The 108,847-nt window shown below is 46.7% G+C and overlaps 2 protein-coding genes across 4 annotated transcripts; one reads left to right on the plus strand and one right to left on the minus strand.

Annotated features, from left to right (window-relative positions):
- Positions 1–10,656: 10,656 nt before the first annotated feature.
- LOC144141535 (hydroxyacyl-coenzyme A dehydrogenase, mitochondrial-like) lies at positions 10,657–60,921 on the minus strand. The gene is made up of 8 exons (XM_077673081.1): positions 60,626–60,921; positions 60,297–60,425; positions 43,254–43,411; positions 42,061–42,187; positions 35,261–35,350; positions 26,482–26,554; positions 20,598–20,714; positions 10,657–10,851 (listed from the first exon to the last, which is right to left on the minus strand). Exons 1-8 carry the CDS (start codon positions 60,737–60,739, stop codon positions 10,727–10,729), a joined length of 933 nt encoding a protein of 310 aa, XP_077529207.1. The 5' UTR covers positions 60,740–60,921; the 3' UTR covers positions 10,657–10,726.
- Positions 60,922–61,150: 229 nt separating this feature from the next.
- On the plus strand, positions 61,151–99,520 carry LOC144141510 (uncharacterized). Of its 3 annotated transcripts, none has more exons than XM_077673067.1 (9): positions 61,151–61,351; positions 62,095–62,158; positions 70,604–70,696; positions 77,844–78,104; positions 82,599–82,631; positions 82,727–82,835; positions 89,153–89,386; positions 97,784–97,884; positions 99,180–99,520. In XM_077673067.1, the coding sequence occupies exons 1-9, from the start codon at positions 61,295–61,297 to the stop codon at positions 99,266–99,268; spliced, it is 1,041 nt and encodes a 346-aa protein (XP_077529193.1). In that variant the 5' UTR covers positions 61,151–61,294; the 3' UTR covers positions 99,269–99,520. The 3 variants fall into 3 exon arrangements, with proteins under 3 accessions (XP_077529193.1, XP_077529187.1, XP_077529199.1); XM_077673061.1 differs by having other exon boundaries at positions 61,153–61,351; positions 82,724–82,835; XM_077673073.1 differs by lacking the exon at positions 61,151–61,351 and adding an exon at positions 61,864–62,011 and having other exon boundaries at positions 82,724–82,835.
- The last annotated feature ends 9,327 nt before the right edge of the window (positions 99,521–108,847 follow it).

Genomic DNA, 108,847 nt, shown 5'->3' on the forward strand with positions numbered 1-108,847 from the left:
CTAACTTCAAACGACGCCCAGCCCATATCTCCCTGAACTGCTTCGTTAGTTGTTTTTCCATGCGCGCCTAAGGCCAAACGTCCTACCGTTCTCTGGTTCACTTCAAGGCCTGATAGAACTACTGGTTTTAAGCAGAGTACAGCATTCGCAAACGTGAGACCCGCAACCATTACTCCTTTCCACATTCCTCTTACTACTGCATATTTGTTATACCCCCACAGCGCTCTATGCTTCATTATAGCTGCATTTCGCTTTCCTTTAACCTTAAGTTGCTCCCCGTGAGTTCTTAAGTAGTTATCCCCTTCGTTTATCCACACTCCCAAATATTTATATTCCTTCACTCTGGGTAATTCGCCTTGCTGGATAGGCACTACGTCAGTGGTAGCATCATTGAAAACCATTATTCCTGATTTTTCTGCACTAAAATTTAATCCGAGGTCGGTGGCTTCCTGACCGCTAATATTTATTAGCCGTTGCATATCGGTTTGGTTATCAGCTAAAAGAACAATGTCGTCTGCATATAACATTCCTGGAATATGCTGTTGTACCACTTCACCTTGTAGCATATGGGTTAGGCTAAACCCTACTTGACTTTCCAGTTTCTTTTCTAACCCTGCCATGTAAAGCATAAACAGTATTGGGCTCAAAGGGCATTCCTGTTTCAGTCCCCGATGGATGTTGACCTGCTGGGCGCATTTCTGTCCTTCCCATGTAAGGTGCACTCTATTGTCTTTATAGATTGCCCTAAGGAACTGTATTAACTCGTCATCTAATCCCTGAAGTTTCAGCATCCTCCACAGCAGTTCTTTGTTTACGTTGTCATATGCCCCTTTAATGTCCAAGAACGTAATCCATAATGGTCTATTCTGTGCTTTTGCAATTTCAATGCATTTCATTATTACGAACAAATTGTCATCCAGTCGTCTGTCTTGTCTAAATCCATTCTGCAGTTCCCCAAGTACTTCATTTTCTTCCATCCATGCTTGAATTTCTGATTTTATTGCCTGCATTACGAATCTATACACCACTGACGTTACTGTGAGTGGTCTGTATGAATCAATACTGGCTTTGTCTCCTCTGCCTTTATATATTACATTCATCCTACTTTCTAGCCAGTCCTCTGGTATTTGTTTGGTTTCTATCACCTTATCGATTGCCCTCATAAACGATTTTTTACTTTTCGGTCCAAGCAGGTTTATCAGCTGCATTGGTATTCCGTCCGGGCCCACTGCTGTCTGGGGGGAAACCTTTTGCTCTGCTTTTTTCCAATCAAGGTTGCTCAAACTTATTTCCCTTTCCGAAGTTTTCTGCGGCGCTGATGTTATCGGTGCAGGCTTCCCTATCACTATTGCCCTAAACTTCTCACTAACCACTCGATGAATGTGCGCCAACGCGTGCTCTCCTTCTAAATGTTTCCCTTTCTCATCAATCAGGGATTTTTGATGGATATCGTTTTTTGAGCTTAGTAATTTTACATGGTTCCAAAACTTCTTGGATGCGCTTTTGTCCTTCTTCCGTATTTCTGCTATCCATTGTTCGCTTTTCTGCTTGATCTTTGCTTGCACTATTTTCTGCACTTCTAGTTTTTTCCCACGGTACATATCCCACTTCTCCTTCACTACCTCCGGTTCCATTCCGGTTCTTTTTGCAATTGCTTCATTCATCTTGCCCTTTATGAACGCAATCATTTCGTCATAATCCCAATTTTTGCCTGGGTATTTATTGATTTCCTCTTCCAATCTATCAGCGATGATCCTTAACTGCTCATTGTTCAAATTAGTTCCTCCTATTGTACCTACTCCTACATTTGTCCGGGTTGCGCCTCCAAAGTGCAAGCTAAACCGCCTGTGGTCCCTTCCTAAGCTGTCTGTTCCATTTTCATCTATCCTCATTTCCCGCAACCTTTCGTATACTGTCTTGGATACTAAACTGTAGTCCATGCTGGACTGTCTGTTACCGCTTTCCCACGTTATTTGTCCGTCACACTTGCTTTCCGTGTTTACTATAACAAGCCGGTTTTCCTGACATAGATCTATCACTAGAGAACCGTTGTGGTCTGTGTATCCATCCAAACCTTCTATATATGGGCATTCATATCTCCAACTAAGATTATTTCTCCCGAATCTTTGAACTCGTTTATATCTCCTCTCAAACAGTTTACCAATTCCTCATTTTCCTCCCTATCACTACTTCCGTTCCACAGATACACTACTCGTAACCATGTATTTTTCCCCTCTATGGTGCCTCTAACCCATAGGTGCTCTTTACAGCTTTCATGCACTCTCTGCCAGTCGCTCCCTTGTTTAATGAGCATGCCAACGCCTCCCCTTTTCTTCATTCCTGTGGTCCTGTTGTAACCTCCCCAAACATAATTGCCTATGACCGGTGGGGCTTCTAGGTCTCGGAGGTGAGTCTCGGCTAAAGCGTACACGTCTATTCCTTCCCATTCAAGCTGATTTTGAATTTCCACCCACTTATCAGGCTTTCTGCCTCCCTGCATATTTATGTAGCTGATTAATTATTTATTGGATTTGGTTTTCCTTTTCCGTTTACGGGGTCTATTTTTGTCTTTTACAAAATTGTTCGTTCCATTGTTTCCACTTAAATCGCTTCTGTCAACGTTCTGAGTTACGTCTGTAGGTTCTCCATTTAGGTTTAGGCCTGGCTGCCTCCCAGCATTGAGTGTGCATGTGTCCCCTGCTTCCCCTATGTCTCCTAGTTTGCCTTCCTTAGCTGCGCGGGTCCCCCTAAAAAAGCTACCGCTCTCCCACCTAAGCGCCACCCCACCTTGTTTCCTAGCCTGGGGCTGAAGTGAATCCCGTCCCACTGGAAAGCTTGCCTATGCCCGATGCTGCCCACTACCCTGTTCACGTCTATCACTTCAAGCCCAAGTTCCCTGCCGCGCCTCACGATCTCACTGTTAGCAGCGAGTACTGCCTGTTCGGTGTGCACGCCCTGCTTCATCACCTCCGGCATGGTGCAGACTGCAATGAGCACATTTGGGGCCGTCGCCCGCATGTCCTTTACCCCCTTCGCTATCTCCTGGCCAAGTTTTTCCTCCTCTCCCTTTAGAACATCGTTAAGCCCCGCGGCAATCACCACAAGGTTTCTAGCTTTATTAGACAAGGCCAGCTGCCCCTTCGCTGCCGTCATCACCATCTGCATCGTTTGACCGGGGAAACACCCCACCTTCACACGCTTATCCCCCTTTGCCCTTTCCACTATGGCAGCGCTGCTCCTCTTCATGTTAGAGTCTCCCGCAATGATTACCACGCTATCATCTGCCACGTGCCGCTCTTTACTGGTACCCGGCTTATCGACTGGTTTTGCTGCCCTATCTTGCAGCACGTGGGAGTAGCTGTTGCCTTTCGTTGATTCCACCTCGTGTGTCACCTCGGCGCATGCCTCCGCTTCGCTGCTTGGGCCGAGGTGTTCGTCATTTGTTGCCGAAATGACGCTCCTTTCTAGCTTCCTCTCAGCTGCTTCTAACTTACCCTCCACGGCCCTCCGCTCGTCGCGTTCGTTACTTAGCGCTGCCTCCAATTCTGCAACTCGCTTAGCTAACCCCGAGTTATCCGCTTCTACGTGTTCTAGCTGCGACACCACTAAGCATAACCGACACGCACCTGCCCCTTCGTCTGCCTCGCCGCCATCCCGCTGAAACTCCTCTGGGTCTACCTGCCACAGACAGCTACCACACTGTACCAGCTTTCTACGCGTCATGACGGCAAAAAAAGCCGACCCAACAAGACAGAACCGTGCAGGTAAATACTCAGCTTCGGCTGTCCTCTGCTGCCTCTGTGTACCGCTGTCGTTCACTGTAGAAACACACTGTTGTCGAAGCACCAGAAAAGCACGTCCACACTGGTCGACTGCGCACTGCGCACTGCGCAAGGTACTCGGCGTAAAGCTGGTTTTTCCACATCGTATGTTTCAGTGAAGCCTACAGAAAAAAAAAGGGCGACGATTACTATACTTCCCAATGTGAAATTTGTGCACAGCGCGAACTCCAGTCTTCTCAGTCATGGTGCATAGTTGCTGCGTCTCAGGTAGCGATTGCGTGATCAGCGAACGCACGGCGGCTTGGCTACTCTGCCGTTATCTCACAGCGAGCCGCCACTGCCAAGCATGTTGTTGCAAACAATGTTTGAACCACCCATGCAACTGTCACATGGTTCGGATGAGTCACACAACAAGGAGGACGCCAAAGGACCGATGAACACGCATCACGCCGCGCGTGCTGGGCTTCTGTGGTGCGGCCTTGGCATACTGCCCTCCCTCTCGCACTTGCACCGTACTTTAATCCTCCATTTCCCTGTGTACTATTCAGTAACGTTTTCATTCGCCTGGTTACCTCGTAGCGCGTCACCGCCGGGGAGCATCTCGCGCCACCTCGGCATACCGCCCTACCCCTCACACTTTCGCTACACTTTCCTCCTCCATTTTCCTTCTTCCTTCAGTGTTCTCTTTGTTCGCTTGGTTACAAGGCAGGTGACGCCACCGAACCACAGTAGCGGACGCTTAACTGCTGCGCACTAAAAAAACAAAAACATTGGGCCTATATGGCACGCAAATCATTAATGCCAAACTCGTTTATTGTAAGGCTGCTAGTGCAAATTGACAATGTTAGGGCCCAAAGTATACCCGTGCTACAAGGAAAGGGGACATTTAGTGGATACATACTTTGGTAGTCGCTTACTTGCCACTAGTAAAGATGGTTGTGGTTCGTTTCCCCGAAGTCCGGTGTCGATCAGGAACCCAATCGCCCGGGCTCCGGTTGATTTGGCAGGAGGCTGGCAGGGCGATGGTGTAGAAGTTCTTGGAGGCGGCGGTCAAATTGACGAACTCGAGGCGTTGGGGTTGTTTAAGTGAAACGAAGAGTTTATATACAGCTATTTACAGTAGGAAAACTGGGTGCATGAGTAATGAAAAGAAAAACTTCGAACTTCAACTAGACGCTAGCTCCAAGTGCGCACAAATCACTCGAGCTCCTCAACTTCGTCTAACTCTCCTATTCTCGGAGCGTACACAAACCACTCGAGAAACGACTGCCGAGACTCTGCCTCGCCGCAAGATCCGTCTAGTTGCCCGGTACGGCGCTGCACCCTAAACCTCCGACGCGATCTTAACCTCAACTAGGGGGCTCACAAATCCCAACCTAGCTTTAACGGTCGAGACTCCTTGTCCCGCCGGGAACTGCCCAGCTCAGCGCTCAGACAAGAACGATTTCCAACGGCCAAGTTCGGCCTTATAAAACCTCGAGATCACCCTCTCTCGGGAACGCCCCTGTAGCGTTCGCACACGCGTAAGGGAGTTCCCAAATTCACGTAGACAGCTGTCACTCAGCACGCCACAGAATATTCAATGAGGCGCCGCCATCTTTGGGTCAACGGCACGCTCGCAGACGAGCAGGTGCGAGCGACCCCGCGGGGTGACAGCAAAAGGCGGCGACAGTGCACTGTGCCGGCCGAGGCGCGTTAACAATGGTGTCTTGCGCGGCGCGCGCTTCGACGCCGGTAATCCCACCACCTCTGCGCGTTACGCAGACGGTTTCCGGAATACGGCGGCGCCGCCTGCTTTCTCAATGGGGGATTATCCCTGTGGTATGCGGTGGGCCAGACAATCCGTCTCCCGTGCGTGGAAGGAGCGTGGAAGGAGCTAGGTATAACCACAACACGTGGAAGGAGCTAGGTATAACCACAAATGAGCCCCCTTGTATTTCTGCAGCTGATCCGAACTCTCTCTCACCTAAACTACAAACACAACCTATTCACTAGCCGTCAACAGGGACGGAATACTCTAGCAAACCGGAAACACAGCAAAAAAATGCTAACACTAAGTGCGAGTAAAAAGAAATTGGGTCGTGTCTCCGGAGCACGTAAACGCCATGAACAACGAGACAACTCAACCTGTAACACTGATGCGCGCTATAACTGCAAACACGCACAAACATTCCGGCACTCGATGACAAGAACAAAAGGAATAAGGACTGGCAAACAACACGGGCAATTTAGCAGTCAACGGAAATAAAACGTTAAGAAAGTTTGCATTGCCACTATGCACACGAGCGCAAATGTCCTCCATGACGGCGTAGCCTAATAACGTTCCTTCAAGAATGTTCGGCTGTGCTATCGGTCACTTGCGGTGCACAGAAAGTTCAGTTCAGTGCACGGATCGGTCAATTCGGTGCACGGATTGAGCACTCAAGGCATCTCGTCACGCACAACCATGGCACACACACACACACCGCTGGCGAAAAAGGATGGGTGAACGGAAACGTTCACGTCCGTCGTGGCGGTATTAAGGCTGGGAGGTAATTCAATAATGGCCTCCCCAAGCAACGTTCCGAAAACGGAGTAGTGCATTCGAGTATTTCCAACCCCTCTGCAGATGATCCGGACTGTGTAGCGTTGCCATGTCAACGCAAGTCTCGACAATTTAGCCCCATGAGGCTAACACAACTTCGGGGAAGACGGAGTGTTATCGCAAAATGCGACTCGCTTCCTGTCCCATTGGCCAAGTGGCCATGCCTCTCCAATGCCCCAACGTAAGGCAATGCTGCGCGCTGGCAGCATGAGCGCAGGGTTGATGCTGGAGCGGAAAGGCGGCCCGCGAACGCGACGACCTTCTCAGGATCATTCTTTCCCTTACGCACCGACTGCCCCACAACAACCTCACAAGCACCTGCCATTACCAAAAACGCTCGTGCACGCTAGGTGCATTCTGAGAAGCGGCCTGACAAAGGCAGTTTTTCGGTTGTCCCAGCACGCACTCATCCTGGCACAACTCAGTACTAGGGCCTGTGACACACTGCAAGGTCGCAGAACTTAGTGCGTCAACCCATCCAGCGCGGCTCCCGACTAAATCTCAGTAATGGCCACAACCAACACTAAAGTTACGGAGCTCTATCTCAGACACCGGTTTCGCGAGATCGCCGATTGCGTCTCGTTCCTCTGTTTCAACTGTAGCTGCCTCCTCACATGGTTTTTCCCTCTCCTTCGCAACCTCCTCGGGAGCTCTCATTCTTGGTTTCGCAGTCTCCACGCATGCGTTTTCGTGTTCTCCATCGGCCTCTTCGGTTACACTCTCATCATCAAGACTACCAAACCCACGCAACATCTCCGTATCGTTCCTACCCTCTTCAAACGTTCTGAGCTCCTCATCCTCCGTCTTCTCGCGTTCTCTCTTACTTCCTCTTCCATGTTCTACATGTTCAACCCAGTCTACCTCCTCAGCTCCCTTATCCGCCTTTAACTCTTGCTTTTCCTCAGCCTGATCGTCAACTCTGTCTCTTTTTCGCTCCGTCTCGTCACATGCTTTCTCGTCTTCTATCTCCATTCTCCTTTCTCTTCTGGGCGAGCTCCTGAACGCCTGACACGGAGTTCGCTTTCTCGTGCAACTTTCGAGTGTAATTGGGAGCGCGGCGGGCCCCAAGACTTTCCTGCGCGACTCCAGTCTCCTCCGGTCCACCGATTAGAATTTGGGTACTGCCCGTGCCAGCAAGTTCAGCATGCATTAGCGCAGTGTCCGGTGAAAAAGCAGCTGGCGGCCCTGCACCCGCGACAACGGGGCTACCCCTTGACTCTGCTCCCATACCGGACACGCCCGCTGGAATGCTCCGTGTGCTCGCTTCCCTTTCCATGCAGGTGTTCCCGGCTGAGCCGCTCGCTTCCCGTGCACAGCCACGGCTGCTTATCTCGTTCTCGCGCGGCTTCAAATTGAAAAACGGGCTGCCCCCATTCAACTCTGCTGTCCCCATATGACTGGCTGGATCTGTGTCCCATTGTTTCTGCTCGCGGATGTCCGAGCGCAAGGGCGTCTGCCTTCTCCGCTGCAGCTCCAACTCATACCTTCGCAACCACTCCTCAGATTCGAGCTTCAGTTTTTGCATGTGCTCTTATGATTCTCGCGCCTCTCTTCTCTCTCGCTCCGCCGCCTCTCGCGCTCCACTTCGCGCGCTTCTTTTTTCTCTTGTTCCTCCACTTCGCGCGCTGCTTTTCTCTCTCACTCCTCCGCTTCGCACGCTGCTTTTCTCTCCCGTTCTTGAAACAACTCCATTCGTTTAAGGATTATCGCCTCGGATTCCACTTGGGGAGATCCTCCTGCTGCCGAGCCTCCTTGAGGTGGCGCCTCGTCTGTCTGACCAATTCCGTCTCCTTCCGCCATGTTTGTCTGCATCCTCCGCGTGCCTACCATGCAACCCCAGACTCAGCCTACACCGCCACAACGAAGCGCAAGAAATCCCACTCACCCGCACCTCCGGTGGTCGGCTGCCGCGTCATTGGCCCCGTGCGCTGGTTGGCTCTGCCGCTCCACTCCGCACGGAGCTCGGCCGCCGCCGATGAAGGCGGGCTTGCGTCTGCCTGCTGCCCCTGGTTGTGGCCTGGCGATTTCTTCTGCCAAATCCCGTCGACTGCGCCAGTAAAGATGGTTGTGGTTCGTTTCCCCGAAGTCCGGTGTCGATCAGGAACCCAATCGCCCGGGCTCCGGTTGATATGGAAGGAGGCTGGCAGGGCGATGGTGTTGAAGTTCTTGGAGGCGGCGGTCGAATTGACGAACTCGAGGCGTTGGGGTTGATTAAGTGAAACGAAGAGTTTATATACAGCTATTTACAGTAGGAAAACTGGGTACATGAGTAATGAAAAGAAAAACTTCGAACTTCAGCTAGACGCTAGCTCCGAGTGCACACAAATCACTTGAGCTCCTCAACTTCGTCTAACTCTCCTATTCTCCGAGCGTACACAAACCGCTCGAGAAACGACGTCCGAGACTCTGCCTCGCCGCAAGATCTGTCTAGTTGACCGGTACGGCGCTGCACCCTAAACCTCCAACGCGATCTTAACCTCAACTAGGGGGCTCACAAATCCCAACCTAGCTTTAACGGTCGAGACTCCTTGTCCCGCCGGGAACTGCCCAGCTCAGCGCTCAGACAAGAACGATTTCCAACGGCCAAGTTCGGCCTTATAAAACCTCGAGATCACCCTCTCTCGGGAACGCCCCTGTAGCGTTCGTACACGCGTAAGGGAGTTCCCAAATTCACGTAGACAGCTGTCACTCAGCACGGCACAGAATATTCAATGAGGCGCCGCCATCTTTGGGTCAACGGCACGCTCGCAGACGAGCAGGTGCGCGCGACCCCGCGGGGCAACAGCGAAAGGCGGCAACAGTGCACTGTGCCGGCCGAGGCGCGTTAACAATGGTGTCTTGTGCGGCGCGCGCTTCGACGCCGGTAATCCCACCACCTCCGCGCGTCACGCAGACGGTTCTCGGAATCCGGCGGTGCCGTCTGCTTTCTTGATGGGGATTATGCGGTGGGCCAGACAATCCGTCTCCCGTGCGCACCGTGACGAATTGGTGACGGCTGCAACGTAGAGTCTACAGTGCTGGGCCACCAGACAGAGTGGCGGGTTCTCACGCGCAGCTCGGGCGCCTGGCCGCTAATCTCATAAGTGGACCTTACACCACTTCTTTAGCTCATATTACTCATGTAGGCCTCAGTACAGGCCTCTACCACATGCTAGTAAGTCAAAGGCCACAACCCACCTACTAGGTCGGCTTAAGTTTAGTCAGCTGGAGTAATGGTGTTGGCTGGAATCAGGCATAGTGGTGTTGGGGATGCATGCTCATCTCCCGTTCCGGAGACCCTCGATTCGATTACCATCTGGACCTAATTAAATTCACCCAATTTTCTTTTCAACTTTGCACCGCCTGCAATTTTGTCTGCTATCTCGCGATGAAGAAGCCAGATTTTGGATCTGCCGATTTGACGAACACTTTTGCATTATGATTATTTACAAAGTAAGGAGTAGACTTGACAAAGAACATTGGCTATCAATTGCAGCAAATGCACTTAATTACATTCCATTTTCCACAGAAAATCTCTGACAGCACTAACTCGAGGCCCATCACCCACTGATCAGACCAGATCTCGAGTATGCCTACATTCTATGGGGCCCTTTCTGTGCTGAAGTTATTGCTCGGGGGGAGTGAACACGGCAATTGGCTGCAAGATATACACTGTGCAACTACCTTCCTTATCTGTACGTCAGAGCAGCTAGAATTGAATTGCTCCACCTGTGCCATCGGCTGCGATGCTGTTTTTTTTACCAAAACTCGTTTGTGTGGAGATGTGTATATGCATGCCGCACCGCATAAACCAGACAGATTAAATCATCCTAAAACTGTTCGCCCTTGCATCAGTCATGCTAAACTTTCATGTAATATTGTCAACATACAACTGTAGAATGAAACACGTTACCTGAATTCCTTTTCCACAGTATAATGTTCAATGTTATGAATGATTGCACTAACTACAACAACCCCTCGCCTACTAGAGCAGCACTGCTGCCTGCAGTATTTGGAAATACATTTTACTTTTACCAGCCCTAACAAAGAAAGTGAATTAATCCAGCAGTCTCTAGGGAATGGTGCTTGAATGCTGCATATGTACATCCAAGTTTGTTCATGACAAACCAAAGCGGAGCTTCACCAGTTTCAAGCATCGCCAGGAACAGGCTGAAGTGATGCACAGGTGAGGACGAGGAGCTCTCTTCCACCTCCCTGAAGCTCCTGTTTTGTCTCTGAAATTCAATGTTGTCCCCATTTGGTGGGTGAAAGTGTAAATAAAACCACCCAACACAGCATTTTTTTGCTAAAATACTGTCTCACATACATTTATTTTGTTGTTGCAGTACTTGTGAAAGCCAAAATTTTGTCTTGCATTGATTTATTTTTTGTTGTACTTGTAGAAGCCTTCACCACTCTTGGTTCCCAACTTTCCTTCTTTCACAAGCTTGTCCAGCAATGGAGATGGTTTGAAGAGTGGGTTGTCTGGAAACCGCTGGTGCCAGCCTAGGACAACAAGGTGAAAATACTAAATTTGTAGATTTAGCGCAGCAGTTCAGAACATGAAGCACATTTCCTGTGGGCCACACTACAGCAATGCTTAAAACGCTACAACCCCCAAAAATGTAGGCGCACCTACCTAAGTGTACATGGTCAGTTGCATGGTTTATATTCTATAGTTTCCACCTCGCACAGTTATAATGTGGTCTCTGTCATGCCGCCCTACTCTGCAGACATGTCTAGAATGATTAAACCATTGAATTGAACCATTGAAAGAACGCACCATCACTTTCCAAAACCTCTCCCCTCGCTCACATCTGGCCACGAACTGCCATGGCTGTGGTTGTATGACCATCTTTAACGGGACAGTGCAACTGTTTAGGCAGAGAGGTCATTCATAAGGGAAGGTTTCCACGTCAAAACAAAAAGCACTGTATGCGCTATCAGCTTTCCGTTTCCCTCAATGAGGATAAAAAAAATACATATTTGCAGATACTGTCACCTAACACATTTTGCTCCACACTTTTAAAGATGCATGTGTGCTCAATTTCCTCACTTCCATTTGATCTGATCTTAAAGCCACATTTTTCTATAAACTTTCAGCAGAGAGCATGCCCATTGTATGTGGCTCTATTTTTGGCTGCCATCGAGTGGCTGCCATACCTGATGGGCCTAACAGCACCACCACTGGTGCCAAACCAAGCCATTTAATGAAAATACGTGGAGATGGAACATTTTCTTGTGGCGCCAACAAGCAACACCACTGTTCCACGAAGTGTCCAAAAGGGCTGCCATGGAAGTTGCTCCCGTGGGCAAAAACACTTTTTTTTTATTCAACTGCACAATAACCTAGCAAGTGTGATCACCGATCTTGGTGCTAAAAAAACAGACCACAACATGCTACCTTCATGCAAAGTATATAGTGATTTGCCAAAAAACAAAATCGTTTTCAAGACTCTACAGTAATGTCGTATTCTATTGTATTGTATGTTTGTGCTTAATGGCGCAAGGGTAACTAAGACCAAAGAGCGCCAGAACTACGTTATGTGGACCTTCAATAGTCTAGTTTGATCATAAAATATCTATGACACGTAAATACTGTATATATGGGTGTAGAGGGCCCGTAGACTAAAACATGAGGATATAATGGCAGATGACGGGAAGTATGGATGGAACGTCGCTGCAGCTCAAGCCGAAGAGCATGCTACGCGAGCGGGCCCCCCCATGTTAAAGGGACCCAGAAAAGCCTTTTGTAAAAGTTACAAAAGGCCTTTATTGTCGCGTAGTACCAATATAGCGATGCAATGCCATTGGAATTATTGATCAACATTCAGTATTAGCTGCGCGAGAAGCAATTAAGTGCACCTCTCCCCCCTTGCCGATCGATTCCTCCTCCCTCTCTGCTTCTTTCAAAGCAACTGGAAACACTGGGAATAGCCATACGCTCGACTTCCGTTCTCTGCTAGCTACATTCCTGCGCCCAGGCACGCGTCAATCGCTGCAGACCCGCCTTTGCCTCGGGATCGCGCAGGAAGGAGGAAGAGCAGCCGGAAGCCAAAGGCAGTGACGTTGCCGGCGACCAACGATCGGCCGAATCAGGGGGGCGCCTCGCCGTTGCGTCAGCCGCGATCGGCGTTGCGTCAGCCGTGGTTGGCTCGCTGCGGCGGCGCGCTCATCGGCTGAGAAAGGTGATCTTCAAAAATTGTTCACAAATTATCCGTACAACGTATGGGGCTCATACTCGGCTCAAAAATCCCCCATTATGTGTTCTACCACCTGAATGCATTTGATTGCCACCTTCACAAAGCTTTTCTGGGTCCCTTTAACAAAGGAAACATCAGGGCCTTGCTCGATGCCCGTAGGCTCCGAGGTCATGCACTGTACAAAATGAGCTTTAAAAACTTGATGTCTGCAAGATAGCTTAAAAGACATTTGTTTGTGAACATAGGTTCATCTCCTAAAAGCAGTGAAGGGTGTAGCGGAATGTTACAGTTATAGATTTTAGGAAAGTGTCGTTGTCTAGCCTCATTGTAGGATGCGCACTCAATTAGCACATGGAGGACTGAGAGCCGGTCCCCACACTTGTCACAAACTGGTGGGAGTGTACCATTCAAAAGGTATGCATGTGTAGCGTAAGTGTGACCTATGCGCAGTCTGCAAATCGATACTTCAGTTAATCTGTTTTGTTTTTCTGTTGTCTATCTTCCCAGGTGTGGTTTTATTAAGTGGAGCTTGTTGTCTGTGTGTGTGTCCCACGTGTGCTGCCAGCATTTAAGGATTCCCCTTCGGATCACTGGCTCCAAATCGAGGTAAGGGACCTGCTGTATGTCAACTCCCCTATGGAGAGACGCCAAAGTGGCATTCCAGTCGGTAATTTCATTGCCCAGAATGCCACTGTGTCCAGGGATCCAGCAAACGAGTATTTTTAGTTTTAATTTATAAGCAGTCAAAAGAGCTTTAAAAAGGTGACTAAGGACAACATTTTTGGAAGGTTTAAAGTAATCTAGTGCTGTAACCACACTTAAGGAGTCTGTGTAGATAATCGATTCTTGTATTTTGTTCTGTGTAATGTGCTCCACTGCGATTAAAATACCATAAGCTTCGGCCATAAAGATACCACTATTTTTGTTCAAAATCCTTGTGCTGGAAAAATCCGGGCCATGTGCAGCACACGACACAGCAGAAGCCTTGGAGACATCCGTGTAAAATGAGGTATATGGATATGTGTATTGTAAATGTAAGAAATGCTGAAATGATCAATTCATGAGGTGCACGACGCTTATCAACGAGTTTAAAGGATGTGTCGCAACAAATCTGACATTTCCCAAGGCGGGACTACGTCAGCGATGGAGGTCTTCATGCCCTCATCGAAAGACACCCCTACTTCTTCTGCAAGGCCTTTGACACGCAAGTATACAGGGGCAAGGATCTAGGGGCGTGCTGAATACAAATGGGCAGACGAGGTATCATTCAGAATAGAGCTGCACGGATGAGTCTTCATAGACAATGTCCTAATAGCATAGAGCAGTGCTGTATAAGCGCGCTGGTGCCCTAGGCACCAGTGGTCACATTCTACATAGAGACTTTGAGTTGGACTTGTGCTGAAGGCTCCCGAAGCAAGGCGAAGGCCCAGATGTAGCACTGGGTCTAACATTTTTAGGACAGTTTTACACGCGGACCTATACATTACGCTTCCGTAATCTATATGTGACCTAACTAAACTGACAAAAAGGCATAGAAGGCAGTCTTTATCAGCACCGTAAGACTGATGCGACAACACTTTTAAAATGTTCATGGTGTTTAAGCATTTTTGTTTGAGTGTCTTTATGTGCGGTATGAATGTTAGCTTTTCGTCAAGTATAACACCTAAAAACTTGTGTTCTTTCTTGACAGGAATTCGTTCTCCATTCAGTGTGATGTTGGGTTCTTGATGAATTCCACGCTGTCGTGTGAATAAAACATGTATTTTTTGGAGGATTCAGTTTAAAACCATTTTCTTCCATCCATTTCGGAAGCCTGTTTACGCCTAACTGTATTTGCCTTTCACATACGGACAGGTTGCATGATATAAGGCTAATATGGACGCCGTCAACATACATTGAGTAGGAGATTGTGGGTGGCAACGATTTCCCAAGCGAATTCATTTTAACTACAAACAGAGTACAGCTTAACACTCCACCTTGAGGAACACTATTTTTTTGTGGGTACGTTCTAGATATTGCTGTCCCTACTCTTACTCTCAATGTTCACTGTGACAAATAACTTTCAATAGTGTTTAACAAGTGCCCAGACACACCGAATGCCTTGAGATCAAGCAGTATGCCATGGCGCCAAGTTGTGTCGTATGCTTTTTCTAAGTCAAATAAAACAGAGAGACAGTGCTGTTTGTGGATAAAAGTGTCTTTGACATATGACTCAAAGGCAACAAGTTGGTCAATCGTGCTTTGGCCTGATTGAAAACCCGCCTGACACCTGTCCAAGATGCTGTTATATTCAAGAAAATGCATTAGCCTTTTATTTACCATTTTTTTTTCAAAAATCTTTCCCAGGCAACTTGTCAGAGCTATTGGTCGGTACCTGGCAGGTAATGAAGTATCTTTCCCATCTTTTAACACAGCAACTAATACTGCTTCTCTCCAGGCCCTCGGAAAGTATCCTGCCGCCCATATTTTAAATAAGTGCAAGAGTGTTTGGAGAGTTTCCGTGTGCAGATGTTGAATCATTGCGTATGATATGCTATCTGGCCCTGGCGCTGAAACTTTACATGCTCTGTTGAGAATGACCTTCCCAGCGCTGCTCCCAGGTTGTGACTCGCATCCAGCTCGTCACCGATGTTGGGAATCAGCCATCCCGACGCTGTCACCGCTGTTGGGACTGGGCCCTCTCACCGCAGCCTCCACTGTTGCGACTGGCCATCCGAGCGCAGTCACCGGTGTAGCGATGTTGCCTTGCTCCGTCCGCTATCGACGCGGCGCAGAGCCGAGCGATGAAGTTCTCGAGCCGACAAAAAGTTGAAGTAACATTTATATACAGTATGTAGAGGGTAAGCAAACGTTACATGACTTGCACAAAGGCGACAGCACCCTTTCACTCAGTGCCGCCGGAGAGAAGCCGCCGAGGAATGCCGACAATGAGAGCCTCCGGGCTTGTTTTACACCCTGGGAAGTTCGTTGTGGCCCCGAGAAGTTCGAATAGCTCCAATCAGGGCTCTCGCTCCTGAAGTTTGAATTCCGACGAATGGTAGCTAAGCGGTGAGTCAGCTGCGCCGCCAATGGGGAAAGGGAGGGCGACGCCCACGCCGTCTCCGTGACCTCGCCTCCAGGCGTAGCGACATGCCCTTATTTGGTCGTTCTCAGATGCGGGATTCGGCCCGCGCCGCCGTGGCGAAAGGGAGAGGCGCCTTGGCGGTTTGGAAAGGCGTGACTCAGCCTCACTGTCGGAGCGTCGCCTCGTGCAAAGCATTTGGGCCAGGTGCTCTAGCACAACAGTTCTCAGGGCCACCAAAAGCTCTGCTACGCGAAATTCGGAGTTGTATGGTTCGTCAGACTTTTTGTTATCGCGAATCGGTTTTTTCTCCATAGATGTTTTGTGTTGCAAGAAAGTATTTGTGTAGTGAGCAGAACTCTATACATAAGAGAAGTGTTTTGCCGATGTGTTTGCCTGGTCCTCCAGGGTGTTGCCTGTACTGCTGACCAAGGGTAGGTTGTGTGTTTTCCGTCCATTAAGCTTTTTAATTCTGTTCCATACTTTGCCTGTATCTGTGTATGAATTAATAGAGGTGTAAGGAAGACCATCGCCAACACCATACTCGTTTAAATAATGTAGGAGCGTGGGCAGCACTGGTCATTCGCAATACGTGGGTATGTGACACAGAAGCCACACATGGAAGAGGCACCAACTCGTGGATGTCCCATCGCCATCGCTGGGACGAAGAAGAAGTCTCGTCTCGTTGGCTCTCCGTCTCGACTTGCTGGTCAGCGCGACTTGGTGCTTCGGTGCTACCGCTGCTGCTGGTGCGGCTGAAGAATAAAGCCTGAAAACCCTCTTATAGAGGTTACAAAAGAGCGCCAGCTCTCCCTTTTCGCGTGCTGGGGAATCCGCCTTCCTTGTGCTTTTGCACGTTTGAAGGAAATCAAGTTTTGTGTAGTGGGGTACCTGCGAAGGACACCCCACGCCTTATTTTGAGCCTGTCGTGTGTGCCTACACTCTTCATTCAACCACGGCCTCTTAGTTTTAGGTGTGGCGCCGGATGTTTGCGGAATTGAGCACTCAGCAGCATGAAGAATGTGGGCCGTCACCAGTTCACAGGCTTCGTCAATTCCCAAATGGCTTAAAGATCTGTACGGTAGTTGTGGTAATTCTGTAAATCTTAACTCTTTCGTTGCGGCGGAAAAACGGCCGATTTTGAGTGCTTCCAGAAAACATTTTTTTTCTCTTGAGCTACTGGACACACTTAGCCTTGCTATGCATGAAATTGTAGCTCATAGATTGCTCTTTGAAACACAAAGCAGCAGTTTTGTTTAAGGTACAATTACTTACAGGTTATTCGACAAGTAATCAGAAAGAAAGCCCCCAAGAAAAGTATACAAAAAACACAAATCGGCAATTTTACCAAAACTAAAAATTATTTTAGGAATTTTAAGATATACAAATTGTTCCTGTGTTCCTTGGCCATGATTCAGTATATAAATCAACAGTGTACACCAAGTTTAGGATTTTTGAGGGCCCGTCAACCTAGCGGAACTGACGGTTGTGGCACGCCGCAAAGGCGCTGAAGGGTGAACGAGTCTCTGTAAAATGTGCATCCAAGCATACTCTTTTGTGTTCTCGCACAAAATGTTTATCAGTTCGGTGATAAAAAACAAGCAAAAAAATTCAGCGCTCTTGAGAAGCGTTCCGCATCGCCCTACAGCGCTAATCTGACACGAGTGCCAGGTTATCTTGAAGGTGATAGCACGATGCGGCGCGGTGCATTTGGCAAAATATCCTGGCCGTACGTTGTCGAAACCCTAAACACAAAAGTAAAACCGCAGTCGCCAGATAAGAAGCAAGTTTTGTTTATAAATACAGCGCAGAGTCACAACGAAATTACCTGCCAGCGCTTGTTGAAGTGCGAGGCACCTGAACCGGAGCTTCGTCGTCCTAACTGAAATCTGAAGCTCCCACATCATTGCTTGACCCCTCACTGCTGCTGGAATCCGAAAAATCGACAGCAGGAGCTGCCGAAGTGCTTGCTACAGCAGTCCGACTGTGCGGAGCGCAGCGCGAACCTGACGCCATTTTCCTCGTAATCCCCTCTACCTTCGGTTCAAATTTCTTTTGCTACACTGCTACCACACGCGACACATAAACAAACGAAACCAAAACTCACACGCGACACATAAACGAAACCAAAACTGAAAGAGAAGTTGCCAATGAACACACCAGATGGCGATAGTTGTCTGTGGAGCCCGGGTTTTAGATTTTGTGGGAGATTTGAAATCATCGGAAGCCAGCTTCCGATTGCCTATGGCGCCGGAGTGAAAGAGTTAACCAATCACCAGATTCCTCAAACTTTTTATGACAGATGGAACAGCTAGGGCCTTTGTCAATGCCTTTCAAGACGACTGGGAAGTGGTCACTCTCGTAAGGGTTGTCAACCACTCCCCATTCAACAGACGGAAAGAGGACAGAAGAGCCGATTGCCAGGTCTATGTGTGAGTATGTGTTGTGTGTAATGTTGTAGTATGTCGGCTCTTTTTTGTTAAAGAGGCAAGCTCCGGATGAGAAGAGAAATTTTTCTATCAAGCGGCCCTGGGAATCTGTGCATTCAGATCCCCATAGTGGGCTGTGCGCATTCAGGTCACCTACAAGTAAAAACGGTTCTGGCAGCTCATCTATAAGGGATTCAAATTCAGAGCTGGACACTCGATATTCAGGAGGAATGTATAGTGAGCAAATGGTTGTTATCCTGTTGAAAATTATTGCATATATAGCAACTGCTTCTAGGGCGGTGCGCAACTGAAGAGATTGGCAAGGGAGATTGGCAAGGGACAGATTTTTGCATAACTATAACTCAACACCAGAGGAGTGCGTGCAGCTACCTCTATCTCTCCTAAATACTGTGTACTGGTTCAAGAAGTTGGTGTGTCTGGAGTTCAAGTGTGGCTCTCGTAAACACAGGATGGATGATTGCGTTTTGTGTAGGATTTCATATATATCATCTAGGTTTTTAATTAGAACCCTGCAGTTCCACTGTGTAATTATTTGAGCTACCATTAATGTTTAAAAAGAAGATTTTAGCTGGTGTAGATCAGGACTAGGGCTGGATGAATCAACTAACACACTCAGTTCGGACTTGGGCCTGTGACACAGGCAGCTGGTGGCTTTTTGCCCCGCCCTGCCATGGTGTGCTGTTCTCCTGCCACCTTTGGCACTAGCACTGGCCGAGACAGTGTTACCTTCATGTCATCGTCTTGAGTGCTGTGACAGTGACAAGGTGGAGTCCTTGCAGGCTCTACCTCAAGATATGTTTGAGGTGGAGGCAGGAGTCCCTGCTGTCATCGACTGTTGTTTGTCGGATGCAGAAGTGGTCGTGAGCCACACCAGATCTACGTCTATGGCCGCCTGAAGTCCGGCAGCCGGAAGAGGACCAATGGCAGAGCCGTCACTCCTGACGTTCGCAAGCGGCACAACACCTGCGGGCACCGCAGGTGTTGTGTCGGCTAACCAGCCGACACAACACAGCCGGGGGCTGCTTTGGGCAGCACACGGGGGGGCTGGGACAGCACCAAGTCTGCTTCATAATACTGGGTGGCTGCTGTGACAAGACGCTGCTCCGCCCCCCCCCCCCCCCCCCCCGTGAGCTGCGTCAGCATACCTTTGCGAAAACATTAAGTGTTTCTGTCGTGCTTTTTGATAGGTGATGTTCTGGGTGACCTTCATGTTTACGATTTCTTTCTCAGCTTTGAACTTACTACATGACCAGGAGTATGCAGCATGGGGTTGTTCACAGTTGGCACATTTCAATACATTAGAAGCACAGTTTTCTGAAGGGTCATGATGTCCTGCGCACTTGGTGCATGTCAGTTTTCCACGGCAGGTGGTAGTAATGTGCCCATACTGCTGGCACTTGAGGCAGCGGCTTGGGTTCGGTACGTAGGGTCAGGCGTTGCAATGAAGGAAGCCTGCAGTGACAGACTCCGGTAGGACACTTCGGTCAAAAGTTGGGATCACATGTTTTGTTTTTACTTCTTTGCCATCGTGCCGATCATTATTCTTCTTACCGCAGTAACGCCCTCGTCACGCATGCCCCTCGAGGAGGTCAGACTCACTTTCATTGAGCAGGTCCATCTTGGAAATGACATCCTGCGAGCTGTTAAGGCTCCGGTGTGGCGTTACAGCTATTTCAAGGCCAAGTAAGTCGGTCTGGTTCAAGAGACTATCAGATTGTTTTTTAGTAAGAGACTATAAGATTGTTTTTTAGTAGATACTACAAGCACGTCCCCCGATGTCAGCTTATTTGCCTTGTAGTTCGCGCCAACTACACTCTCAATGAACTTGGCAATTAGGAAGACCGACTTGCAGGTAACTGGAGATTCCTTGATCTTGGATTGTATCACCAAGAAACGAGGAAAGTTGTCCGGGGTGTTGAACTTCATGTTGGGCAGAGGTTTGAATATTACATCGGTGCGGGCCCTTTTTGGGGCCCGATCATTTGGAAGAGAGGGTTTCGAAAATACCATGCGACATAGTATAAAGCAGGGGATGGGGGTACTTTCTTCTTTGACGTTACCCTGATGGTCAAAGAGGTCCTGGAGCTCCCAGCCTGATAGACAGACAGGGAGCCCATCAGCCGGAGCTTGACCAGGGCTCCGACAGCCACCGTTCACGGCTTCTAACCCTTCACCTTTCAACTTCTCGCCACGGTAGGTAACAGCTTTTAAGTATGGGGGGCTCGGGGTACGCGGTGTCGCCACTTACCGTCACCAAGATTACTCAAGGTGCCCCGTGCGGGGATACAGTAATGTTGCAACACCCTTTATGTTTGTATACATGCATGTGCACACTTAGAGCTGCGCATGTGTGCCTTTTGGTAACATTCCAGCATTACTGAAGGCTAGCATGAATTCCCTCACAAACCTTTCTTGTATTGCTCCAGAATTTGATAGTAGCCACCTTTTTCAGAAAGATCTACGGACGTGCAAGCTTTTAAGCTTCACGAACAGTGACGCAAGAGCAACTGGTTGCCCCCTAGTTACCTAGACACTTACCGTCAATGATGAATTTGGTGACATCAAGGCCAACATAGTCGGTCAGTTCTAAGGGACCCATTGGGTGGCCAGCACCTAGCTTCATGGCAGTGTCAAGGTCCTGGGGACTGACCTCACCTATGAAATGCACAGGGTAAGAGTAGTACAAACATGTTAGAGCCACTGCAATAAAATACTTTGCAAAAGCCGCTATTTACATAACAGTTCCACTCACACGAGCACATACCTAAACACGAAAACACAGACAACTGAAAAGGTTATCGCTTGTGATAAAATGCAACTTGGCAAGCCCCAAGCAAGCAGCACCAGAGTGTGATTGTCCCCATAGCGCTGTTCCTTTTCCTGCACAAGGGCTGCAACCCTTTGCAGAACACATAATGAGAGAATCGACAAAAATTGCTATCTCACTTGCAGCCATTTTTTAACCCATGTGTACTCAAACAGTCGACAAACATATTACAGTCTAGTCCACTTATAACAATATCCAAGTGCCAAGGAAATCCCATCGTTATAACCGATAATTGTTATAAGCAGGTTGCGAAATAAAAAGACGGAACAGAGCTCAAAACATTTTATTCGCATGCCAGCAAGGTCGTACTACTACTAATTTGCGGATAAGAAACCACAGTCGGTCACCTTTGATTGCCGCGTGTGAAGCTAGCGCAAATCTTTTCCATTCCAAGAACACCTATAGGTGCTTCACCTAACTGAGGTAAATGTCCTTGGCGGAAACGAAGTCCCTGAGGGACTGTGTCACGCATTGGGCCTCCTAAGAAGACGCTACCTGAGTAGGCTGCGCAACTGCGTCATTAGAGCCATCACTGTTGCACTTTTGGTGCACAATATAACCGGATTCAATCGTTATATCCGATATCGTTGCACTGGAGCATTGTAATAGACGGTTTATTTTACCTTAGAAAGAATGCAAAAGTTGACGGTGCCATAGCTGTTCATCGTTATATCCGATATATTGTTATTAACGGTATCGTTATAAGTGGACTCGACTGTAAAAGGAATTGGGGGGAAAAAAAAAAACATGCTCAAGCATGACAAGGGGGTGCACGCTCTGCATTTGATCCCCATTAGATGGCACACTGAAGTGATTCTAGTTGAGCTATAATTTGAGGCTGTGGTGCACAGTTCACTACATTTTTTAAAGGGGCATAAAGTCAAGAGAAAGTTGGCCTATATCAATAGATTAAAGTGCCGTAATACAGTGAATGATACCACTCGCAGCAGCAGCAGTTAACAATGCACAAAATGCCAGAACAGGATGGAAGTGCATCGCCGCTCTATACACTTTTTTACCGTAAAAACCTATATGTATTCCTAGCGTTTTTTCCCTCTATATTTTAGTGTTTAAAATCTGCGCCTCAACTACAACAACATCCTGATGGTCTGCTATGTAGTTTCATGTTCTCTCGGGCTTCTGAATTTGAATGTTCACCTATCTCATGGTCACTATCAGCTTCATTTTTGGTCAGATGCAGTTCACACAGAAAAAAAACATGTGCAAAATTTATTATGTACTGCTCTGCTGACTTGCTGGTGCATCCTCACAGAGAATGTCACTGAATCATTGAGAAAAAAGTAAAAGGAAATTCGCACACTTTTCTCGAGGAAAAAAAAGAAAGAATGAAAGAAATGTCAGCAAACTTTTGCCTAAAGACCCAGAACATGGGCTAAACTTGAACCTAAGAAATTGATTAATACGATGCTTACGGCTCACTTCAGTGTTCTTTTAAAAACCAGAAATCGGGAAAAACATGTGCACTGGCCACTTGTTACTGCAGAGTTGTCTTGAGGATATTTTTCTTCTCCATGCATCACAGCACTAGCTTTCTGAATCACCCTTATTCAATATACAGCAGTAAGAAATGCCCACACAGGATTTCAAAACATTAGCCTATTAAAGGGACACTGAAGTGATATGTAAACATTGCGGGATTACTAGCACAAATTGTAGTCCGGAGTCCCCAGGCCATGTTTCGACCACTTTGGGCACGTTTACGCGATTTTATTTAGTAGAAAAATTAATTCGAAAATGCTGTCCTCCTCTCTTTACGCTCGCCCATTTTCTGTGGCGTTTTCGTGTGACGCCGGGAGGAGCCGAGCTCGCAATTGGCTGCGCTACTGCAAGGCTCCCCGGCCTTCAGACAGAGTCAGTCGGCCCAGCGTTTCGTCCACCGGCCGCGGATGGGTCGTCGCAATTCGTTCGCTCAGTTGAAATGAAGCCAGGACACGTTTGTGAATGAAAGAATGTGCCTTTCTTTACTTTGTTAGTTTGTACACTGTATCTAGCTCCAAGTCGAGTCAAGGTCGCCTTACACAAGCGCTGAAGAAGGGCACATGCGACGCTTCGCTGACTTTACGCTAGTAGGAAAATCTAAGGCCACTTGAAGGCGGCAGAAGAGTCAACGAAGTCAATATTGGTACTAAGAAAATAAAATCAACTGAAACTTTTACTGTACAGCGCAAAACTAGGGAGCAGTAAGCACTTTTTTGCGCTAGGTGAACAAGCACAGCGATCAGCAGCATGACCGCACATCTGTGAACGCTTTTCCGTCCAAGAAATGCAATTGCTAGACGTGAGATATTCTGGAAGTTTGGGGGACGCTTACTGCACGGGCGCTATACGACAAATAGTCACCTGAAGTACTTGAAATGATAAAGCTAAATAAAAGTGTAAACTTGTTATACATTGTATACCTTATATATCCAGCTTCGCAAGACATGGCCTGTGGCCGAGTGGTCTAAGGCGCTAGGTTACCGTTTTGGAAGTCGCAAGTTCGAATCCCCAAGGGTGCATCGTTTTTTTTTTTTTTTTTTTTTGACAGTTGATTTTTTTGTTTTCGGCCGATGTTTTCTAAACTGAGTTCACCATTTTTGGGCCGTAACGTTCACTGTTCCACGAGCGAGTTTGCAGAACGCGCGCAGACTGCCACTGACGCTCTAGCGAGTTCTCGTTAGCGTGCTCTGCTTGCGGGCAGTGGGCACAGGCCTGAATCAGCACACCCTTGGCCTGGTGCGAACACGCTTTTTATGATACAGGCATGAGTGAGGCAAGCTCCGAATATGAGGGATAAGCACATGGCATTTGAGCGTCAGCTGTGACGCGGAGGGCGTCATCCACTGCCTAGGCCTCGGCTAGTGATTTCTACGATTCCAAGCTGTCCTGGGAGGCTTATCTCAGGCATTTTACAGCCGACAATATGGCAGAAGGGCGGTACGGCGATTACTGAGATATCGAGAAGGCCCATCCAACGATTCCGTCGGATGTCAAACATGTTGTTTTACAGAACCGAAACCGAAACTTGTTTGAATGCTAACCTCGGACATCGTCCAATCACGGTGCCATCTCCTCGCGACGTCACAGCTTTAGTTGGTGCGGCCGCCACAGACCGCGCATGGTAGTTTTTCTTCTTTCCCGCTTTATAAAATAATTAACGACTTATCAACCGGATAAACGATGAAAAGTGTGCTAATTTGAGCCAGTCTACGCAGTGCAAGCAAAAACGGGAGCTTGACAAATTCACTTCAGTGTCCCTTTAAAACTTTGACAGGCAAACACAAAGAAAACTGAGACTAGAGCTTCACATTAACTGTAGTAGTAGAGACTCTATACAGCTTATTAGTTGCATTGATTGATTGATCGTGGGGTTTAACGCGCCGACGCAACGCAGGCGATGAGGCGCGCCGTAGTGGAGGGCTCCGGATTAATTTTGACCACCTGGGGATCTTTAACGTGCGCCGAAATCTCGTACACACGGGCGTTTTTGCTTTTCGCCTCCAAGCTTATTAGTTGCCATGATTAGGTCAACGTCTATAGCATCTGAAAGTGAGTGACAAAAGTGACTACCCTGTTAATTCAGATCTTATATTTTACCTTTTACACTTGTTCATTTGGCTTCCGCAAATACTGAAAATTTGTCAACTAATTTCTTTACCTTATACTTGAGGCTCTATTACAATTATTTTCGTATATTCACTGTGCGGCCTCACTACTAGGGTTGCCACCTGCCCGATTTTTGACCGGCCCAACCGGTTTTTTAAGACAGTGGGCCGGTTGCCGGTCCGTGCAACCAGCAGTCTTGTGCCGGATTTTTGGGCATCGTGGCGCATTTATCATTTCTTTTTGCGTTTTATATTCATCAATTCAGCAACTACGACGGTAAATACGTGTCGACAAACTGCGCAGAGACCCACGAGCAGAGACAAGAGCACTCCCCGAGATGAAAGGGGACGAAGGGGTGGAACAACACGACAAAATGCCGCCGCCACGGTCAGCGGTGCCACCACCGTTGTCGTTCTGCGTTGTTGGTGTATTGCATAGTATTGTGTGTGTATGTATGTATGAATATCAAATACATTATGCCATTAGCAGTGCATACTTTTTAACACTCGTTTGTTGGATTAAGATGCAAAGAAGAGCTTTTAATGGATGAGGTATGTGTGCGGTTACCTTTCAGTGCAGCAAATTCAAAGCAATAATCCAAATTTCAGTCACTTTCAGTACAAACGTTCCAGGAAAACACTACAATAAATGGCATTGCATGTAAAAGAAAACATGGCGTCTTTTTTTAAACACAAATTCAACTTTCTATATGCCCACCCCTCCCCCCCTTTCCCCCCACTTCTTGAAAGGCCTTTTTTTTTGGGGGGGGTTATTCACTGCCGCTAATACAGTCGAAACCAACCACAATGAACTATGATACAGTAAATGTACTTATATCTAATGCGGAAAATCCCTATTAAAAATACGTGCAAGATGTACACTTTACAAAAACCACACATTGAATACATAAAACCCTGGGTGCCTGTGGCCATGGCTGAAGCACACCAGCTTTCTTAAATTTAAGTGGTATGTCTTCTCAATAATGCCCCATTGGTGAAATTAAAGCAGGCAGTGCAGCCTTTACACAGCCTTTCTTGTGGTTGGGCAGGAAGATGCGTTAGCCTGCAATGTGTTCGCTTCCCTCTTTGCACGAAAATGAGCGTCCTTTTCTAGAGGAGAGTGGGTGAATTACTTGCCCAAACCTTACTCATTTTGAGCACCTGCTGCTTGTAGTTGAAAGTGCATAGATTATTAGAATACAGAAGCCACGAGGAGCCTGTAAATTCCATGTACCAGTCTGTGCTAATGGTAACTAAAGACAAGCAAGACATTAACTAGCATGTTTCCTGGGCATAAAAACATTACTTACAGTCTCGCAGAAGCAACCACAACCAAGTATAATGGTACAAGAAAGAAGTAAGCACTGTAAAATGCATTGTATGCTAACTCAACACTATTCTAGATCTACATTTTACTGAAGGGTCAAGCATACGACCAACATGGATTCAGCATTTGCGGACTGCAACAAAAGGGTCTCTCTGGGTCACTGTACATGCCCAACAAAGCTGATTCGGCCATACCATATAGGCTGCAATTCCCACCTTGGAGATCGATAATTCGGACAAAAAAACAAATGGAGTCAGGAGCCGTGATGCCTCCTTTTTTGAATCCTTGAAAAGATGGCAAGCAAACTAAATTCTGCACCGAAGCTCCCATGAGACAACACAAATTGGCCCCATTTTGGTCATGCTTTTAAATTCACACAGGTGGATCATGCTTATAAAGACGGAAAGAAAGAAAGAAAAAAAAAGAATACTGCAATGTTAAATTTCTCGTGATAATTTTAATAAAACAGGCAGTGCTTTTCTTTTTATGCAGCCATGTAGTATGGAAGCTATAACAAAAAGCACTTGATTAAAAAAAAACAACCCACAATGCAACACCAGCGAAATTTATTTTCTGCTCCAAGCCAAGCATTATAGGTTCTTGCACATGCATGAAAGAAGTGCAGTAGGGTTTATCTGCCCCACCTATTTTTTTTGTACCTACCTCGCTCCAACATCCTAACTGCTTCCATAAGGTACGGAACCAGCAGCCTGTTTACAATGAATCCTGGAGTGTCCTGCAAGCAAAAACAAAGAACATAAGAAAATGACAAACACATCTTTCTGGTAGTGGAAATACCATTATTGCCAATGTCAACTTATCACTATCCAGGCCCCGCAGTGTAGCTTACCACGTGGTGTGCAGTCATTGCACTAACAAGGCCGGCACAAAAAGGCTTTCTGAAGAGCAACACTTGGGGCATCAATTACCCAAAAATTGATACAGTGGATGTTTTAGCCTCAGACTTCACAGTTTTCCAGGATAAACACTGGTCAGGCCATGTTTGTACATTGTTGTGCTTCAAAATGAAACTGATTAATTAACGTGAAAGTTTGGGCAAGTTGATACTCCACTGCAACAAAATGTTAAGCATGGAAAACGTTTGCTGCACTGGTGTCTGCCACTCGCTAGATTATGGATTCCCTTTTGTGTTGGTTTTTATGTTTTGGCAACGTAAGGTGGCTTTCCATCAAGTGCAGTGCTTGCCTTTTCCACGCTTGTTTGCACAGATCTGCAGTTGTTTCACCACTTAAATGTGTATTCCCCCAATAATCCTCAGCTGAAAAGCAGCGCCTGTTTATGTCACCTTTCTCTGTCCATATTTCCTATTTCTGCACTGTAAATATAGTACCCAGCCGATTTTTCAGACCTTTAGAGGAACAAAAAATAGTCTGAATAAAAGAGCAGTTCGAAAAATCCACAAGTCGCAAAAATGAACTTTATTTAATTTAAACATGATTGAAGAAGGCACGAATGGTACCTTGCCTTAAATTCCTTTGCGGGCGGTCGGGGGTTTCATCGCCGAAGTCAGAGTCATAGTTGCTTTGCGGCAGCGCGGTCACTTTGTGCACGATCTCGTCATCTGTTAGCTCCAAGCAGAACACTATGTTGCTGTCCCCTGCAGCTAACTCTCAAAATGCCACGAAATATCAAAGTTGGTTACCCTGCCAGGAGTCAAGCCAATCCCCATACAATCTGAAGCTAGCCAGGTGTTAGGATTCAAAATGCCATTGTCCTGAGTCGCACCCTGGCTCCGTTGGAAAAATTTTTTTCCGAAAAATTGAACTTTTGGCCTTATTTTGTCATAAACATCCCTTGTTCAGATACATTACTCCTATGAGACAACTGGCGGCTCCTCAGGAAAGTCTGGAATATCCAGCAAGTACAAATTTTTGGAGTCTGAAAAAACGGTCGGATAATGTATTGTGTTTGAAATAGAGCCCAATCAAAAATCACTTTCAAAGAAAAAAAAAAAGGAAAAGAAAACTGAAGTGTGGGACAACAGGATTACCCAAACCAAAGGCAAAACAGTAAGTGGGCCACACAAAAGTGCCGAATCTAAACTAAGACCAAAATGCTTCTTTAATGTATACAAAATTTTTATTTTCGTGACGGCCTACAAACACTAGCTCGGAAGCAAGTTATGCCTGTGAGTGTGCTCAAAGAGAATTGCCAAAGTGCAGACATCGAAGTAAAGTAGTAGCTGCCCCAGCGCCAGCCTACAGCAATTGCCCTTGTACTGGTGTCTATAGCAACTGCTTGCTATAGGCTGGCACAAATAACAAATAGACGATTGATTTGATTCGATTGTGGGGTTTAACACACTGAAGCTACACCTGGGCTATAAGGGAAGCCATAGTGGAGGGCTCCGGGCTAATTCTGACCATCTGGGGATCTTTAACGTGTGCCAAAATCTTTACACACAAGCATTTTTGCTTTTAGCATACATCAGAAAAGAGGCCCCTGCGGCCAAGGTTGAACCTGCATCTTTGGGCGTAAATAGAAGAGGGTCTCAGTCATACCCCAACATAACAAAAAATTGGCACAGCTTGCACTACTGGTGCAAGGCTAAACAAACAGCAGAGCTGGCGCCCCTCTCCCTTCGTTCAAGACCTGGCTGTTGCACCTCACATTTATTTCCGAACTTGCCAGTGAAAGTTCTCGTCGACTGGCAGGCCCAGATCATTTCGTCCGCAGGCTTTCACATCTCTCCCAAAGTGGACCGCGTTAGCACACGCTAGAACCGGCGGCCAAGTCCAAATCCAATGCCCGCGCTACAAACCCAAAGGAAATGCTGTGTGCTCGGAATGCGATGATACCTCAATCAGATAGACACCGGTTTTATAACCCAAGGAACCCAGTTCGATTCCAACCCCAGGAAGCGTTTTTTTTTCTTTCCGACTGGTTGCACATGTTATTGTTTCCCACCGCTGCTAACCCCTAACCCCTTGGGCCTCTGGGGTGGCCCGGTGGTTAGGTTGCCAGTTTCACGGCATAAAGGTTCTGGGTTTGATTCCCGGGACCTCCCTAACCACATTTTTCTCTTGAGGCTTCGAGGTTTTTTTTTTGGTGCAACGGACGGACAAAGCTCGGCCTAACAGTTCTGCTGTTAAAATTCAGTGCCATCCCATTCCATAAAGGTGGAGCTGTACGTGGCTCCATTGACCAGGGCGCAGTCCAAGGAGTGCACAAAACAAAATACGTCTGCTCATAATTTGCGATTGAGGCAATTATGAGCAGGGGCTCTATTTTCGAATGCACAAATTCCCGGGGAATTGGGCAATTTGCCAAAAGTCTTTTCTGACTGGCTTTCAATTTTCGTCACGTGCTTCTGGTTGACAAAGCGGTTGTGTGTGCTGTCATCATCTTCACGTTTCATGACGTTTACAGGCACCAGTTCTAAATTTTGCCTTATTTCTCTTTACTGAGAGCGCATAATTCTTGGCCAGCAATGAAAAACTAGACTAAATGCAACGGACATGACAGCGTAAGCCTGTCTTTGCTATTCAACAACAATACTGCTTGTAATACACACCCCCTCTGTGATTGGCTGAGAAGGCGTGACGTAATTTAAACAGTTGGCGGGAACGATTACGTCACGCATTGGCAACTCCAGCCTGCGTAAAAGTGACGTAATGCTACGTAACAGCTTGAAATGGCAGCTGCTTTTGCCGCAAATTAGGGCAAAAAGTTTCCCGGCCCTTTGGCGCTACGAAATGTCCGGCAATTTGCAGCAGGCGCAGTTTCGCATGACGCGCGGTCTAAAGCATGTTTTCTATAAAGAAATAATAGTTTCGACTGTTTCCAAGTCAGCGATCATGGAGCATACAAATAACGCGCAGTATTTTGGTTTTATGTTTGGCAATAAAATAAAAACTAGTTGTTTGGCGTAACCGCAACATAAGAGGGCAAGTACAAGCCTCTCCATGACAAAGAGAACCCAATGCATGGCATTTGTCCATACTCGTCCTAGTGGGCTGTTGGGTCACATGATCGAACTCAAGAGAAAAATAACAAAGAAAAGTGACTATTTGGTTCATTACAGCGCTGATTGAAGTTGAGCTTGACTATAATGAGTGAATCGGCGACATCGGTACGCTCCGCGGTTATCAGGCATAGCGTTTCGCTGCTCTTATGTGTCATAGAAGCAATGGTCGCGGCCATCTTTTTCTGTGATCGCGCCATAAACTTGCAACATAACAGCAGACGATAGCATGGCGGCGGTGGCAGCCGGGAAGGTGATAACGCTGCAAAGCTTGCACTGAAGCAGAGAGCTCAACTATGTTACTAAAAGCGATTGAAAGAAATAAATAGATACGGTAAAAAAGATTGTGTGATGTTCTTTAGCTCAATATCCGCCTTTCGGTCGCTTTTGGATCAACGTTACTCGATCGCCTTGTGGTGTTGATGCCAATTTTGACCTGCAGAAATGTGTTTCCCTCGCCAACCTCAGCTACCGTCTAAATTTTTATAACACATTCCAAAAGTTTTTATATATTTTATGGGGAATATTTGATACCTTAGTTGTGATCCTTATGAGTGAAGTGTCAAATTACACTGCATGTCGTCATAGCTATACATGCAATATGTCACTGATTGCTTACAATGTGCTTACGCAAAAACACATGGTGAATTGCCTGGGAATTTGTGCAGTCGAGAATAGGGCCCCAGACCGTGAATTAGCTGAATGAAACTTTGAAGGACTAGAGTTATATTCTAGAGGGCAAACATGGGGCTGCCTATTTTCCTCCCATGCCAGCAGACGGGACTTTTCACAATATTTACATGTTCACTGCGAATTACGTAATTATGAAAAGTAGATGAGCCTTGGCATCATGTTAGTCATCTTAGCAGCTAATTCTCATATAATTTGTTTTGGGATAGTTTTGATAAACCAACAGTTACAGCCATTTTCTGTAATCATGCCCTCTCCGTTGACAGCAGTTTGGAATTCTTTAACTTTTACAACTTCACTGAACTAACTAATTATGCCAAGCAAATTAAACTCAGCACAATGATAAACCCATTCTGGCAGCCAATTTCAACATTAGTATATTAGATGGAGACCTACAGAGCATTCAATAGAAAGTTGGCTTTGCAGTCAAATTTGTCCACGTGACTTACTGTCAACACACGCAGTTTCGGTCAGAACCTAGCCTATAGCAGCTGCGCTGTAAAAACCCAATTTCCATGCTGTTACCAGTTCTTTGGTGAACATTATTCTATGCACAGCTTTCTGAAATCCAGAAGTTGTTGCAGCTGCTGACTATGTACCCCTTTTTCTACGAAAATAAAATCTGCATCCCTGAATGACACCCATGAAAGCCTACATTTTCTCCATTTTGCAACATTCAGATTGGTGCACGATTGTAGAACTTTTTTAGTACTTAAAAACAAAGGACCTTATTAAAAATTAGTTTGTGATGCTTATGTGTGTGTCAGCGCTTTCCGGTGCAAAGGAAACATAATCCAAAAAGCACCATTTTGGCTGTGTTAGGCCAATCTTACCTTAAAGCTTTGTGGCTAAAAATAGTGCCATGAAATTGATGAAATTAAGTGATCTATGGATGCATAGCACCCTAAACTAAAAATGGTGATGGTAGCTGATAATGACCATGGTAAACGGAGTGCAATGGATTTTATAGGGTCCCCCACAGGATAGTCCAACTAATCCCCACAGGAATTTCACTAATCCGAACATCATCAGTGAAGTTACTGCATATCAAAAGATCACAAACTTATGTGTTTTATCCTTCTCTGCCGAGCCATTTGTAACACGTTGGAAGGTAGTGTCACAGCCGGTCTAAAGCACTGACATCCTCTTTGTTTGACATCCTCTTGCACCTCTTTTTTTTTTTTTTTTTTTTTCCTGCTTGCCGCGATTTTTTAAAGCCATGCCGGTGTCATGTGACGGGCGCTCGAATGATACCGAGATGGTGTGGACATCGCACGCTACGGCGGTGCAAAAACGCCACATTTTTAGTGATTTGGACGATTCTACACGTGACTCTTTGGATTAAATTAGCAGCACTGACTACAAGGACAACTTTTTGTCATCGGATTTGGGCACAGAAAGTGGCAGTGTGCCAAACCGTCCCAGAACCTGATAGCCCTGTTCAACACAAGCTCAGAAAATGCAAAAGTATTGAAACTGTGAAACTTTGTGCTGTGAAACTGTGAAAAAGAGTGGAGCAGAAAACCAATGTTTTCTGCGATGCATGTGTGGCCAACCTATGTTGCGAGGAACTGCTTTGCACAGTGACACAAACCCACTAGTGCTTTTTTTTTTTGTAAGTCAAGAAATTTTACAGTTAGACGTTTGATTTTGCACTGATAGTATATTTACAAAATGCATGTCTTAAATTTTTTTTCTATATTTTTCTCTGTAGAGAAACACCAATGTTTTTGCTTATTTTTTGTGTTTGTCCCAAACCTTTTCTGTATGGCTTTCTTGCTATTTTTTTTCAAAAACAATCCCCACTACAATTACTCTTCTACAATCTGATCCCATACACTTATATGTTGCATATTTTTTGCGACCGAGAAAAAATTGTTTGCTATGGTATCCCAAATCACTGCTTTTCCTATGGTCAGGAAAGTGTTAAGCAGCTTTTCTGGCAAAGCTAGCCCATCACAAAAAAATTGCAGCCCTTCCCTCCTTGTGATGGGACCCAGAATATCAACATGACAGCTTGAACTTAAGCTCCCTCATTCCTATTTTGCTACAGTAGTGATAACAGCACTGCCATTTGGAATGCTCTGTGCGTTGCAGGTGTGCACGTATCTCCACCAAGCAGGATATAAATATTTCCCTGTGCAAGTGTGGCCATTATTAACTCTTTCGTTACTGCGCCTATTCAAAATCGTTGAATTTGATCGATATCTTGGGAGCCCCTTTTCACAGCGTTCGGGGCCTAAACAAGTAAAGCTATTGGAGTTAGCTCAGAAAATGCCCTTTCAAAATCAGTGTTGTTTTCGTTTTTGCAACAAAAACGTGATTTTTTACATGCGTTTGCATTACCTGGACATGGAAAAGGGGCGTGGTCACTGCGCATCACTGCTACCAACGAAGAATGCGTGCCACTTGTAATTACCCTGTATCAGCGTTTCGTTTGTTATCAGGGCACAAATGGTGAATCAGAAAAGGAGTTTCAGTCGTCAGGTTTACACTCTGACAGTAATAATCCCTGAAATCGGCTGAAAATGTCAAGCAGTGCCTGTCTGCAAAGCTACTTTATGATTTTAGGCAGTTTTTTTGCCTTTGCGCACGTTGTTCTAAGTTGTGTTGTAGCTCTACTTACCACAGTACCATTCCCGAACAGTTTACAACAGTTTTCGTTTTGTTTCTGCATCGCGAAATTCCTATTTGGCGCTACTATGCAGTTACCCAACTTCAAGCCTACCTGCCATGGCGCCTTGAGCGTCCACGACTGATCCTCGAAAAAAGCATGCCGCTTCTGATTTCATCCCACCCTAACCTGATTTCTGTGATAAGAACTTCTGATGCAAGTCAAAAGATAACACCCACTCGCCAGATATCTGTTCCGACGAGGATAGCGCTTCAAACCGGCTTTACACACTGCCAGCTGTTCGCCTGCCAGTTTCGTTTCCATACGAGGGTATCTCCGGGGGTCTAGTGTTGCTCCTTAGTTGAACTGTCTACTCGGACAGAGTCTCCAATAAGTTTTGTACTGTTTCATTTCAAAAATGTTAGGTGGCGCTGCAATGCAGGAGGCTTGTAGTGTTGATCTTTTTTATCGCGCAACAGCTACTCGGCCTAAGTTTGCAGGGCACGATTCTAGCACATCGCACCTCATTCCTGCAAGCAAGGCTACAATAGAGTCAGAAGATGACAATAAAGCGCAACTTTATGTTTTGAGAGATAACTGACAGTGAACATCAACAAGCATCAACTACGGAGTTCCGTTTTTAACTGCATGCATGTTTTTCCACATCACGTGCTTGTCCCAAATACTGTGCTGGCCTTATATGAAAAGTCAGTCATTGACAAGATGTTTTTACGTTATGTGTGGGCAAATCGAGGACTCTGATAATGTCAAATCGCCAGATTTCTTCCATGGAACCACCCGAAATTGCACATTTTGAATTAGAGGTTGGGCTTCACTGCATGACACGAGCACCACGCGTGCTAACATTTTTTTTAATATCTGACAAATGGTTCCACGCAAGCGGACATTTTTTCTAGGGTGTGTTTTTGAAATGTTTCTCTACAAAATGTATATTTTAATTTTTTTCTACTACCGGTGGTTTGTTATACAACACTCCTTTTCTATCATTTTCTTCAACAACTTGACAAAAATTTTGATTTCGATATTTTTTTTCACAAACATGATACATAAAAACATTTTAAAAACTGGTGTTATTGGAAAGGCCATTAAATAATCTGCATTTTGTGCTCCTGTAATTATTGCCTAACCAATTTTTTTTAAGCAGAAAAAAAATTTCTTGGACCCCTCAAAATCAGTTCATTTTCCTGTGGTCACGAAAGAGCTAAGAAATAGGGCTTGCACAGAGTTCTCTTCTAGAAAGAATGCAACAAGCTCCCTCCACCTCATGGTCTGGATAGAGTACAAGATGATTCGCATGCCTCAGCTATCATTCAGATACTGTAAAGCCACACTTGGGACGGTACACAGCTGACACACAGCAGACACACGGAAGTCGCCTTGGCTAGGCTACAGATAGGGCACACGCATGCAACACACTCGTATCTGCTCACAGGATCTTCTAGACCCCAGTGCAGCCGGTGCAGAGAGGCCCTATCCGTAGTTCACGCACTCATTCAATGCAAGGCACTCGACACCACACGACGCAAACATTTCCCTGAACTGTACGGACAACACATCCCGCTACACCCATCACACTTCTTGGCCGACAATCCAATGTTTTCTAACAGGCGTGTTTTTCAGTTTTTATCAGAGGACAAGTTTTTACAGCTACTTTCATACCATGCATAATCATCCTGGCCCTATACACCAGCCATCTTCATCCATTCGCTTCACTTTTGTTTTTACTGAGATAATTTAGTATTTAATTGCAAATCTGTCGTCATCAAATAACTTTGTCTTTGGTGCTCTTTGCCCTTGTTGGCCTTGCGCCATTAAATTCAAACAATCATCATCATCATCATTCAGATTCTGAAAACCGCTCTCATTATGCAGAATGAGTCACTTTGAAGGCCCCACACTGCACTACTGCAGTCAATGCAAGGTACAGTGCCAAGCATGGGAAATTTTGCAAATAAAATTCGTACAGGGGTTTTGGGACATGCTAGCGCCTCCCTGGAACTGACTGATTATGTGGTTTAACGTAGACAAGGCGCACCATAGTGGAGGGCTCCGGACACCTTCCTGGAACTAAGAACACCTACATGGTTGACCTGCACATCTGCTGGAATTAAAAAATAAAACACGCTGGTCACCTTGCAGGAAACCGTTGTCTTGCCAAGTGCCTGGCCCCAGGCCAGCAGTTTCTGGAATGTGTCATCGCTCGTCTCAGGGGATCGCACAACCTGCAAGTTTACAGCCTCTTCAACGCGCAGCACCCACTTTGGTCACACAAAACCGGGCAAAACAATAATACCAATTTGTTAGAATTGTGATGCTACCCAATAAATCTGCTGTGTTACTGTGTTACCAGTGAGAACAAGACGGGTGCACAAAGCCTATACATCCAGCGTTTTCGGGTTGTTCATCAATTGGACCCATGGCAGGAGTGCCATTTCAACAACTGCACATAGCCCTTCAATCGTAGGAAAATTCATTAGGGGAACTGAAGGAGCCAAGGGGTTTGTGGCCCTTCCTGACTTGTAGGGTGCACAAATGTTCGAAACTTTCATATATCCAAGCGAATAATGTGGCATTCAATTCAAATAGCACTATTCAAAAACCTTCACTACTTTTGAACTATGATGTTCAAAAACAGAGACAGTTGTTTCAATCAACTTGAACGTGATATTACACCTTGTTGAAAAGAATAAATGCCACACAAACACATTAAAAATATATTCTTTACAAGTGTGAACTAGTTGGGTAGCGGATGTGTTGCACTTTGAGCGTCCGCGAACAACTGCTGCAAAAATGCTCCAGCTTGATCCACTAGCGACACGCTCTCCTGCAACGTGTTGGTGACGTGCAGAAAAACAGCAAGAAGGCGTTTACGGGTGCCCCCTCATCCCCTTGGCATTGGGGACAACAACCATCTTTGTTCTTCACTTTTCGTATCCTATAATGTGGTCCCACTCTGTCCCCATCAATACTCTAGGTAAGAAAGCCTGGCATGAGTTTTCTGATCAAATAATGCACAAAGTTGGTCTTTTATTTTAAACCTGTATTACAGTCGAACCCCGCTACAACGCAATTTCCGCTTCAACGAAATATTTCCAATTCCCCGTCAGCTAGCCATAGAAGTCAATGCAACGAAGTCCTCGCCACAACGAACCATTTGTCAGGCTTGCTTTCGCTTCAACGAAATTTTCGATGATTTGGGCTGGGTTTGAACAATTATTTTACAACAAAATAAGCATAGCGCCAGCTATCTGTAACTTTTTATACATTCAGGACGCTTAGTTTCACCGAAAATGCGCGTTGCGACCACAACGCCACCCAAAACAAAACAAAAAATCATAGAGTTTCATACTAATATACACTAGAGGGGACACTGGCGCTAGTGTCTATGCGAGCCGTTGATCGTCTGCTTCAACCCCCATGAGAGCGGCCATGCCAGATAGACGTGGGATTTTCAAACTTGGCTTGACTATGCCAACATCTTGACTTGACTCGAAATATCTTTTTTTTAAATTGAAAAGCTACAACTAATGTTTATTACAGTATAAATTATTAGTCGCATAAACAACCTGTACTATACGTTAAGTTTTAATTAAGGTTTAGAAGTACTGTTTCATAAGAGGGGAAGTGATTTGTGAACGGCTTAACGCGACTGAGTTTAGCGGAGCCGGTGATTCGGCGGCAAAGCGTTTTTTTTTTTTTTTTCTTTTTTTTGCTTGCGAGTCGGCGGTGGCATGTGTCTGCTGAAGGGCCGCTGTACTGGCTGTACAGCGCTAAATTTCGTTCTGGAAGACTACGAGTAGCGGAGCGACGCGTCATATAACCCCAAGTAAGTATACACGGTTGTTGTTCATTTCCACTCATAAGTGTAACTGTTGTCGCCTTACCCGACGTGCGGTCGGCATGCTGACAAAATCGTGAAAGGACGCTGAGTAACAGCTGATCGTTTGCTTTGGTGCCTAAAACAAGCCATAACGGCCAACTCGACCACGGAACTCTACCATATCACCTATGTTCGTCGCTAACACGCAGACGATGTTTTATTGACCGGATGGTTAATCGGGTTCTTTCTTTGTTGTACTATTCGTGTATTCTTGATATCTTGACGCACTGTAGAGCTGTTTCTGTGAGCAAATGTTAATTTTATATGTTGAGAGCGACAAACGTAGGAAACACGGTATCTTATCAGGCCACACAGCGAAAAATTTCTCGTACTTCATTCGTATTAACCTTCCAGAAGACGGCCTCGTCTTGCTAAGAGCGGCAGGCATGCAGGGCGTTCTGGAGCAGTGGGCTGCATTTTACGGGAGTTCCTAATTTTGTGAAAATTCCCGTGTAGAATGTTTCTATTAGATGACCAATAACGCGCACTGATATATCTAAGCACCGTGTGTGTACATTACACGCCCACAAGTACCAATCATCACCTGTCTAACCGAGGTCTCACGCCCAGATATAACCAGGTACGCGTGTGAAATTGAAGGCTCTCTATTTTTTCCAGTGCATCTATACAAGCGTGCCGAAGCGCAGGAACAGTTTGAAATTACGTGCGAAGGTGTCAAACAGCGTAAATGTTGATCAGACGGTGCTTGCCTAAATATCAACTAAATAGTGCCTCTGGCGTACCATTTCCATAATACACAAGCTGCCTTCATGCATTCGTTGTTCCGTAGCTGTTCCACAATAAGTTCAAAACATTTACTCATTTTGTGTGGTTGTTCAGTCTTGAATAATCCAACTGCTAAAGTCATTTCTTGTTAAAGCACGACCTCTGAAAACATTGTTGGCGTCCTGTGAGTTCATTGTATGTGCCTTCTCTTTGGTTTAAGTAATGACTTCAGTGTCAACACGGCAGCGCGCAGCTGATCGTTACTGTGTGTTTTTATGAGAAAGCCAGAGTCATTGAATATGTTATGTTGCTGGAACCCTTTTTGTAAATAAGCATGCTAGTGTGCTGGATTTTAAGAGTACATACTTGTGCTCTAAATATCTGTACAAAAGCCTTGCAAAACCTTCAATGATGCCATCCATTTCGATACAGGTCCCAGCTGTGTCAGCAGTGCAAGGAGCAGACCAGCAGGCAACACAAGAAGCTGCACCAGGCATGCACCCAGTTTCCAAGTCAGGATCATTGGATGGATCATCAGCAGCGCAAGACAAGGCAGGCATGCCGCCAAGCTGCCAAAAACACAAAAATTCTAGCAAGGGCCACCGTTGAAAAAGCAAAAGGGCTTGGGGAGAGGTTGATTGCAGCCTACGATATGTAAATAGTAAAAACAGTCCTGTACATTCAGCTGCACAATAAAGAGAAAAACAAGTGGTGAGGAAAGTGCCTTGTAGTGCATGGAAGATGTTCTTTGAATCTTGCTTGTTAGGCACTCAAGATTCAAACTATTTTTCTCGGGTGCAAGAAAATTAGTTGTTCGAAACCATCCATTGTATGCATAAATGTGACTTATAGCAGTGGCTTCATTTGCCTTGGCACAGCATGAAACCAACTTCATTTAACTACTATGAGCAGCCATTTGAAGACTTGTGTACGTGCTTATTGAACTGAAAGAATGAAGTGGAAGTATTCTGCGTGGTATTTTAGCCCACTGTGTTCCAAAGTGGTATTCACTTGAGGGACCCTGCTGAGGAGGACTGTGTGTGGTGCCAATGACTGTGAAAGAGCTGGCACGTCCTCACTGCCCATGTAAATCTCCATTGAAGCCAGGTTCTTTTGTGCACCTTTCACAAACTTTTTGTGGCGCCGCCACCTCCTCCAGCAACATATTCATGAAGGTGTGACGTAGGGGATCAGCTTTCACCACGTGAATGTCAGTTAAAACTTGCATTATACGTTGTGGCTGCAGCGTTTTGTTTATGCACCATTGATGTCTGCCCAAACAATGGATTGAAAAATGTTAAGCTGCCCTTTCCCATCTTGCACTGTCAGTACAGCTCAAAAGGTTCTGATCAGTGGGGTAGAAGGCTGCCTCACCTACTTCTGGCTGTTATCAAGTTGCAGATTGTATCCACCCACTGCTGTTCACTGTGGCTGTATATTGTCATGCCGAGTGTACACTGTTTTAAGACCCTTGTTTTGTTCGTTGATCAGATATTGTTGCCCTGCTTCTACTGTGCTGGCAGATGCTGATCGAAACACTTCTGCTCTACAGCTATAAGCTTTTCTAGGGTTCCTTTCATGCAATCTTTTTACCATAACCTAACGTCGCATTTGCTCGCCACTTACAGTAACCATTTTGTTGATTCCTGCATAAAGCAGCCTGCGTACATCAGTATGCTGGTTGCGAAAATGGCAATGCTGGTAGGTAGCTACAAACTAAATCCTGGTACCATTATGTTCACAGTGGCTCTTGGATGGGACAATAAATACATTGATGCGACATGCTTATGCCTTCACTCATTTTCACTGCATAGTTTGCATGTTTGCTGTTCACCAGCCTTCAAAATTTTCAAGCAACTTCCTCAAGGTAAGCTTGCACTCTTGCTTTTGTTGTATTAAGCAATGCTGGCTCTTGGATGGGACAATAAATACATTGATGCGACATGCTTATGTCTTCACTCATTTTCACTGCATAGTTTGCATGTTTGCTGTTCACCAGCCTTCAAAAGTTCAAAACAACTTCCTCAAGGTAAGCTTGCACACTTGCTTTTGATGTATTAAGCAATGCTGTGCTTTTTTTATTAGTGTTACGGAGTATGACTGTGGTGAGGGCTTTTTTATAAATGAGTGAAACGGAATTCTGCACTTCGCTGTTGGCACAATAAATTCACACAGTACTCGCCTAGTGCAGTCGCCAACTTTTTCTCTGTGCTCAATATGCCTGTCTCCAGGCGCTGAGCCAGGGTTCCACTAACGCAAACAGTTGCTACAGCAACACCTGCCACTGGATGGGGAACACTGTGACCAATGTAGACTCACAGCGACTTCATTGAATAGCAAGCATGCATGCCGGTGATCGCCTCATATGGCTTCACCAGTACATAGCTATGTAAGCCATAGTTTATGGGCCAAAAGTACTGGTAGGCCCCAGGCAATCATTTTGGCCACGTTCTGTTGCAATAGGTAAAGCAATTCTACCGTTGCAGAGGTACATTTTCTTCCCCTGTCTGATACTGCACTGCATATACAGAGTATTCATTTCATTACATTTTACATTGTTTTTACCTTCAGCTTCAAACACCCCATATGCGTCCACGGTTGCGGGCGGTCACAGCGATTGCGCGTGAGCCTTGGTTACACCGGTGAATACACGCAGCTGATTAGCAACGGAAAGGGACTGTGTCGGCTGTGTTGTGCTTGCGGGAACAGCCTAGCAGACGACGGTTGCACTGGCGGAATCGTCCTATGCAAGCGGCCTACCATCACTTGTTTCGCCGCTTTCTCCCACGATAAGGTGCCGACCCACCCGCTGGTAGATGCTCCCGCAACATAAAAAAAAAAAAAAATCACCGGCTGTGCACACATACTTACTGCTGATAAAAGATTTTTATTTGTCTTCGGCGCTACCGTGCTCGTGTTATAATCGCAAGCGTAGTCATGAACGTGGCTAGGATGGAACGCACTACCCGGCGCGGAGTGCTTCCCGTATCCATTCATTCCAGCCGTGCAGTATTTGCGCACTGCAGCCGCTGGAATCGAACGCCAACAGCAATTCTGCCCCGGAATGACCCACCGACGCTTTCGACGCCGAAACCGAAACTGACGGAGCGGAAAAGTACGAAGCCTAGTACATATAACAATCGTCAAGCCTCAAGTTAAGCCAAGTTCGAAAATCACGAGTCTACGTCACACAATCAGCTCCATGGGGGTTGAACGATTGCAGCGCCAGTGTCCCCTCTAGTTTCATTAGTATGAAACTCTATGCAAAAAATAACTCATCGGCGCACGCCATTGCTTGATGGTGATAACGATGTGGCTGGCCGTCTTTACACGAGGCGCAGGCCCGCTTCGCCAAGGCGGAGCCCCAGAGCCAGAGCTACAGCCAATCCGTATCCAGTTGAAATTGCATGAATGTGCTCCGCTGCTGGCGCGGTGCCGTCATGTATGCGTTGTGAGCAGCTGTCCTTGCCGTTTTCCTTCTACCATTCTTCATAGCCAAGAGCGAAAATCATGTTTGCGCGTTTGGTCTTGAAGCCTAGTCATCCTATCTTAGTCGCGAGCGCGCGGTCATGTTAAATGCAAGCGCGCGCGTCTTGCCTGCTAAGGTCAGTAGCTGCCGTGCCTCGTCAGAGGATAAGATAACGGCACTGCTCCTGCCCCAAGCGAGAGGGGGGGCTTCCCACGGCCTAGCAGCTATCTGCAAGTAATCAGCTCGGTGGACACGCCTTGTTGTACAGCGATACGTACAGCGATGTTGTACAGATATGCGCCTGCATATCTTCACCCCCCTCCGTAACGCTAGAATGAACTCTAGTAACGCGTTCTTTGGGTGGTGAAAAAAACAGATAACCATTGGTATGTTTGTTATCCGAATAAACATGAGTTATTGCGCGTCACTCCTTTTTCTAAACATTGTATTATGCTGCCAATGTTGCGGAAACGCACGGGGCTATTTTTCTGGCCTTTCCGTGGTGTGTTGGGGCAGATTTCACCTCAACGAATTTTCGCTTCAACGAAATTTTTCGCACGTCCCGTCAATTTCGTTGTAGCGGGATTCGACTTACTGTTCTATTTCTTCCATATAGGACATACGAAAAGTGATGAAATTGTCTAGCTTTGTGCACCTAGACACTGAGATTGAGTTTTTTTGACAAGAAGACGCTGCACCATGGCACTTGCAAAGCTAGTTTGCCAACCATGAATGTTTGGTATCGTGAACATCTGCCAATTTTGGTCTATTTTATACATTTACATTAGGCATGTAATTCCCTTCATGAAACCCAGCAAGAGTTTCCCGCAGACAAAACATTGGGCCAAGCAACCAACCTCCACGAGCTTCATCATTGGCACCGGATTGAAGAAATGGAGGCCACCGAAACGATCCTTTCTTGATGTGCTGCTGGCAATGTCTGCGATCTGCAGAGACGAGGTGTTGCTGGCAAATATGGTGGACCTGGGCAGACAGACAGCTTTGTGCTACGTTTTGAAGCCAGCCACAGCACAGTCGAGCGGCAGCAGAACATGACAGCAGTCCTTCACTGTGTGCCACCAAACCGGAGCCAAAAGAACGGTTCATCACCGTGCCCATGTACCTGCACCTTTGAAACTAAACCCTCCCTTGTTTTGCAAGCTAAGACTCGCGGGCAACATACAAGAATTTAATGTACAACTAGATTTTGCAGTACCCTGAAAACACTTTTTACATTTCTTATTTGTACTTTGTGCTACCAAAGGTTCTACACTTGGTAGCATTAAAAAAAGTGGTTTTTCAGAGCTGCAAAACCTAAGTGCATGCCACGTGCTACAAGTGATCAGTGCACCGGTTACATTTGGCATGCCTAACGATTGACATCTGTTCCGTTTGCCTGACCCTATTGGCTATCTCACAAGTACCACATTACAGTGAAATGCAAACAGCTGGTTCCCTTAGCTAGAGCCAGCACAGTGCTGCTTCACTGCTGTTGACCTGTGGTTACATAAAAGGTGGATTTTGTGCCGAAGCCTAATAGGATGGGCTCTGCCCATTACAATAGTTATTAAACCCTTCGCGGTCTACACAAGCTTAGCCACAGTTTTTAACAATTTACAGGTCTGTGGCAAACCTGCCCCCCACCCCCTTCATCTGTGAATACAACTTAGGAATTGACGTGCAACATTCCCAAGTGCCAATCAATACATCTTGGGAAATTAACATAGCTCAAACGTGACACTGTTTCCAGTGCAAGGACAATTTGGGCACCTTAAAATGCACACTTAAATGTGAAAAACAACTGCACTCAAATCGAGGATTGCTTTATGTCCTCTACATTGCACCAATGTACCAAAGCTATTCCTGTGTTCAAAATGAGATTGAATTTTACAATATGTTGTTCCCCCTGCAAGCTTCACAGCAAAGCCAAAATAAATCTATCTGCTCACGCAACAAAGAACTTAATTTTAAACTGAACAATGCACACATGAGATAACGGCCAACTTGTGAGGTAGCCGTCTGATCCCTGCTTACTGTTGTCTGTACTTACGGGCCAGCCGCCTTGTCGAGCGCCGCAAACAACTTCCTCTTCACATCAATGTTCTCTACTATGGCCTCCACAACCAGGTCTGTGCTCTTGACAGCTTCCTCTGCAGAGGTGCTCACTGATATCCCAGACACGATCTTCTGCACAAAGTCTTCACCTGCCTGTGAAAATAGGTCGTGTTAACATCACAAGACGCAAGGAGCCATATGCAGTTCCCTTACTGATTAGCCCGCCAAAATGCGATCTCTGATTTGTCCACACTAATGACTACACATTGCTGCCTTTGAGGCAAGACATGCATGTGGTTCAAGCACTAACACCAAGGTTCTGCAGGAGGAGGAGGTAACAGATCAGTCCAAACAGATACAAAGTTTTCTGGTCAAACCTAAGATCAGCTGCCTGATCTTATACTGGATAAGACAACCAGTCTAATCGAAGTCCAACACTGACACATGGACACATCTGTGCCATTGTGCAAAATGCCATAACTGATGCAGTTGGCTCTGTGCCACAAGCATTCCTGCCGGGGATCATGCCCACATCGTGGGCACAAGATCAGTTATCTGTGCTCTGCTCTCATAATGAACCTATACGCAGCTTATCTGAAACAACTATTAGCACCAAGCATGCCTGCAGACTTCAACATACCACTAGACAAAGCCACGAACTGTACCCACAACTTCCCCCCGGAAGAAATGTGTGACCTCTGATGCTCACAGCAGGGCCGACTCTGAGCTGCCCTTGGCAGGTTTGGCCAATCAAGTCTAAAATCTGATGAGGTAAAAGGGGCTTTCCTTTTTAATTTTTTAGCATTATTTCGAGAAAATGTTACATATCAGTGCAGAATTTTGAAACCATGGCACCTTTGCACTCAGAATGCAGCAGCTTTAAGAAGTGATCATGTTTCAGGGGTACGTATCATGTGGACAAATGTAGTTCACACAAATATAACACTTGCAGCAGCAGATGTTTATTAATGCAGGACATGCCAAAGAAGTGAAAATGGGTATAACCACCCTTTCACTTTTCTTCCACTACAATTTGTGATGTCACAGTGGTGAAGATTAAAAAAAAAAAGAAGAGCACAGCAGCCATATCTAAATGTAAAACATATCTGGCCACTTATGCTGAGCACATGTTTTCGAAAGGACACTAACGTCAGCTGGTAGACACTATAAAATAGGCTGCTGTATTGTTAGTTTTATTTCGGTGAAATGTTTTGCCTTGGGTAGAAACGCAGTTAAAAGTGTATGCACATGAATACGAGAGCCTACAATGCCTACTTTAATATTAGTGCGTACTCATATGCACCGTTTTTTTCTAAAACACTGCTGTCCTCTAGCAGTGGCGCTACCTAGCTCCCTGCCTATACGTAGGCTGCCTTAACAAAGACCGCCTTATCTTACACGGCCACCTCTGAAACATTTGTTTGTCTATCACAATCGAGATATGCATGCTGTGCCTGCGATGTATTGATTACAGCTACTGCAGAGTTATGAAAGGAAAAGCACTCCTAGCCTTTTGCCGGTATTTGCCACCAGGGGGCCGACACGAGCAGTCGGGCTCCGTTTCGATCCCCACATTGGATCACCGAATCAGCGAATCTCGCATACCATCAACAAAACTGTGACCACCAGCGGACAGCAGAAGTCAAAAGCTACATTTTGAGACCAGGACCGGCTACCAGACTTCAAAATTTGGTGAGATACGACCTCCTGAACTTCACCAACCGCACTGACGGTGCAAGGCCTGCATTGTAGGCCTAGCCGCTTTGCTTGGTCGTTCTATGAATACCGCCCTACCGCCGACAGCCAACCACGCTGCCAACATGGAGATTGACCCGCTCAGCAGGAAAACACTTCATCCTGACAACCCGTGGGTGGAAGTGATTCGCAAGAAGAGCAAGTCCCCCGCAACAGACCGCCCGACTACCAGAGCCGGTGTCGTGTCCGGCCGTGACCATGAAGCTGCAGCAGCAACAAAGTCCACGGCTACCCTTCAGTAACTACACAGTCATCTACAGACCTAGGGCAGGCCTAAGTGTAGCCAAGGTAACCAGAGATGAACTGACTGTAGCACTCACTGGAAAGTGCGAAATTCCACTTGCCAGGTTCTACAATCGTATCACACTGGTGCTGCAAGCAACGCTGAATGTTATCGTCATGAGCCCCGCAGACCCGGAGCTCACCATCACCCTTAGCAACATCGACACCCTGCAAGTTCTGCACTCGGTCTACGAGTTCTCCACCTACATGAAGCCACCACCGGACACGTGCCGCGGGGTGATAAATGGGCTGGAGGCGCCAGTGACTGCAAACAACCTCCTTGAATTTCTGCAAGCCAAGATGCCACTTCTACTCCACACACGCATGATGGGCCAAACTTGGTCGGCGCTGCTCACATTCCAAGGCAAGCACATACCCTTCTACGTGAAAGTGGGGAGCATGCTCTACCTCTGCAGACCGTTTCGACGCACAACGCAAGTGTGCCGCTTATGCGGCAAAGTGGGGCACCGCATGGACGTATGCCCCCAACCTGAGAACACGCGGCGCTCCGACTGCGGACAAACTGACCCCAACACCGAACACGTGTGCAACCCTACGTGTCAGTTGTGTCCCCAACCTCACGCCACGGCAGGGAAGGACTGCCCACGGCGCTTCATCCCAACTACCCCAGCGGGTGCACGGACCACCTCCTCGACTGCCAACAACAGCAGCAAACAGGTGAGCTAGTCTGCTGTTGCTGCTCACTCTCTCGCTGCCCGAAATCGCCCTCAACAAACTGTCATACAGACCCTCCCACCACCCAACACAGTGTCACTGCAGATACGCGCTGTTCAAACTCCTCCCCAACAGTCAACCACACACACTCCCCCACCCCCCATCGCACGGTTGCCGGAGATACCCACGTTGATTGCGCTAATTCAGAACCTTCAACAGCAGAACGCCAAACTGATAGCACGGTTAGAGGCTCTTGAGGCTTTCCGCGCAGCCACACCACCCTCGCCTACCCCAAGACCCCCGCTTATGCAGGACCAGGTAGAGGCCGCAGTGGAGGCTCAATTCACTGCCAAAGTTATCCCCTACGTGGCGCAATAAGTCGAGCAATCTTCACGGCAAATGTCCAAGTTAATCACCGGCATGGCAGAACAAATCGTCAAACTCCTTACCGAACGAACATCGGCCTTAGAACAAGCAATCATCCCTGACCTCCCGCAAGCAAAGAGAATCCGAACGCTGCATGACCTACCACCGCCGCAATAACGAGTCTCTCCACCCCTGGTCATCTACAAATGGAATTGCCGCTACTTCAAAGGGAAAAAGCAGCCATCAATCTCCTAACTACGACATCCCTCCCTGACATCGTTACTTTACAGGAGACCCATACCCAAAACGTTACTCTAAGGGGCAATGACACGTTCATCAACCCCAACAACAACCGCACAGCAGTTCTAGTGAATCACAACCTTACTGCCCAAGCGATACCGTTGGATTCTCAGCTGGACCATGTCTTCGTAGAAATATTCCCAAGGCAAACCGGCTGGCCCAGCCTTTTTATCATGAATGTCTACAACCCACCATTGCGACCATTAACCATTAGCAGCCATAGAAAACCTACTCCAACAAGCAGTGAAGCGTGTGGGCAACAACCCACTACTCCTACTAGGAGACTTCAATGCCCCGCATATAACCTGAGGATACTCTCATGCTTCTAAAAAGGGCACAGCTCTTCTACATGCTATGCAAGTCTATAGCTTTATGCTATGCAACGGCCTATGGGTACCAACGTGCATGAGCACTAGCGTAACGAGGGATACCATTCCTGACCTCACCTTTGCCTGAAACCCGCCACAACTAACCAGGGAGACCCTGCCCGATACTCTTGGCAGCGACCACTTCATTATCAAACTCATGCTCTCACGTCCAGTAGGCCACCGCCGAATTGGAACTGCCAAACTCACCAACTGGCCTAACTTCGAACAGGACCCAACAACCCTACCATCACCAACAGAGAGCATTGTGGTCGCAGCGCCTATACGAGCTACAGCAGGCCCACACTAAGCACATAGCCCTCACTTCTGATACCCCAACGGTTAACAACCACCTCGACCACCTCTGGGCAGCCAGAAGAGGCCTGCTGAACAGGTGGCGGCGCCAAAAGCACAACCGGTCTCTGAAACAAAAAATTGCTCGCATTACTCAGCAAGAGCCCAACAACTGCACTCCCAAAATTAGCGCACGTTTTGCGTTCAATTAGGGGGCACTATCACGACCAAGCGGACTTGGTGCATACTGAGGCACCTTATGGGCTCGTCACCATCGAAGACATTTATGGCCCAACATGTCACCTGCCTCCTGCACAACCCTCTGTCCATGCCTGACCAACTGTTGGACCAAGTGCGCACCAAGATTTTTTGGGATGATACGACAGTAATCACCCACCCAGATTACACGGGAGCACCCAACCCCTCTCTCAACGCCCCGTTCACCAAGACCAAACTGGATCAAGCCTTAGCCAAGTTAACCCGCAACACTGCACCAGGCCATGACCAGATAACTTACGGCCTCCTACGGAAGCTGAACGAAGAACACCGGGTGTCGCTACCGGAGTGCTACAGCCATCACAGGGCTCAGGGCACGGTACCGGCGCACTGGCGACAAGCCGAAATAACGCTTTTACCCTAGCCTAACAAGCACATCGCCATCGATAACCTGCGCCCCATTTCTCTAACATCGTGCGTCGGGAAGTTGTTCGAGCACCTCATTACACGCCGGCTCACCAACTTTACAACGTTTTTTGGTTTTAGACCTTATTTGACGACCCAAGATGTCCATTTACAACTAAAAGAGCTCGTTATCAACAACCTGAATAAGACTCAACCCAGCTCCATCTTAGCACTGGATGTACTCCCTCAATTGTGGAGCCGCAGCATACAACTATGTGTGTGCCTTTCTAACAGGTCGCATCACCACCCTTCACTTGGGACCTTACGTTTCTGGCAAGTTCAGTACACCAGCGAAAGGTACCCCCCAAGGGTCGGTGATTTCACCTATGCTTTTTAACGTCGCTCTATTGGGGTTACCAGTCCAGCTCAATTCCATAGAGGATGCCTCCCACGCGCTGTACGCAGACGACGTAACACTGTGGATCACCAAAGAGTCATCAGGCCACCAGCAAAATCAGCTACAGTGAGCTGTCGACACCATACTGGCATACCTGCAAACGTGCGGCCTGACGTGCGCACCTTAAAAATCTGCCCTACTCATCATGCGCTCGCGGGCACGAGGGCGAATGGTTCCACCAACTCCAGATCTGATTGTGACCATAAAGGGCACTGTTCTTCCCACAGTGCAAACGCTCCGAATCCTGGTAATTCCATACCACCATGATGGAAGCGGAGCAGCAATGCTTCCTAGGCTTCAACAGACTGTGGCCCAGCTGACTCATCTTATTCCAAGTGTGTGCTCCCGCCGTCATGGACTCAAAGAAGCAGACACATGCAGAATTCTTCAGGCCATGCTGATCAGCAGAATCACTTATGGAAGACCCTACGTGGCTCTCAAGACCAAAAAGACCAACAAAATCGATATAATGATTTGCAAAGCCTACAAAACAGCTCTTGGCCTACCAGTCTTCACATCAACTTACCGCCTCCTCCCGCTGGGCTTGCATAACACCCTGGCTGAACTAATTGAAGCCCGCACCAACAGTCAGCATCAACGGCTTCGACTGACCGCTACAGGGCAATATGTGCTAAGCACTTTGGGCTACTCCCTTCCACCAACAATTGACACCCTGCAGCGCATGACAGCGATCCAACGAGCTGCCATACGGGTGCTTCCAGTTCCAAAGCACATGCACCCGACTTACAATGCTGGTCGCAGGCGACACTGCGCAGGGCTTCTTACAGCGAGATATGCCATGGCCCCCGAAGCATGCTACACGGACGCCGCGAGCTACCGCTTCCAACATGCACATGCGGCTGCGGTAGTCAGGGCAGATGGTAGCACACTGGCAACAGCAACATTTCATACCGGCTCTACAAGTACAGCTGAAGAAGCAGCCATTGCATTAGTGGTGGTGCGCGCCCCGACATCCAACATTACCGTGCTCACCGAGTCACAAACAGCCTGCCGACAGTTTGCAATGGGAAACATCACCGACCTTGCAGCTACCCTACTCCAACAACGACGAGAACTGCCAGAGACCCGCGTTGTATGGATTCCAGCCCATACGTCCCTAGCTGGGAATGAGGTGGCGCATGCCACTGCCCACAACCTTACCCACCGGGCATTCCCAGCAGGGGAAGAAGACCCACTTAGCAGCCCTCCGGTCCTGCACCCACTCTCACAGAACTACTCCGACATCCTTAAAGGAGCCAAACTACAAGTTTGTTTTATTTGAAAGTTTTCGTGTTTTACAGTGCCCCCAGCGCTTTTTGGGATGCAAACGATGCTTTATTCACTGAGAACTTAATAAATTTAAGTTAAAATTTTAATTTTCCCGCTAAATCGTGTGTTTTCGTGGTCTGCAATGACATCACAGGAACCGACCACTCTGCAGCCTAGGGTGCCTTGATTCACGCGTCCGCCGTACAGGGTGGAGACACGTATATGCTGTCGCCGCCATTTTGGGTCACTCGTTCGCCGCTGAAGCAAGTCATTGTATCAAAAACACGCTAAAATTATCGCCGCAACGCGGTTTACTGGCGAAGTTTGAACAATCTTATCTGTTTCACATTGCTGGGTCTCGTGGAAAACGAAAAGAACAACGCGTTGAGCACGTTGACCCAACTGCGGCAGCATGGGACCATTCAAAGGGTGCCTCCACCCTGTACAGCAGCGCTAGCATCAAGGTACCCTATGGCGACATTCGTGCGTTTGTTTACATTACTGAACCTAGATGGAGCCACCATACCGTGGCAAGCTGTATTTAAACCTGGCTTGTTTTTGTTCACGGAGAAAATAATCGTTTCATGGAACATAGTGCTCACTATGTTCACGGAGAAAATAATCGTTTCGTGGAACATAGTGCTCGCTAGACAAATATGGTCACGCAAGACAGCGTTGCTTGCGTCAACCGGCCAGTGTCGTCTGAGACAACTCCAAAGCCCCGCAGTGTTGTGCAGCTAAACCAAGCACTGTGCACACAGTACCAACAGCAGTACGCATCAGTACTTCTACGTTTACTGTGCTTTTGTAACTTCCACTGCTTGTCCCACCATTCTTTTTGCTTTAAAAAGAATGTGCCCTAAATTTAAGCACAAATAGCTCGTTCTGCAAGCTTATAAGCTCAGCCTTATTTGCGTTTGCTTTTGCCAGCCTCTGCCAATCGCAGAGCAGGCTGGTATGACATCATAGGTTCTGTTGCGGGAAATGAGCGAATGGGTCGCATGGCCATTCCCTTTTTTCCTAATTATATAGCTTAGTTGAGCGAAGTTTAAGTTAAAACTGGTGTCAGTATGAGTCTAACGAGGCCGTCTTTTGAATGAACCAAACTTGTGTTTCGTCTTCATGGCTCCTTTAATCCCTACAGAGCTTCCCGCTAGACTCTACCGCCCCCACATTCATCTATAGGTGTGGCCAACGCACACATTTGGCCACGAATCCAGACCAAGACTTACCACAACCACATGTTCCTCCGTTGGATTTCCCCAACCGCATACCCCCCCAACTGCCCATACTGCCCCAGCACCCCAAATACAACTCATTTGGTTTGGATGTGCCCTGCCAACCCCCACAACCACACACCCTTGAGCAGTGGGAGAGCTTGCTGCACAGTGGCCAGCATGCGGATCAGGAGTTTCTTGTGAGTCATGCCTGGGCCGCCGCAGCACAGTGTGGACTACCGGACTAGGATGTACACCCACCGTCCACGGTAGCACTAAATGCGATAATAAAAAAACTTTTTCCACTCCACCACCCTTCTGCTGGGTGCAACAGAATAGAAGTAAGAAAATTACTTGGGTCAAGGCTAAACGAAAAAATGGTCTATATGGGACAGCTGGCGGCAGAAGTCAGACACTATTAATGCAATCAGCTACGCTGGGAGTGTGTGCTTCCTGCAACTTCTCACAGGTGGCAGCACAGCATGTAGCAAGGCTTGAATGCCACCCGGGGCAAAGGCGCTATTTTTGGCTCTGCCTGGGTGCCCATTCTAAGATGGCATCGAAAAGAAAAAATATTGGTTTGCTTTCAGTTTTCGTGAAACAACTAAAGGCCAAGTGAAACGGGCTGTTGGGAAGGTAGCGAAGCCTCTGTGAAGTTGACAACAGGACACTAGCTTGCTGCGAGCACTTTGCAACGTGCTCTTTAAAGGGACACTGAAGTGATCCGTAAGCATCCTTGGATTACTTTCGCAAATTGTAGTCTAGAGTCCCTAGGCAATGTTTCGACCACTCTCTGTGCGTTTACGTGATTTTGTTTAGTATAAAAAATCAATTTGGAAGTGCTGTCCTCCTCTCTGCATCCTCCTTGCCGATTTCCATGACATTTCGTACGCCACGTGCTCGAGTAGGCTCGGCTTGACTGCTCTGTCGGAGGGTCGGCACGGCTCACCGACCCTCCGACAGACTCAGTTGGCCAGCCGCCGGTGGATTGTCCCAGTTCGTTCACTCAGTTGAAACTAAGCCACGACACAATTTGTGCCTGGAAGAATGTGCCTTTAGTTTGAAGACTGTATCAAGCTTAGCAAATATTATGAAGTCAAAGTAGCTCCAAACAAGCGCACATGCAATGCTTCGCTGACTGGTAGACTAGAAGAAAATCCACGAACAATTGAAGGTGGGAGAAGAGTCAGCAAAGTTAATATAGGTACTAAGGAATTAAAATCAACAGAGACTTTTACTGTAAAGTGCAAAACCAAGGTATGTGAAGCACTTTTTGCATTGGCTGAACTAGTACAGTGGTCAGCTGCACGACCACACATTTGAGATCGCTTTTCCTGCCTAAGGAATGCAGCCACAAGAGCTAACATATTCATGAAAATTTGGGACAGCACAAGCATTTTTCAAGAAATGGTCATCTAAGCTGCTGGGAATCCTGAAAGTAAAAAAAAAAAAAATACACACCATACAATATATACTTTATATTTCCATCCCTGAAAGTGCTGTAACTACGGTGGAGTGGTCTGAAGCACTGGGTTCAGTGTGTCGCAATTAGCAAGTTCGAATTCCTGATAGGGCTTTTTTTTTCTTTGTTGATTTTTTTTTGTCTTAGGTAATGTTTTCTGTACTGAATTCATCATTTGGCGCTGAAACCTTCACTGCTCTACGAGCAAGCTGGCAAACTGCATGCCGACTGACACTGACACGCTGGAGAGTTCTTATTGCTGTGGTGTTGACATAAGCACTGACTGCTTTTGGGCACAGCGCCAAATCAGCAGACTCTCAGCCTGGTGCAAACCCGCCTCTCACGACACAGGGACGAGCCAGGCCAGCTCGAAAGGTGGGGTGAAGCACCTCACAGTTGAGCATCTCCGATGATGCAGAGGGCGTTCGGCCACCGTGTTCACTTCGGCTAGTGAACGTTATGATCCTAAATGGTGATGGCAGGCTTATCTGATGCGTTCTGGCGCGCACTCATACAGGCACGCACTCATCGCTTTTTCCGCAGCTGCTGTTAAGAACCACCGTTTATCGAAAAAAGCGGGGGAAAAGGTCTGCTCCAGTTAAGCGGTGGTCCCGTGTTCGAATCCTGGACCAGGACGAATTTTTCTTAAACTGCGAACTTTCTGAAAAAGCTGTATAGCTTTCCTTTGTAGCCGTACGACTGCATATAGGTGGATGTCAAACTTTCCTTCGCAGAAACTTTCTCCACCTTGGGGATATCCCCAAAATCTGGTCGATTACACCTGTCCTTTACTACGAGTTGATCAATTTGCTCTCGCGCTACAAACGACTAGCCTCTTGGTTAGCTCAGTTGGTAGAGCATCTGCTCCGGTTAAGCGGTGGTACCGGGTTCGAGTAATGGACCAGGACAAATTTTTCTAACAAGCATGGTATGCAGATTTCTGAGATATCGAGAATGCACAACCAACGATTACGTCCGATTCCAAGCATGTCGTTGCACAGAACCGAAACTGGTTTGAATTCCAACATTAAAGATCGTCCAATCACACCGTGACTTGAATACGCATTACTGCTGTTTGTGGCCACTGCAAATCTTGCATGGTATTTTTTTGTCTTTCAGGCTTTATAAATTAAACATTGCTTTAGCGACCACATAAAAGATGAAAAGTGTGTTTATTTGAGCCAGTCTATGCAATGCAAACAAAAACAGAAGTTTGACAAATTCACTTCAGTGTCCCTTAAAACTGGAAGAAACGGGAGGGGAAAATGCTAGGTTTAATTATTCCTAACCACACAAGGCATCGTTGTCTCCCAGACAGAAGGGGAGAGAGCTAAAATGAAAAGTAGGGGTGTGCGAATATTCGAAACTTCGAATATTCGATTCGAATTTTTTGGTATTCGATTCGATTCTAACGACACTTTTATTGTTCGAAATATTCGAACTACCAAAAACTAAAAAAAAAAAAATAAAATAAATTCAGACCGTGTCTCAGCAGCAAAGTCGCAAAGCATTTACACGGCGAACGGTACGTGCTTTCGCAGACTGTATCGCTGTTTATTCGTAGTTACAGTGGACTCTCGATGATACGATTCTGGGGGTGCAAATTTCGGCTGTTACAAACGGACCTGCGCGGCCCGGCGGAAAATACGAACGAGCCAGCGAGGCACCCGACTGCTGAACGACAAGTGACGGCTCTCGCTCCCCTGTTTGTCACTCTTTCTCCAAAAACGGCCGGGCTGTTGTTTTCTGCTCGCGAAAACGCTCTGCGCACGTCCAACGCGCGCTGACACCGCCGCGAAACCGCCCCTACGCTCCGCGCTGCACGGCCGGCGGCGTCAGCGGCGTCAACATGGCGTCGGCTCCAGCCGCGAAGTGGCGCGGGCGCTCGAGCGACCGCTTCTAACCGCTTTTTAAAATGCGGCTCAAGGGAGACACGAAGTTGCTTGTGCGGTAAAGGAGTTGATAATGCATGCGAAAACGGTACTATAAAACATCATCCGCGCCGCTAGTGAAAGCGCCCATAAAATATTTGCCGGGGTGCTAAGCCTAACCATCTCCGGCGGAGCCAAGCCGGCTGTCTCGATCTCATCGCAAGTTGTCAGGCTCCTCCATTCTGTCGCGCGCGTCGTGCGTTATTTTCTGACCGAGGTAGGCGCTACAGCGGGCGCGAATTCATTAGACAGATTTAGTTGGGCGTTCCGGGCGTTAGCGTATTGCTGGGCGTAAAGCGGAGCGTACGCTCGTCGCGACGCGCCCATGGATAGTTTTAGTACAGCGTTTTTCGTAGCGTGCGCTAACGCTTGTGGCGCCACCTGTTGAACCCAACGCAAAGTACCCAATTAACCTTGCGGCGCCACCTGTTGAACCCAACGCGAAGTACCCAAATTTAACTTTTTTACGTGGCTAACCACGGTGGTGTGGCTAACCAAGGCAAACTGTAGCTGGACGGCGTTTTCTTTTTTTTTTCTTCAATGCGTTAATGCTGGTTTCGATTGTAAAAATCTTGCAAGTACGATAAAAAATACCCTCTTACCTTGATTCAGTATTAGGGAAAAATATGATACACCCGTCGCGATTGTTTTGCTCAACCGCGCGACGCCGAAGTTTTGAAGCAACACGCAGTGCTCGGGATACTCACTTTATTCAGCTCTGAAATATGGCAGGACCATGCGACAAATACAACTGAGCATGGCATGCGACGCTAATGCGACACGCAAAATGAAACAGCGGGTAGGCTGGCACGGCGGTTTAGTGATACACTTCACCCGGGTGTAGCAACACAACAAAATGTACGAAGCATTCCTTTTACTCACTTCCTCTAATTTGTGGAGTTCTACTACAAATCCTTCACGTTTCACACAGGTAGCGCAACGTCCTCGGCTCGCACCCGAGGGCGCGACGACGGCGCAGGCGAAAATTCTTGAATTCCCTAAATGGAGGCCGCCGATCTGCACCAACACTGCACGCATTCCACCGCCGCGACACGCACACAAACACCGCCGCCCGCTTCGGGAGCCATCCAGGTTGCCCTTGGTCGCTAATTTCTGGTATGCATGCATGTCGGAACTGAAACGTTGTCGCCCAACGAGAAAAACACGCGACGGTCCACGTTTTCAGTCGGGGAACCTCCTGCCACGACCGGCCGCCAACATCGCCGAGGCAGCAGCCATTTTGAAAGCAAGGGGCCTCCCAGCAGGTCCGCAACGCCCCGCAAGCGCCCCGGAGCATACGCTCCCAACCGTTGCGTGCGTAGCACCGCATCGCCGGGGCGTTTACGTAGCGTACTGCGCATGCGCAGTCGCGAGCCGCCCCGCCGGGGCGTACGCTCGTCCGGAGCGCGCGCCCAACTAATAGACAGATTTAGTTGGGCGTTCCGGGCGTTAGCGTATTGCTGGGCGTAAAGCGGAGCGTACGCTCGTCGCGACGCGCCCATGGATAGTTTTAGTACAGCGTTTTTCGTAGCGTGCGCTAACGCTTGTGGCGCCACCTGGTGAACCCAACGCGAAGTACCCAAATTAACCTTTCGGCGCCATCTGTTGAACCCAATGCGAAGTACCCAAATTTAACTTTTTTACGTGGCTAACCAAGGCAATCTGTAACTGGACGGCGTTTCTTTTTTTTTTTTAATGCGTTAACGCTGGTTTCGATTGTAAAAATCTTGCAAGTACGATAAAAAATACCCTCTTACCTTGATTCAGTATTAGGGAAAAATATGATACACCCGTCGCATTGTTTTGCTCAACCGCGCGACGCCGAAGTTTTGAAGCAACACGCAGTGCTCGGGATACTCACTTTATTCAGCGATGAAATACGGCAGGACCATGCGACAAATACAACTGAGCATGGCATGCGACGCTAATGCGACGCGCAAAATGAAACAGCGGGTAGGCTGGCACGGCGGTTTAGTGATACACTTCACCCGGGTGTAGCAACTCAATAAGATACACGATGCGTTCCTATTACTCACTTCCTCTTATTCGTGGAGTCCAACTACAAATCCTTCACGTTTCACACGGTAGCGCAACGTCCTCGGCTCGCACCCGAGGGCGCGACGACGGCGCAGGCGAAAATTCTTGAATTCCCTGAATGGAGGCCGCCGATCTGCACCAACACTGCGCGCATTCCACCGCCGCGACACGCACACAAACACCGCCGCCCGCTTCGGGAGCCATCCAGGTTGTCCTTGGTCGCTCATTTCTGGTCTGCATGCCTGTTGGAACTGAAACGTTGTCGCCTAACGAGAAAAACACGCGACGGTCCGCGTTTTCAGTCGGGGAACCTCCTGCCACGACCGGCCGCCGACATCGCCGAGGCAGCAGCCATTTTGAAAGCAAGGGGCCTCCCAGCAGGTCCGCAGCGCCCCGCAAGCGCCCCGGAGCATACGCTCCCAGCCGTTGCGTGCGTAGCACCGCATCGCCGGGGCGTTTGCGTAGCGTACTGCGCATGCGCAGTCGCGAGCCGCCCCGCCGGGGCGTACGCTCGTCCGGAGCGCGCGCCCAACTAAATCTGTCTAATACCCCTGTCACACGGCAAATCTAATGTCATTCAAAGTGAATGACATTAGCTGTTAATGACATTCGGCTCGGCCGTGCGGGTCTACACGGCGAAACAAATGTCATTCGATTGCGATAGCGGTGACGATTAGCGAGCTCGCAAAACCGCAAAAATTACATTTCAAGCGCATCTAGAATGTTTTTACACATAATATTTAAAAAAAAACGTAACAAAGGATTATTTTTTTAAGTAAAAAAACAAGAAAACTATCGATTTAAGTGGCATCAGTAGACATCACAAGCCGAGACAAGTCTGCAAAAAATCCGGATTCGGCTAGCGCGCGCACTGGGGACGAGAGTTTCTTTTTTGTTAGTACTTGTTTATCTTTTTTTTATTTGAAAAACAACACAAAGAAGCAAATATAAGTTTACCGACAGTTTTTAGAAATAATATTCTCTGGTTTATTACTGAATTTTTCTGTCTAGGGACGCGCTACTGCTGTCGAGGCTACTCATTCGGCCGCCAACTGAGGTCTAACGGTCTAACTGAGGTCCGAGACCTCAGTTAGCCGGTAAATGTCATTCGCCTTGAATGTCATTCGGTATTCTCGTGTAGCGCCGAATTAATGACATTTAGAGCGAATGACATTTGCTGTAAATGTCATTAGATCTGCCGTGTGACAGGGGTATTAATCTGTCTATTGATGCGGGCGTAAAAATACGGCGCTCGCAGAGCCGAGGCGAGCGAATCGCGTGCAAAAACGCACCATGCGGTTCAGGCTTGACTGTTGCGGCGCGTAGCGAGCTTGGGCACAGCGAGTGAGGAGACGAGCGCGAAGCTTTACGTGCTCCAGAAAGGACTGCTTTGCGACATGGGGGTTAGAAAAAAGCAGAAAAAATCACGAATTTCTCCACGCGAAAGTAAGAAAAGAAATAAACGAAAACTTTTTTCTGCGCTCAATTTTTTTGGTCTGTGTTGGTTCATACGAATTTAGGATGATACGGATATTTTTCGCGGTCCCGCGAGATTAGTATCATCGAGTTTACTGTATCAGTGCGCAGAAATGTGCACGGTATTGGGCAGTGGCGTAAATCCAGAAAAATCACAAGGGGGGACACACATCTTGCCAAGGCGGCCATTTTGTTTTGTACTTTATTTTTATTTATATACAAATTACTATCGTGATTTGAATTAAAATAAGAAAAACTAGCATGCTTTCATACCTCACGTAATTGCACTGTGCTATTGCAGACGTTAAAAAAAGATCAATAAGAAATACTCTGTACAATATGAGTACTGATCACCTATGACATGTTTCCTAGCTTTCGACACTTCTAGAGGGTCCAAAAACGAGAGCGCGGTTTTTGCACGCACTGACAAAGTTTTTCAACAACCCTGGCAACGTTATGAGGTCTATAATGTCTTGATGAACGTGTGCCAAAGCCATACAGTTGAGGCGTTCCTCCCCCATCGTACTACGCAGCCATGTTTTCAGTCTTCTCAAGGCACTGAACGATCTCTCTGCTTCACAGGAAGAGACCGGCATCACTAAGATAATCCTGAGAACACTCTCCACTTCCTTGAAATACTGGCGGGTGGACGTGTGCATGTTCCGGAGTACTGCTACCACGTCGTCGACGGACTTGAGGTTGCAGTGTTCTTCGTGCAACAAGCGCACGCGCGCGAGACACGACTTTACCGATATCGATGCTCTTGTATCGTCGGATCACGTCCAAATCTGCTTCTGATGACCGGTTCAGAAGGACAAGTTCCAGTGCCCTGTACGTCACGATTCCCTCAGAATCTGGATTAAACCTCTTCTCAATGCCCGCTACAGCTGCATCAATTATTGAAAAAAATATTCGTCGAAAGTAGGCCCTTGCTTCAACTGGGGCGTCACTGGCACTCCCGTTTTCGTACCTCGTTGGTGATAAAAACAAGTTAGTGACAAAAACAACAGTTGTTTTAGCTTTCAAAGGTAAATGAAAGATGAATCTCAAGGGGGGGACACTTGCAAGGGGTGTCCCCCCCAGCCCCAACACAAGGGGGGTCAGGACCCCCCTGACCCCCCCATGATTTACGCCACTGGTATTGGGCATGCCAGCCACTAGTGTCTCAAGTGAGCGGCTGTTTTCGGTATCTGGCGGAGTCGTGACGAGCAGGAGGTTGTCACTGCTCCTAGAACATGTCGAGCAGTTAACCTTTCTCCATGTTAACATTTAAGTGAGTGCAGACCTTAACCTGTTGAATGCAATGGTATTGTGTAATTCCTAATTTCACTTTGTGTGATTTGTTCTGCAATAAAGTTGCAGTTTTTGTGTCTCTAGATGGTGAAAACTTTAATTTTACAAAAAAACAATAAGTATTCGTATTCGAAAAATATTCGATTCGAACTTTGTTTTTATTATTCGAATTCGCTTCGAAATTAAAAAATTGATATTCGCACACCCCTAATGAAAAGTTATTCAGCCTTTAGTGCACCATTAACAGTTCAATGCACAGCCATATCAGTGCGAGTGTGTAATAGCCCTTCAGAGAAACAACATGCACTTGGTCAACTTGGTGACAAAACGCCTTGACTGCGCCAGGGTAGGACAATATTGTGCCACTTCAACGTTGCGCTGCCACGCTGGTTTATAGGAGCAAAGGCCATGCCACTCTGTGTGGCTGTTGACAGTGATTAGGACAGTACATGTAGTCAGACGTGTCGAGACTGCATACTGAACTTAGTACGCAACATAACGGCCTAGAAAAATTTCACTTCCCAGCCACGTGCCCGGGAAATGTGGATCTTGGGAATGGGTGGGGAGCGTCAGCTGGATGAATGCTGTGCAATCACATCACTGCCCGACTAAACAGCGCCACCAATGCCTCTGCAAAAAGCAAATTGCTCAATTAAGCATCATCCAGTGGCTGGTTTGCTACGCTGGATAAGCTGACAAAAATGACAGCATCAGCTGTCAAACTAGATGAAATGGAATAAAGTATCCTTTCCACTGCGCCCTCTTTTTCGTTCTTACCACGTGACAGACCCCTTGCGGACACTTCAGCCACTGGTCACTGGCAATTTTGAACTTCCACTGTTTTTAACAATGTCATTTGGTCTCCAGGGGATTCTACTTCTAGGCGGTGGTGACATGGCCGGCTAATGAGTAGCTTGTTTGCAACTCCAGCAGGGACCAGACGTTCACGCTGACCAATTACAACTCAGCGATGGCCACAAGCAAGTGTGCTGAAAAAGCCTTTGCAACCACCATCGCAGCCTCCTGTACGCAAGGGAACTACAGTTACTGAAATGTTTTAATTATTTTACTTGCCCCGCAGCATGGACGTCAAGACGGCGACATCCTGAGGTACAGATTTTACACACGAGGCAAGACCACAACTAAAGACGACCGAGGCAGACAGACCATGATTTCATTCGTTCGCATGTAATGAGAGGCGTACACAAGGTATGCTCCATATAATCAGCAAAACGCACCTTTTTGTCGTCGGCAAATTTCTTCTTTGCAACTCGTTTCAAACTGTCTTCGATTCGGGCTTTCGATTTGTCAAGGACGTCTTTCGATACGTCTACAAGGACAACCTTGTGGCCCGTTTGAGATGCGACCTATGGAAAGCAACATGCAGGTACAGTTACAAATGCGCTGCGCATAAGACGCAAGCCAGATAATAAACTATGAACTCAGTAATGAGCAGTACGACGGTTATGCCAGTACGATACGTTTTTTTTTTTTTTTCTTATTAGCGATGTCATGGATCGCACATAAAACCAGCGGGGAACAAACGGGGATGCCCCGATTTACACACCTGCGCGATTCCGGCTCCCATGGACCCGCCTCCAACAACCACCACATGCTTGATTGCAGCTCGAGTGATGGAAGACGAAGAGAAGGCACGGGAGGATAGGTATGTCGCCAACATGACCGGAGCTAACCTGGTCACAGAGCAGCGCAAGTGATGGATACCAGATAAGACAGGCTCAACAGACAAGCATAGGAAAGAGAAAGTCTACTCTCCCTGCTCTACTGCTGGCGAGTCGTACCCTCACAGAACAACCCTGTTCTGCCTGTTCTGTGGTCGTACAGCCGGAACGGAAGTCCGATGCAGACGCCACCAACGCAGCCTATCGGCGAAGTCGCCGTGCTCGCCGTACGAAACAAGCACTTCTGCTGCAAATACATGTTCTAAACTTTTTTAAAAAAACAAAATTACTGTATCCTACAGGGTAAAAATATTTTTAACGCAAAGTTTTGGGCTACAAAGACCAAAAATACTCGTAGTCTGCTCGCGAGAGGTTAGCTCTTCCCGTCATGCTTCCTGTTTCCCGTGATGCACTTCATGCGCTTCCATGTGAACTTCCCAGTCGCAGCATCGAAGAATTCGCGAGCCACATTTCCCAGTCCGCATTTTCGGAGGGAGGTTTGTTTTGTAGCATAGTTGACTGTAGCCCACTTGTGGCCGTCTGACAGCGCGGAAATGGGTCCCGAAAAGGACGTGAATCAGAAGCAGCCCGAACCTGCGGCTTCAAGCGAGGTAAGCTGTCCGAACACGACGGGCGTGCGCCGCGGTGTTCGTTCCTCCGCGCTACCTTCGCCGCAGCGCATGGTCTCGGAACGCGAGGGAAACGTGCCGAGGCGACATTGAACTCGCGTTACCACACCCGGTCCAGTTTTTTTTTTTTTTGCAACGCTAGTCTGCACGTGCAGGCCTCGTCCGATCTGGTGAAATTTTTCTCCCCTCTGGTATTAAAATTCGTGCCGGTGCCTTAACGTGGCCTTCCAGCCGTTCCGCTGACCAACCTCGGGAGCTTTGCTCTTATCGCGCCGACAGACCTTGAAAATTTGGCCCATTATCGCGTTCACGTGTTCCATAGCGTTGTGTGTTCGGTGAGCACTTGTCTATTTTGGCCGGAAGAAAAAGACTGCGAGAAGCATGTTGGTCGGAACACGTGAGTTTCGCCAAGTCAACCGGGCGTGCGCCTCGGCGGCGCCCCTTGATACGCGAGAGTGGGTGGGCGCGTGGAACGCGGGCATCGTTTGCCTCCTCTTCTTCGCACAATCCGAACAGCGTGTTCCGTGTAGGGCGAAGCGTGGCACCGCGTGACATTGCTCAGCTTCGTCGTCTTCGTCGTCGCTCCGCGTTCGGTGGGACGTGTCATAACGCTGGTCCGAGCGCGCGAGCGCAAGCGCCCAGGTTGGCAGAACTGTGCTGCGTTCAGCCTTTTCGCCTCGAGAGCCGAGATTGCTGGTTCCTGACTGCCAGCTTATTTGTTTCAGAAAATGATCCAGTCCGTCGAAAATGAAGAAAAGGGTTCCGGTGATGCTACTGCGTCGATGCCTGGTATGGAATTTATCCTTTTGCTCGCCGGTGTTCCACTTAAGCGTGAGAGCCGCCTTATCACCAGTTGTGTGCTGCGGCTAGTAGTTGATACATTCTGCAAGAATCATCCCCTGGGCCACTGAACTGTACTACTAGATTTGTGGAGTCCATTTTCAGGCAAAATATCTCCGCTTCAAAGGAATATTGGCGCGCTTTTCCCCCTTTGCGCGTTTAAATTAACGATGATTTTGTAGATTCTCGCGTTGTCACTAATTTTTAACCGTGCCCTGTCCGGGATAAAATGCCGTACGTAGAAATTCACTTAGAATATTCTAAACCTTCTGGGAATGTCACTGAATCTACTTGTTCAGTCTGGATGGTTCTCGAACCTAAGTTTACAATTTACTTTGCCCACGATTAATATGCCTACTTGATGTCAGTGTTAGATTATTTCTTGTGAACGTTAAGCGATACCAATGGATTATGCTGCTGTCTCAATGGTAGTTTATAAGGGTTTTTTCAGTGGCTGGTAATAATTTCCAGTGGCAAACAGCCATTTTAATAGTTCGTCGCCGAAAATGTCAGTGGGCGGAGTGGTCATCGGAATTGCTTTTGTGTGGCGTGAGCTTTTCTCAGCCATGGATGAAAACAAATGTTTGGGTAGACGTGTCAAGACAGTGGCAAGAAAGCAATTTTAAGCCATTTTGGTTTTTACCCCTTAAATTGGTAACTCATAGACTATTTCAATTTTGGTTAAATTGGCTGGAAGTGGAGCTCACTGGTAAAGGGCCATTTACTTCAGGCGTTTGACTTGCCTGCACCACGTGAGGCATTTCTTCTCTGTACCGCCATTGATTTTATAAATCCAGTTTGCAGCACTTGAGCTTTGCCATCAGCATTGCTGTGCCCATGTTGTGAGTGCAGAACCAGTTTGTTTTTCCTTGTGCGTCCAAGACAGCAGGTGCAAGCTTTGTGCAGAAGCAGACGAGAAAGGCCAAGCTGGCTGTGCACAATGCTGCATTGAACTGTCGCGGATTGTTTCAGTGAAGTGCGGACCGAATCCCACGGACCTAATATTTTGTTGTTGCTGTTTAAACCTTGGATATGGCCTCTAAGGAAATTTTTCAGTATTCACTCGACACCACAGTACGTTATCTTTGCCATGTATCATTAACAAGTTCGAAAACGGGTTCACTCTGGAAACTGTTCCATTTGGCTGTGAATGGGCCTCAACAGTGAGCCAATGAAAAATCAAGGTAAAGGTTGACATGTACCCAATGTCATGCCTTAAATCTAGTATACGCGTGGTCAAGGTGCTGTTACTAATACATTTTGTTTCTTTTGTGAGTTATTACTCTTTCAACATGTAGCAACTTCATTTTAATGGGGGAGTAAGTGGGTGCATTAAGTTTTGTGGCTAGGACAAACTCTTTGTAGCCTTTCTTTTGCCAAATTTTTCCCACAAAAACGAGAACTCTGGAAACATTTTTTGCTCAATTTAGAGCAAAGCCTAAGGCAGTCTTGTAATGTGCTTGCGTGTAGATAAGTCTTCGTTTGATATCTGAAAACGTGCAAGTTCTTGTGTAAATTCTTTGTTCTTATCTGAACTCTGCTCAAATTCAGCTGGGAGGCTTCCAAAAGAAATACGAATTAAGCACACTGTTATTGCAAGAAGCAATTGTCTCCATCAATGTGAGCGCCATGACTGTATGCTGTTGTTTTCTAAAGCTGATACCCTTCTATCTTTACGAAACATTTGTGAACTCATTTCATAACCACGTGCATTCTCTGTTTACCAAACATTTGTGAGCTCATGTCATAATCGCATACATTTAACTCATCTTGCACGTTTACGAGATGTCATGGCATCCAAAGATGCAGGTGGCTTATCATTGAAAAATTGTTGGTCAAGGCACCTGGCATGGTTGTGGCACGAAATGGGTTTAATGAAACCCAGTAAACCAGACCTTTAATTGGTGGAATTTGTTTTACTGGCTTCTTGGGTGGAATAGATAGCTTGAAATAATTGCCATCACTGTATTTAGCTGTAAGGCATAAAATGCCTCTAGCTAGAGCAGAAAACTGGGCTGAATTTGTATTTTATGTAATTTTCAGTAATACCTCAGCGATAGCGTAATGCGGAATGAAGCTATCTTGCTGTTTTCACATGTTGAAAGCAGTGTCCGCCGTTCAGATTTGTCGGAATGGCCACACGCATTTGCAGTGAAACACAATTTTTTTTAAGCCTGCAAAAATTTTTTTCACTAAACGGGCCTTTTCGTACTTAACCTTTGTGGTATTATATTAAATTAAATCCTGTTTAGTTGCCCAGAACACAAATACTTGATAAATGCACGATCACATGTCCCGTCTACTCTTGTGTATTTGTCTTCTGCTCTCCCCCTCAAGATGTTCAGATAGAGTGCTTGAATGTATAAATTATAAACCCTGCACACGCTACTATAAGCACAGTTTGTTGTAAAAGATACGAAAGATCGGCACAGTTCGTCAGTTTAACATTTTCCTAGCACTGTCTTTTGTTTTGCATAGTGGGGGGGGGGGGGTCAAAAACAAAAATGGCAGCAATCATAGGGAAAGCTAAAACATGAGCAGTGAGTGATACAATGTGCAGTGTCCCAGCTTAGAGATATTGTGCAGATGATTTCAATGTGGTGGAACAAGAGAAAGGTTTAAAACTTGCATCAGTTTTGTTGTTTAATCTGTGTGCCTTGGCAATTCAATACTGACTTTATGAATGCCCCTTCTACGGGGGGTTCTTGCAATGACCATGGTTGAGTGTGTTTAAGCATTGCTCTATGGCAGCAAAACAGTTTAAAGATGCCTCTTGAGTGGTGGCTGTTATTCTGGGGGGAAAAAAAAGCTGTTTTGCAAGAATAGATGCAGAAAGGGTGACCGGTCTTTACTCAAGTTGTTTAGAGAAACAATGTTTGAAGGTATGAGCGAAACTCTCCGCCGTATGGTATCTTTAACCGCGTTGTCCATGTCTGGCTAGCATACTATTTAACAAAAGTGCATAAAGTTTAATGTTTAACAACTTGTTGCTCAGTGTGTTAGTTCACAGATAAAAAGTTCACGGATAAAAAGCGGTTATAGATGTGTTCCTGGTAAAGTTTGTTTGCAGATATCTTTGAAGGCTAGGCAGGACTAGTGTCACTAAAGAGTTCTTGCCCAATACACTGAGTGCATGCGTCAGGCTAGGCAGGAACAAGCATTTGTCGCCAGAGAAGCAGAGTGTAGTGTCAGTAAAGATATTACAGTGCCGCCACTCAGGCACACAAGTCAGCAACGCAGCCATTTTGTTTGTTGTTCATTAGTGTTGTGAGGTTGCTGCATCTGCGGCCTCACCGTCTGACCAGGGCGTTTGTTAAGGGGGGACACCCCTCTTAAAACTATTTCTTTTAATTTTTAAGTAAACTCCATGAAACTTGTCAGTCTTGCTGCTTTCCCCCCAATGATTTCAAATATGGCATTATTTTTTTAGTTGGTCAATTAGGTCCTGAGATAATTAGTGGTAATTAACCATTTTTGGAGGAACAATAGACAAAACTGTGTTGGTCAGAAAACTGTAATCTTTACATTTTCCAACACTATGAACCCTGGTGAGTGCAATAAGACAATCAGTTTTTTTATTCATCGCTTGGAACTGATTTTACCGCTCATTAAACTTCAGTGTTTGAAGTTGGCACTCAAAATGGCTCCTTGTCAGTGTTGCCACCAAGGTTTAACGAGCTGTAAAATTAGTTTCAAGCGACGCATCAAAAAACTAATTGTCTTATTGCACTCACCAGTGTTCATAGTATTAGAAAATGTAAAGACTACAGTTTTCTTACCAACACAGTTTTGTCTATTGTTCCTCCAAAAATGGTTAATTATCTCTAATTATCTCGGGACCTAATTGACCAACAAAAAAAATAATGCCATATTTGAAATCAGTGGAGGAAAAGCAGCAAGACTGACGAGTTTCACAGAGTTTACTTAAAAATTAAAAAAGTTTTTTTAAGAGCAGTGTCCCTTAAAGGAGTAGCGACACGAAATTTCAAAGCTGAGATAACTATGTAAAATGCTTCCTTTTTATCAGGAGATATCTCCCAGCAAGTTTCAGCCGTAACCGGTCAGTATAACGTATTTTAAATCCATTCTGTGTTTTCCCCACGAGAAAGTCCAGAGTGGGCCAGCATCTATTCCTTGCCCCAAACTGCCAATGCTGGGGCTCCCGTGATGTAGCTGATGTGCTGGCTGCGGTTGGCACGTGCTGCTGCGCCATGTGTATCACTTCGTGGTTTTGGGACTGGCGTCATGCTGCCCGGGCGCATGGGGATGGGGAAGACCTCAGCCGGTCTGCACTTGCTCACACGCGTCCAGACCGGCAGCAGTGCGACAAGAACGGTGACGTCACAGGCACCCTCCTGTCATGGCGGCCGCTCGGCGTTTTTGTTTTGTTGAAACCGAAACTGATGCTAAACGATGCCGTAAAGAATTTTTTTACGCTGCAGTCGGGGCTGGTAGGCACCCATAGCAGCGAAAAAGAACCCTAACACTAAAATTGTTTGTCAGTACTCCTTTAACAATACTGAAGATGCAGCAAAACGGCATCTTTGAACACACTTCTGCTGCTGAAATGCTGTTACACACGTTATCTTGATTCGCATTCAGAACGATGTCAGTCGCACACAGCCGCAGTGGTGGGAGAACAAGCTAAGCCTACCAGCGTTGACAGACTAAGGCGCATAAACAACAAAATGGTGGTGCCCATGAATTGTCGCAGTGTAAACAAGTCGCGTTATGCGAACTGACCGGTGATCATGGTGGCGGCATGGGACAATAGGGGAAAAGAGTGCCAATACACTGTACCAGTATCTAGTGACACTAGCCGAGCACACGTGACAAGCCCGCCAAGACAAGAAACATCCTCCATCACCATTTGTAATGGCTTACAACAGCTTTGCTGGACATCCACTTTCGCGGGGCAGGATGGCGACCAATTTTTTTACTGCTGCTCTACAAGTGCACAGATTGCTTAGAAATGTCTAACAAATTCCATTGCTTTTAGGTTGCTCATACAGGGTAGTAAGATGATAATTGGAACACTTTAACTCTTTCGCTACCGCGCCTATCAAAATCGATCAATTTGATCGATACTTTTGGGAGCGCTTTTTCATAGCGTTCCAGGCGTTTCTCGAACAAGTGAAGCTGTTCGGAGTTAGATCAGAAAATGGCCTTTCAAAATCAGTTTTGTTTTCATTTTTGCAACGGAAACGTGATTTTTGACACGCTTTTGAATCACCTGGGTGTGGAAAAGGGGCGTGGTCATCGCGCGTCACGGCTACCAACGAAGAATGCGTGCAACTCGTAATTACTCTGCACCAGCGCTTGTTTTTTGCTATCAGGGCGTGAATGGGGAACTAGCAAATGATTTTCAATCGTCAGGTTCGCGCTCTGACAGTAATAATCCCAGAAATCGGCTGAAAATGTCAAGCAGTGCCTGGTTGCAAAGCTACTTTATGATTTTATGCAGTTTTATTGCCTTTGCGCAAGTTGTTCTAAGTACTGTGGTAGTTCTACTTACCTCAGGACCATTCGCAAACAGTTTACAACAGTTTCGGTTTCGTTTCTGCATCGCGCAATTCATATTTAGCGCTACTACGCAGTTACCCAACTTCAAGGCTACCTGCCATGGCGCCTGAAGCGTCCGCGACTGATCAAATAAAGATGTTACACCCCCCCCCCCCCTCGAACAAAGCACGCCGCTCCTGATTTCCCCCCACCCTAACCCGATTTCTGCGATAAGAACTTGAGATGCAAGTCAAAAGGTCACACCCAGTCGCCAGATATCTGTTCCGCCGAGGACAGCGCTTCAAACCGGCCTTACACTGCCAGCTGTTCGCCTTCCAGTTTCGTTTCCATGCGAGAGTATATCCGGTTGTCTAATGTTGCTGCTTAGTTGAACGGTCTATTCGGACGGAGTCTCTGATAAGTTTTTGTACTGTTTCATTTGAAAAATGTTAGGTGGCGCTGCAATAGAGGAGGCTCGTTGTGCTGTTCTTTTTTAGCGCGCAACTGCTACTCGGCCAAAGATCGCAGGGCACGATTCTAGCTGATCGTACCTCATTTTTGCGAGCAAGGCTACAATTGCGAGTAAGAATGTGATAATAAAGCTCAGCTTTATGTTTTGAGAGATAACTGACCGTGAACGACAACAAGCATCAGCCACGGCGTTCCGTTTTCAACTTCATGCATGTTTTTTTCCGCATCGCGTGCTTGTCCCAAATATTGTGCTCGCTGTAAATGCAAAGTCAGCCATTGACAAGATGTTTTTACGTTATGTGGGGGCAAATTGGTGCCTCTGATAATGTCAAACCGCCAGATTTATTCCAGGGAACCACCCGAAATTTCACATTTTGAATTGGAGGTTGGGCTTCACCGCATGACACGAGCACCGTGCGTGCTAAAATTTTTTTTTTATATCTGAAAAACTGTTCCGCGCAAGTCGACATTTTTTTTAGGGTGTGTTTTTGAAATGTTTCCCTACAAAATGTATATTCTAATTTTTTTCTACTTCCGGTGGTTTGATATACACAACTCCTTTTTTATCATTATTTTTGGCAACTTGACAAAAATTATGATTTTGATATTTTTTTTCACAACTATGATATATGAAAACCTTTAAAAAACTGGTGTTATTGGAAAGGCCGTTAAATAATCTGCATTTTGTGGTCCTGCAATTAGTGCCTAAATATTTTTTTAGCGGGAAAAAAAATGTTTTCTTGAACCCCTAAAAATTGGTCAATTTTCTGCGGTAGCGAAAGAGTTAAAGGACAAAATGCAAGTTTGGTTTATTCAAAAGATTGCCTTGTTTGAATCATGCGGACACCACTTTTAACCTAAACTTCGCTCAAATAAGCTGTCTAATTAGGGAAAAAACGGAATGGCCTTGCGACCCTCTAGCTCATTTCCTGCAACAGAACCTATGTCATACCAGCCAGCTCTGCGATTGGTTGATGCTGGCAAAAGCAAGCACAAATAGACAGAGCCTATAAGCTTGCCAAACAGGCTATTTGTGCTTAAATTTAGAGCACATTTATTTATTTTTTATTTGTTTATTAGAGTACCCTCAGGGCCTTTACGGCGTTAGAGGGGGTGGGTACAGTGCATGAAAACAGGTAACAGTGTAGAAGTACAGGCAGTATGTAAACACAGGCATATTTCCGGAAACCAGGTTACTGCGTTACATGTACAGAAAGGGCATTCTTGAATGATGTGGGGTCTTCAATGGACACAATGGTGGTCCATTGAAGATCTGGTCCATTGAAGACTACTCCAAATATATAGAAGTTGCCAAAATTTTCAAGTGTCCCTAGAGTTAGAGAAACCTGGAAAATCCTCCTTTTTCTCACTTGTGCATTTGGTTCAATATTTAAGTAGTAGATAAATTTGTGATGTGGGAAACAAGCAAATGACAGTGCAGTTTCATGAAAAAGCTTCATTTCTTTCTCATCTATTCAAGCTTTGCTGCCTTTGCCACATGTGAGAACACTAAGTTTATTATTGCCATACGCAGCTGTATGAGGCTGTATTCACTCGCGTGGTGCGCATGCTGGCAACCATGCGTGTTCTGCCATTCTGGTGCCTGCATGTACCTGTTGCTAGGGTGACGTCGAATGCACAGGCCATGTGCAGCATTTCTACGGGCAGCGGGAGCAGCAGTATTACATCCCGCTGAGCTCAAACGCTTTACCTCGACGTCAATTACTGTTTCTCGTAGTGTACTCAGCCTACCTGTCGCAAGACATGAGTGAAGTCGTCGGCACAGATCAGCTAATTGCCAGCTGCAGTGTTTTGGTACTGGCCACAGATCATTCAGCTCTCAATTGAGTGCCTTCCCCTTGGTCTCCCAGCTAACAATGCATCTACTACTGCACTACCGTTGTATCTCGGTGTTCATGTGAACACTCGCAATTTATTGGAAGCATTATTTGGCTTTTGTTCTCTGAACGGGGCATTAGACGGCACTTACCTGATATGATATATGGAGTCTGACATGGGCAGGCTGCAGTTGCACCTGTGTCGATATCAGTGTTTGCAGGCAACTGCACTGCAGCATGGGCATTTTGTGCGTCATGCCGCTTTCGCAGCCGTGGCTTGGTGGTGATGTGGAGTTAATGGCACGTGCAGCATCACTACACAATGTCGCTGTGGCTATTTACTGTTAATGCCGTGGCTGAGAATCTGGTGGTAACTGTGCAGACAAGATGCCGGGGCCTCCCTCCCTTTTTTTTTTCCCTTGTGAACGCATGCGCTGACACAGCAGGCACTGTCGTGGGATGTGTTGTGGGATGGACATGAAAGGCTTGGGCTCCTGGCATACCTGTGAAGCGGGCGCTGGCAGTGTGTGGGCAGATTGTGTATTGCCTGTGTGTGTTGTGACACTGGGCTACCTCTGTGCAGCGGTGGCAGCAGCTGAGGCAACCAAGGAGCCTGAAAAGACAGCTGAAGTGAAGGAAGAAGGTGCAGTTGATGCAGCAGCTACAAAAACCAACGGTCAGTATCTTTGTCCTTGGTTTGTCCCGTGTGTCCATGTACAGGGTGGTTGCCTAGTTGACACTGGGGCATTCTGTAATGGGGTTTTGTAGCTCAGGGTTTCTCAAATTTGTGACAGGAGGGAAGTTGTACAGTTCATGAAGCGTGCATTCTTTAGGAAAGGCTCCTCCAGCCAACCTTTTTTAACACTTGTGAGGATTCTGTACTAAGGCATCCCAGAGCTTGTACTACCTCCCTTTCTGCAGTCCAGAGAGAGAAGAAAGGCCTTGCCATTTTGGAACAGTGACATGTACTATCTTGATCACAGTTAGGGTGAACACGGGGTCGCATGTCATTCCGAGCTCGGGCACCGCCGGCGTTCCGGGTAGCTTCTCGCGCATGCGCAGTTCGTTTGCAACGAGGCTGTGATGCACGTGCGAAGTTACCCGGAACGCCGACAGGCGGCGCCCGAGCACGGAATGCAGTGATGCTACCGCTGCGCCAATTGCGCCAAACTGCGCCCAAGTGCTCTAGCTGCTACATCCTGCTACATTTCCTCTAAATTTGGTGATCCTGCGCCCAAGGGTGCACGCCGACTTTCAGAAACGAAACAACTACTTGAGGTTCCCCATTGAAAGCGACATCGCGGTGCACCTGTTTTCAGGACGCAATCCGAGCCAAGCCAAGGCAAACTGGCTCTGGTTGTGATAACAGCGATGATACGTTTTGCGGTTGGCGCCTCGTAGGCGTTGTGAAATCTGCCCCCCCCCCCCCACTCGAGACTGTTAATTCCGTGCAGTGCACTTCGCACTTATTGGGCTCGCGAGACCGGCTGCCGCCGTCACGACGGTCCGCCTCGCGGTCTTCGGGCCGCGATATGCGTCGTGATATGCGTGCCGCACTCGTGAAGCTCGGCTACAACGTCAGGCGACGTGAAATTGCCGTACTCGCTCGCCAACGCGCCCCGACAGCGTACGCGTCGACCGGGTGCCTGTGTAGTTGTGCTGGAAGAAAAGTAGGCAAGAGCTGAGGATGCAGAAGTTATAGTTAAAGTGGAATCTGGATGGTACAATTCTGGGTGATACAAATTTCGGGATGATACGAATTTCTGATAAGTCCCAGCGAAATTGCACTGTTTGAAATAGAAAAAATTTCGCCTCTTACGAACGGACCTGCGGTGCCCGGTGAATGATAAGAACGAGTCGGCGAGGCGCCCGACTGCGGAGCGAGCAAGCTACGACGATGTACAGGCTCTCTGCCCTCTTTGTCGCTCTTTTTCCGGGAACGGCCAAGCTGTTTTCTGCTCGCAAAAATGCGCCGCACACTCCACAGGCACGCTGACTCTGCCGCGAAACCACCCGCACACTGCGCGGGGTGCGGCCGGCCGCGGCAACATGGCGGCGGTTTCATGTCGAAGTGGTGCGGGACAACCGCTCTTTAAAATGCCGCTCAAAGCACACACGAAGTTTCTTGTGCGGTAAATGGGCTAATAATGTGAGCGAAAACGGTGCTATAAAACATCATCCACGCCGGTAGTGAAAGCGCCCATGAAATATATATCGGGGTGCTAAGCCTAAACATCTCCGGCGGAGCCAGCCGGCTGTCTCGAGCACTTCGTAACTGCCGCCATGAGGCACACGCACGCCTTCCCATTTGCGCAATTCGTTACAAGTGTTGCGCCACGGGTGTCGCGCCACGGGTGTTGCGCGTCGCGCGGGTGTCTAGCGAGTGCCACGGGTGTCGCGCATAATTTTCTGACCGCGGGCGCCGAATTGCCGGCGCGGGCGTGAAAATATCGCGCGCGCAACGCCGACGCGCACGAATCACGTGCAAAAACGCTCCTGTTGTGAGTGAAGATATGGAAGTCCAGAAAGGACCGCTCGGTGACATGGAGGTTAAAAAAAAAAGCAGAAAAACATCACGGATTCCGTCACGCGAAACTAAGAAAATAAACAATCGAAAACTTGTTTTAGTGCTTAATTTTTTGGTCTGTGTTGTTCACATGAATTTTGGATGATACAAATATTTTTCGCGGTGCCGCGAGATTCGTATCATTGGGATTGTACTGTAAACAGATGAAAATTTACAAAGTGCAGGGGGGAGAAAATAGTATGCAAGGGCAGGAAACGGTGGGAGAGTTCGGGCCGCACGCCGGCAAGCGAGTATGACAATTTCAGGACGCCTGACGTTTCCGAGCTTCACGAGTACGGCACGCATATGACGACGCCCATCTTAGATTTCACGTACAGTTCATAGAGGCATAGAATTCACATACGTGGAAATTGAAGGTGAAATGCACGCATGTGGCCTCGCAGGGAATTAACATAGTCTCGGGGTAGGGGGGGGGGGACTAATGGGCTACCTTGTCATTAACGGAGGCGTTTTGGTTGCTTGCGGCAAACCTGTCGTGAAGGGGCGGGATTCAGCCAGGTGCTGCGTGTTGGTTGCCAGAAATTACTGCCCGCTGCCTTTGTAAACAATAGCGCTGCTATCGGTGGCTTGTCGTTTTAGACCCTTACGGTGGCAGCGCTGACGCTGCTAAATAGTGATGCATGTGCAACACGGGGAGGAGCGTGGTGTTCAATTATGCAGTCAAAGCCGTGGCGCTACTGATGTTATTGGTCAGTGCTCTCACGATAGCCTTCAAATAGTGCTCGTTTTGACATAGCATGTTCGTTGTGATGAGCAATTTTTAGTTTGTTCATAGTACATCTTTTATTGTATAAAATGAGCTTGTTTCTTTTAATTTTTGTTGTGCAGGCCGCTGCACAAAGTTCAATGCAGACATTCTTCAGGAGACTGATGAAAATGGGGACAAAATATCCATGTTCTGGGTTCTTTTAATTTTTTATTATCGTTGAAGGGCGTGCTTTTAGTGATTATCTATCATGAATGCAATACGTGTCTTAAAATTGCTTGTATCAACACCTGCTCCGAAAGCTGGTTTTGCTGCTCCGAAACACATTTTTGCCTGCTCCAAAAGCTGCTCCAAAGCGGCCTAACCCGGTAGCATCACTGGGAATGACATGCGACCCCGTGTTCACCCTAACTGTGATCAAGATAGTACAGTAGTGATTAGTGTTAAAGGAGCTGTGAAGACAAAATACAAGTTATGTTTATTAGAAAGACTGCTTAGTCCCGATAACAATGATACCAATATTATCGCAACCTTCGAACAAATAACGGAGATATTAAAGAAAACGTGTGAAGCAGTCGCGACCCTCTAGCCGATTTCCCGCAACTTTTCTATGACGTCACGGAACCTTGTTTGTGCGATTGGCGGCCGCCTAACTGACCTGTCGCGACGACACATGACTGGACGTCTGTAATGGGGCCTCTAGTCCATTTGACCACATCACTTGAATGCTAACGTGCAGTTAACTGAAAGTTGTTTTATTGTTGGCCTGTATGAAATCATTCTTGCTCATAACACGTCACTGTGGCGCAAAATTTGAGTTTTTAAATACTTCTTGCCTTTTTTTTTTTTTTTTTTCGTTAAAAAAACATCTTTTGTGGCTGTAATGGAGCTGAGTGAGATACTGAATCCTAGTTCTTTCAAATTAAATGAAGTTGTATTTTCTCTCCATGGCTCCTTTAAGGTTTGTGCAAAGCTGCATATTTAACCCAGATTCGAAGTGTCACTTCAAAATGCCCTTTTAATGAGCCAGGAAAGCAGATTTCGCTGCAGAACACGCGTGTCCTTCTGGTTTGTGCACAGCATGTGCTTGCGTCGATGACATTTCCAGGTGATGCGTGCCAAAAATTACACGATAAAGCAAGCACAAAGGGCAGTACCTTAAACATGCCGGGTTATAACTTTGTGCTGTACTGTCATCTTCAAGCTGCACTCCCGTGTTAGCTAGTCAAAATAGGCTTCACTTTTGTATACAGGGCGTTGAGCCATTGGTGTAGCTATTTGATTCTTGTGGCTTAGTCTTGCAAAAGCATAGTTCCAAGTGTACTTGCCATGGTGGCTCAGGCTCATTGGCCAATGCATTGTGCTGCTGGACTGTATTCCAGGCCACGAGTGTTTTTTGTTTATTTATTGAATAAAAAACACCGATGGGGGGTGATGTTTTGGTGCATGTTGAAGATTCCAAAGTGGTCTAAATTAAAGCCCAACTGCACAGAAATTTAACCTCAGCCAAGTTTACTTTGAACAGGCAACGCATACCCTAAAATCAACTGGGACATGACCGGTAGCAGAGTGAAAGGCCTTGTTAATCCATCTAAAACCATTTAAAGGAGCCATGAAAACAAAACACGAGTTTGTGTTATTCAAAAGATTTCGTGTTTTATAGTGCCCCCAGCGCTTGTCTGAATGCAAACGATGCTTTATTCTCTAAGAAATTAATTGAAGTTAAAATTTTGATTTTCCCACTAAATTGTGCCTTTTCGTCGTCTGCAATGGCATCACAGGGCCGTTTTTACGGTTGAACCTAGATGGCGCCACCACACCATGTCAAGCAGTTTTCTGCCTTTGGTTTGTGAACGTATTTGTACCTGACTTGTTTTGTTCATGGAGACAATGTTTCGTGAAACATGGTGCTCGCTCGACAAATGCGGTCACGTAAGACATTGTCGCTTGCGTGAATCGGCCAGCGTCGTATCAAACCCCAAAGTCCCGCAGACCTGTGCAGCTAAACCAATCATAGTGCGCAGTACCAACAGCAGTAATTTTTTTTTCATGTCTCTGAAATAATTTATTTTCCAGTAAAAATAAGACTGCAGGAAACTGTGCAGCATCCCAAATTTTACATAAATCCTCTTTCATAGAAAAAAATATATTCTGGTACATAAATACGAAATGGCACATCACGAAAAAACGTGATTATACCAAAAACTATATACACTAAAGATCCAAATACACATTTTGAATGGGAATGTGCCAGGAATAGCTTAAAAAATAATAGCTCTGTGCAACGCCATTTTCACAAAGCTAAACTACATCGCTTGTGCCATGTGGTGAAGCAGCCTGCTCGCAAGCGCGTGCTCAGGCTGGTGGGGTGTTTTTTGTAGCAATAAACATTTGTTGTCTAGTGGCCTGGTGGAGAGGGAAGGATGGAGTTCATCACTGAATCTCCGCTAGCACTAAAAACGCGAAAAACAGCAAAACTGTTCGCACATGTTCAGGCATAGAAGAGGTTGGTGCACAGTGCTGACGGCGTATCACCATGGGAAATTGACCAACAGCCAATGGGACAGCCACTGCTGTAAGGACGTTATTACAGTGGTGCCAGTGGTGCATAATCAGGGAAATTGAAGAAAGCACAGTTGGATTTTCCCTAGTCTTTAACAGCGATTTGCGTGCTCGCTGCTTCACGTACACTTGTAATATTTGGCTCGGGTATTCCTGGCAGTGTAACGTAAGCGTCGTGCAGGTTTATTTGCACTGCTAAGCGTGTTGCCGGGCCCCTTAAAGGGGCAGCGAGGGCATTTGTTTGGGGACATTGCCTGACGTGGCTGAGTGCAGGCGATTTACAGGGTGTCTAGCGACCGGGAAAACCGGGAAAAGTCAGGGAATTTTGAGCCACCGGGAAAAGTCAGGGAGTTGTCAGGGAATTTTTCAATCAAGTACTACCAGTCAGGGAAAACCACTTCGGGGCCTGCCCACACTGTTTTAGAATAGGGGAAACCAGTGTTCGAGGCCCCCAAGAAGTTACCGAACGCAACAAGTTCGCGCGCGCCGAAAACGTGAACCGCATGAAACGTTTTCTGGTTCTTCTGCAAGCGAAAACGCGCCGCGCACGCCTGAGGTGCGCTGACGCCGCCGCGAAAACCACCCGCACGGTGCGTGCCGAGCGGCAGGCGACGGCAACATGGCGGCAGCACCGGCCGCGGAGTAGTGCGGTAGCTTATTTAGTGACGCTAGGTAGCATCAACGGCCGCGTTTGCCGCTCTTTAAAATGCTACTCAAGGCACAAACGCACTAGCTTGTGCAGGAAAGGAGCCACCGCAGGCACGAAATCGTCGACGCGGCCGTGAAAATACCGCGAACGAATCGCGTGCAGAAACTCGCCGTGCGGTTCACACAGCTCGCAGCTGGCTTAGGTTGCTGGGTGCACTTGCGCAGAGGGACGATGTGTGTGGTGCCAAAATCACACGCACAACACGCTTTTTTTTTTCAGCGAATTTTAAAGGGCAGCGCTTTTCGGGAGCTAATCTTGAAAGAACTTCTTTCTTATGGCAACAGGAGCCAGAATTACATAATCAGAAAGGATGACATGGCTTAGCATGAACCGCATGCGGCGTTTTCTGCTCGCGAAAACGCGCCGTGCACGTCACAGGCGCGCTCACGCTGCCGCGGAACCACCCGCATGCTGCGCGCGGTGCTGCCGGCGGCGGCAATATGGCAGCGACTTCGACCGCGAAATTGGAGCGACCGCTTCTAAGCGCTCTCTAAAATGCCGAACAAGTCATGCACGAAGTTGCTTGTGCGATAAAGGAGGTTATAATGTGGGCGGAAACGGTACTATAAAACATCATCCGCGCCGCTAATGAAAGCGCCCATGCAATACCCGCCGGGGTGGCGGAGCCAGCCGACTGTCTCGAGCGCTTCAGAACTGCCGCCATGAGGCGCGCGGCTCCCCATTGGCGCATGTCATCAGGCTCCTCCCACTGCTGCGCGCGATGCGCGTCATTTTCTGAGCGAGGCAGAAGCTGCCGCGCGCGCGAATCGTCGACGCGGGCGTCAAAAAATCGCACGCGCAACGCCGACGTGCCCGAATCGCGTGCAAAAACGCACCACGCGGTTCACGTTGCATGTCAAGTCACGACAATCTAGAAAAAAAAGCAAAAGGTGCTGGCTAAAGCGCAACCTGAAGCTTCTATCCTGCAAGATGAAATAAACTCTCTGAAGCCGTAATTGAAGGCAAGCAAACCTCAAGCTGAACGAGCAAACTGAAGTTATTCAAAGTGCATTCTGAGAAGTAGGGAACTTGCAACAAATGTGTTTTTCCCTACGATAGAATGTCTTTTCTCTCCGCTTTTTATGTGCTTCACTGACCATTTCCACAGAATGGCGCCTGTTGTATAGGTCAGGGAATTTCGACTAAAATGGTCATGGAAAACATGGAAAAGTCAGGGAAATTGAATTAGGCAATTTGCTAGACACCCTGTATTTAGGTGTTGACTCGGACCGCGACACGCTTGTGCGGGGTCTGCACAGGTGCCGGTGATGGTCCGGAGGAGCGCGGCGGCGGTGGCCGGAGGGCGGCCTCTAACCGTGCCAACGGGCGCGTGAGCGAGGGGAGCGGCAGTGGTCGGCCCAAGAGGCGCAAGCCCAAGCGTGAGAACGAGCGTCACAGCCAGAGTGAGCCCGAGAGCACTGACCGGGAGGGAGGTGGTGGAGGGGGCCGGGGCGGGCCTCGCCACTACCGCCGGAACCCCCGTGACCGTTCGGACCCCAGGCCCCGCGTCGACATGGATGGTGAGTGCTCTCCGGGTGGTCCAGCCCTCTTCATGGTTTGTGCCATTGAGGCTGTCTTCGATTTCCTGGCTAATGGACATTGTAAGCTGTGTGGTCGTCTTGCTGCGTCTAAGCATTTTTGTTCTATTTTAATTGGGGTACTTGCAGTGCCTTGTTAATGTGAATCCGGTTCACTCGGGTTAATCAAGTACTAAACCAGTTGCCGATGTGCTCCCTATGTTTGTGTCCACTTACCTCAAAGGGTTCTTTCCAGGCAACTCGTAATACCACTTGTAAAATCAAGAACTTTTCCGGAAATCTGAGGTATATTGGATAAGCCAAACCTTCAAACAGCACAACAGAGGAAAGGTGACAGATGGACAGGTAACACAAGGCATGCACCAACTCCTAAGTGCAAGAAAAGCATGGAACATGTATACAGTCCAATTCAGTTGCTATATGTTATATGGTAAAATAAACCGCTTATTACAGTGGTCATTTTCCCTATTGCCTATAACTATTGAGCCTCATGTTACGAGATGCGAAGGAAAATTTGACATCCGCCTCGATGCAGTCGTAGGGCTACAAAGCCATCATCGAGGCTTTCTTTTGTAGCCGTATGGCTGCATTCAGGTGTATGTCAAATTTTCCTTCGCAGAAACTTCATCCACCTTGGGGATTTCCCTTTAATCTGGCCAGTATGAACTAGAACACTGAAATAGTAATTTGTTTCCTTGCAGGTCGAATTGATACAAGGCTTTATTACAGTAACAAAGTTGGGAATGTGGCTTTCCATGCAGTTATGTCGATAAATGGAGCACTTAAAAAATTTTTCCTGAACGGACCGTTGCTCCGTTCACACAAACTTCACTTGTCACATTTTGTGGTGTGTTTTGTTCGACAGTGGGAACAACTGTACTTACCTGCTTATTTTGAAAACAGAAAAACCATTTTCGCCTATGGAAAAATTTCGGTCAATTTGGACGTGCAAGCTGATCTCGGAACGACGGCACCACCTGGGATATGCAAAACGAAATGTGCGGTTGCGATTCACATTAAGAAGCCAAATAACGTAGCAGACAATCAGAGAACCGCTTCTGTGGATCTTTTATGATGGCCATAAATAGTTACATAAGATCTCGTACGAATAATAGCACAGTATTCTTGCGGTTCATCTTTCTCTGTACCAGTCATCTGGTTTCAGATCTTTTGCTGTCTGATGTACGATTCTTTGTTCATGTTTTGCTTTTATTTTGTGCATGCGTGTCTGCTTGTGACATGCTGTCATGAGATCATTCACTGCGGGCGAACAGGCTGCCTTTTCGTCTGCCGTGAATGGTCTCATGACACCGTGTCCCAAGCACAGACGCGCACGCACAGAATAAAAAAAGTAAAACGAGAACAAGCAAGCAAATGTGAACAAAGAATTGTAAGCCTTATTTCAGAAAGCAGGGTAACCTGGCATAGCAGACTCATCTACCAGATGTCTGGTATTGGCGATAAACCACGAGAATACTTTACTATGATTCGTATGAGCTCTTGTGTAACTATTTCTGGCCATCATAAACCACCACCAAAAGGTTTTCTGATCGTCTGCCACCTCATTTGACTCCTTCACACTGTGAAATCGCCATCACTCGTTTCGTCTTGCATATCCCAGGTAGCGACGTCGTTCTAAAATCAGCTTGCACGTGCAAAATGGCCGCCATTTTCCCATGGGCGAAAATTGTTTTTATTTTCAGATTAAACAGTAAGTACTGCCGTTCACGCTGTCAAGCAAAATGACCACAAAACATGACCTTCGTGGGAAGTTTGAGCGCGAATAGAGCAGCGGTTTGGTCAGGAAAAAAATTTCTCATTTATCGATGTAACACACTCATATGAGCAGTCCATTTTTTGCCCTCCACGAACAGTACATTTAAATTTTGCGTGTTCTGGCTCATATTTTTGTTTTAGCACTTCATTTGTCCCTTACCAGGGGTGAGACAGCTGTGCATATTGCGCAGTTTTGATACAAATTTGTTTTTCTGCGCCAGGCTGCTCCGAAACTCTGCGAGCCAAGGATTTTAATGCTCCCGTCAGTTTCAGTTGGGAAAAATGCTTACTGACTGCATAGTTTTCCAGCACTCCAAGATTATGTTGTTTGTTAAGGTTTAATTGATTGGTCATTCGTTGTCCCCGAGGTAGTTTTTTTTCGAAAGTCACAATGTCAGGTTGCACATGTAGTATTCTGCGCATACCCGCTGCGGTGGCTCAGTGGCTAAGGCGTTGCGCTGCTGAGCACGAGGTCAGGGGTTCAATTCTCGGCCGCGGTGGCCGCTTTTCTGGTGGAGGGGAAAAGCAAAAACGCCCATGTGTACGAGCTTTAGGCACACGTTAAAGATCCCCAGGTGGTCAAAATTAATTCAGAGCCCTCCACTACGGCGCGCCTCATTGCCTGCGTTGCGTAAACGGGTTAAACCCTACAATCTAATCAAATACTCTGTGCGTTTTTGAAGTTTTCCTATCTAAAACCATTGCAAAGTCCTGTAGAAAAAATACTTATGTGTACTGAGATGACAAACTACTAGTGCTAGTTGATCAAAAAACGGCAGTTTTCGGAGCGCCGTATCTCTGGAACGGCATTACTTGGGCATCTTGGTGTGAAGATTGGAAAACATGGCTGCCGGGTAAAGCAGTTGCTCGTGTTTGAGGCAGAGTGCTCTTCGCTGATTTCTACAGGGGTTTTGCAAGAAGTTGTGCGACTCAAGTTGTGCCAGTTGTGAAGGTTGCAAGAAGTTGTGCGACTCGAAAGACGGGAGTTCATCAAAAACGTGGTGCCTGCGAATTCTCCGTGTTTTGGCCTTGAATGCGAGGTGCGGTGCGTGCTTGAAGTGAAATTTTGTGCCCATTGTGGTGTTATAAAACACTGAGTTATTGCTGCCTTTGATAGCGAGCTTGCGAGCGGTGGTGATCAGGTGATGGACACTGCAGAAGTGTCCAGGCGCAGGCTTCATCGCCGCCGCCACTTCTGCAGTGTTGGCCGTCTGATTCCCACCGCTCGCAAGCTCGCTGCAAAATGTTCAAGCAGTGTCCGATAGCGAAACGGGCTATATATTATTACAATGCTAGTAATTATGGTTTATCTATCTGAAGTGAAATTTATACCAAAAGGGAGGCAGCTAAACATACCATTGTTGCTCAAATTACGATGGTAGTGAACATGCACTTTGGGGATCGAAATGGGAGAGTCGTTGGGATGCGACGACTGTCACCGCGCTTTGCGCAACATTTGCCGTGGCTCTACACTTGTGTGTAAAGCAGTCTGGGATTACAAAAATAATTTCGGCATTCACACGATAATAAAAATGCCTCGCGATAGCTTAGTCTTTCATTTCGTTATTTTCAACGGCGCTGCGCGCTATCTATGTATAGAGCCTTACAATTTAAAAATGGTTTGTAAAGAGGTACTGCAGTTCGTACCTTGGGATACTCTGGTAGAAAGAACTTCATTGAAAGACTTTTTTTAGTGTAATGTTTGTTCAAAACCGAATAAAAAGTGCACTCCCTCCCCCCTCTCCCCGAGTTGCCAAATATTTGATTTTTTTAGGCTCCTAAGGTGACATAATAAATGTTGGTCTGCTCCAAATCAAGGTTCTTGTGCTCCAAAATTCCCACACCTTCCCACGAGGGGAACACGAGTAAAAGCAGAGCATTGGGGGTCGTTAACACCGCGTAAAGTCGCGTTAGGGTGGGTAGTTGGGTCGCAGTTGCGTTTGTGTTGGTTTGGGGTAGAGAGAGGAGAGTAAAGTCGCGTTAGGGTGGAGCGAGCGTCAACCAAGGAAGGAAGGAGCAACGCAGTGACTGAAGCACGAGCGACCGCTAGCCGCTTTATATTTGCCGCGCGCGCAGTAGAGGGAGAGCAGTCGGGGGGGGGAGAGCGCGCATGCGCAAGCAGCGCACGCCCTTCCACACCTCACCGCGCTGCTATCACGCACCTGTTACGCCGAGACCCAATTGAGGGAACGGCTGACTACGACGCATGCGCGCCAGCTGCTGTTGAGAGAGAGAGGAGGGAAGGAGGAGAGGCGCACCTGCTGCGGACGCGGAGCTGTGGACGCCGTCCGACGCAGGAAGAGGCGAGGCTAAGAAATGCTCTGCATTTAAAACTGCTCCCGAATGATTCAGCTGTCTCGCCCCGCATGACTGTACATGACTTGCTTATTTTTCTTTGTTTAGCCCTCGTGTCATGGACTAGCACTGTTTTGGCTGTTTGAAAGTTACTGTGTCTGCGAATATTCATGATGTTCCGTAATGCTTTTTTCATATCGTAGAAGAGTGCCCATTTGTTCAGCATGAAGTGGTTGTTTTGTTGGTTTGTTTGTTTTTGAAAAACAAAATTGGTGAAATCACTTACAAAATGTTGTTTTTAGCCAGTTATGTAAAATCTCAAACTTTTTTTTTTTTTTTTTTAAATGACGGACACGGCGGGGAGTATCCTGATGGTTTTTCCCTTGTGCTTTTCTGCATTTTCAGAAAGCATCCCAGAGTCTCATCGCTACATTTGGGGTAAGCTTTGAGTTTGCCTTGGGGTTTTTTATTAGCATGTTTGCGGAGCTGGTTTTTTTCTTTTCCCGTTGCCCTAACCTTCCCCTTCGCAGCAGATGATGTGTCCAAGCGTTCGCTGTACATTGGGAACATGTCAACTCAAGTGACCAAGGAGGAAGTCCGGGCCCTGTCCGATGCCATTCGGGGTGTCCGCTTCGTGAACAGGTACATGGAGGAAATATTAAAAGATAAACTTGAACTTGTGACAGCAGGTTCTTTTTTGCTGGCCGCTATTAGTAAGGTTAAAAGGGAATGGACTAATCCTGCACAGAGCATCTCGTGCTTTTCATGCTCGGAAAGACGTTCAAAGCTGCACTATTGTGCCGTTCATTCTAGCCATAACATAGGGCTGTTGCCTTAGTGCATACTGCGGCAGTCATGCTACACTATTTCGTTACAACTAAGCATTCATTATAACTAGACCGGATTTTCACGCATCAAAGATAGCCAAAGCAATGTTTTAGGTCTCCAATGTCGCAAATATAGGCACAATAAGTTTTTAGATAAATGCAAAGAATTCAAACTAAGACGTGTGCTACCTGTATCTAATACAGAAAACCAAAAATGTTTGTTTGTGATGGCACAAAGGCATCAACGGTTAAACATAGCCGTTCAGTTGTCCCATAAGCTGCTGAACTAATGGCGTCGCACCGGCTCAATTTAACGAGTGCACTGCTCACATTCATGTTCAATGGCCACTGTTGCTTGCTTGGGCGTCGCACATATTGAAACAGGCATGGAAAACGAATACTTGAGGGCTGGGAATACTGACACTCTCATTATGGCACAACAAAACACGTGCATACATGATAAAAGACGATTCGTCAAGAAATTGACCTGCTCTTACATGGGGACTGTTGGGTAACTCTAGCAATTTATACACAGTGATGTCCAAATTGTTGAGGCAAGACATCCCAACACTGCCAAATACACTTCCACACATTCAAGAGCACTTTTCAAAAGCTGTTTAGCACTGAACAGATTTTTGATGAAAAAGCAGCTTTAGAGCCCTTTGGCATTGTGAATTTTAAGGTGAAGGAAAATCCAGGTTTGCAATTATGATTTGCCATTAGTTTTTCAATATAGAAATGATCAGTAAACAAAGGCGTGTTCGATGCTCAATCGTTGCGTTGAAAATAGACTGGATGTGGTTAGCCTTCTAGAAACGAGGATGACACTGCACATGTTTGAAGAAATCTGTTTGGAGAAGACATCTAAAGAAACACTGTGGAAACAAGGCAAGCTGCAGATTTTTGGATTCAAAATTGTGCCCTTGTCTTTGAGAACGAGTCATTCTACTGCTGCTAGCAGTTCTTCTGGGGGTTGGCTGAACTAGGACTAGGTTAAACCCCATATTTTCGAATAGCCAATGCTGCCCAGTGACATTACACTCTCAAACTGCACTCGAAAGCGAAACTTGAGGCTAAATAGTGTTCATATAGGTGCCGATTTTGAAAATAGGCATTTATAGACATTAGGCACAAATGCCAAAATAGGCATTTATAGGCACTGTAGAACCACCGCAAAAGTTCTTCGTGCCATGCAAACAATACACAAGTTTGTTTCATTTGAAAGATTGCCTCGTTAGAATCATACTGACACCACCTGTAATGCACACTTCGTTCAAATAAGCTATATGATTAGCGAAAATGGTAATGACTTTGGTGGGAGAATCAATTTTAACTTAATTTCTCAGTGGTTAAAGCATCATTATCTTCTGGACAAGCAGTGGGGGCACTATAAAACGCAAAATCTTTCGAATAAAACAAACTTGTTATAGGGGTCATGCAGACAAAATAACAAGGAACAAAATAGGTATACAGTTGAACCCCTTTATAAGAGACACGTACCGGGGAGCAGTTTCTGTCTCTTATAAGAGATGTCTCTTATAAGCAGGGTACTATGTTTTCACTAACTGATCAACCCATAGTTCAATGTGGGCACCGTATGACTAAAATAAGCTCAAAAGAACGCTACAGCATGTTTCAAAAGATTCATTCTAATTATTGTTTGGCCCCAGAATTTATGAAACTTTGTTTGCTTCACGACTGTATTTACACTGTTTTTTACAACTTATTCTACAGGCTTTTTTTCCCTTTCCTTGTTTGTGGAAGATGAATCGTTGATGTTGAGTTCACAAGCGTAATGAATAGCCAGAGCACACAGCTTCCGCTGTGTGCTCAGGCTATTCATTACGCTTGCAGGACTCAACATCTGCAGTGCTTCTTGATTGGCAGCTACGCGAGTGGGAGAGCCCGCATGTGCAATCGCACTCCATTCAATGGATGGCAGTAAGCTTCAACCACTTCTGCCAGTTGCATTTCCATTGGCAGGGCTTCTCATCATCATTTCATAGCTGACTGAACCACTTTGTGTTTGCTGGAGTTATAATAAATTGCGACTGCAGGCGTCTGTCGTCCACCTGTGTAACCAGAATGGAAGCAATTGCCATTAGTGACTGGTGGCACTGCATCTGAAGTTAAAATGTCTGTTACAAGCGAGATTATTGATTAAAGTTCAAGGATGACTTGTCCCTTATAACCAATCTTCTACATCCGATGTCTGTTATAAGAGAGGTCGATTTAATGGGAAAGATAGGGCAGCCAACCATGTGGGTGAATAGTGTCTCTTATACCCATTTGTCTCTTACATCAGTGTCTCTTATAACGAGGTTCAACTGTATGCCTGTCCTTGTTGGACCAAGTGGCTATGTGACCTCAGCTTTGTACAGTCGATTGAACCCTAAATGGCTGTGGGGCCAGATTGGGGCCACTTGTGACACTGCCTTCCTTTCTGTCCCTGATGTTTGCAGAGACCCAGCAGATAGCAGAGGGCTTTGGCTTTGTGTCCGCTTTGAAATAGATCTGGCAAACTATTGTCATTTCAAGTGCCAATTGGTATGGCACAAAGAGCAGCAGCCGTTGCACCAGAATGTACCAGGCCAGCCAGTCTTTGAATGGCAGTCTGCAAGTGTTCATTGAATATTTTTAGAAGCTGTGTAGGTGTGTTCAGTAAGAAGTACCAGTTTCACAAACTAACAGTGTTTTTCTTCCCTTGTCAGTTGTGCTTGGTGGCTGGTGAGTTCTTGGGATGCATCCAGGGCTCTTCGGATAAACTTGCATGCTTAGCTCTCTCTAGTGCACGACACAGGCCTATTTGATTTGGGTGGCCATGCATGCCTTTTCTTGCTTTTACTTAGCCTTTCACTTTCTTCCTGAGCTCGACCTTTTTTCTCCCATACTAGAGGTGGATAAATATTTGGGTAATTTGTGAATATTTGCTATTTGATTTGATTTGCAGTGCACCGTTACAGTTCCGAAGTATTTAAGAATGACAAGCATTGCCATTAAAAAGGAACAGTTGCAGTTAGTTACCCAAGCCAGAAAAGGAACTCTGTTAGTGTCTTTACTTTTTCGTTACTGTATAAAACTAAGGCTACAAACCAAAAGCAATAGCCACTCGCAAAGCAACCTCGAGTTCCAATGCGGCAGACCCTGTGGGAGAATAGACGGCAGCGGCGGAACCCCAAGATAGGTTGGTGGTGAATCAAAAGTGCAAGCCTTAAAGAGAGAGAGAGAGAGAGAAAAACCTTTTGTAAAAGTTTCAAAAGGTCTGTATTGTCGCGTAGCACCAATATAGTGATGCAGTGCTGTTGGAATTATTTATCTACATTCAGTATTAGCTGTGCCAGGAGCAATTAAATGCAACTCTCCCCCTTGCCGATCGATTCCTCCTCCCTCTGCTTTTTTCAAAGCAGCTGGAAACACTGGGAATAGCCATGCGACATCGCGACGCTCGACTTCCATTCTGCGCTAGCTACATTCCTGCGCCTAGGCACGCGTCAATCACTGCGGACCCGCCTTTGTCTCGGGTTAGCGCAGGAAGGAGGAAGAGCAGCCGGAAGCCAATGGCAGTGACGTTGCCGGCAGCCGACCTCGCTGGCGATTGGGCAAATCAGGGGGCGGCTCGCGGTTGCGCCAGCCGCGATCGGCTCGCTGCGGTGTTGCACTCATCAGCTGAGAAAGGCTATCTTCAAAAATTGTTTACAATTATCCGTACAACGTATGGGGCTCACACTTGGCTCAAAAATCCCCCGTTATTTGTTCTACCACCTGAATGCATTTGATTGCCACCTTCACTAAGCTTTTGTGGGTCCCTTTAAGTGACCGATTGATTGATTGCTTTCCAAGCAGCAAGTGATGACGTGCCTGTTTGTTAATCTTGCCTGGTGCGACTACAGAGAATGGCGGACTGACAGCGCGCGCATGCGCAGATGACTACTGGGAAAAGGTCCATTTTTCCGCCGCAGCTGTGTTGGGGGTAAGAGATGATAGAGGCCATTCAAATGGCGACAAGCCCATGAAACATGCACACCCCGTCAATCTTGCTTTTACGAAGGGAGGAAGGGCCTTTCTCAAGCCCATAATGATTGTCTGACGTAGACAACGGTGAGACAAGGCTGAAAGCACACTCCCCTAATACTGTCATTCCCGTTTGTAATTGAATGTTTTTCACCCATGCGAAGGGAGTGAGCTGGCATTGATGGAGACGAATGTTTGTCCCCGACCGCCATGGGCACAGGCTTCCTTTCTTTCCTCATGTCATATGGGTGGCTGTTTGTCGATAGGCCCCTCTACGGTGATCTTTCATTCAAGGGTAGACCAGCTTCTTCCTCCGTGGAGGTCTATTTGAGTGTTTCTTTTTCTTGTTTCCACTCGACTCAAGACGAAGGAAGTTTTAAGAAATCGCCTTGAAGACAGACGTCCAACCTCGCTCTTCTGCAGATCAGATAATCCTTTTAGCGACCTGCTCTCCTTAACTGTTTGGGGATACGTGTTTTGGAAAGGTGAAATGTGGGCATATGGGAAAGAAGCTAGTTCGAAAAAGTGGAAGGGGCAAACTGTACGTTTGCCTTTAACGAGTGTTGCTGTTGGATATTTGCTGTTTGTTACTGCATAAAAAACTAGTTACAAGTTACTGTAAGTAGCAAGTTATTGGTAATGCGTTACTGGTAACAAGTTACTGCCCAGGGGTTAAAGTTGGCCTTACTACAGTGCACATACATCCTTTTGGCTTTCCCACATGCACGTCCTCTAGTTGCAGCTTTTCCATATGCTTGAGGAGCTGTATAAAGCCGGACATGGACAAAGCTGGTTGAGATGTATGCTGCATGTGGTAAATGCGTACAGATGTAAAAGACAACATACACCAGCCTGGCTAATTTCACCAGGATCTAAAAGTTGAAATCTTATTCCCCTCCCCTTTTCCGCCTCCCCGAAAGGAAGCGTAGAAAATTTGAGGTGCAGAGTGGACCTCACTGCCTCGTGAGCCTTCAGCAGTGTTTTGTTTTGTTCTCAAACTGAAATGGTAAGCTAATGGAATTGAACAATCCTGCCCTGAAGCGGGGACTGTCAACCACAAAGTGAGCAGGAAGCCGAGGAGTACTGCTCGAAGGCTTGTGCTCCCAACAAGGTGCTTGGCCAGATCAGCCATTACCATGGCTAGCAAATTGCACTTTGCCTTGTGGTAATTGCTCCAAGCCATGAAGAGGTCCTTTGCATTCAGAATTAGCAGAAAAATTCATTTAATCATTCTTTTAAACTGAACTAAAAAATTTGTATTTGAAAACGTGTGAAATTTTACTTTTACATTTCACAGCAAAGTTTCATATTTGCACACTCCTACACCTTGTCTTTGCATGTTGTGCATGCTTTTCAAAATTTTTCAAATAGCTTTCCTGGGTCACCAAGCCATGGTTTAATTGCGTGCTTCTATTCATTGGGTGGTACTGCATGAAATGGCAGAGAGCACGATGGTAGAAAGCTTATCGCGCAGTCCTGTGCATGGTGTCCCGTCCCTTTTGTGCAGTACCGCACTGTGAAACACTGATTCACCCTTGGGCTGGCTTTGTTTGAATAATGTAATAGTACTGTAGAAAAATTGGCTGAAACATTGGGAACATTATTTTTGCTTGGGAGAACAGTAATTCTTTTCCCAAGTGTTCTCAGTGTGCCTAAATTCTGGTTATAAAATTTTTCTGCAAAGTGTTGTTGAGGAATTTAACGAAGTCTTCGCAATTCTGGTTTTTTGCCTATTCTGGGTGAGGTTCAATTGCCTAAAACTTTTCAGTGTTGCATGTTATTGGCCCTGGAAGGTAAGCGAGCTGTTTGTGATGAGTGCTCGTTAAGCAAGCTGATATAAAGAGGGAGTCCGCAACCTCTATTGCTCTGTTCCAGTTTCTTTCTATTTGTATGGTTAGCACACGGCAAGCGTGGTTCTTCTGGCAACCGTGCAACGTTGTCGAACTTGTGTACCGCACGCCCCACATGCAACAAGATGTTAGGCGGAGCATTTGTTACCCGATGAATCATTGCGAGGCCAGCTGTGGTGTAAGTGAGGCCTTTAGTGCTGTGCGTGGCACTGGCCTTCGGGCGGTGCCACTGTGGGCACCTTGCTCACAAGCCTTTCTCTCATCCCCGAAGGCGCAGTGCCTTCCTGGACTTTGAGAGCCCCGAGGTGGCCAGTGCCCAGCTGGAAGTGCTGCGCACGATGCAGCTCAAGGGCCAGCCCGTTCAGATCGAGCCCAGCCGCCCCCGGGCCGCCTCTGCTTTCAAGTCTGACCGCCTGGTCTACGTGCGTGGATTCCCAGACGACAAGGGCATGGAGGCCCTGGGACCACTCTTTCCTGCTGCCCTGCTCATTGACCGCCGTGAAGGGTCAGTGGCTGGCCTCCTCCTCTGGTCCTATGGTGAATGTAGCACACTGCTGTAACAGCACAAACCTGGCTTTGTTTTGGTAAATATGCTATGTGTGCAAAAAATTGAAACAAAAGCTATTAGGCACCATTAGGACAACAGGGGGTTACGTGAGTAGCCGTTTTGATTGAGAAATTTCAAATTGGCTCCATCACATAGCACGTTTTGTATATTAAAGTATAAAAAGGAGTACTGCCATTTTTACATCGATTTAGTATTTGAAGTAGGTAATTAAAATCGAAAAATACTGGAGAATTGAAAGTAATTTCTAAAATATTTTTTCTTGCCTAGTGCAGCCAATATAATGCTAATTGCAAGTAGGGTGGCTTCCTCATGCAGGAACCTTACTAGACCTGGTTAAAGTTGATGGTTGCGCGAGTTGGTGATCCATAATCTTGAATTCACAGCGCAAACAAAAAACGAGGACGAAAGGGAGGGCACGACACACAGGCGCTGACTAACAACTGAAGTTTATTGCTGTGACGTCTGGCATATATTACAGCAGAAATCAAGGCAACAAAGAAATCGACATAACATGTGAAAATAAAATATAACAATTCCGCCACGACATCACTACCACCACGTGCTTACAAACCGTCTAGATAGTTTTCTTTTGATGATAGCGCGACAGAAGGGACGCTTTTTGCTATCTTATGAGCCTCAATAATTTCCCTTGTCAGTTTATGGTTAATTCTACACAATATTGCGGTACTACTGAAGATAGGCTCGCACCCAGGACAATCCCTACAATGTGCTCCTAGATGGCCGCTTTTGCTTTTTTCCAAGTTGTAACTATGTTCCTTTAGCCTATCATTTACGCATCTCCCCGTTTGCCTGATATTCTCTGCCACACAATAAAGGTATGCTGTATACTACGTTTGTGGAACATGGGATGAACTGTCGTTGATGCTTTCTCTTACAAACCTCAGAACTTGGGGTATCGCTGTTCACGTGTTTACATACCGTAAAATACCGAGCAAGCGCCCCCACAAAACTTGTAGATAATTGGCTGAGAGATAGGGAGGGGGCCCTTATTCGGATCGCGCCCCAAATTCAAGATGGCACAAAATGGCGGCGATCGCGAGAAAGGCACTGTAGCCTTCATTATGAAAAATGTTTATTTATGAATCATGACACTTCTAGGCAATGCTAAAAACGTAAATTTTCACATTCACTTCAATCGCTGTTAAAGCTGCAAAACGATTCTTCAGAATTCGATCCCAAAATAAAGTTCAAGCCCTCGGTCTGCACCTCATGAAGGTCCTCGGGGACAACGAAGTTTTATTGCAGCAAAACTTCGTAGTTCTTATCCCACTCGCGTATCCTTTTACCGTCCTATTCGAACACGAGAGAAGTGAGGTGCACGTTTCTGCCATTTTTCCGATGCCAGTCCACTACTTCGAGCTTCCTTTTTACCGTGTACGAATGCATAGTGAACAAAGACAGCTGCTCCCGAACAAATGGCGGCGATGACTGGTAACGCGTTCACGTATTAGCAACGAGTTGGATTGTGTTGGATTCGGCATCTGCTTTGAACAATGTGGCATCCAAAAGCCTGAAAAAAAAACGCTTTCGGAATGGCGGGAAGTAGAAGGGGGCGCTTGCTTGGTCGTGTACAGAAATTCTAAATTCCGGGAAAATGCTTGGGGGGCGCTTGAATGGGTGGGGGCGCTTGATCGGTATTTTACGGTAGTCTGGAAAGTTTACATAGTCTGTCTACATAGTCTGGACCTGCTGCAGTAAGTAGCCCAGTGGCTAATGTGTTGTGCTGCTGAGCCCAAGGACGTGGGTTTGGCCCCAGACGTGGCAGCTGTTTTCTTGATTGAGGCGAATAACAAACGCTGGTGTGAGGCTTTAGCACATGTTAAAGGATACCCAGGTAGTCTTAATTAGTGACCCTTCACTACGTAGTCCAGGTGCAGCTTGTGTGTGAAACCCTCGATTTTTCTCTTCTAATTTTGTGATGCTGGGGCGAACAAGGTTTAGTCAGGGTCAATCGGAAGCCAACACAGGTGGTTTTGTGAACAGTGGGGATGCTGCGCCATCTTGAGCACCAAGAATTTTGAACAACCCGCCGCGGTGGCTCAGTGGCTAAGGCGTTGCGCTGCTGAGCACGAGGTCGCGGGTTTGATTCCCGGCCGCGGCGGCCGCTTTTCTGATGGAGGCGAAAAGCAAAAACGCCCATGCGTACGAGATTTCGGCGCACGTTAAAGATCCCCAGGTGGTCAAAATTAATCCGGAGCTCTCCACTACGGCGCGCCTCATCGCCTGCGCTGCGTCGGCGCGTTAAACCCTACAGTCAAGAATTTTGAACAAGTTGCACCCACCATTTTCTCGGGGGGCACTGAGGGCAACTCTCATTTGCAATAGCCCAGTTGCTAAACTGCTATGAAGCATCGGGACTCTAATGTGGGCACAATACGCATTTGAAGAACATGTACTGCAATCATATGCAACGACTAGATAGCACCTCTGAACTCCAAAGCTAGCACATTGCAGGCATAAATATGACACGAAAGCACAGCAGAACCACCATCACAGACTGCATGACAAGGCCCTTCTTCAGAAGAACGTAGCGAGCGTGAAACGTGAACGTTGCGCTATGGAAGGAAGGCTCGCAATAGTCGCTGTGCACGAGCCTGCGCTACTCCGTGTAAAGGCAGCTTGCTGTGGTACCACAATCTGGGAACACAATGACACTCCTTCGGAAGCCCATGGCAAACATAAACAGGGTTCGTGCGAGTCCTTGAAATCCTTGAAAACCCTTGAATTCAGAAGTAGCATTTTCAAGGTCCTTGAAAGTCCTTGAATTTTTACAGGTCCTTCAAAACCCTTGATTTTGGAGCAAAATTAAGACGACCACTCTGCATATGAAGAAATGTATTCCTACTCCGTAAATTTTCACGTTTTTACGAGGAAACCTTTGAGTTTCAATTATCAGATATTTTTAAACGCCTGGCCGTGCTGAAATCAGTTTCGGTTTTTAAGGGCCTGGCTGTGCTGAGATCGGTTTTGGTTTCAAAGGGTCTAGCCGAATTCATATCCAATCAATCCCTTTGTGTTTCTTTTGGGAGTTGCATTGTTCTCTCTCATACCTCGAAAGTTCAGCGTGGTTTGTGCGGTGTGTAATGTGTGCTGTCGAAATTACTGCACACAGTAACTGAGTTAGGATAATGCCTGGTAAATCCAAGTATTAATGCTCGTGGCTGAACGACGGTTATAGGCACAGGCTTGCATTGGACCCGGCAAGTCCACATTGGGTGAAATGCAAGCCTTGCGCGAAAACGTTTGACATCGCAGCTATGGGAGAGTCAGCTCTGAAAAATCACGCGAAAAGCTCCAATCATGACGGGAACGTGAAGGCAGCAGCGAAGTAGCACCATGCAGAACTTTTTGGTGCTGTCGCAAAGTGAGCACTCCGTGGACCCAACACCTTCACAGTGAAGCGGGCGAAATGGCACTGCGGTGCACCGGCAACAGGGCGCAAAGTGCGAAGCAAAACGACGGGGGGCAGCGCGTGTTGCTTTGCGCCCTGCTGCCGGTGCACCGCAGTGCCATTTCGCCCGCTTTCTCGCCCCTTGCACATGCACTTGCATGGCGCTACCCTGTCGTTTTGGAGAATTGGGCCCGCTAATTTACTTTTACTGTGTAAAGTGAGAAACCTCTTAATGTTTTCTTGTGCAATAAATAATACATCTTGATGCATTGAAGCTTGTGTTTTCTGGAAGTAAGGCCCTCAACATGGTCCTTGAAAATAGGCTGGTTGGGCCTTGAAAGTTTTTGAAAACCCTTGCATTTTTTTCTTTGATACCAGCCTGAACCATTAAAGGATAAGCAGCAGACGGATGGCTTGCACTGACCGCTGACTGATTTGCACTTACTGCTCATAAGTTCAACAAAGGCAGAGGTGGAAGTGCTGCGCCATTTGCCCTACGCTGCGCCAATCCACTTTTCCTGTGCCATCCTGCTCCAAAAGACAATTGCGCCGAAACTGCTCCCAAGCAAAGCCACAAAATCAGATGTGAAGCAATAGTGAGATGCACAATGCCAATCGCATATTGTGCTGGGTGTAGTAAGGATTCATTCGTTGAGTTGTCATTCACGTGGTGCACTCCAGCGGACTCTTTAAAGGACCAACGTTTTGAGTCACTCATCACAATTTCCTAGTCTCCAAGTGGTGGTGTGGTTTCTCGGGACTTGGGGATGAACTTGGTGTGGTAAATGCACAAACGTTTCAATTTCAATTTGTTCAATTCCACTCCAAGGAGCAGTGGGCTCAGAATAAAAGCTCTAGCGGGCTTGGCAATGTTCCCGTTGCCCCTAAATGCAGCATCACCGCACAGGGCGCTGCGCCGTGATGCGTCATCACCAGCAGTCTTTGTAATCTTCCCACTTGCTCGGGGGTGGAAGCGCTGCTGAACTTGCTCCACGCTGCTCCAGTGTGTTTTTCTTACTCCATCCAGCTCCAAAAGGCAGTACAGTTGAACCCCTTTATAAGAGACATGTACTGGGGAGAGGTCTCTTATAAGCAGTGTACCATGCTTTTGCTAACTGATCAACCTGTAGCTCAATGTGGGCACCCTATGACTAAAATAAGTGCAAAGGAAGACTACAGCATGTTGCAAAAGGCTTATTCTAATTTATTTTGCCCCCAGAATTTATTTTACACTGTTTTTTACAACAGCTTCTACAAGCTTTGTTCTTTTTCACTGTCTGCGGAAGATGAATCGTGGATGTTGAGCTCAGAAGCCTGATGAATAGCCAGAGCGCACTGCTCTCCCGGTGTGTGCTCTGGCTGTTCATCAGGCTTGCAGGACTATACATTGGCGACGCTTCTTGATTGGGAGCTATGCGATTGGGAGAGCACACCGTGCACTCCTGGTATTCTTTGCTTGCACAGAAGCCCGCATGCACGGTCGCGCTCGGACCCATGGCGGTAAGCTTTCACCATTTCTGTATGTTGCAGTTCGATTGGCAGGGCTTCTCGTCGTCGTTTCATAGCTGACTAAGCCACTGTATGTTTTCTGAAGTTATAATAGCAACTGCGGTTGTCTGTCATCCCCTTTGATTCCACAGCGGACGCAACTGCAGTTAGTAACTGGTGGCACCACATCTAAAGTTAAAATGTCTGTTACAAGTGAGATTGTTGATCAAAATTCAAGGATAACTTGTCCATTATAGCCTACTATCTTCATCAGATGTCTGTTATAAAAGGTCAGTTTAATGGGAAAGATAGGGCAGTCATCCATGTCGGTGAATAGTCTGCGGCGCCTAGTAAAGTGGCTTCACCAGAATGATAACTGGTGAGTTTAGACATAAACTGCTTCGCAGTAAAAGGCACTCACGAATGGACCTCTCCCTGAATGTAAACACTGTGACGTCACGAAGCGCACGTGCGCGACGGGTGGCGCCTGCTGGCGGCCGCGAAGTGCGGTGGCAGTTGGCAGAACGCGCCTGCGCCGACGGCCCGGCGTAGCTGTGCGGCGCCCGAAAGGAACGATGTGCCGTTGGTTCGGGCCGTCACTGGTCGCTTACATTGCAGGGGGGGTCTAGCTATCCCAGCTGTGGCCGTCGCACCTCCATGTAGCTTTCCGCATCTACAACCTCCGCAACACTTTCGTTTATTGTAAGGTCAACTGAAGGGCGACGCTTTCGGATAATCAGTGCTCGACAGAACAGCCTAAACGAGTCATTCTGAAGGTTGGTGCTGTTCTGACGCATTCCAAGGATGTTTTTTAAGATTCTTTGTGTTTGGACACATACCAAGGAAAACTCATTCATTGTTGCTTTCGAGGTCCGCTTAAGCTAAGCGCGGTGGCTCAGGTGGCGTATACGCTCCCTGTTCTCTTTGCGTCGCCCAGGGACAGTGGCGTACCCACGATTTCATGTCGAGTGGAAAAAGGAAAGGTAAAGCATGAAAGGATTAAAAATCAAAATGCGCAGCAACAAAACAAAAATATGAAGAGCAACAGCCAAAAATTATTCCAATAAAAATATCGCGATGTCGTTCTCTACGTGATTTACCGATTGTTTTGTTAACATTTTCCCCAGTGAAATCGCGAACCGCTTCATCGACATTGTGAGAGTAACATAGCTGCCACATACGGTTAGTGCGTATAGCTTGCGACAGTGCACTGAAATAATTTTCAGTAGTCATTATTTCATGATAGTTAAAGTTAGTGTCCTTGTACGCCCGCTGCGTACGCCAGCATCGGGAGGCCGCAACAAAAGAATACATTCATGGAGTCTGTTTGCTTAGGGCAAACACATTTTTCGAGTCGCGTGAGCAGCCCATCTCGCGCCGAAGGCACGATGCTACCTGTGAGCACGGCAAGCATCTGTTTTCCGCATCCTCAATGCAGAATATATATGATCACGGTAAAAATTTATTGCACTTACAAGCAATGAATTTTGTTCGTCTTGAACAGATCCCCCCCATAAGACCAAACTTGTCGATCTGGCGGCAGGCGGCTATTGTGGATCCCTCGTCGAAACATTTATTCCCCGTCGCCTAAGAAGGTTAGGCATTCCTTGTGTTTTTAATACACTACTCTACCAGCAGATGGTTGGTAAACAGCATCATTTCATGGCACGAATCAGCGCGGATTGCCATTGTGGATGGTATGACTGCGCTTTGGAGAACAGCAGAAGTTAGAGAATGGGAAATCTTGATATGAGTAAGAGCAGACCATGTCGCTGCTTTGGCTGCCAGCCTCTTTGGCACATTGCGCGCATCCACAATACACGCCGAATTTGCCTCTTTGGTGACTCCGAAAAGTCTGATGCCGCTGATTCTGCTCGCAAGATTTGCGTAGCAGAGATCACAGCAGCCCACCGGCATCAGAAAAGCCAACACATAAACAAAAACTCCACTTTTGCGCGCGTCTAATGCAGCCTCGCTGCATACGCCCCACGCACCGGTCCGAATGTTTTGCCAACCACCCTCCCGGCCGCACCCAGCACGTGCGCTTTCCGTAACGTCACGGCCTCCGCGTGACGTACCCAGGGAGAGGTCCATTCTCAAGCCAGATTAGCCGCCCTATATGTAGTCCAATGAGTAGCACCTGCCTCTTGCATCCATGCCTCTTGTAACAAGGTTCAACTGTATCGCTCCAAAACTGCTCCACAGCACCGCCGAAAGATGTGAAACAACTGTGAGGTGATGTTCAAGGCCAATTGCATTGAGCACGGAGCCGTAGGGACTCGTCTATTCAGCTATAATTCATTATGGGGCGCGCTCCAGCGAACTTCCTAAAGGGCTAACACTGGCGGTGTGGTTTCACTGGACTTGGAAGTGACCTTGGGGTGTGAATGTTGGCCCAAAATGCAACTTCACCGCATAGCCCGCTGGCATTTAACGCTCAGCACTGCAGCTTTTTTATCGCACGTTGAAACACTAAGAAGCGGTCAAGGAGAAACATGTAACTTCCACACCCATACAGGGTAATTTTGTCTTGCAGCCCTTCATATTGTTTCCACAGCCAAGCATTTTATCATAGGCTGGAAAGTAAAGCTTTGAAAACAAGCTTTAAGACTTTTATACATGTGAAATTGTTGTATTACACAATGTTATAGCCTTTAGGCTTTTGGTGCTCTTAGACGTTGTGTAAAAAGCTAAGCTGTCTTGCACCTTTATGTAGGAGGAAAAGAACGAGCAGGAAGCTAGGCGACAGACTCAAATCGAAACAGCGGTCGGGCAACGTTTATGTGGAATTTTTCGGGACTACTAAGTTTCCTTTACGCCCAAACTAGTTGGGTCTCAAAATCCCCATTCATAGTAAGACTCGAAAAACATTGGCAAATACACCCATCAAGGCACATCGTACTCGCCGATGCACTCGGGCACCAGCGAAGGTGATGTCAAAATGATCACACTGTCGCCCTCTCCAGTGGTGGCCCTCGTGGCCAATGTGTTGTGCTTTGTTCTGTCATATTTGTCTGGTCATCCAGTCAATGAAAAGCTGGTTTCTATACATTCAAAGATTTTAGTATTTTTGAAGAATTGCATCATTGTGTGTTGCAAAAAGGTTAAGTGGTTGCTTTCGCCTGCAATCTTCCTTCAGCATCTGTTCTGCTCAGAATGTAGCATCAGCAGGGAACAAAAGTTCTTGCTCTTTGTCTCAAATAGGGCAGACCCGGATGAAAAAACAACTCCCACTCCTTTCACCTGCAATAGATTACACGTCTTAATCGTGTTGCATTTTGTCATTAGTGTTGGTTTTTCCAAAATGACATGGAGTAAATGTGGAGGCATTTCGGCTTTCCGTATACTGGTAGCCTCAGCTGTGTGCGTACCTGTGTATCTCGAAAAGAAAAAAGTAGTTTGACTTGGTTCTGTCTTTCTCTCTCTCCCCACAGCAAAGTGCTGCTGAGATTCAAGGATCATGAGAGTGCCATAAGTGCCATAAACGAAGTCATTGCTCAAGATGGCACAGACTACAAGTTCAGCTTTGCTGCTGGTAAGTGCTTTGTGCGGTAAAGTTTGTGGGGACCAGGGTTCTGACGGCGGCCTAGCTCGATCCTCGAGATCCGGCCGCAAGGCTAGCTCCACTGAACACCGCCACGGATCACCAACTTGGCGTATCGGCAGCGAACAGCAAGGAACACAGGACACAGAATTCGCCCACTCTGACGTTTATTGCAATGCAATAAAGGAGACGTCGGGCGCGTCGTTCTACACCGCCGACCACCTTAGCCAGGGCGGGAGAGACAGGCACGAGGGCGGACAAAGGCAGGCCAAAAAGGAGCGAGTCGTACTTACGGCCGCTCCCGATGATGGTTCGTGTTCAAAGAGGCCCTACCTCCGTCGTCCGCCTCGGACCAGGCCGCCGGAGCTCCCGGGCAAACCTGTCACGTGAGGGGTTCGGCAGCGCCCCCCGCTCTCACGGGGATCCTCCCGGAGGGGAAAGCGCGCGACCGCGGAGAGAGAGAGGTACCACCCCTCTCGCCTCCGCGGCGGGCCGAGAGGGATAGGAAAGATAATGGAGCTCCGCAATTCCCACAAGTTTTGCCTTGCCCTGAGGGTTGGGAAGCACCCCCTCACTTTAGGCATCGGGGTTGTGGAAAAGGGGTGCTTAGAATAGAGTAAATACAGTATTTCTGGTTTAAAAAAAAAAGTCCCTCTACCCTATGAAATCATGCCATCAAGCTTTGTTGGCCTTTCCGGTAGGTCCACTTACAGGAAAGTAGAAGCTTACATAAAGGCTAACTAGGTCCACTTACAGGAAAGTAGAAGCTTACATAAAGGCTAACCTCCTGGAAAGAGGAACCTAGCTCACCCCCTTGTCATGTGTTCAATGTATAAGGGGGGCTTTGCTGCAAGGCTTGTTTGCAAACTTGAGCCTATGTAAAATAGTTCATCTGTTAAGTTTGACATGCACGTCATTCTGAAATTGGGACTCACTGTATGTCCGAATGATTAAGTTTTGTCTTTCATTGTAATGAAGTGATTTTTTTTTTTTAGGCTATTGATGTACAGGTGTTCAGTAACATAAAAATGTGCTAGTAGGCCATTTGAAGGCAAAAGTATGCCCCCAAATTATAAATGCATGTCACAGCCGGATGCCAAAGGGGGTTTCTACCCTTGAGAGGCATAAAGCCGTAGTTAGTTAGTGGAAACTGAGTCAGTGTAGCTTCATGACTTGGACCTTGTGTCATTAACGCTCTGGGACTTCTGGTGGTTTGCACGCCGATGGGGAATTCGTGCCGCATGGCTCCGTTGTAGCAGTGCCATGTCTCCTCCTTTGCCACACAGCCCGCCCCCGGTGGAACCGCAGGGGCCCGCCCCGAGTGTGGCGCCGGCCTCCCGGCAAGTTCGTGAAGCAAGAGACTCGACAGGACTGACTCTGCACCCGGCCACCTGGCGGCCTTGCCCTCTGGGAGAGGGGAGGGCTGGCAGAAGGCGAGGGACGAAGGAAACAAGAATGGAGCCTGGTGCAATAACAAGGATGTGGAGAGGGTGATGTTATGGCTTGTCAGAGTTTAGATTGTTAAAAGGAGCGAAGAAGCATTAAACTCTTTGTTTTCTCTTAAGTTATTTTATATTTTTATTTTGTTTTTATAAGGACAACAAATAAAGTATGCCTTTAGCAGTTACATGCTCTCTCTCAGTGTCGTGCTGTGGACGCTCCTTGCCCCGGCCGCTGACACGGGGCCGTTGCTGGTCTCCGAACGGCTTCCCTAACTGGTACCAGTGCTGGATGGCTCTTGCATTGAACGTGGCCTGTAAGTGGAAGTACCCCCGGGCCTGTGGACGTGCCTGACACCCTCGGATCCGGCAGTTTAAACGTGAGCTCTCACCAGTTGTGTGGGAGCAAGACTGCAAGGTCACTGGTCAGCAGCAGTCTGTGAAGCATTAGCTGTGAATGCACACGTGCATTCCAGCGAGGTGGGCATGTTTTAAATTGATGGAAATTGGGTGCAGAGCAAGGCCTTATAGTTAGTGCTGACTACTTTATTAGTACAGTGCATCTGTAATTCCCATAAATTTTGTAAATTGTTCAAGCTGAAAACTGCTTGTTTGGACTATTCATGCTATTTGAAACTGTGCCTGTGATTTCATTTAAGTGAAATGTCTGTTAAACAACAATCCTTCTAGGTGTAGTGCTTCACTGTAAAATCAATTTGTTCTCAAATGAACGAGCAATTGCAGCTTGAAAAATGTTACAGGAAGATTGCACTTGAACTTTCTATTGCACAATATTGCTCGCGCTTTCCAAGTGAAGCAACATGATGGCGACTGCAGGGTATGTGCTGCCAGTCTTGTGCATTGCCAATAAGAAAAGAGTGCAGAATGGACTACACAGAAAACTGAACAATGGACTACCCACGATGGCAGTCCATTCTGCACTTTTTCAAAAATGTATCACCAACTTTCCCAACTTCCAATTGTGCTCAGCCTTACAATTCCAGCATCTTGGGCTGTTCAGGAGGCAAGGTACGCAGGGTGTACACAGTAGGCCTGGGAGGCCACTGCATACCTTAGCAGCAGTGGTATAACAAAGCACACGTAACTCGAAGCGAAGCAGAAGAAATGTTTCAGCTCTCAGCAGCAGAGCTTTGCAGTGCATTTTCCAGCAGGGCAGCAGAGTGCTTGGTGGGTTCATGGGGCTTTCCCCGTGAACAAGTTTAATGGTGGCACAAGCACAGAGCTGCCATGAACGTGTGGCCAAATGTGGATTGACCAAGCACCATTATTGGATCATCCTTAGTTGCTTGCCTTTGTGGACCATTACTGCTTGCCGAACACAAGTTTGGGAAAGGGAAGAACCCAGTTGGAACCCTTGAGCTGTTTTTTCTGTAATGTATGGCATAAACTTGCTGCATCGGGGTTGCTGTACAATTTCAGTTTATCACAAACTGCTCTACAGTATCATTGTGGTGCTTGCTTGCCATGCAAACCAAACAAGGCTGTAGCTGCATTCAGCTAGATCAAACTTTTCCTCTTTAGGTCCACGTTCGTGCTCCAGGATTACGGGAAATGCTGCCCCAACACCTTACCTACGTCTTGTTCATTGCCTTAAAGGTTTCACAGCAGTCTTACAGCAGCGTTGGTGGGCTCAAAAGCTCATCAGCTAGGTCTATATTCACACAGCTTGACCGAGAAGCTACGTTTTAGCTGCAGTCGTTGCAAAGTTTATAGGTCTCTGAAATTAACTCAACTTTTTTTTTGTGTATGCGTGTGAAACGGTTTAGACGCTGGTGCCTTCCTTTATTCTGTTACGGTCAATTAGTTTTCAGTTTCTGGGGTGAGAGTGCCCCACAAACTTATGGAAGCTGCTGTGTCTGCCCTTGCAAGCTTCGTTTGCACACTACAACCTGGTAGCAGAAATGTGGCTAGGTAAACACAACACGAGCACTGATGTAAAGATTGGAGGTAGGCCAGTTGCCTACTAGTGGTTATGAGCACGTGGTGGTACTATTTTCCACCGCTGCGCACTGTGGAGACACGCCTGCTGTTGATACCAACGCGGAGGGCATGCGCGTCCCTGCGTGCTCACAGCCACGCTAGTTTTCTCTTTCGGCAGCCGTGCTGTGAATGCCAGTAGATTCCTTTGCCTTCATCGCGGTGAAAGGTAGCGTGGATGCCGAAAGCGAGAACTTTCGTCGCTTGCATGAATGGCACTGAGGGGTCTAGGACATCTCGGTGCATGGACATTTCAGTGCGCAAGCAAGCACCGAATTATCGGTGCTTGCTTGTTTGAAACAGCCGTTATATTTTTATTTCTGCATTACGTGAGTGAAGAACCATATTCTAGTGCAGTGATTGCATCTCTACATTCATTCAGTGTTTGATTCTTACCAGTTATTGCTAGAAATTCAACATTTGTATATTTTTTTTTTACTGCCTTGTTCAGAGAACATAATTATGCAGCCAATTAAATGAATTCTTTTGCACATGTTTTTTAATTTATGGCAAAGCGTTAATTTATATTTGCCCGAGCGAATATAAATTAACGCCTTGACGCAAAAGGGATCCTTTTTGCGGCACACAAATCAGGTCGGACAATTAGCCAGTTGGTCTCCTCGATTTGGCTACACTTTCACTTGAGGCGGTGTAGCACTCTTGCACTCGATTTGCCAGTGGAGCTCGCGCCACCTGCACTTCGGCCCTCGATTTGACGCAGTGCTGCACGAATTCTTCTACACTTCTGCAATAGCCTTTGTGCGAGTTCTTGTCTCGTGCAAGGTGCAGCGTGCTTTGGCACGTTTTTTGGTGCGCACCGTAGCAGACGGTTCCAACATGATACTTGTGTCAGTAAACGGAGTAGAAACATTAGCGATTCCCGTTTAAGACGAGAATGGTCATCACGTGCAACAAGATAGTGCATTTGTGTACGAAACAAAGGTAAATGCAGGGTGACGCCATTAAAAAAAACGCGAGCGCGCAAACGAATTGTAGCAGGCGACGTTTGTGCACTTTTGCCCTCGCTTTGGCCGGCTGCACCACTCGCACTGAAAGAACTGGCGCTGCACTTGCACGACACTTTAGTGAACTAGTGCACAAAGTGCAGCCAAATCCAGGAGACCTAGTGTTTACGATGGTGTAATGCATTTTTATGTAGTTTTCTCTAAATGAAAGGCACACTTTCACTATTAAAAATAAAGCCGCCTTACAAACATTTGTTTGTCCCCCAAAATGAACAAAATCTCAAACTTTTATGTAGGCTGCGCCGTCATGCTAAAATAAACTTGCAGACAGTGTTGTCGCTAGCTTTTTAAAAGAATAGTCTATTGTGGAGGAAGAACGGGCTTTTCTGAAAACAGCTGATAAAGCTCGTGCGGCTTGTGCGTACAAATAACACTTATTCCTGTAATATGGTTTTATGCTTACGCGCGTTCTTTCATCTTGTAATTCTTTGTCCCAGCCTCCACCCACCCCCTCCACACCCTCATCTTCAGGTTTCAATCTCCCCCAGATTTTTTTTTTCAGTGATGTTTATTTTCGGCTACCCCTGAAAACCCTACAGACCTCCGAAGCGTCACCGCATAGGTGACTGGTAAAAAGCGCAAAGGCTCATGGGTACGTCGCCTGCTACCGCCACTGCCGGTTCGAGATCTCGCTTGGCCTCCCGTACGCCGCCAGCTTTCACACACGTGTGCATGTTTATTTGCCAGAGTGCCTACCTTTCAGAGAAGGCCCTAACAGGATTAATAGTTGTTATTCATTGAATGCGCGATGCATGAGCATTTTTTTCGGTGGAAACAGATAAACAACACCGACAACACGCACACGCGCGTGAAAGCCGGCGGCGTATGGGAGGCCAGGAGAGCTCTAACCGGAAGTGGCGGGGCTCCGCGGGAGCAGACAATGTACCCATGAGGCTTTGCGCTTTTTACAAATCAACTTGAAGCTGCTGAGGACACAATGAACAGTATTGTTGGCACTAAAGCCTTCCATCACGGCGGACGAGAGCAATATGGAGGGGCTTTAGTTGGCGCCTGTCAGTCACCCCCATTGAGGAACAAGCTTGCCGGCTACACCCCATCACGCGTCGCGGTCATACCTATGGCGCCTCCTCTCCAGTAATCGCTCTTTGTTCGCCTTCGGTCGCCCCATCGGCAATTGTAGCTCTAAGTGTTCCCGGTCATAAAATTTATTCCATTATGAGACGAAAAAAAAAATGAATAGGCAGGTTTCACGAGAGCTGCGACAGTTGTCTTCAAGTTTTCAACACCCTGTTTGCACATTGATGAAGCACAAATGCAACCACAGGCTACCAGCACCAGCATGGAGGAACTACCAACCCCCTTGATATATAGAGGGGGAGTCAATTGTGCTCATGGTTATTAGTGTAGGGAAATCTGGTGTCGAGCAGCTTGCATTTCAAAGGGAATAGATGTAGCAACTACATCAAGCACAAGCTGATTCTGATGCTTAGTGGACTTTGCTGTGAGCCGCCCAAAGCACCACGAGGGGAAGCAGTGCTGGTCTTACTTGGGAGCTGCAAAATTACAATGCACCTTTTATGTCGTTATCTAGGGAGCCTCAATTTTTTATGCTGCAGTGGAAATCGTGCGAATGCATGTTTGTAAACGTCCATTCCACCAACAAATTCACGGCATGCCTTGACAGTAGGTGCAGTTTTATGCATCTGGATAATCACCTGTACCCATTTATCACAGGCCTGCAATTTGCACATGGTCCGATTTAAGCCCCTTAAATGTAGCAACTGTAACCAATCGTAACACACAATCTTAAAAACTCTACCTTATCAACGCAAAAGCAATATGTGGCCCATTGACTAAGAAGCCACTATCCGCTGTCTGTACTAGCACAACAGCTCCTAAATTGGCTGGCAGTGCAAAGAGAACAAAGAGTGAATTGTGTTCAAAACAACTTTGGGAAGAGTTGAAACCAATGAGAATCAAACCCAGGACCTCCCTAGTGCACGTCCAGCACCACATCCTTGACACCACTATAGCTCAGTGGGTCTAGCTGACTAAAGGTGGGCCCAGGGAGCGCATTATGACCTTAAACTGAAAAAAACGTTCACAGGTACAAGCAACCCGACATACAATGAGTTTGAAATTTCTTGGCAATTCATTAGGCCACACGCTCAACCACCAACACATAGCCATAACATTCCCACTCGGGTGAATTGGCCAGTCACGATGATAGCTGCTGTCAGAAGCTCATGGCTGTTTCACCAATTCCCATTTGTCTTAAAACAATGCTGTTTAAATTACGCACTGGCCAACTGCACCTCATTGAGTATATTTTACGCTCCTGGCATTCTGCAGTGGCCTTGTTTAGTGTTAAAGAACTACGTATTTGATCACATGTGAAGACTGCCATTTCTGTTAGAGAGCATTTTGTGCTTTCAACCTGAATTGGTTGACTCTTGTCAATTCAGCACTGGCTGCACACTTTGATTGTGGTGTAATAAACAGAAAACCTGGATAGAGTAAAAATACTGAAGAGTAAATTATACTAGGCTTATACATTGCACAGCGCAACTGTAAACATCAAAATTCGACTTTTTAGGTTTCATGTGGCAAAGCTCGGCATAGCTCAAGCCAGCTATGAGGGGTACTGCAGTGGAGGGCTATAGGTTGTCAGGCCACCTATAAACCTTTGACATGCTTCAAAATCTTTGCACTCAGGCATTTTTTTTTTGTTCTACCTAAACCAATGCTTTGGACTTTGGCCAAAATGTTTTGTACTGGTTAAACTGAACAATGCAATTACAAATAAGAATTGAACCAGCTTACTGTTGCGTACCTTCGAGAATCCAGTGCTTGCCTAATATCGAAAATTGCATCCAGCATTCCAGCTACCGATTCAAGAAATGTACTTGTATGTCCAAGGGACAAGCTCGAATAAAAAGTTACCCTACTTCAACTGCATTCCTTGCATATTTATTTATTTGAAAATTTTTAGCACGAAAACAACAGAACAGTACAAACAAGCAGTGCTGTCACTTTTCATGCTCTCTATCTCTCTCGTGCTTTGTTGTTTTTGCACCGTTTATTATTTTTAACAATATGCCACATTTGCCATTTTAGTTGGTTTTATTTGTTTTGATGTTATGCTGTGTTGCCAAGGAAACTTCGTAAACGTCACCTCCAAGAAAAAATAAGAATACCTAGCATTTGTAAGTGTATGCTTCTTGATGGATAGGAACTCTCACTATGTGAAAGTGAAGCCAAGAAAACACAAAAGTCGTCACAAACACTGAAGAATGTTTATTGACATGACATCGCATCACTTGCTGGACAAGCAACAAGGCACCATAATGCTGCTCACACAAGAGTGCGAAGCATGCTCCATGGCTAAACCACTTGATAAAAATACAAACATCTGCCCCAAGGTGACCTTGAATGAAAATGTGACATGCACAACACTGGGAATTAAAAGTTACTGGGTCAGGGATAAGTGAAAAGTGCGGACAAAAGTAGAGGGCACTTTCATGTGTTGGATGACGAGACTGCTGGCACAAGACAGGAAGGATCAAAGGGTGCTTGCTCAGTATTGTATGGTTACAAATACGTGCAGATTGCTACTCACTGGACCAAAAGTGCTTCAAGACCCGATTTTAAAGCAAAACTTACTATGTCTCACCAGTGGAATATGCCATGCCAAAAAGGCATTGCAGAAAAGCCAACTTTCTCTGACAATGATAATGATTGTGGGTAAAGAAGTGCAGAAAAAAAACGCTTCCTGCAGTCAGAAACAAATCAGGACCCTCGTGGTGTGAAACCAACATCTATTCCGTGACACCATTACAACATGGTCGAAGCAGTTTGAATCTGGATAGCGGTGCATCGACATGCAAAATTAGACAAAAATAGTGCACCTCACAATCTAATGACGACGACAGCTGAACGCGAAGCTTTCGTCATGCAAAGTCAAGCGGCGAAGTTTCAAAGCCACTGCCATCAAAAGTCCAAACTGCATGCAAGTAAAAGTGATAGCTCAATGAGGCAACGTCCAAGCTCAGATGACAATCAAGCAAGGAATCCCTCATTAGAAAACTTTGAGTTAAAGACAGGTTCTCCTAGACACCCTTCCCGCTAACTTACAACCAAATTCCTTAAATGATCTCCTGCATCCCTCCTACCCACCTAATTTAGCGAAGGCACTCTCCTGCATTTCATATCCCAACCCACTATTTTTCCCTTGCTATTTCCCACCCATACCCGTTGTGAACCTTAACTTATCACTACCCCTAAGGGGGTCTGATGCACTAGCAAGAGACCCCCGGGTGTTTTTTCTGCATTTCAATAAACGTTAAAGAAAAAAAAAGCCATTATTGTCGTAAGACAAAAGGGTGCACATTTTTTTCCTTGTAATTATACCAATTAATGAACACATGAAATAACAAGTAACAGCGAGCAATGATGAAAATGACAACAGCCACAGATTTGCACATAACTGCAGAGAGGAACTCTCTGGATAGGAGACGGAGCAATAGAAGAGCACAGCAGTTGCGTCTGAACCTTCCCGCGCAGCCAAACAAGCACGAAAATACGGCAAATGGACAAAATTAAGGGTTGGGAGTCTTAGTAGCCACTGTACTTTCTCGTCAACCAGGCGTGTGGCTGGATGGTATAGATGAACAGCAACGCGGGAGCTAGAGGACTGCTTGCTGGCGACACTACTACCACCCAGTACTCTGTACTCTGCAGCACAGCAGGAGGAACCAAACTGGAAGTGGGACTGCAAATTGCCATGATGTTACAAATGAAAAAAGTGCTGCGTGGCTGTCACAAGTCAAGGTCAATCACCCTTAGAGGGAAGGTGCCAAAACCCCTTAGAGAGAAGATGAAGACATGACATTTGAATCTAGTGGCTAAAAATGAACCATTCATGTAGCGCCCCACTGTAAACGGGGATTTATCTTCACTCATTTCCTGAAATAAAGTTTAAAAGAGGTTCATCCAGGGCAGTTGCCACCAGCACACTAGAGTAGTATGGTGGAAACACACCTCAATCTTTGCTTTTGGGAGGTCTTTTATTGGGCTGTCTACCAAAAAAGTCAAATTCTTTTTTTCTAAGGGGGCACACTGGTCTTAAACCAAAAGCACCACGGGGGTGCAGATTACGTTCCCATTCGTGCTCCGATAAATGAAACAACACAATGGAACCACACGGAACCCCCATGATGCTTCGCATCTATTCAGGGTGCCCCACGAAAAGATGGTGTAATTTTTTTCTTGTCCTTTTTCTTTGAAGCACTCCTTTGTTTATGTATTGAAAACCAATTTGCGCAGAGGCACACTTTATTAGTTATTTATGTATATGGCAAATGTTTTACATTTTAACATTTATATGTTCTCATTGTAGTATGATACTAATCTTGATCATTGCATTTTTGAAGCAGAGGTGGTTTTCTTCAGGTGGCAGTTCCTTTTCTCTACAAAAAATAGTGCTTACTGTAAACAGGATCAAACAACAAAAAAGGAAATCTGTTTTAACTAAGGAGGAAAAAGGTTCACGTCAATTTATAAGGCTGAGACAAAGATTATGGCAGTCACTACACATGCTGTGGTTCCCGTAGGGCTAACAAGCGATTTGCAAAAAACAACAACACGGTGCGGAAACCGAAGATGTACTCCTGCAATTAAAACACGAAATTATCGCTGTCCCTTCAAAGGTAGATATTTCAGCCATTTTGGCACTAGATCTTGAGAAAGCTTTTGATCGCGTATCACACCAGGCTATTCTGCGTAACGTTGCCACTTTGGCTCCGGGTAGCCAAACGTACAACTACATCCGTAACTTCCTTTCGAACCGCATGGCTGTTATTCAGCTCAGCGACATACAACCCAACACTATCCAGCTCCCACCCATTGGCACGCCTCAAGGCGCAGTATTATCCCCGCTCCTATTTAACATTGCCCTAATCCACCTTCCCAGTAAGCTCGCCACAGTCCCTTGCTTACGCCGATGATATTACGCTCTGGACCACCAGAGGCAGCGACGCTCAAATCGAGGAGGCTCTCCAACAGGGAACTGATTTAGTTACTGCCGCTCGCGAAGTTGGGCTTGGATGCTCACCTGAAAAATCTGAGCTTCTAATCCTTCCCGCCAAATCAACCGGCAACCCAGCCCAGACACCCACCATTGAGGTCCGGATTGACTTTAGGGATGTTCCCCAAGTGGCAGTCCTGAAAATACTTGGGCTCTGAATACAGCGCAATCGCGCAAACAGTAAGTACCCAGCACAGCTGACTTCTCAGGTGAATCAGACGATCACCCTCATCCGCAGGATTGCTGCCCACAACAAGGGGCTCAAAGAAATGGAGCGTATCCGGGTGATACAGGCATTTGTGCTGAGCCGTCTCACTTACTCCCTCCCGTATCTCTTGCCCTCGCGTACTGAACTCTCTAAAGTCAACTGCCTCATTCGAAAGATCTACAAAACGGCGCTACAAATCCCTCAGAGCACTACCACTGCCAGACTCGAGAAACTCGGA

The sequence above is a fragment of the Haemaphysalis longicornis genome, unplaced genomic scaffold (genome assembly GCF_048455015.1).
Source record: "Haemaphysalis longicornis isolate Haplotype H1 unplaced genomic scaffold, Haemaphysalis longicornis Haplotype H1 scaffold_1, whole genome shotgun sequence".
NCBI lineage: Eukaryota > Metazoa > Arthropoda > Arachnida > Ixodida > Ixodidae > Haemaphysalis > Haemaphysalis longicornis.

Bases quoted from the DNA above. Each gene is read 5' to 3' on its own strand.
- LOC144141535 (XM_077673081.1), bottom strand. From the start codon at position 60,739: ATGTTGGCGACATACCTATCCTCCCGTGCCTTCTCTTCGTCTTCCATC. The intron at 60,426-60,625 runs GTGTGTAAATCG...TGCTTTCCATAG, and splicing joins TGGGAGCCGGAATCGCGCAG to GTCGCATCTCAAACGGGCCA. The intron at 42,188-43,253 runs GTAAGTACAGAC...CTGTCTGCCCAG, and splicing joins CTCGACAAGGCGGCTGGCCC to GTCCACCATATTTGCCAGCA.
- LOC144141510 (XM_077673061.1), top strand. From the start codon at position 61,295: ATGGGTCCCGAAAAGGACGTGAATCAGAAGCAGCCCGAACCTGCGGCT. The intron at 70,697-77,843 runs GTCAGTATCTTT...GGGTCTGCACAG, and splicing joins AGCAGCTACAAAAACCAACG to GTGCCGGTGATGGTCCGGAG. The intron at 78,105-82,598 runs GTGAGTGCTCTC...CTGCATTTTCAG, and splicing joins GCCCCGCGTCGACATGGATG to AAAGCATCCCAGAGTCTCAT.